Below are 131,456 nucleotides of genomic sequence, written 5' to 3' on the forward strand. Positions count from 1 at the left end.
CAGACCGTGGATAGAGGTTCCCACAGGTGCTGGTGGCCTCTCCTTTGAACTGCTGTGCCCATCAGGCCCTTGTACTGGGACCTGAAATGTGAGTGGCAGCTCTGCTGCTCACTGAATTGCTTTTGGGGTCATTCTTCTATTGTCTTGGAAAATGATGCTTGGCTTCCCTTGAGAATGCTGACCCACATTAATCTCCTTGGTCACATCTTTAGTGTTGTCATTTTTTACAATATGGATAGGCTAAGAAGTTTCCAAATCTTTAAATTCTGCTCCCTTCTCGCTTAACAATTCCATTTTCAAATCATTTCTCTCTGCTCCATTTTACTATAAACAGTCAGACGGAGCCAAATAACACCTTTAACACTTAGAACTCGCTACAGCTAAATATTGTTTCATTGCTTGCAAGTTCCACATTTCACAAAATACTAGAACATGAATACAATTCAGCCAAGTTCTTTGTTACTTTAAATGATAATTGTCTCTCCTCTAGTTTTCAATAACCTGTTTCTCATTTCCATCTGAGACCTCAACAGAATGGCTTTTACCATCCATTATTTCTAACATTCTGTTCAGGATTACTTAGGCATTCTCTAAGAAGATTGAGGCTTAAGCTACAGCTCTCCTTTCTTCTCTCTGAGCTCTCACCAGAATCATTTAAAATTCTGTTCATGGCAATCTAGGCTTTTTCTAGAATACACTTCGAAACTCTTCTAGTCTCTACCTGTTACTCAGTTCCAAAGCCACTTCCACATTTTTAGGTACTTGTTAAAGCAGTACCTTCCTTCTCAGCATAAATTTCTGTCTTAATCCTTTTGGGCTGCTGTAACAAAAATACCATTGACTAGATGGCTTAAACGACAAACTTTTCTTACAGTTTTGGATGTAGGAAAGTCCAAGATAAAGGCACTGGCAGATTATAAGGGCATTGTTCCAATTCATGAGAGCGCCATCCACATGAGCTATCATCTCCCAAAGGCCCCACCTCCAAATACTATCACATCGGGGTATTTCATAAACTTCGGGGGAATACAAATATAGTCTATAGCAAAGACTCAATCACAAGTCAAAAAATAAAACAGTATTATTTTACTATAAGCCATTTTATATTTATTTAAAAGCCAAAAACAATACAATGAAGCTTGAAAGTACACAAATTTCAGAGAAGAGCTTATTTTTAATCAATCTCACCAATTTTACATTGAGAAATATCATTAAGAAATATAGAAAATATAATATGAACTGTAGTATAAAAATACGACACATTACTGTTAAAGAAATAACTGTAAGAGACATGTTAATATCACAAAAACTTTAAACAAATTTAAAATGTCAAATGCTAAAAATGATTTTTTCTTAGTGTTAAGCAGTAGGTCTTGGAATGAGATGTAGGCTAGTAAAAATGAAAAGTTTAAAAATGAATAAATTTTCTAAATACTAATTGTCTGATTTTCTATAGAAAATGTCAGGCATTATTATAAGAAATAATATATACGTTTAAGACTGAAATTATATATAAAGTAATTACTATTTTAGAAAGCAGTAACTTTTACATAGTTTTTAAAAATCTAGTAGTCATGCATAAAAATGAACATTACAAGAAATTGAGTAAAACAACTTTTACCATGAAAGATGAATGTAATTAAAGTGAGGTACCTCTCTTTCATTCCAATAAGAACTGTGGGTAAAGGCCCTCATCTCAGAATATCCAAATCTAAGAGCACTCATGCTTTCTTTATTTAATAAGGAACAGAAGACTACATTCCATTCTATGTACTGTCTGTGTTCAAAGAACACAATCCATATCCAAATAGGAAACTAAAGTGCAACAGAAGCAAATGGATTTATCAGAGTATATTCACTAACACTTTGCTGCTATTAGTTAATATAAACAAATACAATTTATACTTTAACTATGCTGATCCAATACAAACAAGTTCAATTTATACATAAACTACTTTGATCCTATACAATCTGTACTGATAAGTTATAGATTCCAGATAAGATGCACATTCACTGTTTTATTTTCTTTGCATAAAGACAGATTTATCTATTATTTAAAAAGCAGCAAAGCAATATTAAGCAGTATCAGAATTTGTAGTTTTTGCTTTTACAAAGTGCTATACAGACTGTCGCATTTCAAAATTAAAAAAATAAAACATTGCAGCTCTTGCAATTAAAACAGCACAGTGATTATCAGGGGTCTTCTTGAAAGAAAAAACAGTTACCACCTCTGTGTCACATCAAACAAGATACAAAGGTTCAATAAGCAATCTTAGAGATTGGAGCAAATATATTTTGCATATAATGTATCTGTTACCAAGTGAGGTTAAATGTATTAAATGCAAGCTTTTAGAGGGGCATTGATGTCTCTAAGTTGCTATCAGATCCAGATTGGCTATGTCCCTAGTCACCTCTTTTCCTGATAGTCTGACCTTGTCTTCATATATAGGGCAGCTCTTGATTGTTCATGCTAGTGAATGAAGGAAGAGACATGGAAAACATACACCTTATGATTAAAAAAAAAAAAAAAAATTTAATACGATTAAATTTTCCATTGAAACTTTTATCAATTTTACAAAATGAAGCTTTGATATATGTGCAGAGGTGAAATTTTCCTTTCCAATAAAATATCTGTCTGCCTCCCTTTTGTTTTTAAATAGAAAAAGTGTCATTCTTTGTATCCTGAATTAAATTTGTCTTCGGCAATAGGATATGTTGATGGACATTATCTATTAATGTGAGAGTGCTGAGATTCATTTCCCCTATCTCATGTTCAAATGTTTTCAAGCTCATTGTATCTATATTTACTTGATTAATGAGCTATAGCTTTTTCAGGATGAACTCCTCATCTACCAAGTAGGCAAGTAGACACTCAATTGAAACACTTGTAAGTATTCTTAATCTCTCAGTCTACCTGTCCAAGCTAACACCCAATAAAAATAATCTGCAGAAGCAGATAAATATATTTGCAAATAATTGAGGGTTAACTGTAAGCCTAATTCAACTTTTCTAATATTTTTTTTTTTACCATAATTGCTGATTTGCTGTGTCCATCTATCTTGAGGAACGTTGTGGTGGAGATCTTTCAAAATACATGAAGTCCTAAAATTGCAAAAGTAATTATATATATATATGGAGAGAGAGAGAGAGTTATATGTATAAAAGTAGATAATTAAATGCAATGCACAAAGTATTATTCTGTATAACTTATCTGGCAACCCTCCTATTTCAGCTAAGAATAAATAAGTCTACAGAATCTCAGTCCGCTCCCACCTCCAATCCACAAGACTTAAACTGAATCAGAATTCGAATTTTAACAAGATTCCCCCAGGGATTCATATATGCAACAAAGTTTAAAAAGAACTGAAGAAAAAAAAAGAATAAATATAATAAATCTTTATAAAGTGAACCTAATATCAAGAGCATCAACTACAAACTTAAAATTGTTGGTAGCCAATAAACTTTCCATTTGGAGTATACTAATTAACTAAATTTTTATTATTAAAAGGAGGAACAATTGATAATCAATATTAAATATGTTAAATGTACTAATTATAATATGTTAATTAGGTTTTTAGGGTAAATATTGTCAATTTTATTTCTATGCTTTACTTATGAGTATTAACCATTAATTAGTCAGAAATATAGCAAAGGAATTGCACCTATTAAATCTAAGGGTGGTACAACACCAAGGAGTACACTAACAGAGAGGCAGTAAGGTAGAGAAAAAGAATATCAGTTTTAGAATTATTTTATTCCATTAAGAAGTCACAAGACAAGTATTTTTAAGTAGTGAAAATAATAACATGCAATGATGACAATTACATCCATTGGATGTCTAATATCTCCCATGCATTCTCCTGGCCTTTTTATTCATATGATAGTTAATATTCATAACTCTGAAAAAATATAAATATTTTATCTCCATTTTACAGAGGCTTGCAAGTGTTAAACACTATAAAACATGTAACTACTAAGTGGTAGAGACAGAAGTTGATCTAGTTTCAAAGCTTATTGCCTTTCTACTATTCTACACTACTACTCATCAGAGAGAATAATTCTCTCAGGATAAGTCAAAAACGAAAGACTTACAATGAGGAAGCAAGCTCCAAAAATCATGGCTTTCATCTTCACATCCAGGTCTAAAGGGAAGTGAATGTCAAAGTGGTCAGCATCACCCATTGTTGACATCAAACCATTCCACTTCCTAATAATATTGCCTATGTCGGATACACCATCGAGGGATTTGACCTAGAAAGATAAGAATTTGACTTCATGATAACTAAAAATATATATAATGCATGTTTTATCCTATTTACAAGCAGCTTACACTGAGATAGCATAAATATAGTGCAGGAAGTGAATATAGTAATAACATAATTTCAAATAGGAAATTAGGGCCAAGAAAGATTAACTATCTTGCAACCGATTAATAACTGAGCAGGAGTATATCTTATACTTCTCAAGCTGGTGTTCTTTCTTCATCAAGTGAGTTATTAGAGAGGTATGATTTGAACTGATCTGAAGTTCTGTAGTATAGTAGCAAAGGGAGGAATTGGGGATTGGGAGGTAATCTTCCACAGTAGCAAAAGCCATGAAGAATGGTTCTGTACACTTCACAAACTCCATATAAACAATTAAGTTTTTGTAGGCCAAACAAACCTATGCTGTCTTCTTAAATTATGCCAAGAACCTGAAGGACTTCAGCTTCTAAAAGGAAACTCTGGCACTTGCCAGAGTAAAATACTCGGATACTATCTTTTGGTGATCAGAATTATCCCACACATCCTGACCCTGAAATTTGGCTTATTTACATTTTCCATTTCTTTACATTGTCTTTTAAAAAATGATGTCATGGTGATATAAGGAAAGTTTATTTTGTGTCACAGGAAATACCCAAATGAGCAATTTTAGATGATGAGCCTTGCTGAATTGCAAGCAGTCAGAAAGGACTCTAAGAAGCTCAGGAAAAATGTCTAGGAATCTCCTTTGCCAGATTATAAGCAATCATTTTATATCCAAAGATAAAGGCAAAACAAAAAGATGTTTTTCTTTTTCCTGAGAAAATGTTATAACCTATTATGAGTTTTATCCATGTTTTATCAGTGTGGTCATATTTCTTGAGAACACAGATAAACTACTATCCTGCAAATAAGCAATTTTCAGAACTTCAGGGGTGTCTACATGTTCTGTGCTATTTTGAGGACGTTCATTATGCAGGACCTATTTTCTACTTTTGGAAATCTTTGATTAAAAAAATGGTTAATTAAATACAAGTAAGAATAAAATGAATAATGTCAGGTTATTTACTAGATTATGTCAGGCTATTTACTATCAGGTTTAATGTTTTAATAGTTTCTCTTATCTTTATCAAACATTGAAATCATAAAGAAGGAGCTCATATTTTGGAAAATATTAAGCAATCCACTATCAATAATTTGAAAAATCATTTGATGTCAACCAGTTAACTCTTTCTTCATACTACTATATTCATTCACATGAAAAAATCAATTAAAACGAAATTATTCTGAGGTATGTTAATACATGTAGCAAAAAAAAAAAATAGTTAAAAGCATTATTTTTACATTTGTTTACCTCAAAAACGGAATCTGAACCACAACCATAGGTTGAACATGGCCCACGCACTCGCATCACATTTTCTTTCTTCTCATTTTGAATGCTGTAAACAGCTCTGCACAGGTTCCAGTGTTCCATTACAAAGCCAATGGTGACACCAGGAGGACACTGTACCTCCAGCTACAAATGAAGCAGTGACAGAGAAGAGGATGCTACATACATACATATATAAATACACACAACTTAGATATGTTCTTAATTTGTTTAAGGACCGGGGAAATTATTACTGGGAAAGCCTTCCATTTTACTCAGGCTATTTCTTAGGCTTGCATTTCAGTGAACAGTCTTGACAGAAAATGTCATGCTTCTCTTAGGGACAAAATTACTACTTATTATATAATGGCCAGTTCTCCAAGCTCAGTGTTTCTCAGCTGTATACATATATATAGTATCTGCCTGGGTTTCTTTGAATCGACCACATAGAACTGGGGAACAAGAGTACCTAAACAAATATGCTAATGCTCCTGCTGCTTTCTGTGTTGTAATGAAGATCTTTGTCTCTGATATAGGTGTCTCAAGTCTTCTGGCACAGTATATAAAACAGTAACAAGCTAACTTCTTAAATTTAAATCTCGGACATGAAAATTATAATAGAAAACAAAAAAAGAGGCATTCTGAAAACTGTATATTGGGAAAAACAATAGAACATTTTGGGTATATAGAGCCATTTTAAAAGAGTTTTAAAATACTGCCCTCTACTCTCTTTTTAGCTAATTATCTTTACAATATTCCTTTGTGAAGAACTAAGATCTTTATATTGAATAATAACAAGTCACAAAATTAAATTATTTGGTAAAAGACCAATGAAAAGTTCTACTGGCAATTTTTCTGTGTCATACATACTTTCCTAAAAATTCTGAGTCCCATAGGTCTGTTCAGGGGCAAAACTACACAGCTTCATGAATTATCAGATCAAGATATTATTGTTCAAATAATAATAATAATATCCAGAAGATCAAGATGGAAAAGTAGGTAAATGTTGTACTTGTATTCTCCCAGGAGCATATAAAAATTACAATTAAACTACAAAACAACCATCATGAGAATCACTTAAAGTCTAGCTCAATAAAAGTCCTACAACTAAAGACATACTGAAATTGTCATTTCAAGACAGGTAGGAGAGGCAGAGACACATAATAGGTTGGTCCCACACTGGCATGTGATAAAAATCAGAAGGGCTATCTCAGCCGCAGAGATCCCCCTGAAAAGGCAAAGGATCCCAGCCCCAAAACAGGCTGCCCAGCCTAGGGTTCCAGTGTTAGGAAGTCCCCATGACTCCTTGCTGTGAAAACCAGCAAAGTCTGTGGCTGAGTGAGACAGAGGGCTGCTACAGTCCCAGGAGTTCCTCTTAAAGGGTCCACACATGAAATACCCACTGACGGACTCACTTGCTCTGAGCTCCAGAGCTGGGACAGCAGCTGGAAAGACAATAGGAACATACTGGGAGGAAATGAACTGTCTGTCTTCAGGGCAAGGGCTAGAAGAGCAGTGTTCTCACAGACAGAAGTGCTGGCAGAAGCCATTGTTCTTTTGTTGAGCCCTCCTCTCTCCAGGCCTGCCTCCATATCTCAGTCTCCTTCAATCTGGCTAATACTGGTCACCTGGCCATGGTGATTCACTGAGACCCCACCCACCCAACAAGCAGGCCCATTCAAGCCCCCTCCATACAGATGGCCAGTCTTGGATTATGCTGTGGATTTTCCTAAAATTTCTCACACTTTCACAAAACTCAAATAAGCAGATCTGGCCGTGGCATACCCCATACCTCTTGCTAAGCAGGCCTACGCCTGGCACTAGAGGCAGCTAGCCTTAGTTCACAGTTGTTCTCTCAAGGAATTCAAGCCCAGCAAGGGTAGCAACCATCTGGATTGCTTTATGGCTCAAGCCAGGTGGTCCTGGGCAGGGCACAGGCTGCAGCTAAACTTGGATAAACTTTGCCTGTGGCAGGGCCTCTTCCAGGAGGTCCAGGGGCTGGCACACCTCACCAGGTAGTTGGCTTCAGTCAGAACTGAAGCACCACTCTGCAGCCTCTAAGGATGACACGTCCAAAGGGCAGACTGGGCAGACACCAGAGCCCTGCTAAAGTGAATCTTGCTCTGTAGTGTCAGCGCCTGCACAGCAGCATCTTCACTGTAGCCATGGTCAGTCCTCACAACCAAGGGATTATTGTGCAAATAGCAACCAAGGCTCAACTACAACAGGAGGGTACACACAATCCACACCAGAGATTGCACCTGGCTCAGGTGACCAGGGAGACTGCACCACTGGGTCCCACCAGACATCTACTACATAAGGCCACTCTACCAAGACTGGGAGACATAGCAATCCTACCTAATACATAGAAACAAACACAGGAAGGCAGCCAAAATGAGGAGACAAAGAAACATGTCCCAAAGAAAGAACAGAACAAAGCTCCAGAAAAAGAACTAAATAAAATAGAGATAAGCAATCTACCAGATGCAGAGTTTAAAATACTGTTAGAAGGATGCTCAATGAATTTAGAATAAGAGTAGATGAATTCAATGAGAACTTCAACAAAAAGATAGAAAATATAAAAGTGGAGATAGGAAACATAAAAAAGAACAAGAAAGAATGAAGAATACAATAATTGAAATGAAAGACCCATTAGGAGGAATTAACAGTAGATTAGATGAAGCAGAGAATCAGATCAGTGATTGAGAAGACCAGGTAGCAGAAAACACCTAATGAGAACAGCAAGAAGAAAAAGAAATCCAAAAAATGAGGATAGTTTAAGGGTCCTCTGAGTCGAATGTACCAACATTTGCATTATAGGGGTATCAGAAGGAAAAGAAAAAGAGAGCAAGAAAATGGAAACCTATTTGAAGAAATAATGATGGAAACTTCTCTAATTTGGAGAAGGAAATAGACATACAAGCCCAGAAAGCACTGAGAGTACTAAACAAGATAAATCCAAAGAGGCCCACACCAAAACCCAGCAGAATTAAAATGCCAAAGGTGAATGACAAAGAGAGAATCTTAAAAGCAGCAAGAGAAAAGCAATTAGTTATCTAGAAGGGAGCTCCGTAAGACTTTCTCAACAGAAAGCTGATTTCTCAACAGAAAGCTGATTTCTCAGCAGAAGCTCTGCAGGCCAGAAGGGACTGGCAGGAAATATTCAAGTGATAAAAAGCAAGATTACTCTACCCAGAAAAACTATCGTTTAGATTGAAGGACAGATAAAGAGCTTCCTAAACAAGAAAAAGCTAAAGAGGTTCATCAGTATCAAGCCAGTATTACAAGAAATGTGAAAGGAACTTCTTTAAGGAAAAAAGGATAAAAAATATAAATAATAAAATGGCAACAACTGCACATCTATCAACAATTACTTTAAATGTAAATGGATTAAATGCTCCAATGAAAAGACAGAGTGTCTGAATGAATAAGAAAACAAGACCTTTACATATGTTGCCCAAAAGAGACTTACTTCATGTTGAAAGACACACACAGAATGAAAGTAAAGGGATAAAAAAATATTTCATGAAAATGGAAACAAACAAACAAAAATAACTGCTGGGGTAGCAATATTTATACCAAACAAAATAGACTTTAAAACAAAGCCTATAGCAAGAGACAAAACTGGACCCACTAATCCCACTTCTGGGGATTTAACCTAAGAAACCCAAAACACTACTTCAGAGAGACATGTGCATCCATATGCTCATTGCAGCATTATTTACAATAGCCAAAATATGGAAGCGACCTGGGTGTCCATCAATGGAGGCATAGATAAAGAAGAGGTGGTACATATATAAACCAAAATATTACTCAGCCATAAAAAAAAGAATAAAATCTTGCCATCTGCAACAACATGGATGGGCCTAGAGGGTTTATGCTAACTGGAGTAAGTTATAGAAAGACAAACGCCATATGATTTCACTATACGTGGAATTTAAAGAACAAAATAAACAAGCAGAACAGAAACAAACTCACAGATACAGAGAACATTTTGAGGGTTGCCAGATGGGAGGGTGTTGGACGGATGGGTGAACAAAGGGAAGGGATTAAGAAGTCCAAATTGGTAGTTACAAAATGGTCATGGGGATGTTAAGTATCGCATAAGGAATATAGACAATAATATTGTAATAACTATGTATGGTATCAGATGGATACTAGATTTATCGGTGTTATCACTTTGTAAGTTATACAAATGTGTAATCACTACGTTGTACACCTGAAACTAATATAAAATTGTATGTCAATTGTAATCGAAAAATAAAAATTATTTAAAAACAGATATTACTGTTCATATATATACAATCACAAATATACAAACATAAATTTGATACCTTCCTAAGACTGAGATCTCATATAAGTTTAGGGTTGAGATAAAAATCAAAACTGCATACAAATAAATTTTTTAAAGAATTCATATCATTCAGCCATAAAAAGGAATGAATTATTAATACATGTCACCATTTATATGAATCTTAGACAATTACACTGATTGAAAATAGCCAGTCCTAAAAGGTACCATACTATATGATTCTGTTTATATGACATTCTTGAAATGACAAAATTATGTGGATAGAGAACAGATTGAATTGTAGTGGTGAATACAGGAATCTACATAGTAGATAGAACTAAATATACACACATGAATATAAGTAAAATTGGAAAATCAGAAAAATATCTAGATAATGTTGTGAGACAAAAGTTCCATATATGGCCTAAAGCTGTAATATTGATTTGCTTTACTCTATCCTGGCTTCCCATAACCTTGAAGGCTGCTCTTAGAGGCTTTGATTTGCAAAGCCAAAGTCATAAATATGAAAAAAAAAATGCTTACTATACAAAAGAATCAAGGGTAAGAGGCAGAAATTCACCTCCAATATAAGGAAACACACACACACACACACACACACGCGCGCGCGCGTGCACACATGCATCCAGCCAATATCCATTGAGCACTACACCATCTGCCAGACACTGCATAGCAGTTCACATTTACTTCCAGTTCTAGCACTGTCACCTACCACATAACACCCTCATCAGGCATTTAATTTTTTTTCTTTATCTATATAGCAAGGTGTAGATTGTGATGGGTAGAGTAAAAGTAAAGTCCCTTACGAATCTAACAGTATATTTTTAAATTTAACATACTTTATCTGGGAACCCTCAGATAAATGTGACTATATTCTATGTGATAGATAAATTTCTAATTTACTATACAACTGATAGAATTGTGGTCAGTGAATAACTAATTTGTGCTTGACCAATCAATTAGCACTGGAGATCATGAACCCACAAGAGAAAAGCCCTTTGTAATTTTCCTTAGGTGAGGCAGTTTGGCTTCCTTCCTCCTCACTATCTTCTTTCTGACTGGCAGAGCCAGTGAAAATTTTCTTCTGTATAGTTTTTGAAAGAGCACAACCATGCTGTGGAGTTGGATCAGAAAGAAACTATGGAAACTTCCATTCTCTGACCTCTTGCCTGGTGGAGGGACAACAGAAGCAACAGCAGGTACATCTGAAGGGCCTCTGCATTGTCATTATTTCTCGGCCCATATAGTCCGTGACCCGTAGGACGAAGGGCCTTAGTGTCCGATAAGCATTCCTGGTAAAGTCATCTGTGTCTTCAGTTACAATGTAAACCATCTGGTCCAGGTTGTTTTTAATATCATACTTATTATTAGTTTCAAAATGTGTCATCACTAAAAATAAAATGAGAAAGCCATCTTAAATTAGAAGTAGTTAAAATGGGCCTTGAGAAGGGGAATAAGAGGTACAAACCTCCAGTTATTAAAAACAAAAAAAGTCATGGGGATGTAATGTACATCATAGGAAAAATAGTCAATATTATTGTAATAACTTTGTATGGTGACAGATGGTTACTAGTCATTCGGGTGAGCACACTATAGGGAATATAAATGTCAAATCATTATGCTGTATACCAGCAACTAATATAATATTGTATGTCAATTATAATAAAACTTTTTTAAGTCCTTTTAAAGGCTTAAAGCAAAATGGCTTTTTAAAAACTGTGATTTCTTTTCTTATTTCCAAAACAGGGAGCTGGACTAGAGCTCAGCAGATTTAGATTCTGCTTCCACCTCTGTCACTGATTTGACGACTTTGGTGCCCCTGGATAACTAATTTTGACCCTTGGCTCCTTTTTCTCATCCACAAAAAGTTAATACGGAGCAGTTGGGATGGGTGAAAGGTAGGACGGCTGACAAGATAAAATATAAATCCTTTTCAAGTCTAAGAACTTATATATAATGTATAAATAGGTAAAATTATATAAAATAATTCCCTTTCTTATTTTCTTGAAAAGAGGATATCCTGTTTTGTCCCGAATCACTAAAAAGTGATCAATATAAATAAATAAGGAACTAGATATTGGATAATGCAAATTTCCACCTTATTCAAATACTGCTGAATACTGCTGGGAATTATACATACTTTCCAGGGGCTCAAAATGCTGAAGAACGTGTATGTTGTCCAACTGTTGGGAGAGAACAAAGCAATTAGAGATAGAAATGACAGAATTAAATCAAATTGGCATTAGAAAAGAAACTGATGAGCTAGGTATTAAAATGTATCAACTGAAATCAAAATATCCTTTTGAAACTGAATGGAATATAATTTTTTTTTTATTTTACCAAAAATACCAATTTGAAATCAAGTGAAATTAGCCTATCTGCACCTGACTAGATGGTTATTAGTAGAGCTGTCTGGATAGGAAAACACTTTTTCATAGTTCTACTATAAAAGATTGAAACATTTATCTAAAATATCAGAAAATCGTTTAGTAACAGCATCTAGAAGAAGCTGGGTTAACATAGGTTATTTCTACTTAGTCCCTACTCACTGGTCTCTGACATGTCACCCACAGACTGGAGTTGCTCAGGAAGTTCAGGACAAATTAACACTGTCATAAAGCAATTTTCTCAGTGGCTTAGGGGAAGTGAATCAGCTAGAGTGTCCAATTTTATATTATTTGCCAGATACTTCTAAGAGATTAACATATCAACTTCTACTTACTTGAGCTACTAAAGGCCATGGCCTTCCCTAGGTGCACCCTTCAATAAAGGGAGGGTCTGAGAGGGCAGGAAGCATGTGAATAGGATTAAGACAAAGGACAGGAAACTTTCTGAGGTGGGATACCTTGAAACCGGAGGTTGAGAATATCATTAAATAAACTTTTACCTTAACTTTATTTAGGAATCACTCTAAAGAGAGACAGTTTAATGGACCCATTATCTGTTATACTTGAGAACATTCAAGCAGAAGAGAAAAAAAACCCCTGAGCCCGGAACACTGCCTGAAATGCTATATTTCACTAAATATTTGTTGAATACATTAATTAATGAAAAACACACAAATATGATAATAAAATTTCAAATAACTACACATGAATGTTTTGTGATTTGATTGCTTACTGTAGGGTACCAAGAGTACACACTCCTTCATTAAAACCTTTTTCTTGTATGAAAACACAATCAGGTGAGGGAGTCTAAACAAGTCTTAAAAAATATCAAAAGTGGCCACTGAAAAAAAAAACAATCGAGAATGTTAAAATTTAGAACTGAGAAGTAAAAATATTCCCTGCTTGGTAAAAGAATCCATTGCTGAGCAAAATATTCTAAAGAAATAATGCCCATTTATGTAGAAGTTTGCCGACTAATATTATGGCTGTTAAGGAGCAGCTCTCTAACTAGTGGAGTTACTGGACAAGCCAGTACTCTATAAATAATAAAATCTTACTACTTTGGATATTACAGAATCTTGACAGTCCTGACAAAGATTTATGTAATCTGCACATGAGATTACAAAAAAACTAGAATAAAGAATATGATAAAGGACATAACTGGCTCTGTGTCTTTTGCTCACATACAAGGTGTTCCAACTAATAACATCCACATAGTTATCATCCATTGGATGGGCCATGTGTGCCAAAAATATTAGGCACATTACAAACCTTATTCAAGGTTGTAGACTGAGGAAGGAGTAGAGTTTGGGATTAAAAACCAGGTTTGTTGGGCTCCAAACCTGTTTTGTTTCTTTTTCATTTTTTTAAACTCAAAACATTCCTGAAAGGGAAAGAATTCCAGAAATATGTTAAAGTAACTTCTGTCAGAGTAATAGAAGAAATTGAGAAAATTTTTTAACATTTAAATGAATAATATTAAAGCTATTCACTAAAAAAAAAAATGACTCAAGATCTTGGGTTTCCCAAAACGATTTGTTATTTATCACTGAGTATAAAAAATTTTCTAAACTTCATTAACTTATAAAGATTTTATAAGCTTCTAAAATAATATAGTTTACTTGAGCACTTTACATGAATGGCTGGCATTACATTTTGTTAATATGTCACTAAAACAAAATTTTGGGCTCATGTAAAATCCAGATTTTCCTGATCCAACTGTATTGACTTTCAAATATGAACACTATAACATTGTACCAATGGTTTTCAATGCAGATTAATAGGGTCTCTATCAGTACATAAAATTGAAGAGAAACATGTCAACTCCAAGGAATACTTGCTTGACTATACTGAAAACACATATATTGGCAAGTCCCTATTGTAATGTATTTCAACACTTCCTCTTTCGAGTATTTCCAATACTAGCTTTATCTTCTTTTCATTAAGCAATCTTTCTGAGTTTCTGACACAGGTTTTTAAACAATACTATTGGCATATCAACTTGGCATAATGTCCCAGTTTCTAAGCTGGGTGTTCTGGGAGCTCCAGAATGTCTATATTGATATAAATTAGGAAGTCACTGTGTTGTGGCAAGGGGTTCTCTGGAACTTAGTCTGGAGCAATACTTAGTAGGTCTCCTATTTTTATTTACAGTACATGTTTTGGAGGGTGACAGGCATGGATGATAAAAGCTATAGGTGATGAGAAAGGGCCATGGGCTAAGGCACTCAGTAATTCGCTCACTGTCCATTCTTCCGTTCTTTTTTATGTTACTTTTCTTGATGTTAACTCTACTTTTAAGCAAATGGCACCCCAATTAGAATCTTTCATAGTTTTTCTTACATTCATATTCCTATTTTTTAAACTGCCTTCAACAGGACATCCTGAATGTTTTAAAATTCAACATACATCCTTTACGAAAACCATACTCATCTCACCAAAAACATGCCTATACTCTTTGATCTCCCTTCACATTTCTGAAATTAGCACCGTCACTCCTACAGTCTCATAAACTAGACACCATCACTTTATCGACTCAATCCAGCTTTTTATCTCTTGTTGGATCCTCAATCACATTTCACTAGAAAATATGAATTGGATTTGTGTGGAGTACCTGGGTTAAGTATTCCAGACCAGGAGGGCAGTCCGGCATAAAAGTTGGTCCTGGCATCCATGTTATTGGAGCAGACTGATTTGGCACTGGGTATTTGCCAGGCTGGTACTGGATAGGATGGGTACCACCAGTTGGCTGGCACAAGGGGAAGGTACTGGGCTGCTGTGGACTATAGTATCCCATAGGCAAGCCTCCTGGATATCCTGCAGGTGGAAGGACAGCTGCTCCAGGGGGTCCTGTGTTCAAAAACAAAGTGTTATACATTATTAATACTACAATATGCTAAGTGAAAGAAACCAGATTTTTTTTTACATGAAGTTAGCATGACTTTTTACACGAAGATGATATAGAGCACATGGCATCCACTTAAAAATAACGAGATGTTCCAATTCTGAGTGTGTACCATGTATCAACAATGTACTGACCATATTACATATCAACTCATTTAGTCTTCTTAAACTTTATGAGATAATTATTCCTATTTCAGAGCTGACGAAATAAGGTTTGGAACATCAAGTAACATGTTCTCTATGCATTAGGTTCCTCCTCTGAAAATATAACATACCCACTTCATTAGGTTGTAGTGGAATTAGCACAGGGTTAACACACCATTAGCACTGTAAATTTTTGTTGTTTATTATTATTGTTTAAGGTCACAAAGGTAGTAAGGTCTACTTAACTTCAAAAGAGTGCTTTTAATGACTGCTATCCAATTTCAGAACAGTTTCATCCCCCATACCCATTAGCACTCATTCCTCATCTCCCTTCTCCAGCCCCTGGAAACAAATGTCTCTACAGATTTGCCTAATCTGGATATTTTAAATAAGTGAAATCATATAATATGAAGCCTTTGTGTCTGGTTTCTTTCACTTAGCATGTTTTCAAGGTTCATCCATGTCATAGCATGTATTAGTACTTCATTCCTTATTATGGCCAACTAATACTCCATTGTATGAATGTATCACATTTTAAGTGTCCATTAATCAGTTGATGGACATTTGGATTATTACTTTCTGGCTATTACAAATAACACTGCAGTGAACACTGGTGTGCATATATATTTTCAATTTTCTTAACTATACACCTAGGAGTGGAATTGACTGGGGCATGTGGTTAACTCCATGTTCAACTTTCTGCAGATTTGCCAAACTATTTTCCAAAGCGGCTTCACCATTTTATACTCCCACCAGAAGTGTATAAAGGTTCTAATTTCTCCACATCCTCATCAATACTTGTTATTGTCTTTTATTTTAGTTACTTTACTGAGTGTGAAGTGGTATTTTATTACAGTTTGAATTTGCATTTTCCTGATGACTAATGACATTGAGCATCATTTCATGTACTTTTGGACATTTGTATATCTTCTTTGAAGACATGTCTATTCAAATCCTTAGTCCACTTTAAAACTGGATCATTTGTCTTTTTCTTGTTGCATTGTAAGTGCTATTTATATACTTAGGATAAAAATTTCTCGCCAGATTATTTACAAATATATTCTCATTCAGTTGATTCTTTATTTTCTTTGTAGCATTCTTTGACACAAAAGTTTTTAATTTTTATTAAGTTCAATTTATCTATTTTTCTTTGGTTGATTGTGCTTTAGGTCTCATATCTAAGAAATCACTGCTTCATCCAAGGTTATACGTATACCTATATTTTATTCTGTAAATTTTACAGTTATCACTCTTACATGCAGGTTTTGACCCATTTTTAGTTTATTTTTGTATACGGTGTAATATGTATTGAAACTCATTCTTTTGAATATAATCAGTTATCTCAGTACTATTTTTTTAAAAAGACTATTCTCTCCCTAATGAATTGTTTTAGCACCTTTGTCAAAATTCAATTGGTCATAGACATTTGGGTTTATTTCCAGCCTCTGAATTCTATCCTATTGATCTACATGCCAGTCTTCATGCCAGTACTATATGGCCTTTTTCTTTTCTTTTTTTTTTTTGGCAGAATTTTATGGTTTATTAACAGAAACACAATGTGCACACAAGCTATTCATTTTCTTTGCTGCGCAGCTTGGCATTGGAATTGCTAACTCTGATGGTCAGCTGGGCTGCTCGTTCCACAATGGCTTTATGGTTCTTTGAGGAGATGTTGTGAGCAATCTCAGCACAGTAAGATTTGTTGCACATCAGCAGCACTTCAAGCTCCCTGACATTGTGGACCAGGAACATCCGAAATCCACTGGGCAGCATGTCCTTTGTTTTCTTGTCACTCCTATAACCAATGTTAGGCATTAAGTCATGGCCCTGGAATCTTCTATATACCCTACTGTCAATGTTCCTGAGTTTCCTCCAGTTACTCTTAATTTTGACATATTGGCCTGACTGGTGCCAGATAAACTTCTTGGTCCTCTTTTTGATGACCTTGGGCTTCACAAAAGTTCTGAGGGAGGCCATGATACAGAATAGGAGATGGCTGCCACCTCCATTGTCAGTGCCAAAGAAGAGAGTACTGTAAGGTTTTGGCTACTCTAGCTTTGTAGTAAGTTTGGAAATTGGGAAGTATGAATCTTCCAAATTTTCCCCCTTCTTAAGATTGTTTGGGCTATTCCAAGTCCTTTGCATTCCCACACATATTTGAAGATTAGCTTGCCAATTTTATTTTTCAAAAAAAGCATACTGGTAAATTAATAATTGTGTCAAAGCTGCAGACCAATTTGGGGGTATTGCCATCTAACAATATTTACTTTTCAAACCTATGAACATGGGATATCTTTCCATTTATTTAAGTCTTAATTCCTTTCAACAATAGTTTGTTTTCAGCATACATGTTTTTACACTTCTTTTATTACATTTATGCTAAGTATTTTATTCTTTTTTGATTTTATTATATGTAGAATTGTACTATTACTTTCTTTTGGATTGTTCATTTCTGGTGTATATATATATACCATTAGATTTTTGTATATTGATATTGTACCCTACTACACTGCTGAACTCATTTATTAATGTAGCTATGTGTGTATATGTGTGTATTCCTTAGGACTTTCTATATAAGATCATCTCATCTGCAGATATAGTTTTGCTTGTTTTTCCAATTTGAATAACTTTTATTTATTTTTCCTTACCTAATTACCCTGGCTAGAACCTCTAGTACAATGTAATGTCACATACCTGTATAGAGCAGGGACTGATATCTCCTGAAAAATGTGATAGTTCCATTAGTAACTGTTCTTTGAAAAGATTACTACAGCAGAATGAAGAATACTTGAGAGAGTGGAATAAGATGGAGAATATACTCTCTCGGAGAACCCACAAAAATGGGTTTTGGATACCATGAAGATCTGGAAGAAACACCTATTAGAGGAAGCTAGGCTGACTATGAAAAAAAAAAGATAATAGCTAATACTTGCTGAGTTCCTTTTATGTTCTAGGTACTATTATAACTACTTTACAAGTATTAAATCTTGTCATTATTAAATCAACCCTATGTGGTAGGTACTATTATTATCCTTAATTTATAGAGGAGGAAACTGAAGCATAAAGAGGTTAAGTAACGTGATGAAGGGTCCATAGTTAGTATGTGGCAGAGTCAGAATTAATAATCAAATATTCTGACTATAGAGGTACCATTAACTAAATTATGATAATACTACCCCCTAGATCAGAGACTAGGAAGAGTAACTTGGAAAATGGGATGCTACATGATCCTCGAGGGTCTAGAATCATAGACTGGAAGAACAACTGTAGCTAGCAGCTATTTTCAAGTCCTTAAATCCTTAGGTTCTGCACACCCTCCCATCGCCCTTGGGACATCACAGTACAGAAAAAAACAGATTAGCCAACCCAAAGTTGGTCTCAGGACAGTAAGAGGCGACCAGCGTAGAGGCGAAGCAGTGGTCTGAAGTCAGCCAATGCTAAGAAAGCCAGCCACCACCAGGAAGGGACACTGCCTGAGAAGTTCTTTGGGATGAGAAATAAAACAAAGACGGCAACCTCAGTAAGGTAAATTAGAGAGAGGCTCAGATTCCTCTTGGGCATTAAAGGGAAGAGTGGCTTTTGAAGCTGATAAAGTCTGGGACATTTTGGTTACTCATAAAAATACCACTCATGAAAGTCATGAATTGAAAAACGATTTCTCCTAATACTATTTGAGAACAAGGCCATGAAATGAAACAACATTCCTTAATCTAAGAAACATTCCTCAAACCCATTTCAAGGACTAGCTGCCGTGCTTGCTGCTAGGGACAGGAGGATATACAAAGACATGCTGTCTTCAAGGACATCCCACTCTATAGAGAATACACAGATTTATAACAAAAAATGAGTGGTCACCATGAAGTGAGAATCTGGTATAATCAGAGGTAGCTGCATAGTGTGTGAAGGGATTACGGAGGAGGGGCACCTGACCTAGGCAGAAGAGGTATCTTATTTTTTAAGTGCTGACACATTAGACCTAGCCAGCAACTCCACGATGGGCAAGGGTTTTACAGGGAGAATATGTACACAATGAGCAGTTGCACAGGGGATCTCAGTACAGCAGGAGTAAAGGGCATGTATGGAGATTGAGCAGATTAGGCCAGAAAGAAAGGTGGGGAGGGAATAAAAATTATAAAAGATCTATATTCTGTGCAAAGAACTTGAACTTTTTTGAATTTTATGCTGATAAAATGGAAAGTGGAGTGATTAGTTGTATATTTAGAGCCTTTATGAGTAAGAAGGTTAGAGTAGTTAAAGGTGCTTACAGGAGTCCAGAAGGAAGTCAAGAAAGTTTGATCGTGATGAAAAGACCAGAGAGTGGAAAAATAAGGACATTTAAGAACAGTATTGTCTTGGTAATAGATTGAAAGTGAGAAAAGATTCTTGAGGTCCTGACTCAAGTATAGATAAAGAATAGAGGGTGTGTGTTCAGGGGCAAGATACCAAAGCTGGATTGAGAATCATTGAGTTTGAGACTCAGGGTCATCCAGGGGAAGTGGTCTATAGGCCATTGGAAATGCAAGTGTTGAGCAAAGAGACTGATGCGGTGAGAAGGAATTCGTAAGTAGTTAAAGGAAAATGAAACCATGGATATTACCATGGTTTCAATAGATTGAAAGTGAGAAAAGATTCTCGAGGTCCTGACTTGGGTCCCTACAGGTCTCAAGTATAGATAAAGAATAGAGGGTGAAGACTTAGGAGAGAGGGTAAAGGATAGGTGAATGGAAGAGGTGACAGAGAGCAGGGCTGGGAAGGACAAGGGAGTGCACCAAGGAACTCTAGAGAATACCAGTTTTTAAGGGTAGGGAACAGAGATGAGTCAGGAGAGACTAAAGGAAAAATGGTAACTAGAAACAATGTCAAATTAGAGCTAAATGAGATTTAAAAAAGATCTAATGTGTTAGGAAAAAATGAAAGAAATTACATGTTTCAGTCTGTCATGAATTGTCTTTCATTCCTGTAAGAACTGTGTTTAAGGGTACTCAACTTGGACTAGAAATTAGATATTCCTCCTTGCTATTTTAGAACTGTTAACTAAAAACAATGCAACTAAAAGTCATATAAACTATCTTTTTTTTTTTAGGCAAAGCAACACTTGGTTGACCTCACAGATTGCAAGGACCTTGTCAGCTTACACTCTCTTATTTTTTTAATTTTTACGCCTACAGCACCTCATCTTCCTAGTAGTTCCGCATCCAAGTACTAACCAGGCCCAACCCTGCTAAGCTTCCAAGATCAGACGAGATTGGGCTTGTTCAGGGTAGCAGGGCTGTAGATGTATTAACTATCTTAAGAATACTAATTGTTATAACATTTCAATGAGTTGATAATTAATTCTTGTGATATTAACCATGTTATTATAACATAAAAGTATCTCATATAATAAAATTTGAGGATCACTAAATCATAAAGAAAATTATAATTTAGATTATGAGGCTTTTCAGTTTAAAGATTATGTTTCTAAGAAAAATTACATACGAATTTATGTAATCAATTGATTTTAGTATAAGTTTGTATTGTTCAGAGATGTTATGAGAAGTACAAGAAAAACTATGACAAATTTTGTGGGGAAAACCAACATATTATACTCCCTTTTGAGTTTTAAAATGTCATTAAGGGTTGTAATTAATTCTGCAGGAAAACAAAACAAAACATGTTTAACTTTGTGTAACTATAGTGTGCCACACTGTTTAAAAAAAAGAAGTCTGTGATGAAGCACTGTCCTGCTAATACTGGTGTGAGAAATACCACCTCATGGAATTTGTGTTTTCTTTATTACTGTGAACATTATCATCCTTTTTTTATTTCAAGAAATTACATTAATTTCTCTTTAAACAGACTATATATGACAAAGGTTTCTTTATTAACTTTTTTTAAAAACATATTTGGGACAAAATTATTTTCAGGATGGACATATATCCATTATATGTTCAAGAATAACATATACTATAATGCAAATAGAAATTATATAACTGAATTTTAAAAAATTCATTAAAGCCAAATATTTCCAGTATTTCGATCTCCTTACTGTGAATCACAAGGACATCATCTGTGTCACCGTAAGAAAGTATAAAGTTCAGCCACTAGATGGCGATCACAGTAAAATTTTGCTACTATTTCATAACAAAATTCATTGTTGTACACTCAGCACCATAATATTTTCCAACTTATCTAGTCATTTAATTTGAAGGATGTCTCTCACTCTCTTTTTGATAAATAGAGGAATAGACAGACACTCTGAGATGAGCAGAATGTGATTTAAAACCAGCGTTTACTTCTCAGAAATTGTGGAGCTTCTGTTCTACTGGAATCTAGGTACTTGGATAGAAAGTGATCGGTGAAAATAAGCTAGATGATGTAGATCATGTTAATAGTCACTGAAATAAAATATAGAGAAATGGTCGGATACAGAAGAATTATAATTTAAGATTGTCAAAACCTTGGATTTAGTGAGGGTAAGCCATTAATGAGGGGTTACACTTGATCAGATATATACAACATGCATATGCATGAGTGGAAGGGGAAAATAAAGCCCTATTGTTTTCAAAAAACATTGCAGGAACAAAGGCCACCTGAGCACCGTGGATCATATGTCTGGGGCCGAAACAACATATGTGCATCATCCTATGGATATTGGGGTTCTTCTGTCCTTTCATGGCCTAATTCAATGGTTTCTACCTCGAAATATATACAAATTTATATTTAAAGAAATATTGCTAGAACTTTATCATTTCCTAAGTCATTAAAATGTACTTAAAATACAATCCTGATTAAAACTATTCCTTTAGCCAAAAATATATTTTTAATTTAAAAAATTTTACACGTTGCAAAATTACTTCTTAAAAACACTATAATAGCTCAAATTTCCACTAGCAGTATGAGTATCCATTTTTCCTGAACCATCACCACCAGCAGTGCATGTAGACTTATTAAAGTATCTGGAGAATTACAAGTTCCTTAATTAGCAGTCAAGGTCATTCGCTTTCATTCTCTTGCCATTTATCTCATGCTTGCTTCATACCAGGCCTATATGACCTGTGCTTTAGGACATATTGTTCTCTATGCCCAGAGATAGTTGCTTCTTGCTTTCGTCTGACTGAGAAATTACTTATCGTGCCAGGAAAACATGACTTCCTCAGTTAGGGCTACCCTTAGTCCTTAGTAGAGTCAGTATTATCTTCTGTGCCCCTACAAAGTCCTCTTCATATACCCATAATTGAGCAAGGAGAATGTTATCAATGTTTGTACAGCCTCCTTCCTCAGTAACCTATAAATCCTATGAAGACAAGACAGGAATATGTTCTAATTCACATCTAGTAAACTACTTATGCCCTATAGGTATTCAATATTTATTGAATTACTCCATTAATAAGTTAATTAACTTGAAAAGCAATCTTGTGATGTCAGAAACATGGCAGAGAGCTGTCCCCAAATCTCTCCCATTGAAACAACAATAAGATGAACATCCAAAACTCAACAAAAAACAACCAATTTGCACACCAGCAAGTCTGAGCGTGGGATACGCACAAAGAGCTACCAAAGGTCAGAATCCCAGGAGTTGAGAGGTTGACTGGGAGAACAAATAAGCCAGAGCTACCTGCAGGATGAGGAGGAGAGGAGAACGTGCAGTGGGTTCTCTGAACAACCCTTACTGGGAGAGCTGTGAGCTCCACATAGCGGCAGTATCCAGGGATTAGAACAGAAAGCAGAGAGGTGGGGACAGCAGAGAAGTAGAGATGGCAGAGAAGCAACAGCTGCTTATTAACAGACTGCAAAATGCGAGTCTGAGCTGCAGCCCCTAACCTCCAAAGAAGAGGGCCTATCCCCCCATATCCTCCAAGACCGAACATCATGGAGCCCCAGGAGAATCTGAGCAAATGCTACCGAAACTGTCGCTAACACTGACAGGGACTGAGACTGAGGGTAGTGAGCGTGATTCAAAATCTATAAGGAAACAAAAGGCATTATAAATAAGACTTTATATGATGCAGGGATCCAAGAAACTTAGATGCCACCTATTGGAAAACAAAGGAAAAACGCCTTAGTTGCAACAGGCTAAAGAGAGATCTTTATATAAAAAATCTTTCTGGAAAAAAATAGCAGAATACACTTCCATTAATGCCCAGGAGGAGAAATAGTCCATTAAACACCACGAACAACCAAAGTGACAAGTCATCTCAGAAAAGAAGAGAAAAATCTTAGAAAATAAGCTTAAAAACACAAAAATATGCAACTTAAGAGACAGAGAATTCAGGATGATACTTCTGAAAAAACACAATTAGATCCAAACAATTCATATCAACAATTTCAGGAATTGAAAAAAACAAGTAGATGAGCAGAATGAGTTCTTAAGCAAAGAGACTGAAACCCTCAAAAAGAATGAAATACAACTTCTGGAGATGAAGAACACACTGCAAGGTTGAAAAATGAAATAACAAGTTTGGGAAACAGAGTCAACCAAATGGAGGAAAGGATCAGTGATATCGAAGACAGAAATCTAGAAATAAATCAGAGGGAAGAATATAGAAACCAAAAAAAGAAAAAGAATGAAAGAGAAATACAAGAACTAGCTGGCACCATCAGGAGAGGAAACAAGAATAATGGGCATTCTCAAAGAGGAGGAAAAGGTGCAGGGGTTAGAAAGGGGTTCAGACAAATAGTTGATGAGAATTTCCCAAATCTAAGGAATGAGATGGAACTTGGAATTCAAGAAGTCAAAAGAACATCTAATTATCTTGACCCAAAAAGGCCTTCTCCAAGACACACTATTAAAATTACCAAAAATCAACGATAAAGACAGAATTCTCAGAGCAGCCAGGGAAAAGAAGAAGGTAACCTATAAAGAAAACCTATTAAATTATTGTCAGACTTCTCGGCATAAACCTTACAAGCCAGAAAGAAGTGGAATCAAATATTCAAATTATTAAGTGAAAGGAACTACAAGCCCAGAATAATGGATCCAGCTAAACTCTCCTATATATATAAAGAAGAAATAGAGACCTTTTCAGACATACAAAAATTGAGGGAATTCTCCACTATGAAGCCTGCATTACAGGACATACTGAAAGAGGTCAACTCACCTAAAACAAAATGACAAAAAAAAAATACATAACTATGAGTAAGACGAATAGCAGGCAGATAGAAGCAGAGGAGTGCAACCATTACTAAGCTTAAACAGTAGGAAGAAATTTGCTATAGCAAGATAGTAATGAACATTCAGCATACATAGGGACAAATTGAGACAACAATGACAGAAAAGGGGAGGATTCAAAGATACAAAATCGCAAAGGGAAATGCAGATAAGGCACACGCAGAAGAATGGACTACTATATATATAAAACTATCCTCTACCAATTTATAATGGTAACCACATGCCAAAGAGTCAGAACTGAAGTATAAAAATAAAACAAGAAGAACTAGAGGGAAAATTCACAACACCCAACCAAAATAAAACAAAACAAAACTAAACTAAACTAAACAAAAACAAAAACAGACAGACAAGGACAAGAAACAATGGAAACACTGAGCTTCCAGGAAGCAAAAGATAAAATGGCTATAGGAAAACTTCATATTTCAATAATTGCCCTCAATGTAAATGGACTGAACTCACCAATGAAAAGGCACAGAGTTGCAGAATGAATCAAAAAACAAAATCCAACCATACACTGCCTCCAGAAGACACATCTCAGCTCAAAGATAACTTTGTACTCAAAAGTGATAGGATAGAAAATAATATTTCAAGCAAACGGCATTCATAGAAAGCGGGAGTAGCATTACTAATATTGGATGAAATAAACTTCAAAATAAAAAAGGTAAAAAAAGATACTGAGGGACACTTGATAATAATGAAGTGTCATGTCAAGTAGACATAACACTTATTAATATCTATGCTTCCTATCAGGGAGCCCTAAAATATATGAAGCAATTACTAACAGAACTAAAGGGAGAAACAGACCAATCACTATCATAGCAGGGGACGTAAATACCCCCCTGGCGGATATGGACAGATCATCCAAACAGAAAATCAATAAGGAAATAACGTCCTTAAATGACACATTAGACCAACTGGATATAATTAACATTTACAGAGCCTTTCATCCCCAAACAGCTGCCTATACATTCTTCTCTAGTGCACATGGTACATTTTCAAGTATTGACCACATACTGAGACATAGAGATAGCCTCATCAAATATGAGGGTTAAAATCATACCAACCATATTCTCTGATCATAATGCTTTGAAGCTGGAAATCAACCGTAAAAAGAAAGTGAGAAGAACCACAAATGCATGGACATTAAACAACATGCTACTGAAGAATGACTGAGTCAAAGAAGAAATAAAAAGAGAGATCAGGAGATACACAGAAACAAATGATAATGATAGTACAACATATCAAAACTTTGGGACACAGCAAAAGCAGCCGTAAGAGGAAAGTTCATATCATTATAGGCCTATCTCAAAAAACAAGAGGAAACCCAAATAAACGACCTAACGCTTCATCTTAAACTAGAAAAGGAAGAACAAATAAAGTCTAAAGTCAGCAAAAGGAAAGAAATAATCAAATTAGAGCAGAATTAAATAAAATTGAAAACAAAAAAAAAGAATAGAAAAACGTAAATGCAACAAAGAGCTGGTTTTTGATAAGGTTAATAAAATTGACAAACCAATGGCTAAACTCACTAAAGAAAAAGGAGAAAGAACACGAATAAACAAAATCAGGGATGAAAGAGGATAAATTACAACAGACACCGCAGAAATACAAAGGATCATACAAGAAATACTATGAAAAAGTATATAACACCAATTATAATAACCTAGAAGAAATGGACAGGTACTTAGAAAGATAAAAACTTCCCAGAATGAATCAAGAAGAACTAGAAAATATAAATAGACAGATTAGCAGTATGGAATTTGAAACAACCACCAAAAACCTACCAAAAAGTAAAAGTCCAGGGCAAGATAGCTTCACTAGTGAATTCTACCAATCATTGAAAGATTTAATACCCATTCTTCCCAAAATCTTCCAAAAAATCGAGGAGGAGGCAATACTTCCCAATTCATTTTATGAGGCTAATATTATTCTGATATCAAAACCTGGTAAAGATATCACAAAAAAAGAAAACTACAGACCAATATCTCTCACGAACACAGATGCAAAAAAACTAAATAAGGTACTAACAAACCAAATACAGCAACATATTAAAAAGATTATACACCATGACCAAGCAGGATTCATCCTTGGGGCACAGAGATGGTCCAATACATTCAAATCAATTAATGTGATACACCACATAAACAAATTAAAAAATAAGAATCATATGATCATATCAATAGATGCAGAAAAAACCTTTGACAAGATACAGCATCCATTTATGATCAAAACACTTAACAAAATCGGTATAGAAGAAAAGTACCTTAACATAATAAAGGCCACATATGACAAACCCTCAGCCAACATTATATTGAATGGTGAAAAACTAAAAACCTTTCCTTTAAGATCAGGAACAAGACAAGGCTGTCCACTGATGCCACTGTTATTCATTGTTATTCATATAACATTGGAAGTCCTGGCGACTGCAATCAGACAAGAGAAATATATCAAAAGCATCCAAATCGGAAATGAACTCAAACTGTCACTATATGTGGATGACATGATTCTCTATATAGAAAACCCTAAGGAACACTACTAGAAACAATAATCAAATACAGTAAAGTTTCTGGATACAAAATCAATGTTAAAAAATCCATAGTGTTCCTATACTATAATAATGAAGCGTCAGAAAAAGAAGTGGAAAAAATAATTCCTTTTGCAAATGCAACAAAAAGAATAAATTATCTAGGAATAAATCTAACAAAACATGTGAAGGACCTATATGATGAAAACTATAAAACCCTATAAAAGAAATTGAAGAAGATACAAAGAAATGGAAAGATATTATGTGTTCTTGGATTGGAAGAATCAAAAGAGTAAAATGACTTTATTACCTAAAGCATTATACAGATTTAATGCAATCCCCATCAAAATCTCATCAGTATTTTTTAAAGAAATAGAACAAAAAATCATCAGATTTGTATGGAAACACAAAAGACCCCAAATCGCCAAAGCCATCCTGAGAAAAAAGAACGAGGCTGGAGGCATCGGTCTGCCTGATTGCAAATTATACTGCAAAGTGACAATAATCAAAAAGGCATGGTATTGGCAGAAAAAACAGACACACAGACCAGTGGGAAAGAATCAAGAGTCCATAAGTAAACCCAGGTTTGTATGGGCAAATAATTTTCAACAAAAGAGCCAAAAATATACAGTGGAGAAAGGAAAGCCTCTTCAATAATCGGTGCTGGGAATACTGGAAATCCACCTGCAAAAGAATGAAAGTAGACTGCCGTCTATCACCACATACCAAAATTAACTCCTAATGGATAAAGGATCTGAATATAAGACCTGAAACAATAAGTTGCATAGAAGAGAATATAGGAACTAAACTCACACACCTTAGACTTAAAGAGAATTTTATGAATTTGACTTCAAAGGCAAAGGAAGTAAAAGCAAAAATAAATGAATGGGACTACATCAAACTAAAAAGCTTCTGCCCAGCAAAAGAAACTGGCAAAAAAGTAAAGAGACAACCATCAGAATGGGAAAATAAATTTGCAAGCAATACCTCCGATAAGGGCCTAATATTCAAAATATACCAAGAACTCATTCAACTCAGTAACAACAAGGAAACAAACAATCCAATCAAAAAATAGGCAGAGGACCTGAACTGACACTTCTGTCAAAAAGACATAAATGGTCAATAATTATACGAAAACATGTTCAACATCATTAGCTATTAGGAAAATGCAAATCAAAACCACAATGAGATATCATTTCATACCTGTTAGAATAGCTGTTATCAATAGGACAAGTAATAAATGTTGGAGAGGATGTGGAGAAAAAGGAACCTTCATACACTGCTGGTGGGACTGCAAACTGGTATAGCCACTATGGAAAACAGTATGGAGGTTCCTCAAAAAACTAAGAATTGATCCCTCTACTGGATATTTACCCCCAAAGACTTGAAAACTCATATCCGAAAAGATATTTGCACACCGATGTTCATAGCATTATTCACGTTGGCCAGGATACAAAAGTAACTGAAGCATCCTACAATAAGCGATTGGAAAAAGAAGCTGTGGTACATATATAGAATGGAATATTACTCAGCCATAAGAAGAGATGAAATGCAGCCATTTGCGACAACATGGATAGAACTCGAGATAATCATGCTAAGCGAAATAAGTCAGACAGAAAAAGTTGAAAATCACATGATATCACTTACATGTGGGATATAAACCTAAAAGCAACGAATGAACAGGACAAAAAAACAGAGCAACGAATGAACAGGACAAAAAAACAGAGACTCATGGACATGGACAATATAGAGGGGGAGATGGGAGATAGATGGGGTAAAATGGTTCAAATAATGTGTTGACAGAAAGAAATCTAACTATGGGAGGGGAACACACAATGCAATATATATGCTCCTTACTGTTAAACTGCACACCTGAAACTTACTGGATTTTGATAACCAATGTCACTTAAAAAAATAAATTTAAAAAAAAATAATAATAAAATAAATAAGGAATAAAAAGTAAAAGCAATCTTAACTATTAGTATGGTTTTCTGGATACAGGAGTAAGATTTTTTCCGACTATTAGCCTACCTGGTACAAAATGGGAATTGTAGTCAGGAGGAGCATCAGGCCTTGGATCAGGAGACTTTATCTGATTTTCTACTTCATCTGTAGGTTCCTTAGCGGCTGCGGGGGCTACATCTTTGGGGAAAGAGAGGGCATGCGATTTGCAATAGAAATGATGGTAACAGAATATAGTCATTTTTTCTTTTCAGTATGCATCAATATGAAATACACTCATATTTCTTACAAAAAGTAATTCTTTATATATATTAGACATCAACCCATTAATACATCTGATGAATTTTCAGGTTGAATATAGATTACAAAATAAAACACAGCAATTATATTGTCCTACAATCAAAGCAATGAGCTTTCATGCTAGTAGTTCAGCTGACCTGATGCTGGTTCCTACCTACATAAATTCCTTGCACAGTGCTGAAAAATTTTTTTCCTAATATATGTAAGAAGTCATATATAGAGTGAATCTGATTTTTTCATGAATCTCATTTAAAAAATGGCTATTTAAATAAATTCAAAACAAAGCACGATGAATACTAAATGGTTTAAAAACCAGTGGTGCCACACAAAGCTCAATTAGAGGTGGTTCAGTCTACATCTCCAGTGACTCATACTTCCACCTAGGTCACCACGATTGCTTCAAGGGAGGTAATGAAGTCACTTTTCATGATGTTACACCTCGTCCTCTTGAAATAAGAGAAATTTCTCCCTGGACTCATTACAAGGAAAAGTTCTGAATCTCTTAACTGACTGACTTTTATCTTATAAAAAACACAAATCCCATAAAGGTGGTTTCTCTCCTTATGTTATCTTTTGCATTGCTTGAAAATGCAAGGGCTACTTTTGAGCTTTCCTCTACGAAAGCAGGCTGTCATCGCAAGTTATTTATTACTACTACCTCTTTTTGCAGACTTACTTTCCTTACTTTGCCCAAATTTCCCCATATATGTTAGAGGTCTTTCAGTACATATGTGCCAATATAAATCTTTTTAAATGATTTCTATCGAAGATAGATAGGAATGTTCATATGCTCCAAATATTAAACATAAAAAACTTCTAAATTAAACTCCAATTTTTTAAGGATAGCAATTACGCAATTCACATTTGAAAATAAAGCATATTAAAATTTATTCACAAAAACTTACCTGACATTTTGAAGAATTCCAATTAATCCTGAAAAGTAAAACATTTTCATACATTATATACATTATATACTTACTTAGTGATACATGTAACAAGTTCTGGGATTCTTTGGCCTCCAGTTACCTTTCGTCCATCACTCATTAATTCAAGAAATATTTACTAAGCATCTATTATGTACCAGGCACTATTTTAGATGTTGAAAATATAGCAGTAAACCAGAGAGCCACTCTGCTAGATATTACATTTAAGTGGAATAAGATTTAAAAACATGTCAACGAATATTTAAGATTAAATTTAGATAGTATAGCTATGAAGTAAAGGTTTAAGAAAAGGTTTAAGAAAAACATGAATGGAAAATTCCAGAAGGGTCAGAGAAAGCCTGTCTCAGGAGGTGACCTTTGAGCTATCTGAACTATAAAAGAAGACAGTACACCAAAAACATGGGAAGAGAGTTCCAGAGAGATGGAAAAGTGAGAGTGAAGGCCCTAGGGTGACACTGAGCTTGGTATACTGAAGGAAGAGAGAGAGGTCAGGGGTGACTAGGCATGGTGAATGAAGAGATTCACCATGGTAAGGAACAGAGACAGAGGTCTGATTTTACCTAAAGGCCATGAGAAAATGGAATCTGTTGTAACTGTAGGTAGTCTTCGGAGGGCTTTAATCAGTGATCAGATCTGATTCATACTTTTATCCTGAAGGGTAAGAGTACAGGCAGAGAGCAGAGATAAGGGATAGCAGCAGTAACCCAGATGAGAGCTAATGCTGACAAGGGATAGAGAGTTAGATGTGGTCAAAGGCATGATATGATTTGGAAGCAGAACATACTGATGGACTAAGTTAAAGAGTCAAGGATAGGTCTCGGTTTTCGGCCAGGGTAACTGAGTTGATGGCAACACCATTAACTGAACTAGAGAGGAAAATGAGGAAAATGGTGGAGACTGGGGAGGGTAGAAATCAGAAGTTCAAGTCAGTACATGTTATGTTTAAGAAGAGACCACAAGAAGACATGTTAAACATTTAAGTCAATAATGTGTGTGTGTGTGAACATTATAAGACTAACACAGAAAAGTAAACTGGAAAGTGAGATGAAATTTGAAATAAGGGACAGGGGAGAAATTTCATTAATTCATTCATGAAAGAAGAAAAGAGTATCAGAGAAAGGAATTTCAATATTTCAGGCTTCTGAATTCTGGGTGATGAGAAATAACAAGAACAACATCTGTAGGACTATACTTTACTTAATGCTTATCAAATGTCAGGCAAAGAATGGAGCACTTTTTATATATTATTTCTAACTATAACAGCATTTCTCTAGTATGTAAATGGCCAACCTAGTTAAATTCAAGGACTTCTAAATCCAAAGTCCAAGTTCTTTCCAATATGTCATCCAGTTGATCAAGTACAGGATGTGTTCATTGTGTTGTTCAAGAAGAGTAGAAAGTCATCAATATGGAGTAGGTATACCAAAGAAGCATAAGAACATCATATGAGTAATCAATATACTGAGCTCAGTGAATGTCATCACGGCATACGCCAGTATGTAGACTCCCAGCTCAAATGACTGCCTGCACAAGGTGGGTCAGAATTCCACCAGTCTTGGACAACTTCCACTCACCTCTGGAACTTAGTTGTACAGTGTCCCATGTGTCTTAACAGTAAAAAGTGTTCTGAGACATACCAAAAATCCAGATCCAGTTGCAGGTCAACCAAAGGTGTTCAAGGAATCGATCCTATTCCTTTAATGATGGTAGCTTCTGTTATTTAGGAAAACAACACCTTTCCGGAATCTTAAATTGTGGATGTTCCTAGGAGCACAATCTCAAGTAACTCTTGCACATGTACACAAAGGTTATGTACAAGAATGTTCTTGACACACCGTTCATATTAAAAGAAACTAGAAACATTCCAAATGTTCATCAATGGTCTACTGGATTCTGGTATATTCATATGATAAAAAGAGTACACGGAAGGTCCTTGCTTAACTCATAGATAGGTTCTGTGACTTTAAGCCAAATGACGGACAACAAAACCAACTTTACCATAGGCCAATCAATATAAACAAGAGTTAAGTTCCTACGTACCTCATCAACATTTTAACAAAATGACATTGAACAAAAAGACCTTATCTGAGGACCTGCTCTAATGTAGTAAAAACGAAGTACAGCCAAACACAGCAATAGAGATGAATCTCAAACTTACAATACTGAAAAAAATAAAAGCAAGCCATTGGAGAATAAATATGATTCTATTTAAGAATGTTCAAAAGCAGGAAAATGACACACTTTTTTCTGATACATAAATGAGGAAAAACTTTAAAAAGTTAGGGGATAACACAAAATTTAGGGAAATGGTCACATGGAAGAGATGTATGGCAAATGTTTAGCAGTGGTCCACGAGGGGCTTAAAGTTTCTGCTAATGTTTTAGTTCTAACAGGGTGGTGGGGACAAAGATGATCAGTTATTAGTCTTTAAAAGATACATATATTTAAATATCCATTATTCATATGTATACCACTGTTTCACAATAAAAAAGAATCATTTAACGGTTCTATGTTTAGTGCAACCTTCTAACTAAATATCTATTGTTCCTTTCTGCACTAAGCCTGGGGATTAAACACTGTCAAGGAACTGTGAAGGAAGCTAATTTAAAAAGATTATTAAGTGTCCTAGTGAAAGGGGCCAAATTACCATCTATCCACCATTCATCTATCTATTCAACTATCAAGAGTGGCGAATGATACAGCATAGCACAAAAGTGACAAATTTCAACAACTGCTGAATCTAGGTGAAGGTAGATATTTGAATATTTTTATTTTCAAAATAAAAACTTCAAGGAAAGAATATAGAATTCATATACCCAAACATAATGTCTATGCCTGAAAATCTCTACTTTTATCACAGTCCTAGGTGATCCTTATGATTAGGTATGTTTGGGACTAAAATAGTATAAAGAAAAATAACAGTTCTCAATCATGTCAGGCAGAAATTAAAATTCAAATCTGATTCAAGTGATTGAATAACAACTTGAAAAAATAAACCAATCTCGAAAATTTTAAAACTATGTTTTTAAAAGGAAGTAATATCAATGAATTTAAACAAAGTAAAATACACCTACACATTGCCTTACAAACTGTAGGTGTAAAAAGAAATTTTTACTTCCCTCCTCCTTCATGCCACTAGTTCCTTTTTTCACCATGCTAAATTCTCTTCCTTTTCTTATAAAATTTTACAGTATAGTTTTATCTAAAATATGATATAAGGCAGGATAATTCCTAGTTTTACTTGCTGCAAGCCTGAATGTTTTCAGCTTAATCTTTCCTTAATATTCAGTGAATTGTTTTCAGATTTCCTAATCACTCATCAAGGGCAAAAAGTGTCTGTCATACTTTGGAGACTGACTTTTAACTATATTGGATGGATATCAGAGTAGAAAACTGAAAAGTGCCTTCATAATAGGTTAGTGCTGCATGCTGTATGGTCCAGGGAACTTTTAATTGCAGAGAACTCGGCATTTTCAGGGCTTATACTGCCTAGAGGAGAATCTAAGCTGATGGGCACTTAAAGAGGGAAAGGAGTCATGGGCTGAATAGGATGGGGTGGTAAAATTGTGGTTTGCTGCTTTGCAAAGCAGTCCTGATATTGTAAACGGTGTCTTACAGCAAGACAGCATTTACATGGATAACAACTGCTGCAACCAACACTGTAGCTGTGTTATATACTCACTCCTAATTTTTGCCTTTGTAAGGAGGATCATGTTAGCAAAGCTCAGTAAAATCACAAGCTCTAGAGCCACACCATAGATATCAGAAACTTCTATCATAAAAAAAGAAATTGATGGTTAGCTCTTTCCAGTTGAGTATTTATTTAATGGATGGAATGTGTCCTGACTTCCTGGCACGGGAATTCGTGGGTGTTACTTGTATTTCTCTAGGTACAAGGATTAGAAACCTGCACATGTAATGCAAAACCTTGGGCTCTGCCTGTCTCCAGTAACTTCAGCTGTGAGAGAAGAGAAAAGAAGCTGGAGCTCATTGTGTAATTCCTTCTGTTTCTTAGTAAGGACAGGAAAAACAGCTAGTCCCTGCAAAGTCCTAGTCCATCCACATAATCCTTCATCTAGATTCAATATGTAACTTAGATGATATCCTTTGTACAGAAGGTGGGATACTTGGAGGGCAGAAGATTTGGTGGCTGGTAAATGGTGTAACCTGGCACATTTCAGACTGCAAAGATAGTAGTTCAGATGGATAAATTTCAGGTATCACCCTAATAGCTGTGTGATCTTTAGTGAGCATTCTATTCTTGGTTTACCCTGTGTTACAGGTATGATGACAGTTGAATGCTCACAGAACTATCGTGAAGACTAAAATGTTTCCACTTGGATAGCACTTAAAACAGTGCCTGGCACATAGCTAATCCACAATAAATATGCATTTATACAATTTTACTATATAAAATAAAACTGGTAAAGAGACTAAGAACTCCTATCTTCTACCACTAGTGAGTTTTACCAGATGTGATTTTATGCGTGTTTGTAACAAGTTTCAAATTGAAAGAACTAAAAGAAAGAAAACAGAGACGTTGCTGGAAGTCTTTTTCCTATTTTGTAACTAAATGAAAGACAAGTTAGAATACAGCTTAATTGCTTACATAATTTCCTTTTGGTTTAGGATAGTGACATTAATTATATTATTCAGATGGATTTATCTAGTAATAAACTTTAAAAAGCAGGCAATTAAAATTACATTAAAGACATTTAAAAATTAGAATAAAATATTCATTACTTCTCCAAAATATAAAAACAGGCATACCTGGGAGATTTTGCAGGTTTGATTCCAGACAACTGCAACAAATATCACAATAAAGTGAGTCACAATTTTTTTTGGTTTCTCAGTGAATATAAAAGGTATGTTTACACTGTAGTGTAGACTATTAAGTGTGTAATAATAGCATGATGTCTAAAAAAAGACCAATGTAAATGCCTTAATTGAAAAAAAAAAACTTTATTCTGGGAAATATGGCAGAGTGAGAGACGTCCTTAAATTTCTCCCCTTTAAACAACAATAAGCTGAACATCTAAAACTCAACAAAAAACACCCAAACTGCACACCAGCACGTCTGAGTGTGGGATCTGTGCATAAGAGCTACCATAGGTCAGAACCCCTAGTGTTGAGCAGTGGAATCTGAGAAATAAAGAAGCTGTCTCTCACAGCCGCCAGAGCTTCTTACAGGAGGAGGGGGAGGGGTGAAGGTGCAGCGACTTCCCTGATCACCCTGTCTGGAAGTGCTAGAACTTCTAGCATCCTGTAGCAGGGCCAAGTCATCAGGACAGAAAGCAGAGAAGCAGGATGGGACCGCAAAGAAACAACAGATGATTTTTACCGGACCTGGTTGCAAAACCGAGGCTGACCCACAGCCCCCAACTCCCAACCCAGAGAGGCCCTCCCCCATACCATCCAAGACTGATCACCCTGGAGACCCAAGGAAATCTGAGCAAATGCTACTGAAACTGTTGCTAACACTGACAGGGACAGAAACTGAGAGTAGCAAATGTGATTAAATATCTACGAGAAAATAAAAAACACATTTAGGCTTTATATACAGCAGGCATCCAAGAAGCTTAGACGTGACCTATGGGAAACCAAAAGAAAAGCACCTTCTTTGCAGCAAGCTAAAGAGACCTTTATATAATAAATCTTTCTGGAAAAACAACAGAATACACTTCCATTAATGCCCAGGAAGAGAAATAGGCTATTAAACACCATGAACAATCAAAGTGACAAGGCATCTCAGAAAGAAAGAGAAAAATCTCCAGAAAATAACCTTACAGACATAGAAATATGCGACTTAATGACAGAATTCAGGATGGTACTTCTGAAAAAAATCAAGAAATCCAAACAACTCAAATCGACAATTCCACAAATGAACTGCAAAAACAACTAGATAAGCAGAGTAAAAAGACTGAAACTCTCATAATGAACCAAATAGACCTTCTGGATATGAAGAACACATTGCAAGAGTTGAAAAACGAAATAGCAAGCTGGGGAAATAGAGTCGACCAAATAGAGAAAAGGATCAGTGATATCAAAGAGAGAAATCTAGAAATCAATCAGAAGGAGGAAGAGAGAAATAGAAGAATGAAAAAGAATGCAAAAATACAAGAACTAGCTGATCCCATCAGGAGAGGGAACATAAGAATAATGGGCATTATCGAAGGTGAGGAAAAGGAGTAGGGACTAGAAAGCATTTTCAGACAAATAGTTGACCAGAATTTCCCAAATCTAAGGAATGATCTGGAGCTGAGAATTCAAGAAGTCAACAGAATATCCAATTATCTCAATCCAAAAAGGCCTTCACCAAGACACACTATATTAAAATGATCAAAAATCAATAACAAAGACAGAATTCTCAGGGCAGCCAGGGACAAGAAAATGGTAACTTACAGAGGAAAAAAATCATTAGATTATTGTTAGACTTCTCAATGTAGATCTTACAGCCGGAAAGGAATGGAATGAAATATTTAAACTATTAAGTGAAGGGACCTACCAGTCTAAATAATGGATCCAGCTAAGCTCTCCTTTAGATAGGAAGAATTAAGACCTTTCCAGACATTCAAACGTTGAAGGAATTCTCCACTGTGAGCCCTGCACTACAGAAAATACTAAAAAGAGTCAGATCACCTAAAACAAAATGACAAAAAACAACTATAATAATTAGGAATAAGGTGACTATCGGACAAATAGAAGCAGAGGAGTGCAACCCTTACTAAGAACAGCGCAGTATAGGCTTAAATAATAATAAGAGAATTTCTATAGCAAGATAGTAATGAACGTTCAGAATACATAGGGACAAACTGAGACAACAATGTCTGAAAAGGGGAGGATTCAAAGACCTAAATTTGCAAAGGAGAATGGAGATAAGGCATGAGCAGAAGAGAATGGACAACTGTATATATATATAACTTTCCTTTACATATTCGTAATGGAAACCACACACAGAAAATTCAGAAGTGAAATACATAATATAAAACAAGAAGGACCAGAGGGAAAACACACAAAAGCCAACCAAAATAAAGAAAACAGAAACACAAGGACAAGGAAGCAATGGAAACACGAAGCTACCAAAAAGCAAAAGGAAAAATGGCTATAAGAAGATCTCGTATTTCAATAATCACCCTAAATGTAAATGGACTGAATTCACCAATATAAAAAGGCACAGAGTTGCAGAATGGATCAAAAAACAAAACAAAACAAAACAAAAAAACAAAAAAAAAACATATGCGGCCTCCAGGAGACACATCTCAGTTCCAAGACAAATATAGACTCAAAGTGAAAGGGTAGAAAATGATATTTCAAGCAAATAGCGTTCAGAGAAAAGCAGGAGTAGCGGTACTAATATTGGATGAAAAAGACATCAGAATAAAAAAGGTAAAGAAAGATACTAAGGGACACTTCATAATGATAAAGGGAATCATACACCAAGAAGACATAACACTTATTAATATCTATGCTCCCAATCAGGGAGCCCCAAAATATGTAAAGCAATTACTAACAGAACTAAAAGGAGAAACAGATCAAAACACTATCGTAGTAGGGGACCTAAATACCCCACCGTCGGATATGAACAGATCTCCCAGACAGAAAATCAATAAGGAAATTATATCCTTAAATGACATGGTAGACCAATTTGGCATAACTGACATTTACAGAACTTTCCATGCCAAAACAGCTGCTTATACATTCTTCTCTAGTGCACATGAAACATTCTCAAGAATCGACCACATACTGAGACACAGAAATAGCCTCAACAAATATAAGAGGGGTGAAATCATACCAACATTATTTTCTGATCATAATGCTTTGAGATCAACTGCAAGAAGAAATCGGGAAGAACCACAAATACATGGAGATTAAACAAAATGCTACTGAAGAATAACTGGGTCAGAGAGATCAAGAGATACAAAAAAACAAATGACAATGATAGTACAACATATCAAAACATTTGGGACACGACAAAAGTGGTCATAAGAGGAAAGTTCATATCATTACAGGCCTATCTCCAAAAACAATAACAAACCCAAATAAATGACCTAAAGCTTCATCTTAAAAAACTAGAAAAGGAAGAACAAATGAAGTTCTCTAAAGTTGTCTAAAGTCATCAGAGAAAAAGTAATAATCAAAATTAGAGCAGAAATAAATGAAATTGAAAAGAAAAAGAAAAAATAGAAAAAATAAATGCATCAAAAATTTGGTTCTTTGAGAAGGATAATAAAATTGACAAACCCCTGGCTAGACTCACTAAAGAAAAAAGAAAGAATACAAATAAAATCAGGGATGAAAGGGGAGAAATTACAACAGACACTGTAAAATACAAAGGATCATAAAAGAATACTATGAAAAAGTATAAAACACCAAATTTAATAACCTAGAAGAAATGGACCAGTACTTACAAAAATACAACCTTCCTATACTGAATCAAGAAGAACTGGAAAATCTAAATAGACCAAACAGCAGTATGGAAATTGAAACAATCACCAAAAAAAATCTACCAAAAAGGAAAAGTCCAGGACCAGATGGCTTCATCAGTGAATTCTACCAAACATTCAAAGATTTAAAATCTATTTTTCATCCCACTCTTCCAAAAAATCAAAGAGAAGGCAATATTTCCCAACTCATTTTTTTGAGACCAATATCACCCTGATACCAAAACCTGGTAAAGATAACACAAAAAAAGAAAATTACAGACCAATCTCTTCCATGAACACAGATGCAAAAATCCTAAATAAGATTCAAGCGAACTGAATACAACATATTAAATGATCATACACCATGATTAAGTGGGGTTCATCCTAAGGGCACAGGGATGGTTCGACATATGCAAATCAATTAATGTGTTATACCGCATAAACAAATTAAAAACCAAGAATCATACAGTCATATCAATAGATTCAGAAAAAGCTTTCAACAAGATACAGTATCTATTCATGACCAAAACACTTAACAAAATTGGTATAGAAGGAAAGTACCTTAACATAATAAAGGCCATATATGACTAACCCTCAGCCAACATTATACTTAATGATGAAAACTAAAAACTTTCCCTCTAAATCAGGAACAAGGCAAGGCTGTCTACTATCACCACTGTTAGTCAACATAACATTGGAGGTCCTACCGAGTGCAATCAGACAAGAGAAAGATATAAAAGGCATCCTAATAGGAAACAAAGAAGTCAAACTGTCATTTTTTGTGGATGACATGATTCTCTATATAGAAAACCCTAAAGACTCCACAAGAATACTACTAGAAACAATAAGCAAATACAGTAAAGTTTCTGGATACAAAATCAATGTTCAAAATCCATAGTGTTCCTATACTCTAATAATGAAGTGTCAGAAAATTAAGTGGAAAAAATAATTCCTTTTGCAAATGCAACAAAAAGAATAAATTATCTAGGAATAAATCTAACAAAACCTGTGAAGGACCTATACAATGAAAACTATAAGACACTATTAAAAGAATTAGAAGAAGATACAAAGAAATGGAAAGATAGTCCGTGTTCTTGGATTGGAAGAATCAACATAGTTAAAAGCATTATACAAATTTAATGTAATCCCTGCATCAAAATCCCATTGTCATTTTTTAAAGACCAAAAAATCATCAGATTTGTATAGAAGCACAAAAAACCCCGAATTGCCAAAGCTATCCTGAGGGGGAAAAAAAAAATGAGGCTGGTGGCATCACTTTGCTTTACTTCAAATTATATTACAAAGCTTCAGTAATCAAAACAGCATGGATTGGCAGAAAAACAGACACACGGACTAGTAGAAAAGAATCGACAGTCTAGAAGTAAACTCATATTTATATGGGCAAATAATTTTCGACAAAAAAGCCAAAGACATACAGTGGAGAAAAGAAAGCCTCTTCAATAAATGATGCTGGTAATACTGGAAATCCACCTGTAAAAGAATGAAACTAGACTGCTCTCTATCATCACATACCAAAATGAACTCAAAATGGATTAAGGACCTGAATGTAAGACCTGAAACGATAAAATGCACAGAAGAAAACATAGGAACTAAACTCAAGGACCTTGGACTTAAAGATTTTATGAATTTGACCTCAAAAGCACACAATAGAATATACAGATGTCAAACTGTAATGTACACCTGAAAATTATATAATTATATTAACCAATGTTACCCCAATAAACTTAATTTTAAAAAAAGGAAAAAAGAAGATATAAAGAAGTAAATGAAATTTTAAAAAAATAAAAAAAAAGTCTATTAGATGGGCTCAATAGAAAAATGGAGAGTACATGGCAAAGTTATTAAGCTTGAAGATAGATCAACGGAAATGATCCAGTCTGAAGAACATAGAGAAAAATTATTGAAAAAGATATCAGCAAAACCTTACCAATCTGAGGGACAATACCAAAGGTTCTAACAGTCATGTCAATCAGAGTCTCACACACCAGGAGAAACAATGCAGTGAAAAAAAAAATATTTAAAGAAATAATGGATGAAAAGTTTCCAAATTTGGCAAAAAAACATAAACCTATGGCTATCTAAAGCTTTCTGAACACCATACAGGATAAAGTAAAGCCATCCACTCCCAGACACATCATAAACAAATGTCTAGGAACTAAAAAGACAATCAAAAAATCCTGAAAGCAGCCAGAGAAAAACACCACATTAATTACAGAATAAAAATGACAAGGACTGTGGATTTCTCATCAGAATATCAAAAGCAGAAGAATATTTAAGTGCTGAATTCTTTATCCAGAAATGATGTCCTTTACAATGATAACTAAAAACATTCAACCATAAAGAAAACTAAAGGAATTAGCTGCTACTGAAGCTGCTGACGAGGGATTTTATAAGGGAAATGAAACAGCAGAAGGAAATTTGGAACATCAGGAATGAAGGAAAATCAACAGAAATGATAAATATTTGGATAAATCAAATACTGGTCTTCTTAAATTACTTAAAATACGTTTGATATTTAAAGGCAAAAATTATATTGTCCAAGGGGATTTACAACGTATGTATGTTTAAGACATAGACAACTATAATTTAAACTAAGAGGTGTAAAATGACCTAAATGACAGTAATATTTCTACATTTCACTTATAGTGGTAAAATGTGAATTATGAGAATACTGTGAAAAGATAGGAAATGAGATGCAGAATAAGGAAAAAAAGAACAAGCATATGTAAATTCAAACATATTGATATTTACACTAAATGTAATGTACTAAACTTCCAGCTAAAGAAAATAAAAAAGGTCAGATTAAAACCAAAGCAAGCAGAAGAAATAGTAAAGATAAGAGTAGAAATAGAGAATTGAAAAAAAATAGAGAAAAATCAACAAAACCAAAAGTTGTTGCTTTGAAAAGATCAACAAAACAAACTTAGCTAGACTAATGAAGAAAAGAAGACCTGAATTACTAAAATCATAAACAAAAGGAGGCATACTATTATCAAACTTACATTGAAAGAGAATTATAAGGGAATATGAAATACGCCAAAAAACACAGATAAACTATATTAAATGAACAAATTACTAGAAAGACACAAAATACCAAAACTTTCTGAGGAAGAAATAGAAAACCCAAATAGAATTATAGCAAGAGACTAAATTAGTAATCAAAATACTTCCCAGAGAACCCAGGAACAGATGACGTCGCTAGTAAATTCTAACAAATGCTTAATAATAAATACCAATCCTTCACAAATTCATCTAAAAAATAAGAGTGAACATACCCCAACTCATTCTATGAACCTCTATGCCCCTGATATCAAAATCAGACCAAGACATCACAAGAAAAGAAAGCTATACTAATAGCTCTTATGAAGATAGACACAAAAATCCTCAACAAAACTACGAAACTGAATCCAGCAACATATAAAAGGTATTATACACCATGACCAAGTGGGATATATACCAGTAATTAAATGTTGGTTTAATATAAAAGAAATTAGAAAATAATTTAATAATAAAAATAAAGATCAAAAACCACACGATCAGCTCAACAGATGCAGAAAGAGTATTTGACAGAATTCAGTACTTTTACATGATTAAAAAGAAAACCAAGTCAATAATCTAGAAATGAAATGAAACTCCTATAATTTGATAAAAGGCAACTATAAAGTGTCCCACAACTAATATCAGACTCAATAGAGGAAGAGTAAATGCTTTCCCACTAACCAAAAACAAGACAACAATGTCTGCTGTTACTTTTATTTCAGTGTACTATAGGTTCTAGCCAAGGCAATTAAGTTAAAAAAAAAAAAAAAAGGAAATAAAAGGCATCCATCCAGAAGATTGGAAATAAATAAATCTGACATATCTTGTATATAGAAGTTCCTAAGGAATCTATGAAAAACTATTAGAAGAAACAAGTTACGCAATGTGACAGGACACAAAATCAATATGCAAAAGTCAACTGTGTTCTATAACCTGGCAATGAACAATATTAAGAAACCAATTACATTTACAAGAGTATCAAAAAGAATAAAATACCTAGGAATAAATTTCACAAAAGAAGTGTAAGACTTGTACACTAAAGACTATGAAATAATGTTGAACAAAATTGAAGATTTAAATAAAAGAAAGACATCCCAAGTTCATGGATCGGATATTCAATGGCCAAATATTAAGATGGCAATATTCCCCAAGTTGATCTACAGAGTCGACATAACCCCTATCAAAATCCAAGTTATCTTTTTCTGTAAATTGACAAGCTAAACATAAAATTCTCATGGAAACAAAAGGAAACCTTAAGAGCCAAAATAATCTCGAAAACAAAGAAGATGGGGAACTCACACTTCCTGATTTCAAAACTCACTACAAACCTAAAGTGATCCAAACAATGTGGTACTGGCCTAAAATGGACACACAGACCAATGGAACAGAATTTGGCGCCAAGACCATTGAAAAGGGAGGACTAATGTTTTCATCAAACAGCCTGGGAAAACTGTATATCTACATACAAAATAATGAATTTGGGCCCCTACAACCTTCCCTACAAAATAATTATGTCAAAACAAACAAACAAACAACAAACCTAAGTGTAAAATGTAAAACTAAGAAATCCAAAAAAAAACAAAAAAACAAAAAACATATGAGTAAATCTTTATGACTCTGGGTTAGGCAATGGTTTACAGATATGACATTAATAGCATAAGCAACAACAACAACAAAAATCAATACATTGGATTTTCATCAAAATTTAAAAGGTTTGTACTGCAAAGAATACCATCAAGAAAATAAAAAACTGAGCGTGGGATAAAATATTTGCAAATCATATACCTGGTGAAGGATTTTTATTCAGAATATAGGGGAAAAAAACCCTCAGAACTCAATAATAAAGACAAATAACCCAATTGAAAAATGGTCAAAGATTTGGACACTTCCCCAAAGAAGATATATGAATGGCCAATAAGGACATAAAAAGTTTCTCAACATTATCAGTCATTAAAGACATGCAAATCAAAACTATAGTTACTTTTCATATTTATTAGCATGGGTATAATCAAAAAAGACAGACAATATTGAGCGTCAGAAAGTATGTGGAAATATTAAAACACTCATACACTGCTGGTGGGAATGTAAAATGGTGCAGCTGCTCTGGAAAAGTATGGCAGTTTCTAAAAAGATTAAATGTAGAGTTTAATATGGTTAATACAATTAAACATATGATTCAATACTTCGGTACATACTCAAGACAAATGAAAACAAACATTATAAAAACATATTCACAGAATAATTATTCAAAATAGCCAAAAAGTGAAAATTTAAATATCCACCAGTTGACGAATGGATAAATTTTAAAATGTAATATATCCCTACAGTGGACTATTATTCAGCCATAAAAAGTCAATGCTACAAACTGAATTTCAGAACTCTGAATTAACTAAATGAAATAAATCAGTCACAACATATCATAAATTGTATGATTCCCTTTACATGAACTATCCGAATAGGCAAGTCTATAAAGATATGAAGTAGATTAGTAGTTGCCAGGGGCTGGAGGAAGGGTAACAGGAATGTGAAATGACCTATTGGGCATGGGTTTCTTTCTGGAATTATAAAAATGCTCTAATATTAGACTGTGGTAATGGCAGCAAAACGCTGAATACAGTAAAACTCAAACTTTAAATGGGTGAATTTTATATCTGAAGTATATCTTCATAAATTTATTGAAAGAAAGCTGGATATTAACATTCCACAAGGAGACTTCAGAGCAAAGAAAATTACTACAGATAAGAGGGCCATCACTGAAAAGTGGGCGTCAATACACCAAGGCATTGCAATCCTAAATGTGATTGTACCTAACAAAATATATAAAGCAAAAAATGACAGAATTGAAAGGAGAAACAAGTCCACAATTACAGCCAGGGACTTGAACACTTCCCTTTCAGAAATCCATAGAAAAGCAGAGAGAAAGTCAGCAATGATACTAAAAAACTAAAACATCATCAACAACCAACTTTAATACTTGTAGAATACTCCACCAACAACAGAATGCCTCTTCTTTCAACACAGAGGAACTTCATCCAGAAAAACCATATTATAGGTCATAAAACATACCTTTAAAAATTACAAAGAACTAAAACGGTTTGTTCTCAGACCATAATGTAATATAGCTAGGAATCACTAACTGAATAATAAAAGGAAAATCTCCAACCACTCATAAATGAAATAACAAACTTCTAAATAATCCAGTCAAACAGGATGTCTCAAGAAAATTAAGAAAATATTTTGAGCTGAATGAAAATAACAGGTCCTAAACGTGGCGAACTCTCCAGAAGTTATGTATATTTTCCAAAGATCTTTGAAACCCAAATTCATATAGCAGTTTCCTGCAAGACTGACCTTATCAGTCTTGAATACCAACAACAGTTAATGTAATTTTCTGTCTAGCTGAACTATTACCAGTGCCATTTTTTGTTCTCTACTTGCAAACTAATTGATTTATATTGTTCACTGAAATTTAGGGAATCATCAAATATATAAACAGATTTCCTTCTCTTAAAAAATGGGATTGCACTATGGTAATTTAACTAGTCAATAGCTTTCTGGGTTTTAGCTATTGCAATGATCATATTGAATCCAAATGTGTAGGGTCAACTCTTCTCACAACGAAGAAATCTGCTGCAAAAATACGGCACACATAGTTTAGGTTAAGAGCTTCCCATAGGTATCAGAAAGCAAACGGCATCATGAACCCATAAAAACCCACTTCATCACCTTTCAATAAAGTCATCACCTGTTTAAATACATCCTATTATCCCTTCCTTGGGTAAGGGTCTATCATGCCATAAGAATCCAGCTGGGGAAGAAAATAATTGTTTCCAGTAATTAAATATCTTTTCTCCTGTGCATATTTAATTATTCAAATATAGAAACACATAATATTTAGGTACATTATAAACTAAAAAAATGATTTCAGAAATCTGGAAGATGATCAAATTTGCAAAACTTTTCTATTGGGAAAACTTTTTTCAAAACTTTCATGAGTATATAAACCTCGAACGTTAAAATATAAAAACAATTGAGAAAATGAAATAAAAATTAACACCATTTGTAGCCAAATTTAAAAGGGGTATTTTGTATAGATTTTTAAATTGGGTCAAGTTGCCAAGATATTTTTAAAGTAAATACTCTGAGACTATAATATTAAATCAAGTGTGTGCTTTTTTAAAAAAACTTTTATTAAAATGCTATTCGAAGGTAATTGACATAGTGGAAATTTTTGAAAGAATGATTAATAGTACATGCAATGTTCTTACAAAGATTTTCTAAATATTAGCTCACCATTTGATGTTCATTATTTCCAAAATAAATGTACATTTATCTGCCTTCCTAAACTCCAATATTGCCAAGAATATTTAAGAAAGTCAAATCTGCTAAATCTATTATTAAATAATATAGCTGAGTTTGTTCTTGTGAGTGTAAAAATTGCAAAATTTTCATGTTAACTGAAAAGCTATGTAAATATTTCATAGAGAGCTTTCAGTCAAACACCAAACATATACAGACAAGTGTCAAGTACCCAAGTATGAAAGTTTGAACAAATTTGTTTCCAAAGTTCCTTCCTGGCCAAAAATTATGAACCTAAAGAATTTTGTATAATGTTTCTCAAAGAAGAGGAAAGAAGGTGTACAAAAGAAATTTAGTACTATTCCAAATATGCCTTAGAGCATTATCATACCAGGTGATCCTGATGCTGCTGGTTCAGGATCACATTTTGAGAACCACTAATGTAGGGGACTTCTTTCTCTTAAGTATATGAGGTTCGAAACCATTTCCCAAGGAATTTTGATGTACTTCTCACCACCACTCCACTCCCACAATTACAGATCCATGACATCCCCCTGCATTTAAATAAAAATCCATCTTCTAAAAATCATATTTTAATAAATTCAATTTACTAATTAAACACTTATCTAAATTTTCCTTCAAATCTCATTTGAAAATCCACGTGAATTTTCACCAAAGTTCAAAAGAAATCCAAAATATGCTGTAAGATTTTTAAGTAATACATTCTCATTCTCATAAAAGGAATCTAGAATAGAAACCATAATTATTGTAAATTACACAAATATCTAGCCCAATAGTTAAGAAAACATATCAGTGAAACATTATAAACTATATTTCATTAAAAAGATAGTCACAAATAGCTTTGTAAAAATTAACATGCTAATCTAGATAATTAAAATGTACTTTTGTTGTTAAAAAGTACTTAAAATCTAGAGAGAATATGCTAAAATATAAACTATATTTCCTCTTCAAATTTTGTAAAAATTATATAATCCGATTGGAAAAAATAATAAAAATAGAACTGACAATCTACTCTATTGTAGTGAATATGAAGAAACTAAAAAGACCTTGGGTTCACCAAAGATGAAATGTTTTACACACCCTTCTAAGTATAATTCTCTTTAAAAATTTTAAATCAAAATCTTGGTTCCTGTGGTATGCTGTATTGAGTAGTTTTATGGGTTTACTGGTTACTAGGGAATTAGATAGTTGAGTGAGCTCAAGATGAATGAATTAAAGTCCAATGATTGTGAAGGACTCAGTCATTCTACATTTTGGTTACTTAATAGGTTGCTATCACACAGGCTGGAATTAAACTATCTTACTCAAAAAGAAATTATAGAGGTTTGTACTAACAAGATAAACCTAGGTCTGTTCCTTTTGGATAAAATATGCAGAACTGTCCCACAGATATACAGAATCTTTCACTGGAACTGTATGTACAATATATATTTATTTAATTACATATTTGCACGAAATCAATCTCATAAGAAAAACTTGAAACTATGATTTATTTTCACTATTAGCAAATGAAAATGTTGACAAAATTTAATCGATGTGTGCTGTTACATTTTTATAGCCTATATATTCCATATTTTAGTCACACCAGGATTTCTTCCAAACAGAATGTCTATGGTAGGCTATTTCCTTCTTTAACACGTGTTAAGAATTTTGAAAGTTGGTAATTTGGCTTTAATATAAAAGACTGAGATTAAATGGGAGCAAACTGATAGCCACAGTTTACAGATAACTTTTTTAAACATAATAAATTAGTTTGAATCATTTAAAGAGAATATCAGACCTTTCTATTTTAGCTTTCAAGGGAGAAATGTTATTGTTACTTGGAGCATTAAAAAATAGAAATAATATTATCATGATGATCATATAATACATTTATGGAAACATTACCATGTCAATTATGATCTAGAAGTTTCCAGATAAGGCCTTATTGTGTCATTTTTCTAGTTAACTTAGTATTAGAAACTGTGGCAAAACAGGAAATCACGTGACCTAAAATTAAGTCATTTTGATAAGAAACCTTACATTTATAAAAATAGATATTTTTAAATAGGTGTTATCTGCAAACACTGGTATAAATCAAGCAGTCCAGCAGCTCATACATTTATACCACAAAAACTAAGGATGCCTCCTATTAGTTAGGAATTACACCAGGACCCTTCCCCAGAGCCACGAAAATGAAAATAGCCTTGAATAGCTTTGACGTAGTGAAGCATTTTTGCAGTTTAAAACTTCCTGCTAAAGCAAATAAAGGGGATAGGGAAAGTCAGTATGCGCATGCGCATAGGGACACCTGGTGTGACCCAGAATTCACCTTTCTTCATTATACAATAATAATAAATTAGCATTGCAGCTAAGGCTGTCCTTATCATGCATTTGATGGCATGACAGTTCTGAAAAGCCCAAACATGGTAGGAAAAGGGGTGTCTTCTTAATTCTGGGGAAAAAAAGAAAGAAAAAAAAACTTTTCCACAAAGTGACTCTCCAAAATCATGAACATTCTACCCCTTAGATTAATGGATAAAATCCTCAAACCCACAACAGGATGCAGCAGCTCTCCCTTGAGCCTGCCTGCTCTCCCATCTGAGGGTGAACTTTCACTTGGCAGAAGTCTTTAAGACTAACCACTTTTGGCAGCTTACTCTCCCTTTTCAGAGTGAGCCTATTTCACCTTCAACACTGTCTGCTCCTAGTTGCCTAGTCTCCCTTCTAAGAGTGTACTTTTGCTTTTAATAAAGCTAGCTTGCATACAATCAATTTCTGGGTATCTACCTTCAATTCTTTGTCAACCAGACACCAAGAACTAAGGTCCAGGACTTCCAGGACTCCCCAAAACTGCTAACCCCTAGACTCCCATCTGCCATCTTGAAAGACAATCACAGACACTAGATTTTTTGTGTTCTCCAAGAGATTTCTAAGTATACATAAACTAATATAAATGCCTTTTAATACAAACTGCAGTCTTCTATATAATTTTCTGTCTCGTTTTGAGGTTCATTTTCTGTATCTCTTCTTGATGTCGATTATATTTCAGTTCATGTAATCTTATTCTTTTTAATGGCTGCACCACAATTTATTTAATTGGCTGCTTAATGATGAAAATTTAAATTGTTTTTGAATGTATGCTATTACCAATAAGGTTGAAATAAACTTATATATATTTCTTTGTGTACCTGTGTATTAAGTTCTTGGGAGCAGAATCGCTGGATCAAAGTTTTGTGCATTTTTATTTTGGATGTATATTGTCAAACTATACGCCAAAATATTTGCATCAATTCACATACCAGACAAAAATATATTACCATTACTAATGTGATGCGGTTTCTTAAAATCTTATTTTTAAAATTTTAATTAGTTTCAAGTATACAGTACATTAGTTAGGCATCTATAGTTAGTAAAATGATGCCCCCAATTGCTCCCTCCCTCCCCTGACCCAATGTATTAATGCTAATTGCATTCTCTATGTCATGCTCCCCATTCCTGTGACCATCCATCAGCTACTAATTTGTATTTAACCCTTCACCCTTTTCCTAGCCCCCCAAACCTCCCTCCCCTCTGTCCATCACCAAATTGTCCACTATATTTGTGAGTCTGTTTTTGATTAATTTGTTCTTTTTATTCCTTAAATTCTGCACATAAGTGAAATCATATAGTGTTTATCTTTCTCTGACTTAAATACTTTCTAGGTCCATCAAAGCATTATCTTTTCCCATCCCCTTCCTTTCATATGTAGGAGTCTTGTTTTCTTATCCTTTCAGCCACTCTATCTTTTGGTTGGAGCACTTAATTCTTTTCCATTTAAAGCACTTATGGATAGGAATGTAGTTGTTACCATTCTTTATTCCTGTTTTTGATACATGTTTTTTTTCTTTTTAAAGAAGTCCCTCCAACATTTCCTGTAATAACTGGCTTGGTGGTGATAAATGCTTTTAGTTTATTTTTATCTGGGAAGCTCTTTATCTGTCCTTCAATTCTAAATTGCTGGATAAAGTATTCTTGGTTGTATATCCTGGGTCTTCATCTTGTCAAATATTTTTTGCCAAGCCCTTCTGTCCTGCATAGTTTCTTTTGAGAAATCAGCTGTCAGTCTTATGGGTGTTCCCTTATAAGTAACTATTTCTTTTTCTCTTGCTGCTTTTAATATTCTTTTTATTTAACCTTTGGTATTTTAATTATGATGTGTCTTGGTGTGGGCCTCTTTGGATCCCTGATTTTTGAATTCTCTGAGCTTCCTGGGGTTTTATGTCCATTTCCTTCACCAAGTTAGGGACATTTCCATCATTATTTCTTCAAACAGCTGTTCAACATCTTGATTTTCTTCTGTTATGCCAATCAGATGAATATTTGGAGCCTGAATAGTGTCCCATATCTTCCTTATTTTTACAGTCTTGGCATCTTTTTTCTTGCCAGTCTGATCGACTGTCCTGATTGGCTGTCCTGTCCTCTAGATAGGGCATTTATTCACTTTGGGCATTTATCCTCTTCTTTATTCACTTTGTTTATTCGTTTATTCCATTTAAAATACTTCTCATCTCAGATAATGTGTTCTCCATTTCAGACTGGTTTCCTTTTATAATTTCTATTTCCATGTTTATCTCTTTGTTTTTCTCTACGCTTCCCAAAATTTCATTGAGCATCTTTATAACTAGTGATTTAAACTCTGCATCTGTCAGATTACTTGAGTCCGTTATATCTGGATCTCTATTCTGTTCTCTCGTATGGTTTCTGCTTCTTTGTTTTCACATTTTGGTTGCCTTTCCATGTTTCTGTGTACTAAGCAAAGCTCCTAAGTCTGTCGGTCTTATTAGTGTGGATTTGTGAAGTAGGTATCCAGTGGCACAGTTCTGGGAGAGGTTCAGCTGCAGGCCAAATTTAGCCCAAGCCTCTACCCATCTGGGGCCATCTGTTAAGATTCAGCAAGCAGTCCACAGATGCTGTGCTTATAGTTACCTCAACAGGCCACACCAGAAACCAAGGCCAGCTGCCTCCAGTGAGAGTCTCAGCAAGGAGCACTAGAATTGCTGAGGATATATCTGGATGTGGTTTGGGTGGGGCCTGAGTGGGGTAGGTGGAATTTCAGGGAATCCTCTGGGCAGAGTGTCCTCTGTTGTCCAGTTTGATGATATCACAGCTATGGCCGCGCTGTGTTCGGTGCACTGGTAGGAGGAAGGACTCAATAGGGAACAATGGATACCACAGGCACTTCTGTACCCGAGCAAGTCTCGCCTTGGCCTTCACTCTAACAATGTTTCCCTGTCTCTGGTGCCCCCTGTTCACAGCCAAACTGGCACTGGTGCTCAGAACGAACAGGTCCATCACTGCGAAAATCTGCTGGCTGACGCAGCCCCTTTAAGAGGCGGCTGCCGCTGCCGCAGCTGCAGCCTCCTTCTCACTCAGCCGCTCACGACTGCGCAGTCCCACATCCTCGCCCCGTCCTACCTTCTGCTGTTACAGTGTGATTTGTTGGATTTCTCCCTAGTTGTATGGCTTGTTCATCTAGATCCCAGGCAATTTTTCCTTGCTGCTGCTCCTTGTTTCCATTACAACTTTGATTTGGTTGCCAGAGAGATGAACAGAACCTCTATCATCTATACCATTTTTTTCTCTCCTCCCACTAATGTGATGTTTTATCACGATTTTTATCATTGCCAATCTGAAAGGCAAAACGATTTTATTTTTCATATCTTATAAAGTTGAATAGTTTTTATTATGTTTAAGTCATTCGCATCTCCATTTCTGTGAATTGCCTGTCATTTGTCCACTTTTCTGTTTGCTGGTTTAAGTCTTTTTGTGTTTATATGATTTGTCATTTGTCATTTTTTTACTGCATTTTTGCCATGAGTTTTTTATTTTTATAGTTTAGTTTTAGATGTTTTCTTCTTTAAAGGATAGCATCATCCTGAAGAATGAATACTTTAAAGGTGAATTTTGGTACAATGGTGCTAAAATATATAGAGTATGAACACTCCTGCATTTCCTGTTTATAAAGAAGTTAACATTGTGAAATTCCTAGGCAAAACTTTTCAATTGTATACCTACACAAAACATCATAGCAATCAATAACAAAGAAGAAAATAAAGAAGGGATTTTCAAAGGAAGAGGCTAAAAGAAGATATTCAAAGAGAAAGTAAATGAAAATATGGAACACTTTGTGAATAAAACATATTTTTTCCACGGTGAATTACAATTAATATATCCAGAAAGAAACTGTTCCATATAAATTACTAATTACACTCTCAAGATGTTTATTATTATTTTTCCTATAACATCATTTTTCCTTATAAACATTCACAGAACTATGCATTATAGAACTATGTTAACAGAACATGAATACAGATAATTCAGTATTTACAAAAATGTTGTTACTGTACATATGTGTGTATAAACATATACAGTGTTTCAATTTTTCTTGTGTGTTTCAACTTAGAATATACTTTGGACATATTTCCAAGTTAGAACATTTAGGAGCTATAATATGCTTTAAACCTATACATTACACCTTTGAATATACCATAAATTATGTAACCAAATTCCAATCCATATTTACAGAATTGTTTCCAAGTTTACTATAATACCAATAATCCTACTGTGAACATCTTTGACATAGATTTTTATTTGTACACTTAGGAGCATGATAAATTCCAGTAAGCAAATGACTATTTGAAAAATTTAATAGTTATCACCATATAAAACTTTTACCAATACTTTCCACTAACAGTTTGTAAGAGTATATTTCTCTCATCACATTATCAACAATACTGAGTGTTAGCAGATTATCAAAATCAGTAAAACAGGCAAAACTGTCTCACTTTAATTGCATTTTTCTGATAACTAGTGTGACTGAGTCTTCAAACTGTTATTTGCATTCCTCTTGCTTTGAATTGACTCATTTACTCTTCAATTAATTTTTTTAACTTCTATTTATATTAACATTTTATTTTTTTACTTCCCGCTTTCCCCCTCCCCTCTGTGAACTGGATTAATTTTAAAAGTCATTAATGAGAGTTCTAGGCATATTAGTAAAATTAGCTCTTTTTCTATTAATTTCCCTATTTGTATGTTTTTTCCATACAATGTTAATAAGAATCATGTCCCTAATTGGGCGTTAGGTTTTGGTATCAACCCCCAAAATTTTTTCCCCATATGCCATGCTCACAATATTCATCAGGTTTTCTTTACTTTTAGGTTTCATATATTTAGATTGAAATTAATAAATCATCTAGATTACATCGGTGTGTTAAGAGGGAAAATTCCTGTTTCATTATTAGTTTTTCCAAATAAATGACTGTCCAACCAAGATCAATTAAATGTTATTTCTTCCTCACCCCCTCATTAAAACGTATGCTTATCAAATGTCAGCTTTCCTTTTATTCTAAAATCTGTCTCTTCGGTTTCATTGATTTGTCTCGCAATAGGTCTATTACTTCTTCCTTTGCCTTTAAATCATTATAGCTTTATAATACCTTTTATTACGCAGTAAAGTCTTCGCATATGTGAACGTTTTTAAGTGAGATCTTCCTGACAAGTGTTTATTTTTCCATATGAGCTAAACAGTTACTTTAAAAACAAAAACAGTGGTTAGGAATTTAATTTATACATCCTTGTAGAGAAATATCTTTATAAAAATGTATTTTCTTTGTATTTTTACCTATCCATTCTCATATATACATTTAATATATTTTCATATGTCCCTAGGATTTTTTCTTTTTAAATAGGTTTAGATTTTTCAATTTTGTGTTATTTTATGCCCAATGTTTCTTTTGTTCTATTGTATTTTCTAGTTTATGTCTACATCTATTAAGATATCTAAATTACAGTAGATAGGAACTGAACACTACTAAATTCTCCTATTTTTTTCTGAGATTTTTAGTAGTTTCCTGCAGACGATTCGAGGTATACAATCACATTATGTATAAAAAATGATCACTCTATTTCTAATCAGAAAGTTAATACGCTCTTCCACCTAATGTCGCTGACCTATATAATTCATAACAATGTCACAAAGAGTGACGATGAGCAGTCTTGGCTTTTCCAGATTTAATGGAAATGATGCTACTGTTTCAGAAGTAACCATGATAGTGAGATCGAGAGATGGGTGTTAATTTTTTATTCCTAATGTTGCAATACCCAATTTAAAATACTGAATCTATACCCTTTAAGTAGGTGGGAAATCAGCCTGAGTGCATTATAGTTTAGGTGGCTATACTTTAAATATGCAACATAAAAGTAAAAACTCAAACTGTAGATCTTAAGAGAAAATAAACAAGATTAGAAAATAAATGGAAGAAAAATCTAAGTCTTGAAATATACACGTCTTATTTCATAGATACAAATATACCCCGAATAAATCACATCTCCCCAGTTTGCCCTCAGGGGTAATTGAGACAGGGATCTCTTGTAACCCCGGCCCTCCGCCTCCCAGCATGTAAAGAAGATACTATAAACCTTTTTACCCGCTTGGCCCGAGTCGGTGAGAGCTGCGCGAAGAAAATGTGGGTAAGACGCTGGCGGAGCCCACGAGGCGGGACCGGGTCAACGGGACAGACACGCTGGGGGCCGAGGGCTGCCCTGCGCAGCGCGCCTTCCTTCCACAGGAGACGCCAGAAAGGGGGCAGGGCGGCCAGGCACGCAGCTAGCTCTCCCAAGGCGCGTTTCTCCAAGGCCTGAAGGTGTTCCCAGCAGCCAGCCTACGTCCCGGGGGCCGCTGCTACCGATGTTAAGCCCCAGGGGCCCCAACTCCCAGCCAGAGACTAGTCGCGGCTAGCTGCAGGTCCCGCTGCGCGTCCCCTCCCCGTCCCTCTGCAGACGCGCGCTGGGCGCCCGGAAACTCCCGCAACCACCTGAGGATGCGGCGCCGCGGGAAGGGCACTGAGAGCCCAGGACACTGCGCGTCCCCGCGCCCACCGGCCTCGAGCCTCTACCTGCGTCGCCGCCTGCCCGCCTGGCTGGCCCACAGTCCTCTCGGCACCGCAGCTCCAGGCCTGGGGTCTAGTCTCATTCGTTGCAGAGAGGGAAGCGGGGGCGGAGAAAGGGAGAGGAAGGGGAGGATGTTTCCAAATAAAAACAAGCGCCGAGGGGAGGGGGCGGTGCGGGCTAAGAGGCGTGGTCCGGGCGCGGGTGTCTCGCGGGGCCGACGGTCCGCCTGGACCTCGGACTCCGCCCCCCCGCTCTGGGGACCCAGCCTGTCAGTGATCCTGGAAGGCAGGGGACACCTCTGGGGCCAGCTTTCAAATAGATAATGTGAGAGAGGGGTAATAAAGAAAAACAAGTTGTAACTGCTGTAACGTGAGGTGACATAACAAGACGACGGTTGTCTCTAATCAAGGAAAAGCAGTTTCCAGAACCCTCGAGGAAGGACTTTGCTGAGAGGATTACTGAACACTGAAGGAAGAGAAGAAACCACTCTTTCCCAAGAGCCCAGTTTTCTGGCAACTGTTCCCATCCCCACCCACCCTGGCTTGAAGAATTGGCCCTGGCAATACAATGTTGGCTGAGGCGCAGGGCCCAGGCATTTTGTTTCCTTTTCCACAGGCTCGGAGGAGGCCAATTTACTGGAAAGGGGAGGAGGGGAGCAGGATTGCCTGTGTTGTCTGACTTTGGGAGAAAAATGACATTCGTTAATTACCCTTGTTAGGCACAAAACCTTTTTTCGAACTAATGAGTTAGGTCTGTGGCCCGTGAGGAGGAGCACAATCTGCTGACGGGAACTGGGAGAATCTAAATGTCCCTAGCCTTATGAAGAATCAGAACTGGAGAGAAGTAAATTAGATTAATCTCTGAAGAGTACTTGGCAGTGCTCCACTATGGGAGAAGTTCTGAAAGGAGAAGGCATATGGGAGTGAAGTTCTGGAATTTTCCCTTTTCCTTTGTATGTATGCCATTCCTTTGTTAGTATGCGTGTAAGGATCTATATTTTTAATTGTATTTCTCAGTATTAATTTCACTGGACATTACCCAAGTAGAGAGATAGTATTATAACAATAATGAAAGCATAAAACAAAGAAACAGTTTCCAAAACTACAGCCAAATATCATACTACCGATTAGCTCTGTTTTAAGTTTCGTAAGAGTGATCAAGAAATTGAGCTCACAAATTGAAACATCCACAATGGCCACATGCAAGATGACAAATAATTCAAGAGCACAATATGTTTTGTGAAACATATTGCTTTGAGGAATAAAGAAATAATTGAAATTATGTCATATGCCCCAAATCATAGTTTTGAAGGGAAAGAGAATGATTCAAACCCATGTCTTTCTGAAATTTCTGATCTGATGTCATTTCCACTTGAATACTTAAGGGGATGAAAAAAAATCACTGTTCTGTACTAATTCCATTTTAGTTGTTCTGTTACTCCTTAGTTACAACTCTTTGCATTAATTTCTTTTTACTAGTTTTTCTTATATTACCACAATCTGCTTAGGGTTAATATTGTACCTTTTCATACAAAATCAAGAAATTTGCAACAGCACTTTTTGGTTCCTCAATCCTACATGCCATTGCTTCATGTTTTACATGCACACAAATTATAAATTACATAATGTTATGTTTTGCTAACACAGTTGTCTTTTACAGATATTTAGAGAAGAAAAAAAGAGTTTTTATATTTATCCATATATATACAATTCTTTCTTGTTGATAGAGTTTTATCTATTGTCACTTCCCATCAAGTTTGGAGAATTTCCATTAGTGTTTATTGTACTGCAAAGCAGCTGAAAACAAATTCTCTCAGCTTTTTTTTTTTTTTAATCTGAAAATATTCTTTATTTTGTGTGCATTTTTTTAGTGGTGTCTTTACTAGGTATAATATTCTGGTTGGACAGATGTTTCTTTCTTTACCCATCAGTTTGACTTTCATTTTTATCTATGAGATTCATGTTATTGGTTTTAAGATGAACTTTTTTAGCTTTGCTTTTCTGCATTTAGTCTTTGATGATGTGTGGTTTTCTTTGTATTTACTGTACTTGGAGTTCTCTGAGCATGATATGTAGGTTGAAATTTTTCACCAAATTTGGGAAACTTTCAAACATTATTTTCTTAAATTACCTCCCTAATCATTCTTTATGTATTCTTTCCTTCTGTGGATTCAACTAAATGTATGTTAAATTATGTTATGTTACCTCACAAATCACCAGGATGTTTTTTACTTTTTTCCAATTTTTTTCTCTCTAAATTGAATTATTTTTATGGATCATTCTTCAAAATTTACTCACCTTATTTCAGTCTTCTGTTAAGCCCATTATAGATATTACTTTTCAGTTCTAGTATTTCTTTTTGTTTCACAGCTTCTATGTCTCTGCTGAGATTTCATATCTGTACATTCATTATGACCATCATTTTTTTGAAATTCTTGAACATTTATAATAACTGTTGTACTACTTTATTCCAATATCTTTCTATAGGCTGCTTTTTTTTATAATAAATGTTTCTTAGGCTCTATATTGATTGTATTACTATGTACATGATGTGTAGGTAATATAGAGATTATGATTATGTTTATTAAGTATTCTCTAGCAAGCAGCTGAAGGCTGATTATATTTAACTTCTGGAGCCCTTGTTTTATACTTTTTAAAGTCCAGTCTATCAAATGCCTGAAGGTTTTTACCAAGCCTCTCTAATACTCAAATTTCAAACTCTATTTCCTTGTAGTACACAGCAACTGCATCTCTGTCCAGTCCTTTCAGCCGCTTTTTTCTGCTGGCATCATTTAAGTCTTCCCACATAAGCATAGTTTAATGGTCAATCAAGGATTTGAGGGCTATTTATAGATAGGTATCAGTGTTCCTCCCTCTATGTCACCCTACTTCTGAGATTACCCTCAATGTACCATCACTCTGGCAGCCTTAAAACTCTTCACTGACATCATAAGGCAATAAGACTGAAGCATCTGCTTGAGATCTAGCTGTCCTGCACCTGAGGCCTGGAGAATGCCCACAGGGAAAAGGAAAGGCTGTATAAATATGAATCTCACTCTGTTATTATGATTCCCTTCTATTACTGGTTGAATTCTCTATGATTTCTGTCTGCTTTTGACTGCTCTCCAATGTCTTCAAACAGTCATTTTCATATTTTTCCAGAGTTTATTGTTGTCTATGGGAGAGTTATTCCAGTACAAGCTAATGTGTGGAACTTTAATTCTCACAAACTCGTAATATTTTAAAGCAGTTTATTATTAGGGAAGCCAAACTGTTAGAAAGCTCTTTTTGTAAACTAAATCTATACCCACAAGACAACCTTTGTCATATTTTGATTTTATTTTTTCTTCCAAAAGAGAATATATTTCTTACTTTAATTCAATAAACTTAAAAGTTTTTGTAAGTAGCTATACACTTTTCCTTAAATATTTCTTACAAAATTGAAACACCTTTCTTTCCTTTTTTGTTATTTCTGTTTGTCATGATTGCAGATTCCTTACTTTGAGATTACCTTCCTTAGAGTTATTAACTGCCTTCTAATATTTAGTCTGATGCTTACATGGTAATGAAATATCAATATGGCTCTATTAATGAGGCCTAGTTGAATTATATTTATTGACATATTAATTACTTATAGTATATTTGTAATTATACTCCAACATTAGTTACCCTGAAGTCTGTCTTTTTATTGCATACTAGAGAAATTATTATAATTATTAGTATTTGGTGGATGGCCTTTTATTTCCTGACCTCAGTTCTTTAGTCTAGTAAGGTCTCATAGGAACTGGAACCCAAAGAATGTTAGCAAAAGAATACACAAAGATAATAAATAAGAGCAGGCTGAAGTTGGATGTGGAGGGAAATGAGCATGGTGAGAGAGCTCACCAGCAAGCGAAGTAATGGCTTGATGGTTTGGCCAGCAAATTATACAAGGAGAATTGTCCACAGTTTTCAATCCTAATCCTCCTTTCTGCCCTCAATATTTTTGGAGTCAAAGTATTCCAGGACTTCCACTACTTCATATATTTTAACATAAACCAAGATGATAGACTTTACCTTCCAACCAATCAGTGTGAGGAGATAAAATGGGAAATATTCCTGTTAGTGTGCAGCATTAGAAAAGAAGAGGATACCAGCAACAGTATATTTCAGAGTATAGTTTTTCTTGTCAGATTTCTCTTTAGGAATGGACTAGACAGAAATGTTATTATGTTTTAAACTAACTCCTCTGGCACATTGTCAAGTAAAAACAGAAATCCTTATAACAAAATCGTTTCTCTCCAAAGCACCTATAATGGAAGTTTTTGTTCTCTTTAGAACCTTACCTGCTGACTTAGGGCTAATTTAGGGAGGTCTTACCCAGAAACTCATTCAATGGCAATTTGGTAACAGAATCTGATTAGCCATGTTTAAGCAATATCATCAAACCAGATCTTTAAAGCTACAGATATGGTGTCTATATGGGCAATTGATTTTTGATTTTAGAAACAGAAATTCACATTTTGCCTATAATTTTATTTTCCTCATTAAAGTATCTCAGCCTTGTAACTAAAATCAGATGTAGCCTATTAAGGTTAATTTAAGTTTGTATTCTGTTAACCTACCTTATTAGCTTTTTTCTTGGATTTTTGTCATATAAAGTTTGATAATCCTTCTTTTTTTATGACATATTCATGTCACTGGGACAAATATTGGGACAATTAAATAATCCTCTAAGTCATTACTAGAGACTAATCTCCAGGATGAGAGAAATTCAATAATCAATACTTTCTGTAATTGTTTAATCAATTAAAAATTCACTTAGACTATCCTGTTTTGTAATGTTTTTTTTTTCTTTCTTGCCCACGGCAATGAAAATTAAAATTTCTACTAAATATATGTTAAAAACAATGTTCTTCATGATGTTCTCATGATCTCTCCATAGTAACAATTAGGAAAGGGAAGTGTGTCCATTTTATAAGATTTGACATTTAAGAATGCAAAATTGTTAATGTTCACCACTCCTTTTGCTAAATACTCATGTACTGTTATTTTTAAAATTTGTACTATAAATTTGCCTGAAATTGACAATGCAGTGTGTTGTATATTAAATTGTATCCACTAAAAAAAGATCTGCTAAAACCAGGGGTTACCTTTACCTGTGCATGTGATCTTATTTGGAAGTAGGGTCTTTGCAGATGTAATTAAGTTAAGATGAGACCATACTAGATTAGTCCTAATCCAATGACTAGTGTCTTTATAAGAGAGAAATTTGGACACAGGTTGATGGACAGGGAGAACACCACATGACAGTGGAGGCCGAGATTGGAGTGATGTGTCTACAGTCGAGGAGCACCAAGGATTATTAGCAACCGCCAGAAGCTAAGAGAGATGCAAGGAAGTGATTCCTCCTCTGATTCCCCAAGAATGAATCAGTCTTCCTGACACCTTTCTTTTCAATATCCCAGAACTGTGACAGAATAGAATTCTGTTGTCTAAAGTGATGTAGTTTGTGATAACTTGTTAATAAAACTAATACAAAATATGTGTGTATGTGTAATTTCTACAAATCAATATTGCTTTCCTCTTTTAAAAAATTAGAAATGTTTGTCTTTCACTGGTTTCCCAAATCTTCACACATTCCATGATGTGAAAATATAATTGACAGTGGTTTTGAAAATACATTTTCATGCTATTTTGTGCTAATAGATGTAGTTTATATGATTTTAAAAGCTTGAACTCATTTATGCTATCTGGATCAAATTGTCTTTGATACATGGAATGGAAAGTGAGTTGCACTGCAAGAATATGGAAATAAAGAATGTTAAAGAATAACTGAAGTATTTGAGGAACACATAGAACTGCAAACAAAATGATTTCAATATCACCCAAGGAGTAACAAATAGAAATGACTGATTAAAAAGAAAAAGAGAACTTAAATCTTTCTGAAGTAAAGTTGCACTATAAAAAATCTATAAGACTTAGTGGTTCTTCTTGAAGTATTGCTTTTGAACATCTTATTAGTTTGATTGGTTGGTTGTTTTTGTACAAATCTGTCAGAAATTTTAGCAATCAAAATTTGTTTATTTAATTTTTAAGACTTTTTTAGAACTCAGCAAGTGGCATCATACCAAATTTTACTTCTCACCAAAATGTTCTTTCACTACACCCTCCTTTTAGTTTTGCTATTAATAGTCTTTTAGATTTTCTATTAAGCTAAATAGAAACAACTCATCCTAGTTGTTCATACCCCACCATTAATCTCACTTTCTTTTCCCTTTCTCTTAACACTTCTCTTCATTAGCAAAAATTTCTCTTTTAGTGCCATTTAATATGTCAGAAACTTTATGGTCATCTACAAATCTTTTTTTTTTTTTCCCTTTCAAGAGATAAAGAACACATTGATAAAAGTAGAGAATTCTTTCATTTTCTTTTAGGTAGATAGATTCACTGATTCCAAACAGCCTAGAAGAGGACCACATCCAAAGTTTATAGCCAGGAATGTTTTAATGTACTCCCCACTGAGAGGAAATATTTTTTTTGGAAAATTTGCAGACCTTTTTTTTTTATGCTATCAGCTCAGAAATAATGACCAAGTAATCTGAAAAAGTAAAAGAGTTAATCAAACTGGTAAGCTAAAAAGATCCAAAAGGTCTTTTTTATGTTTTTTGTGGTCTATATGTTTTTTTCAATGATACTAAAAACCCGTATCTGAATTATTATTCAATTGTGAATTGTTCAGCAAGTACTTATTAATTGGTTACTGTGCCAGGACTATACTAATTCTTGGAGAGTAAGAAGTTAAGTGATGTGCTTATGGAGCTACAGCCTTATCTCTTTTAACCATCAAAAGATTATTTGAAATAGAAGGATTGGCATTATTATGTTAATAATAGGTAAGAACAAAGATTTAATGGCTTGCTCTGGATCAAACTGAAACTCCGTATTCCTTTTTTAGTGTTTTTTAAAAATATATTGTAATTTATAATTTTAAAATATATATTATTAAGACATTAATAAAATTTAAACCAGGAGAAAATTAATTTTATTTTTAGCTTGAATAATTTATAGTTTGAATTTATGTAACTTGGTTGCTTATTTCATAACAAACTCTTTAAGCGAGAAAATCCATTTTAGCTCTGGTTGCTCCTCCTTACTTCCTTACTTGGATTCATTCCTTTATTCTGAAAATAATTTCATGCCAGTTATGTTTTAGGCACCATGCTTGCCTTTGCTCACACTTCTTCAAAATTAATGAAAAAATTAGTATAGACTTTCTGCAGCCCAATTGCATATTCTTTTCACTAAACCTTTGCCTTTGATTTCACACTTTGATTCATCTGACAGGTACACTCCATCCTAACTAAGCTGAAAGTCCTGTGGTCTGTTGGATCTACTTTTATGAAGCTATTGTGTTCTGTCTTTTGTGGCATTGTTCAATATACTTCTTATGCATTAGGAAATCTCAATTCTTTGACCCAATATATGTGTATTATCTCCTCTCCACTGTAAAATTATAGCTTACACCCCCAAAATATTTCTTACACAATCTAATGAACATATCAATGTACTAACTTAACAAGAGTTATTTTCTTGCAATTGTGTTCTAGATTTACATTTTTATGTAAATATGGGCCCTGTAGATACTTCACAACCATATACTGCTGGACAAACATTATTCAGGCTACCCTGCCTCACACTGCCTCTCCATTCCCAGCCCTTCCTCTGCCCTTCAATACTGGAAAGTGTAGCAAGATTGAGGTATTGAAAAATGAAAGGTAAAGGTTACCACAATTCTTTTACCTTTTCTTTCACAGGTCAAGGATTTCTTTCTTTTTTATTTGTAGATATAGTATATTCATCCAATCTTTGAAGCTGGGTAGAGAAATGGAAAAGTATTAATAAGGTAGAGACATGAAACTGGGAACTGATAATGAGAGTGAATAACATTCTGGGATATTGAGGTGTAGTAAGAGCAAGCGGTGGCTAGCCTGGGAAAGAGGAATGTCTGTCACCTGCAATCAGCTGTTACCTACACCTTCCCAGCTGTTTAACCTGATAAAGGAAGATTAGACAGATTCACTTTTTAGTGCAAGAGATCATATTCTACTCAACACTTTGACCATGAAAAGAGTTTGTCCACAAATATTGATAATAATAGGGATAATGATAATAGTAAATTATATTAATCATCTTTTTTTCATATTTAAGAAGTTGAATATAGTACATTCACTTTCTTTCTTTTTATCACTCTGTTTTCAAAGTAATACCTTTTTGTGATCAGGAGACAGAGTGAAAGGCAGAGACTCAGTTAATGCCCTCAATTTAGAAGCTGCATTTTTAAAAGAGAGAGTATTTTGCAGCTAAAAATATAATTCTTGTTCTGAAGTATGCTAGCAGAGGTTTGGGCAGACAGTTGTTAATGCACAACTCCCTACTGAAAGCTATAGGATCTTACTGAGACAAGTCAAACTTTGTTTCGCTGGTCAACTTTGTTTTGCTTTGTCTCAACAGGTCAACTGGAATTGAGATTTTGTAACAGCTCTACTTCTTTGCAATGTTCTGTATCCTTTAGACTTGGATACTTTCACATATTTGGAAGGTTTTGTAAACAACAAGTAGACATTAAACCCCCTGGATTTGGAGTCACACAAGGCCAGATCTGCCACTTGACATGTGTGTGTCGCTATATAAGCCATCTTCTGTAATAGTAAAATATCAGTAATGCTCACCACATTTTGTTCGGAGGTTTGAGGTAACCATATGTATTAAAAATTTGGCATAATACATAGCAAATAATAAGTGCTGAATAATAAGTGGTTTAATTATATTCATATTCATTATTTCAAGCAAGTGTGATTCCCCAGTCATGGACAACTCTGTGAAGAGCCCAACTACAGCTTCACTGTACAGAGCTAAAACTTTTGGGGTTGTTGGTTTGTCAGTTGTCTACAATAAAGTATGGTTTATTGAACAATATTATTTGTTATACAAAATTCATCATAAAAATACCAAACAAATACTTGTAATAAGGGTATGTGTTGGGATAAAGAAATCACTTCATTTTAATCTGTGACTTCATTTTATTATTTTCTTTGAGATATGGGAAGTTGAGAATGAAAGGACGTTGTGGGATTGGATCAAGATAAATATAGTTCTGGATTCTGGAGCAGGAATTATCAGAAGGTGGTAACTGGAAGATAGTGACCTATCTACCACCAACTCCTATATTTCAGTTCCTCTTGAACCAAATGGACTCCAATGCCCCCAGGAGTCTGTGCCAGTGAGGTACTGCATTCCATGGTGGCCTTGGCATGGACAACTGATGCAGAAACATGAACTCAGGCTGGATGAGTCCCTGGAAGTCAGAGTTCACATAATAAAGCCGAAGAAACTGAATCACACACAGATCTCTCCTGCTCTGTGTAGAGGTGAATAAGTATACTGGGTCATTGAGAGGTTTTCTTGAGAAGTCTCAGTAAAGAACGATTGACTTGCTTGCTTTTATTCCACCAGTCTTCTCAAAGTAGCAGCCAAAGTCCTCACGATGACCTACATGATCTGGCTAGCGCATCTCTCATTTCTTTCTTATCTCTTTTGCTTTTATTCTAGTCATCGGCATCTTTCTGACTCTTGATTATCAGAGTCATACTCTAACCTCAGGATCTTTGCAATTGTTGTGCTCTCTGCCTTTTTTTAAACACTATGCATACACTTATTTTAAATTTTTATATGTAGGAACGCATTTATTTAATTTATTTTATGTCTCTCCCAAGCAGTATTATCTCTATCAGTCCTAGAAAAGGAAAAAGTTAAGAAAATTTTCATGCACAATAAAGACAACTTTGGAATTTAAGAATAAGTTTAACAAGAAATGGATAGGGCCTTTATAAAGAGACTGAAATTTTAATGAATGTTGTAAAATATATAGGAAATGTAACCAATGTTTTAGAGTAGAAAGAATCAAGATTTTAAAAATCAATACATTCAAAATTAGTATATTAACTAAACACACAAAAATTCCCAATTTTAAAAACTGGCTAAAATGATCTTTCAGTAAATAGTGGACAAATAAACAGCCAAGACTAGCCACAGAAAATGCTGGAAAGGTAATTTGATATATAGTTTTCAGTACCAGGGCTATTGAATTTTTCTTAAATAATGATTCAATATTAAAAAATACCAAAATTATAATATAATATTTTATAATACAATACAATCCATAAAATATAAATACAATAAAAATATAATACAAGAAAAGTTATCTATTGTCTCCACTTCTCCCTATATCTGCCATTGAGTCTCTTTTCTTCTCTTCTCATTTCTCAACTACTTGCAATCAGGCTTGCTTTCTTAATTCTCTATGGAAATGATTCACCAATGACCTCTGTATTTCCAAATTCAGTGGAAACAATTCAGTCTTTATTTACTGGCCCTCCATGGCTCTCTGCTCCCTGACATCACACCCTACTGGTTCTCATACTTTTGTAGTTCTTTGACTCTTTCACAACTCATATTTTCTACATAACTTTTAAATGTTCATGTTCCCTAGAATATATTACTTGGCAAATCCTTTTTGGAAATCTCATCTTTTTAAATGTTTTCTGTGATTGCCCACATATTCAAAATTAACAAACTTCTAGTTCCCAGAGATCTGTCTTCAAATACAGACTCAAACCTAGTTGCCTACTGATCATTGTCATCTCAGAATCACAATGGCATTCCAAATTTAACAGAGTCAAAACAAAACTGATTTTACCCCATGCATGTTCTTGTACGTTCCTTGTCTTCATTGGTAGTACCACAATCCACTTTAGTAGAAACCAGGAGTTATCTTCAAATATTCTCTTTCTCTAATTCACTTTTAATCAACTGCTGTATGTGTGCTATATATGTATACAGCTTGCCTCTCAAATATTTCTCAAACAATTTTTTTCTTTTTTCTTTCTTAATACCCCTAAGGTATCCAAACTCTCTCCATTCAATACACAGTCATAATGATATAACCAAAATACAATTCAAATCTCATTTATCCAATTTAAATCCCTCACATTGACACATGCAAAATAAAGCCCAACCTCTTAGAATGCACACATGGCCCTTATACCTCTTTGTTGCTCTCTCTCTAATCACTTTCTATCATTAAGTTCATTGGAACTCAATTGCTAGTGAACTTCCCATACATTATGCTATTTGTTATTCTGTTCTTTTTTTTCATATTATTTCCTTGTTCTGGAATCTTCTACTCTGGCTCCCATTTCTGACCTTTACCCAGATAACTCCTATATCCAAAACATACAAAAAACTCATACTACTCAACAATAAAAAAAAACAAAAAATTCAATTAAAAAATGGGCAGAGGACCTGAACAGACACTTCTCCCAAGAGGACATACAAATGGCCAACAAACATATGAAAAGATGCTCAGTATTGCTAGTTACTAGGGAAGTGCAAATCAAAAACCACAGTGAAATATCACTTGTTGGAATGGCTATCAACAGGGCAAATAGTAACAAATACTGGAGAGTTGGTGGAAAAAAAGGAACCCTCACACACTGCTGGTGGGAATGTAAATTAGAACAGCCACTATGGAAAAAAGTATGAAATTTCCTCAAAAAACTAAGAATAGAATTAACATATGACCTAGCAATCCCTCTTCTGGGTATTTACCCAAAAATCTTTAAAATATTTATTTTCAAAGACATATGCATCCTGATGTTCGTAGCAGGATTATTCACGGTGGCTAAGACATGGAAACTACCAAAGTGTTCTTTGATAGATGATTGAGTAAAGAAGCTGTGGTACATGTATACAATGGAATATTAGTCATAAGAAAAGACAAAATACTGCCATTCACGACAACATAATGGATCTTGAGATTATCATGCTAAGTGAAATAAGTCAGACAGAAATGTTAACAACCATATGAATTCACTCATATGTATGATATAAAACGGAAAACAACAAACAACCATGACAAACAGAGACTCTTGGACATAGACAGTGGCTTATTGGTTATCAGAGGGAAGGAGGGCAGGAGGGAAATAGAAGGGATAAAGGGGGTCAAATATTTGGTGACAGAAGGAAATTTAACTTTGGGTGATGAACACACAATGCAATATACATACGATGTATTATTAAGTTGTATATTTGATATCTATTGATTTTATTAACCAATGTCACCTCAATAATTTTTAAAAAAGACTTAGCAAAGGCCTTATCCCCAAAACCGTTCTAACTTCTCCTTGCTATTTTTCTTTCATTCCATTGGGTCAATTATTCTTTCTTTGGGTTCTCCGGTGCCTCTCCCTATCATCATCCTCACATAGTATGTTACAATTAGCTTTGTAGGTTCATGTATCTGTTTTCCCAAGGGCATCTGAGCCCAGTGGAGGCAAAGACTGTGTCCAAATTGACCTCTGTATAACTCCAGTGCTTAGCACAGTGGCTGGCACATGTTTAGATTCAATATATATCTTGAATAGGCAAAAGTATATTTTATTTGAATTCTTGAAGCCACTTAGCAATTGCCAACTAAATGGAAAATAGCACAGGGACTACAGCTAAGAACATATTATTTGTTCCATTTTTCTGATTTTCACCTTTTTAATGATAAGATCCAAGAACATTTGAAAATGCAACCTGAAAATGATTAACAATACTGAATACATATCTGTTAAATGTTTCGATGTCAATTGGTGTGGTAATTTTTTTCTCCATTACTTCAGATACACATCCAAAGAGGAGATTAAAGTCATTGTTTTATTTAACCATGTTTACACATTTCTGTTCTTTACAGAAGTTTTCAAGGAACTTCGAATGTTTTCAAGGAACTTAGAATGTTCTTGGACATAGAAACAAGTATGATACAATCTACCACAAACTTAGCCACGAGCTGCACATGATCTAATAATGTCCATTACTTGTTTATTTATATTTCTGTATTTATTTTGCTCTGCTAGATCTGAGCCAAGACTTAAATGATTTGCCTAAATGATTGACTTGAGTAATTGAGATGTGACTGAGCTTCATACCGGTAGAAAAAAATGAAGTTGTATTTGTCAAGTACAACACATATATGTTTAAAAATAGTTGTAGAACAACAACATATTTCAGATAATAATTTAAAGAAAGCATTTTTATATGAATCATATCATTAAGTTCATAAAAATATGATTTTTTTGAAGACTTTTTGTATTCCTGACAACTCTCGATGCCTTGGACTAGAAAATAAACTTTTTACTTTCATATACCAAAGAGTGCTAACATCATGCTTTTCCAGTCAAGGAAATTAGTGTAATGCCTCTGCTGCTCTTACAGACAGACATTTTAATTTCATGATCTGTGACTATGCTTAGAAACCATGGCTGGGAGATGGTATTTCACTTTCTGTTCTATATCTATATATCCACAACAATTTTCTATTCACATCTAAGAATCTTAGGGTTACTAGGTATGCAGGTTTCTGCTATATCCTTTCCTCTTGATTTTTTAAATCTATCTCAATCATGTAATTAAAAAAAAATGTTTATTTAGGTATAGTTCACATACCATAAAATTTGCTCTTTCAAAATGGTTTTTGGTATATTCAGAAAGTTGTGTAACCATCACCACTGAGCAATAATAATGAGCCAAAACACAGAAGTCTGGCTGTCATCCCAGACCATTCCTATGTTTCTAATGTTCCTGGCCAGCAAACTCCCAAATTCCATCTCCTACTGCTTCCTGACTTTTGATCCTTTTTCTCATTTAATACGTACTTCTACCCTGGAGACATGTCATTTGTATTTTGTCTCTGATTTCTGACAGTCTTAAAGAACTTTGACTTAGAATTACTCATCAGCTATATCATTTTGGTGTACCTCTGGGGATTCTTATGCCTTAGTTCTTTAAAAAAAATCTATCTATCCACCCCAGCCAGTTAACTATTTTTCATAAGAGGAAAATAATTGAAATGTGTTGCTTTTTCAATGACTCAGCCCTTATTGAAGCTACAGTAACATGGGTGACCTCAGAATCTCTCTCTTATACATGGTTTGTGAAACGAGAGGTAAAGGACAAATAGAGATCTTGTTTGGGAGAAATTTAAGGCATGCTCTGAGGAATTGAGAACTGCTTCAAGGCCAGGCACACAAAGATATGTTATGTGTAGGTGATGTGCATGTGAATTGCTTGTGGCTCCTGATTCTAGATCACCCCGCCAAGGCTTTGAATGGATTTATACTAATGAGTCACAACACAGGATTAACCACATCTCAGAGTTTACATTGGAAATGGGAAGGGATGTGTGAGAGAGCATTTGTGGTTATCATTTTGATAGGGTCATTGAAAGGACAGAAGCAAGAGATGCTAGACTTCCTGCAATGTATAGGGCAGTCCTGCACAACAAATATATTTTGGGATCCATGACTTTGAATGTCTAATGAGGAGCTTGTCATCAAGTGTTTAATGAGTCTGATAGTTTGAGGGCTACTAACTTCCCAACAGTTTTCTGCATTTCTGCTGCCTTTGTCCTTATACTCTTGCACTGCCCTCCTGGGGATGTCCTGAACATGACCCCTTTGGGGGAGATCTTTCATTTCCTTTTCCTCAGAATAAACTGATTATGTGGCCCAGGAATAATTATGGTGAGACAGCTTTCCCAGCAGTAGGAAAGGGTTCCTGAGCCAGCATGAGAGTCCAAGTACAGCTAGGGAGTAAGAACATGGACTTGGGATGCAGACCACTTAGATTTGAACTCCAGCTTTGTAACTTGTTAACAATGAAACCTTAAGGAAATCACTAAACTTCTTGCCTCAGCCTCTTCTTCTGTAAAAATGGGGTAATATTAATATTGGCACCTTTTCTAGAGGTTTGTTGTATGATTAAATGTGTCAATAAGTGTAAAATACTTGTTAGAGGATATAGTAGTAAGTAATAAGTTAGTTATTGTTATTCAGAAGCCTATATCACTGATGATGGATCCCAGAATAGGAAAGACAAATGTCACATCAATTCTGATTTGTGATCTTGGTTATTTCACTTCATTTGTCTGATTTTGATTGATAAAATGAGATGAATAATTCGTGCTCTGTTACCTCACGATGACTTAAGGGTTATCTTGCCAAGGCTCAGGGCGCACAGAAGCAAGCATCACATAATGCTGGTGGGAGCTCACAAGGAGAATGTCAGCAAGAGTACAAGTACCTTGTTTTTTCATTTCCATTAGAGGTGTGCTTGGACCATGGGACTGGGTGCTGGCAGAAGTACTCTGCCCTTTGATGCTTTCTCTTTTTAAATATGAAAGCATGACAGTGATCTTCCTCAGGAAAACAGATACTTTGAGTTTTGATGCAGGTTTTTAAAAGATGTCATGGGGAAAGCCAGCTCTCTAGCACCTGGAGACAGTAAAGGGAGTTGACAGACTACTCAGAAAAAGAGGTCCACAGTCAAGAACTAGCACTTGATTGAAAGGAAACATGGCTGAGTGAGAGATGTCCCCAGATTTCTCCACTGAAATAACAATAAGCTGAACATCTAAAACTCAACAAAAAAGCACCCAACTGCACACTAGCATGTCTGAGCATGGGATCCACGCATAAGAGCTATAGCAGGTCAGAAACCTGGGTGTCAGGCGGTGGACTTAGAGAAATAAAGAAGCTGCCTTTCACAGCCCCTGGAGCTCTCTGTAAGGGGAGAGGGAGGGGAGAAGGTGTGGCGAGTTCCCTGAACAGCCCTACCTGGGAGAGTTTGTGCGTTCCATGCAGCCAGCTGCAGGGCCCAGACATCAGGGCAGAAGGCAGAGAAGCAGAAGGCAGAGAAGAAGAGTTGATTTTTACCTGCTGAGGTTGTAAAACCAAGGCTGAGCCACAGCTTCCATCCCCCTACCCAGAGGACCCCTCCCACCATAACCTTTGAGACCTATCACCGTGGAGTCCCAGGGGAATCTGAGAAAACATTACTGAAACCGATGCTAACACTGAAAGGGACTGAAACTGAGGGTAACGAGCGTGATTAAATATCTACAAGAAAATAAAGGTATTATATACAGGAATTATTAAGGCTTTATATAAAGCAGGGATCCAAGAGGCTTAGACACCACTAACTGGAAACCAAAAGGAAAGCGCCTTCTTTGCAGCAGGCTAAAGAGAGGCATTTATATAATAAATCTTCTTTCTGAAAAAAAGCAGAATACATTTACATTAATGCCCAGGAAGAGAAATAGGCCATTAAACTTCATGAACAACCAAGGTGACAAGGCATCTCGGAAAGAAAGAGAAAAATCTCCAGAAAATGAGCTTACAGACATAGAAATATGCAATTTAAATGATAGAGAATTTAGGATAGTACTTCTGAAAAAACTCAGTGAGATCTGAAACAAGTCATATCAAAAATTTCAGGAATTGAAAAAACAACCAGATGAGCAGAGCAAGGAGATTGAAACCCTCTAAAAGAACCAAATAGACCTTCTGGAGATTTTTATCTCCAGAACAAAACAAAACAAACAAACAAACAAAAAAACCCCACTGCAAGAGTTGAAAAATGAAATAGCAAGCTTGGGAAATAGAGTCGACCAAATGGAGGAAAGGATCAGTGATATCAAAGGCAGAAATCTAAAAATAAATCAGAAGGAAGAGAGAAATCGAGGAATGAAAAAGAATGCAAAAATACAAGAACTAGCTGATCCCATCAGGAGAGAGAACATAAGAATAATGGGCATTATCGAAGGTGAGGAAAAGAAGCAGAGACTAGAAAGCATTTCAGAAAAATAGTTGATAAGAATTTCCCAAATCTAAGGAATGAGCTAGAGCTTAGAATTTAAGAAGTCAACAGAACACCCAATTCCCTCAACCCTAAAAAGGCCTTCACCAAGACACACTGTATTAAAATTACCAAAAATCAATGACAAAGACAGAAGTCTCAGGGCAGCCAGGGTAAAGAAGACCATAACTTATAAAGAAAAACCCTTTAGATTATCCTTGGACTTCTCAGCACAGATCTTATAAGTCAGAAAGGAATGGAATCAAATATTTAAACTATTAAGTGAAAGGAACTACCAGCCTGAATAATGTATCCAACTAAGCTCTCCTATAGATATGAAAGAGAAATTAAGATCTTTCCAGACATTCAAAAATTGAGAGAATTCTCCACTATGAGGCCTGCACTACAGGAAACACTAAAAGGGGTCAGCTCACCTAAAACAAAATGACAAAAAAAAAATATAATTAGGAACAAAGTGACTATCAGACAAATAGAAGCAGAGGAGTGCAACCCTTACTAAGAACATTATAAGCTTAAATAATAAGAAGAGAATTGATATAGCAAAATAATAATGAACATTCAGCATACACAGGACAAATTAAAATAACAATGACTGAAAAGGGGAGGATTCAAAGATCCACATTCACAAAGGGAAATGGAAATAAAAAACGAACAGAAGAAAATGGATGTCTGTATATATATATAACTATTGTTTACATTACCATTCGTAATGGTAACCACACACCAAAGACTCAGAAATGAAGTATATAACATAAAACAAGAAAGACCAGAGGGAAAACACACAAAAGCCAACCAAAATTAAAAAAACAGAAACACAAGGATAAGAAAGCAATGTAAACACTGAGCTACCAGAAAGCAAAAGAAAAAATGGCTATAAGAAGACCTCAAATTTCAATTATCACCTTAAATGTAAATGGATTGAACTCACCAATAAAAAGGCACAGACTTGCAGAATGGATCAAAAAACAAAACCCATCCATATGCGGCCTCCAGGAGACACATCTTGGTTCCAAAGACAAATATAGACTCAAAATGAAAGGGTGGAAAATGATATTTCAAGCAAATGGCATTCAGAGAAAAGCAGGAGTAGTGGTACTAATATTGGGGGAAATAGACTTCAGAATAAAAAAAGATAAAGAAAGATACTGAGGGACACAATGATAAAGGGAATCATGCACCAAAAAGACATAACATTTATTAATATCTATGCCCCAAAATATGTAAAGCAATTACTAACAAAACTAGAGAGAAACAGACGAAAACACTATTGTAGTAAGGGATGTAAATATCCCATATAGACAGATCACTCAAACAGAAAATCAATAAGGAAATTACATCCTTAAATGACACATTAGACCTACTGGGCATAATTGACATTTACAGAGCTTTCCATGCCAAAACAGCTGCTTATACATTCTTCTCTAGTGCACATGAAACATTCTCAAGAATCAACCACATACTGGGACACAGAAATAGCCTCAACAAATATAAGAGGGGTGAAATCATACCAACATTATTTTCTGATCATAATGCTTTGAGATCAACTGCAAGAAGACATCGGGAAGAACCACAAATACATGGAGATTAAACAACATGCTACTGAAGAATAACTGGGTCAGAGAGATCAAGAGATACAAAGAAACAAATGACAATGATAGTACAACATATCAAAACATTTGGGACACGACAAAAGTGGTCATAAGAGGAAAGTTCATATCATTACAGGCCTATCTCCAAAAACAATAACAAACCCAAATAAATGACCTAAAGCTTCATCTTAAAAAACTAGAAAAGGAAGAACAAATGAAGTTCTCTAAAGTTCTCTAAAGAACAAATGAAGTTCTCTAAAGTTGTCTAAAGTCATCAGAGAAAAAGTAATAATCAAAATTAGAGCAGAAATAAATGAAATTGAAAAGAAAAAAAAAAATAGACAAAATAAATGCATCAAAGATTTGGTTCTTTGAGAAGGTTAATAAAATTGACAAACCTCTGGCTAGACTCACTAAAGAAAAAAGAGAAAGGATACAAATAAAATCAGGATGAAAGAGGGGAAATTATGACTGACATCGCAGAAATACCAAGGATCATACAAGAATACTGTGAAACAATATATAACACTAAATTTAATAACCTAGAAGAAATGGATCAGTACTTAGAAAAATACGATTTTTCTTGACTGAATCAAGAAGAACTGGAAAATCTAAATAGACCTTTCAGCAGTATGGAAATTGAAAAATCATCAAAAGCCTACCAAAAAGTAAAAGTCCTGGACCACGTGGCTTCACCAGTGAATTCTACGGAACATTCAAAGAAGATTTAATATCTATTCTCCTCAAACTCTTCCAAAAAATCAAAGAGGAGGCAGTACATTTCAACTCATTTATGAGGCCAATATTACCCAGATACCAAAACCTGGTAGAGATAACACAAAAAAAGAAAACTATAGACTGATATCTCTCATGAACATAGATGCAAAAATCCTAAATAAGATTCTAGTGAACTGAATACAGCAACATATTTAAAAGATTATACACCACAATCTAATGGGCTTCATCTTGGAGCACAGGGATGGTTCAATATATGCAAAATAATTAATGTGATACACTGCATAAACAAATTAAAAAATAAGAATCATGTGATCATATCAATAGATGCGGAAAAAGCCTTCAACAAGATACAGCATCCATTTATGATCGAAACACTTAACAAAATCAGTATAGAAGGAAAGTACCTTAACATAATAAAGGCCATATATGACTAACCCTCAGCTAACATTATACTTAATGGTGAAAAACTAAAAACTTTCCCTCTAATCTCAGGAACAGGGCAAGGCTGTCCACTATCACAACTGTTATTCAATATAACACTGGAAATCCTAGTGAGTGCAGTCAGGGAAGAGAATGATATAAAAGGCATCCAAATAGGAAATGAAGAAATCAAACTGTCACTATTTGCAAATGACATGATTCTCTATATAGAAAACCATAAAGACTCCACAAGAACACTGCTAGAATCAAAAAGCAAGTACAGTAAATTTTCTGGATACAAAATCAATGTTAAAAAATCCATAGTGTTCCTATATTCTAATAACAAAGTGTCAGAAAAAGAAGTGGAAAAAATAATTCCTTTTGAAATTGCAACAAAAACAATAAAATGCATAGGAATACATTTAACGAAACAAGTGAAGGATCTATATAATGAAAACTACAAGACCTTATTAAAAGAAATCGCAGAAGATACAAAGAAATGTAAAGATAGTCTGTGTTCCTGGATTGGAAGAATCAACATAGTGTAAATGACCTTATTACCTAAAGCATTATACCGATTTAATGCAATCCTCATGAAAATCCCATCAGTATTTTTTAAAGAAATAAAACTGAACAAAACAAAACATCGTCAGATTTGTATAGAAGTACAAAAGACTCTGAATTGACAAAGCTATCCTGAGAAAAAAGAACAAGGCATCACACTGCTAACTTCAAATTATATTACAAAGCGACAATAATCAAAATGGCATGGTATTGGCAGAAAAACAGGCACACAGACCAGTGGAACATAATCGAGAGCACAGAGGTAAACCCATATTTATACAGGCAAATAATTTTTGACAAAAAAAGCCAAAAACATACAGAGGAGAAAGAAATCTTCTTCAATAAATTGTTCTGGGAAAACTGGAAAGTCACCTGCAAAAGAATGAAACTAGACTGCTGTGTATTACCACATGCCAAAATAAACTCAAAATGGATTAAGGACCTGAATATAAGACCTGAAACAATAAAATGCATAGAAGAAAACATAGGAATTAAACCTTGGACTTAAAGAGAATTTTATGAATTTGACCTCAAAAGCAAGGGAAGTAAAAGCTAAAATAGTGAACAAGACAACATCAAACTAAAAAGCTTCTGCTCAGGAAAAGAAATTGTCAACAAGAGAAAGAGACAACCATCTGAATGAGAAAATATATTTACAAGCAGTGCCTCTGATAAGGGTTTAACATCCAAAATAAGCAAAGAATTCTTACAAGTCAATAACAACAAAAATGCAAATGATCCAATCATAAAATGGACAGAGGACCTGAACTGACACTTCTCTCAAAAAGACATATAAATGGACAAAAACTATATGAAAAGATGCTCAACATCACTAGCTGTTGGGGAAATTCATATCAAAACCACAATGAGATACCATCTCACACCTGTAAGAATAGCTATAATCAACAGGACAAGTAATAACAAATGCTGGAGAGGATGCAGAGAAAAAGAAACGCTCATACACTGTTGGTGGGACTGCAAATCGGTACAGCCACTATGGAAAACAGTATGGAGGTTCCTCAGAAATCTAAGAATAGATCTACCATATGATCCAGCAATCCCTCCACTAGGTATTTACCACAAAGACTTGAAAATCCATATCCGATTAGATATTTGCACACATGTTTTCAGCAGCATTATTCACAGTGGCTAGGACATGAAAGCAACCAAAGTGTCCCATGATAGATGATTGGCTAAAGAAGCTGAAGTACGTATATGCAATGGAATATTACTCAGCCATATGAAGAGATGAATTACTGTTATTTGCGACAACATGGATGGACCTCGAGATAATCATGCTAAATGAAATAAGCTAGACAGAAAAAGTTGAAAATCACATGATATCACTTATATTTGGGATATAAACCTAAAAGCAACAAATGAACAGGACAAACAAATAGAGACTCATGGACATGGAGTATAGACTAATGGTTACCAGAGGATAAGGAGTGTGTAGGAAGGGAGAGGTAGGCAGTGTAAAAGGGGTCAAATATAGGCGGCTGGCTGAGGGTACAGTGGGTAAATGGGATCCAATATATGGTAACTGAAGGAAACAGGACTTTGAGCGGTAGATACACAATAGAATATACAGATGTGAAATTTTAATATACACCTGAAAATTATATAATTGTATTAACCAATGTCACCCCAATAAACTTAATTTAAAAAATAAATAAATAAAAATAAAAGAAAAAAATAGAATAAAATAAAGATGTTAGAGTGCATCGAGAAAAAAAACTACCACCTTTTTTTTCTGTACAAGTGTGAAAGATAAAATGGAAGTAAATAAATTTTTAGAATTTTTAGATTCTATATAAATTAATCTACCTATATTACCAAGAAGTAAGGGTGAAGGATTATAATAATGAATTGTGTATGTGGAATATATTATGCACAGGAAACTGTTTTTAATGATAAATAAATATCTTTTGTTTAAATAGTAAATGCTGATGATATTAAATGATCTTATAGTGAATCTAACTTGTGATTGGTAGCTCACAATTGGGATGAGGAATGAAATTGATATCCAAGGAGGCTGTGGGGGGAAGAAAGGCAAAAGATTATTTTAATGTAATTCTTGTACTAACACTAATTGCAAGATTTTAAAGTCTTTAATTTTCATAACTCTTATTTTATAATGCATTCAGTTGTTAGTAAGTTCACCAGAATAAAATTCACATGTTTATTTTGTATGTGATACTGGGACTTGCAATGGAAGTTTAATTTGCATGGTCACATTTTAATGAGGAAACTGAAAATAACTTGCCCCAAATCCAGTAGTCGATATGTGATGGAACTAGGATTCAGATCTGGACTTAGTACATTCTAAAGCCTACGATTGCTCATATAAGAGAGAAATGGGAAATATTTAGCTTGATTCTATGTGGAGTGATATTGCCCTCTGGCCAGGGCTGGATTCAAGTGCCTTAGAATAAGTGTAATTGCAGATAGCACCACACGTTTAATGTGCTGCTGTTGCCCTCTTGAATTCTTAATAATGTTTAAACAAGGGTCCAGAATTTTTAGTTTACTCAGGGCTCAGCATTATATAGCTTCTCCTGCTGTGATAAAACCTGGACTTATCAACCAGTAAAACTGTTCCTAGACATCTCTGGAACTGGACCTTTTCTTTTCTTTTCTTTTCTTTTTTATTTTCCTTTCTTTCTTTTCAGCTTTTCTTTTAATTTTTATTTTTCCATGAGAATCGAGATTCAATATTGTATTAGCTGCAGGTGTATAGCATAGTGGTTAGACATTTATATAATTTACAAAGTGATCCCCCAAATTAGTCTAGTAACCACCTGGCACTGTACATAGTTATTAAATATTATTGAATATAATTCAATAATATTTGCATATATTTCATATGCTGTACTTTACATCCTTGTAACTATTTTATAACAATCAATTTGTACTTTTTAATCTCTTCGCATTTTTCACCCAATCTCTCAACAGCCAACCCTTCAACTGGCAATCATCAGTTTGTTCTCTGTATCTGTGAGTCTGTTTTCATTTTGTTTGTTCATTTATTTTGTTCTTTAGATTCTACATATAAGTGAAATCATATGATATTTGTCTTTCTCTGTCTGACTTATTTTACTTAGCATAGTACTCTCTAGGTCCACACATGTTGTTGCATATGGTAACATTTCACTTTTTAATGGTCGAGTAATATACCACTGTATATATGTATTACTCTTCTTTATCCAACTGTCTATTTATGGGCGCTTAGTTTGCTTACATATTTTAGCTATTATTAATAGTGCTACAGTGAACATAGGCATGCATATGTCTTTTCCAATTAGTGCTTTGGATTTTTTCAGATACATACTCACAAGCGGAATTGCTAGGTCATAAGGTAGTTCTATTTTTAAGTTTTTGAGGAACCACCACTGTTATCCATAGTGGCTTCATCAATTTGCTATCCCACCAACAGTGCATGAGAGTTCCTTTTTCTCCGTATCCTCACCAACACTTGCTGTATTTTGATTTATTAAAAATAACCATTCTGATGGATGATACCTCATAGTGGTTTTAATTTTTTTTTATGATTAGTGACATTGAGCATTTTTTCATATGTCTATTGGCCATCTATATGTCCTCTTGGAAGAAATGCCTATTAAGGTCCTCTGCCCATTTTTTAACTGAATTGCTTGATTTTTGTTGTTGAGTTGTATGAGTTCTTTATAAATGTTGGATATTGACCCCTTATCAGATGTGTCATTGACAAATATTTTCTTCCATTCAATAGGTTTTCTTCGTTTGGTTGATGGTTTTCTTTGCTGTGCAAAAATTTTTTAGTTTGATGTAGTCCCATTTGTTTATTTTTTTCTTTTGTTTCCCTTGCCCAAGAAGATATATCAGAAAAAAATATATTACTAAGAGCAATGTCAGAAAGTTTATTGCCTATGCTTTCTTCTAGGAGTTTTATTGCTTTGAGTCTTACACTTAAGTCTTTAATCCATTTTGAGTTTACTCTTACATATGGTGCAAAAAGGTGGTCCAGTTTCATTTTTTTTGCATGTATATGTCCAGTTTCCCCAACACCATTTATTGAATAGATTGTGTTTGTCTTTACCGCTTTGTATATTCTTGCCTCCTTTATGTCATCAGAGGGGAAAAAGAAAGAGAAGCTGAAAGTATTAAAAAAAATAATAGCTGAAAACTTCTCCAATTTTACCCAAATGCGTAAAAGATATAACCCATAGATTCAAGAAGCTAGCATGGATGTCTACATGGAAAAATCCTAAGAAATTTACATACCAAATAAGTGAAATTCTTAGAACTAATGAGTGAGCTCAGCCAGGTCACATGATGCAGATCAAGGCATAAAAATGAATAGCATTTCTATCTACTAACAATGAACATGTAGAAAACAAAACTAGAAACACAATGTCATTCATAATCATACCAGGGAAAATGAAAGCCTTAGGTAGTCTTCAATAGACCTTAATTTTAGGTAGAATGATTCCTCCCACTACATCCAAGACTTTTGTTTGTTGGGAATGTTTCGATTATTGATTTGATTTCATTAGTAGTTATCAGTCTGTTCAGATTTTCTGTTTCTGCTTGATTTAGTCTTGGAAGATTATGTTTCTAGAAATTTATCCATTTTTCCAGATTGTCCAATTTGTTAGCATGTAATTTTTCATAGTATTTTTTTATAATCTCTTGTTTTTTTTGTGGTGTAAGTTGTCACTTCTCTTTCATTTCTGATTTTATTTATTTGGGTCTTCTCTTTTTCTTTCTTGATAAGTTTGGTTAATGGTTTATCTATTTCATTTATGTTTCAAAGAACCAGCTCTTGGTTTAATTGATCCTTTGTATTCTTGATTTTCTGTCTGAAAGATTTGTCCATTGGTGTCAATGAGGTTTTAAAGTCCTTTACTATGACTGTCAATGTCTCCCTTCGTGTCAATCAATATTTACTTTATATATTTAGGTGCTCCTTTGTTGGGTGCGTAAATATTTACAAGGGTTATATGCTCTTGTTGAATTAATCTCTTTATCATTATGTAATGTTCTTTTTTTGTCTCTTATAGTCTTAATTTTAAAGTCTATTTTGTCTGATTTAAGTATTGCTACTCCAGCTTTTTCTTCATTCCATTTGCATGAAATCTTTTTCTATCCTTTTGCTTTCAGTCTGTGCATCTTTCTATCTAAAGTGGGTCTTTTCTATACAGTTACTCCATGCCTTTTGATTGGAGCATTTAATATATTTATGTTTAAAGCAATTATTGATAGGTACATAGTTATTGCCATTTTATTATTTATATTTAAGTTTTTTTTCTCCTTTTCTTCTTAAAGAAGTCTCTTTAACATTTCTTATAATACTGACTTGGTGGTGATGAACTCCTTTAGATTTTTCTTGACTGCAAAGTTCTTTATCTCACCTTCAATTTTAATAGATAGCCTTGCTAGTTAGAGTAGTCTTGGTTGTAGGTCCTTGCTTTTCATCATTTTGATATTTTGTGCCAATCCCTTCTGGCCTGTAAAGTTTCTGTTGAGAAATCAACCAACAGTTTTATGGGAGCTCCCTTATAGTAATTAACTGCCTTTTTCTTGCTGCTGTTAGGATTCTCTCTTTGTCTTTAACCTTTAGCATTTTAATTATGATGGGTATTGGTGTGGGCCTGTTTTGGATTATTTTGTTTGGAACTTTTTGCACTTCCTGGGCTCGTATGTCTATTTCCTTCACCAAGTTTGAGAAGTTTTCCATCATTATTTCTTCAAATAGGGTTTCAATACCTTGCTCTCTTTCTTTTTTTTCTGGTACCCCTATGATGCTAATGTTGTTACCTCTAATATTGTCCCAGAGGTCACTTAAACCATCTTCATTTTTTTTTTATTCTTTTTTCTTTTTGCTGTCTGATTAGATGTTTTCTTCTAGCTTACATTCCAAATCACTGATTCAATCCTCTGCTTTATTTAATATGCTGTTGATTCCTTCTAGTGTATTCTTCATTTCAGTTATTGTATTCTTCATTTCTGACTGTTTTTTTTTAATGGTTTCTATGTTTTGTTTTTTTTTTATGCTTACTATGTCTTTGTTGAAGTTCTCACCGAGATCATCTAATCTCTTACATTCATTGAGGATTCTTATAACTAATATTTTGAATTCTGTATCTGATAGGTTAGTTGTCTCCATTTTATTTAGCTCTTTTTCTGGAGTTCTTTTCTGTTCTTTCATTCAGAACATGATTTTGTTTGTTTGTTTGTTTTGTTTTGTTTTTCTCATTTTGGCTGCCTCTCTTTGTTTCTTTGTGTTAAATAGATCTGCTACATCTTCCAGGTTTGGCTGGGTGGCCTTAGGTAGTAGGTGCCCTGTGTGGCCCATTGAGGTATTCTCCCTGTTCACCTGGGCCAGGTGCTCGAAGAATGTCCTTTGTGAGAGTTGTGTGCACTCTCCTGTTGTAGTTGAGCCTTTATTGCTGTTGGAACATCAGTGGCTGGGATTTATTCTCCCTGTGAGGTTTGGCCACACTCACAGTGTATGAGCTATTGTGTGGGGGCTGACCCCATGGAGTGGATTTTGCCCCAGCAGGCTCATGTGCCTGTTGCTACCACTCTTTGGATGTGCCACTTGGGGGGCTAATCAGGTGGTGCTCTGTTGTGGTCTGATACAAGCTTCTGGATGTGTTTGTTCTGGGGCCACTTGATAGAGACTCCAAAGCAGGCCAAGGTCAGCCACTGCCTGTGTCTCCCACAGGGCTACCTGGTAAGAACTCCAATGCTATCTGTGGTTGGTCATTGCCTGTACTAGAACTATAGGTATGTGGGAGGGTCTAAGATGTGAACTGAGGCCAGCTGTCACCAGTAGCAGACCTGAGGCAGCTCAGCAAAAGACATAGGTCACTGCAAGTCCTGCCTGCCTATTGCATGTAAGGCTCAACAACTGAAAGAGCTTTAGTTGGTATACCTGTTGGGTGGGGTGAGGTTCCAAGAAATCACCAGGATGGGACCAAAAGTGTTCTCAGGTTAGTGCAGATTCAGATTTGGGGCCACTGTTGAGCCTATGGCCACTCACAAAAGCCTCACATCACACTGAAGCCAGCTGCTGCCCACTTCGGGCCCTCAAACCTCTAAGATTTATTCAAACAATACTGCAGCTCAGCTTGTCCAGCCAAGAAACTTCCTCCAGCAATGCATGAGTTGGGCGGGGTGGGTTTCAGGAAGTTACCAGTGTGGAGTGAACAGAGTATACCAGGCCAATGCAGATTCAGATTTGACCATGTTGGGGAACTGGCTTTACATAAGCAAGATGACACCAACCTGTAGGCTGTACAGTGGAAGGGCTCAACTCAGGGATAATGATCACTTTAGCCCTGGCCTTGAACTCACACAACTCAGTCTTTCCCTGTATGTCTATGGGACCTCATGAGTTGCTGTCCCTCCACAAGAGCCCAAGGAGAGTGTCTGCAAGCAAGTGTGCAGACCCTTTAAGGTGACATCTGGGTTCCAGCAGCCCTCTATCTCACCCAGCAACTGGAAAAACTGATGATTTTCACAGCCAGATGTTGTGGGGGTTATCCTTCCTGGAACTGGAACCCTGGGTTTGGGGAACTCAGAGTGAGCATGGGGCCCCTCACTCCTCCAGGGGTACCTCTGTGGCCAAGATATCTCTCCCAATGCTCAATTGCCACATGCGACTGTGGGAACAGTTTCATGTCTCTGCCCCTCCTACTAGTCTCGATGTGGCCGCTTCTTTGTGTTCTAAGTTATAGGAGTTCTGTTCAGCTAATTTTCAGATGGTTCTCCAGGTTGACTGTCCAATAATTTAGTTGTAATTTTAATGCAATCATGGGAAGAGGAAAGCACAGTGTTTATCTACCCTTCCATCTTGACCAGAACTCCCTTCCCAAACCACTTCTTTTTCATTGTTGGTAAAACAGATTCACCTTTCAGATATCACTTTTGTCTTTTATGATAATCATATTCATTTACCCCAATGTGCTCACTTGTTGCTGAAGTCTCTACCCACAGTGATCATTCTGGAATTCTCCAAATGAAGATACCCCACCAGATATTTTTGTAGTTACCTAGAATGCCCTTCTTTTGGCTTGAGCAAACTGCTTAGTAAACTACAGGACTTGAAACAAATGTGCCTTCTACTTTCCTGAGGTATATTTTGACTTATCTTAGCAGTTGTCTTAAAAATATGAAAGCTGATAGGAATAAACTATAACACTGTAGACTTTGTCTTCTACCTAGAAAGACTATATTGATCTCTTATTGTGTTTCTATAGCACCTATATAAAACTATTATTTGCCTTTTTCACCTGGTAGAGTCTTAAATGTGTTTCTCCTTGTCAGTGCCAAGCTGATCTAGAAGGGAAGGTTTCGGTGGTGAGATGCCCAGTTGGAAGAATTCACAAGGGCTGACATGAGAATGAAATGACAGAAATCAACTTTATTGTAGGGAGCACACTTCTATTGTGAGGAACACACTCTGCTTTTGCTCCCTAGGGGACTGCATGGACTCCATATATAGGTCAGAGTACAATAGTGGTATTCTGCCACGCATGCATGATACAATAAGTTGAATCGTGCTTGCATGAGCTGGGTGCAGGCACCCTAGTACATTAATGTAACATTCTAAATCCAGAGTCCTATTCCTAGCTGTGAGCCTGGATCACAGCTAGACCTGGGACCAGCCAGGCCTGGGACCCGCACTCTTCTATTAGGCTACTTAAATAGTGGAATATTACTGCCTTGTTCATATTTTTATTATCTTTGGAGCACTGATATTTAGGAAAATTTTGATGAAGTGTTTGGTGACGTGAAATGAATTGCCAAAGATCTCCTTATATTCAATGATTTGGGCAATTTTATATTTCAATCACAATTATGCATTTTTCAGGTGAGTTATATGAAAATTTCTCCAAACTAAAACTTAATGAATCCCTAAAATGGATGTGCGAGTGTTTCATTACTTAAAAGAAATGTTTCTAATTAGTTTCTGCCTCTGGTTTTATTTTCCCAGTGTGATTTAGCTAATGTTGTAGCTAAAGAGAAAGTGAGCCACTAATTAAATTAATACCTTAGCATAAGATAAAGAGAATCACTATTAGCATAAATTCTTCTTCAATAGCATTTGACAAAAATTACTGCTAATTATGTAGCCAACTATAAATGTGCTTTCAGGCAGTAGGATCCTGAGGTTCTTTTAGCTGTTTTCTTCATTTTCTTTTCTTTTCTTGGCAAATGAAAATTCTTTTGAAAGACAATGTGATCAATGTCATTTTCCTTATAAAGAAGTAAGATTTTTCTAGGACATACTGTTTTTAAGAGTGATAAGAAAGTGTTCAATTTCATCTATCAAAACCCATGAATACTAAAAAAAATAAGAGAAAATAGTAATACTAATCTGAACTCATTCTTTCAGAGAATAAAGTATGATTCTTGTATTACTCAGTTTAGGCTTCCATAACAAAATACCACAGAATGGATGATTTAAACCGCACAAAGTTATTTTCTTATAGTTCAGGAGGCTAGAAATCCAAGATCAAGGTGGAATGAGGATTGGTTTTTGGTGAAGACTTTCTTCCCGGATTGCAGATGTCTGCCTTCTCTCTATGTCCTCACATGGGCTTACCTCTGCACACATGGGAGGGAGAGAGAGAGAGAAATCTCTCTTTTTTTTCTTATAAGAACACATCAGACCTATTGGATCCCTATCCCACCCTTATGACCCCATTAACCATAATTATCTCACTAAATGCCCTACCTCCAAATACAGTTACATTGGGAGTTAAAGCTTCAACATATGAATTTTGCAGGAGCACAGTTTAGTCCATAACTATTCCTAACCTATTTGATGAGGTTGGAACAGAGGGATATTGGAGCCAGTGTGGACAGGCTAATAAGAATTAATTGTGAACATCTCTTCCTAGATTTGTTTTCAGTGACTTAAAATATGCTTCAGTGAGAGTATTAACAAAATTGAAAACATCAATCACTACCATTCAGAATCATCTAATATATATTATCACTGAATCTGTAATACATGTATAGTAATCACTATCGCATAACAAAAAGAACTAAATAATAATATCGATAAACAATAATACATACACATATGTATTTATATATATATATCAGTGAAACATCATTAAAAATTTGGAAATCAGAAGAACAATAAAATCTCATATGCATTCCCTCTAATTAAATTTGCTTTAAAAACTGTTTTCAATTTGATTAATGAAATGGATTGTGCACATGATAATTAATAAGACAAATGTATTGGCTTTCCCCAATATTTAATTACTATAAAAATTTTCAAATATAGAAAACATTTAAAATACATTATAGCAAATACCCTTATATCCATTATCAAAATTTTAAAATGAACATTTTAGTAGACTTGCTTCATCATATACCCAATCATCTACTTCCCTACTCATCAATCAATGTTTCTTAATTTTTTGAAACATTTCACAGTAAATTGAAAACATCAATACATTTCCACTAGATACTTGACCATACCTATGACTATTGTCTGATATTTGTATTGGATTCCTTTTTTTCTTTGAAGGTAAAATTTCCATAAAGTAAAATGTAGAAATCATAAGTATGTCATGTGATAAATGCTTATAAATATATTCACCTGTGTCACTTAGATAATTATCAAGAGACTGAATGTGAGCTTCAACTAGAAAATTTCCTCATGCCCCTTCCAAGTAAATTCCAACCCCACCCTTTACAGGCAACAACTGCTATGATTTTTCTTGCCATAGAAAAATTTTGCCTGCTTATAGATTCTATAAATGAGATTGCACAGTGTATACTTTAGGTTTAGAGCTTTTTTCATTCAGCAGAGTATTTTTGAGATTAGTCCATATTGTTGTATATACCAGTAGTTTACTCCTTTTACTGCTATGAAGTATTTCATTATGTGAACATACTATAATTTCTTTATCCATTGTCCTTTGATGGAAATACCAACTATTTTCAGGCTTTGACTCTTGTGAATAAGTTGCTATAAATATATTTGTACAAGTATTTTTGTGGACATATGTTTTCATTTCTCTTGGATAAATACTTAGGAGTTGAATTACTGCGTCAAAAAAGTAAACATACATTTAGTTTCATAAAATGTCATCAGATTTTTTTTTCCAATTTGGTTGTACTGTATTACACTCCCATTAACAATGTACGAGAGTTACAACTGCTCCACATTCTTCCTAATATTTTGTTAAGTCATTCTTTTTCATTTTAATCCTTCTGATGAGATGTGTGGGTATCTTCTTGTGTTATAATAGCATTTTCCTGTCGCAAGCGATACTGAACAGTTTTACATGTGCTTATTGGTCATTTGTGTCTCTTGTCAAATGTCTTATTGAAAGATGTGGTTCATTTTTATTGACTTTTTCATCTTTTAATCAGTTATAAGAGGTTTTTAATGTATTGTGTATAGCAGTCTTTTATCAATATTTCTTCCCTATCTTTGGGCCACCTATTTATTTTTAAAAATGTCTTTTGATAACAGTTTGTACGTTCCATGAAGTTTAATTTATCATCTTTTTTCTTTTATAGTTATTGATTTCTTAGTTCTGTCTACAAAACCTTTGCTGAGCACCAAATTACAAAGTGATTATACTATGCTTATTTTTCCAAAGCTGCATAGTTCTAGATAATATATTTTAGTTTATGATATAACTTGAATTAATTTATGTATATAGTTTCATATAATGTATGAAGTTAATTATTCCCGTATGGATATCCAGTTATTCTAGATAACTTGTTGAACAAGCTTTTCTATCTTTTTGGAATCTTTTGGTACCTTAAACAAAACTTGATTTACCACCAATATGTGATGATATTTCTGGACTCTGTTCAGTTGCACTGATAATGTTTATCAATCCTATGCTAGTTAATATTTGTCTTGATTACTACAGTTTTACAGTTAGTCTTGAGGTTAGCTAATGTAAATCCTTCAACTTCATTCTTTTTCCAGATTGCTTTGGATACTCTAAGTCATTTGTGCTTCCTTAAAAACATTCAAATCTACAAAGCATTTGTTGGGATTGTGTTTGAGATTACACTGAATCTATAGATCAATTTAGAATGTATTGATGTCTTAATTTTAGGACTTCAAATTAATGAAATCCATTAGATACACTCCATTATTTAGGCCTCCTTTATTATCTTTCTTTTTTTTCTTTTAAATTTCAAGATACTTTCCTTTAAAAATAGATCACAGCACTAAACTCTGGCCTGTTCTGTCAATGTACTAGCTGCAACTGCTCGTTCAGCAGCTGAGCAGTGCTCTTTAGTAGCATGTTTGAAAAGGGATAAAAATCTTTATAAAACAAATATTCAAATAGTTTCCATAGGAATAGATGTGTGACTCCATCTTCTAGTCTTCCACATTGTTCTATCTGTGCCAATCGTACTTACAAAGACATTTCAAAATTAGCAGTAGTTAAGTTGAATGGTCCCACCAAATCCCTTAATTCAAGCAGTCACAGCTACAAGAATGGCATCTATATATTAATACCAGCTGAAGCACAGGCTGCTGAGTGGCATTTCATCTGGCTCTTTCAGGCCCAAGACTCAGACAGAATGCTGACATTCTGCTCCTCCACTTTCGGTGTGAAGTCATGGAATCCACTGAAAGTAGAAGCAACAGCAATGATTTAAGCACCCTTGTTTCCAAAGAGATCCAGTCACTCACATGCATCTCGGGCAAGCCACAGCTCTCAACACTGCAATCAAGGCCATCACATGTAAGTCCCTGTATGCTAAATAAATAATACTTCTCATCTGGTTTGAGCCTCTTGTGCAAAAGAGGCTTCACGTGTGCATGATCATAGAAGATGCAATTAAATGATTCATATTCTCCATCATTCATGTAATACATAAAGGTTTTTTTCACTTGACTCATCTTCATCATCAGAGCCTGTTTGTTCCTTTAATATAAGGAGGGTTTTTTGGCAATGATATTAACTGCAAGTGTGAAAGCTGATGCAAAATAATATCTGCCTGGCTCAGCTATGAGCATCACTTCGAGGTTGACAGAAAATACTTGTGCATTGTTAGGTTGATTATGCTGACGTTCTCTTCATATTTAACCTTCACACCCTTTTAGATCAGGGAGAGCCACCACCGATATCAAGCAGATACATGCTGAAACCAACCTCAGCTCCCATGTCAAAAACACAGCGAATATCAGAGATGGCATGCACGAAGGTCTCAGGATCAGTACAGCCACTTCCTACGTGGAAGCTGACACCAATGACATCAATATTTAGCTCTTTCTCCTGTTCCAAAAGAAGCCTGCTGGTTTTGAGTGTGGCCAAATTTAACACTGAGGTGACAGACTGCTTTGGAATCATCGGTGGCAATCTACAAAACCAACTTTGCTTTTGGATGTGCCCTGACAACTTTCATTGGCTTGACTTCACTTATCAAAAGTCATCATCTGGACTCCATTATTGGCAGCACATTTAATCTGAGATACTTGTTTGCAAGGATTTGCATAGAAAATCTTTTCTGAAGGTACCCTAAGACTCTGCACCAATTTTTATTTGTATTGCTGGCACGGTTGAATCCTGTCTGAGGGCATTTTGGATCTTAACTATGGTTCTGCTATAATTGCATTTGACTGCATGAAAGGAGGTGACCCAAGGAAGAGCTTTCAACCATTTCAGATGTTTCTTTAGAATGTCTTCCAGGTCTGCAACATAGAAACATCATTATCATCGGAAGAAAAACTTCATTAATGTTTTGGTCCAAAATGTCCTCCGCAGTACAGTCTTCAATGAGGAAATGGCAGTCAAACTCTTTGTTACTAAAGCTGTTCATGGTTTCTGTATGTTCTTAAGGAAAACTAAGAGATGGAATTTCAAGACAGGATAGTCTTTTCACAAAGTCAATTCTCCAGCAATTCTAAGCCCTGCTGACGACTCACGGTACAGCAATGGAAATATCCTTAGAACAAGGGGCACCTCGAGCCAACTCTACAGAGACGCTGCCGCCTCTGCAGTGGAACGCTCAGGGCGGCTGGTCCTGCAGTGGGTCGCCTTCCACCTCTCTCGCTCCTGCGGAGGACCACCGCCCAGAGATGACCCCAGAATGTTGGCAGAGGGGCGTCGGCAGTGGAGGCTGAGGGGACTGACAATTATCTTTCTTAATGTATTGTAGTTTTCAGTGTGAATGTCTTCTCTATCCTTTGTTAAACTTACTTCCAAATCATTACTTTTTGATGTCATAAAAGGAATTATTTGTGAAATTTCATTTTCTTTTTTTTTTTCAGTTAGTGCATGAAAATGCAATTGAATTTTAATTGTATCCTTTGGCCTTGCTAGCTCATTTATTTTAGTATCTTTATTGTAGTTTCTTTAGCTTTTTCTGTGTTAAAAATTATGTTCTCTACAAATAGAGGCAGTTTTCTTTCTTCTTGAACTTTAGGCCTTGTAAATATTTTTATTGCCTTACAGAAATCAGCTAGACCTCCAGTATGAGGTTTGATAGAAATGATGGGAATGGGCAGCCTGGCTTTTTTCAGACTTTACTGGAACAGCACTCAATATTTCAGCATAATGTAGCATTTTCAAAAATTGAAATGATCATATTGATTTTGTCTTTATTGTGTTAATATGGTGAATTATACTGATTGGCTTATGAATGTTAAACCAGGCTTGCATTCTTAGGATAAATTCCTTTGTTCAAGATGTATTATTATTCTACATATATTGGCTGAACTGGGTAGCTAATATCTTGTTTAAAATCTCTTTTGGCTTTGTTTATAAGAAATATTGGTTTAGAGGGTTTTTTTGTTTGTTTTTGGTAATATTTCCATCAGCTTTCAACATTAGAGTTATACTGGTTTCACAAAACCAATTGTAAAGTGTTTCTCCCATATTTCCTCGAAGATTTTTTTTGTAATATTGGTGTTATTTCTTTTTTAAATGTTTAATAGAATATTCATCAGTGAATCATCTTAATGTGGAGATTTTCTTGTGGAAAGGATTTTGATAACAAATTCAATTCCTGAATTAGATACAGGACCATACATGTTTTCCATCATATCTTTCATCAGTTTTCATAAGTTGTATAGTTATATTTTTAAGACATTTATATTTTACCTTATTTGTTCAATTCTCGATAATCATAATTTCTTTTTTTCTTTTTCTTCTTGGCAAGTCTAGCTGGGTTTATTAATTTTGTTGATGTTTTCCATTGAAATTTATATTTCATTGAGTTCTGATCTTACGTTTATTTTCTTCCTTAATTATACTTTGAGGTTTTTACTTTCTTAGATGGAATCTTAAACGATTCACTTTAAATATATTTTTCTAATAATTTAAGATATAAATTTTCTCATAAACACTATTTTAGATGCATCACACAAATTTTAGTATGTTTTGTTTTTATTATCATTCATTCTAATTTCCCTTTTGATTTCTTTTTCATCTATAGATTTAGAAATATGTTGTTTATTTTCAAATAATTGCCAATTTAAAGATATTTATTATTACTAATTTAATTCTGTATGGTTATGGGGTATACTCTGATTTAAATTTTTTAAAATTTGAGACATCTTGTTGCTTAGCATATGGTTTATTGTAGTGAATGTATCGTTTGCAATTAAAAAGAACACATATTCTATGGTTCTTGGGTGTAGTGTTCTGTAATTATCAGTTAGGTTAGTTAGTTAATAATGTTCAGATCTTCTAAGTTTTCTTGATTGATTGATTGATTGTTCTCATTCTATCAATTGATGAGAGAGGTTTTATAATCTTTGTCTCTAATCATAGAATTGTCAATTTTTAAAAATGTTTTCAATTCTTTTCTTGAATTTTGAAGCTTTCTTTTTAGGTACATTGTGAATTGTTATGTCTTTCTATATTTATATCTTTATTCAAAATATAGTGGAACTTTTTATTATTTATCTTTGATAATAATCTTTATTTATTTATCTTTGATATTAATCTTTATCTTAAAGATGAGTTTATCTGCTATTAATATTGCCACTCCATTCTTCTTATGCTTATTGTTTGCTTCGTATTTTTTTTCATCCATTAATTTGTCTTTCTGTATCTTTATTTTAAAGTGCAGCACCTGTAGTATACAGTCAGATTTTTTTTATGTATACTGAAAATTTCTGGCTTTTAATTAATATATTGCATGTCTAGCTATAGTCATTTATATAATTTTTAGTGTTTTTTTCTAGACTATAACATATCCTTAATGTTTCACTGTCCATTAGAGTTAAAATTTATACCACTTCAAATTAATGTAGAAACACCAAAAGCATTTGAGACTATTAACTATATTCCCATCCTTTGTACTATAGTTATCATATGTAGTGTATCTTCATGTTATAAATCCCAATAGGGCTGTAGTGTAATCATTCACAAGTATTTAAAGAAATTAAGAAGAAAAAAAGTCTTTTCATTTACCACTTACAGTCTTCATTCCTTATAGGTATACAAGTTTTCAGCTATCATAATTTCAACTTCAACCTGAAAATGTTTCCTTAGCATTTCTTACAGTTCAGGTATGGTGGTGACAAATTATCTTCATTTTCTTTTAAACTATTTTAATGTCAACTTTAATTTTGAAGCATATTTTCACTTATAGAATTCTAGGTCAACAGTTTCTCTTTCACTGTTGAGTTTTGGGAGTTCTTTATATATTCTAGATAGTTATTCATTTTGGATCTGCAAGTAGCAGTTCTTCCAATCTGTAGCTTGTCTCTTCATTCTTTTCATAAGTTGTTTTGCAGAGCAAAAGTTTTTAATGTTGATGAGGTCTAATTTATCAAATTTTCCTTTTATGGGTTGTGATGTTGTGAAGTCTAAGAACTCTTTGCCTAGTCCTAAATCTTGAAGATTTTCTACTGTTTTTTTGTATAATTTTTATAGTTTGATGTTCTACATTTAAATATATAATGCATTTTCAGTTAATTTTTGTGGAAAGTATGAGGTTTAGGTTAAAGTTTATATTTTTGCCTGAGGATTTTCAGTTGCTCCACCATTTGTTAAAAAAGCTATTCTTCTTTTATTACATTATTTTTGTACCATTGCAATAAATTAGTTGCAAAAAGTCCAGTTAGTTTCAGGTGTACAATATAAAAGTAAATTTGTGTGGTGTACAATTCAGGTGTACAATTTAAAAATAAATTTGCGTGGATCTATTTTTGGACTCTGATTTCTGTTCTACTGACTTATGTGACTATGCCTCCACTAATACCACATAGTCTCCATTAGTGTAACTATATATTAGGCCTTAATATTGGTTAGAGGGATTTCTACCTCTTGCTGTCTTTCATGGTTTTAGCTATTCTAGGACCTGCAACTTTGTATTTAAATTTTAGATTAAGCTTGATCATGTCTACAAAAATTTTAGAGGGTAGGAGTCTAGATTAGAATTTATATTAAACCTATCAATTTGGTAAAAACTGTCTTTACTAGGTTGACTATTCCAATATATAAAAAATATAGCTTTCTATTTATTTATACCTTTGATTTCCTTCATCAGATTTTGTAACTTTCAAAATATAGATCTTGTACATATTTGTTAAGTTTATGAATATAGTGGGAGGAATCATTCTCCCTAAAATTAAGGTCTGTTAAAGCTTATCTAAGTCTTTCATTTTTCCTGAGAGATTGTAAATGATATTGTATTTCTAATTTTGCTTTCTACTTTCTGCTTAGTGTTAGTATATAGAAATGCTATATCATGTGACCTTGCTGAACTCACTCATTAGTTCTAAAAGTTTTGCTTATTTGATATGAAGATTTCTCAGAATTTTTCCATGTAGACAAACATGCCATTTTCTTGAATCTATGGGTTTATATCTTTTACCCAATTTGGGAAGTTTTCAGCTATTACTTTTTTAAAAGGTTTAGCCACCCTCTCTTTCTCCTCTCTGATGACACAAATATTAGGTTCTTTGTTATTGAAACCCTGTTTATTTCTTTCTTCAAATCTACTTTCTCTTTGTTGTTTAGATTACATCATTGCATCAGGTTCACTGATTCTATCCTTTGTCATTTACACTCTACTACTGAGCCCATCTAGCAAGGTTAATTTTGTTGTTCTTGTTACTATATTTTCACTCTATTATTTCCAATTGTTTCCTTCCTTCCTTCCTTCCTTCCTTCCTTCCTTCCTTCCTTCCTTCCTTCCTTCCTTCCTTCCTTCCTTCTTTCCTTCCTTTCTTTCACTTATTTTTTTATGATGACATTGGTTGATAAATCCAATAAGTTTAAGATGTACAATGTAAAAGTAAGGCATATATATATTGCATTGTGTCTTCATCTCCCATAGTTAGATTTCATTCTGTCACCACATATTGGACCTCTTTAACCCCTTCTACATACCTCCTCCACCTCCCTCCTACCCTCTGGTAACCATTAGTCTATAGTCCATGTCCATGTGTCTTTGTTTGTTTGTCCTGTTCATTTGTAGCTTATAGGTTTATATCCTTCATGTAAGGGATATCATGTGGTTTTCAACTTTTTCTGTCTGGCTTATTTCGCTTAGCATGATTATCTTGAGGTCTATCCATGTTGTTGCAAATGGCAGTATTTCATCTCTTCTTATGACTGAGTAATATTCCATTGGATATATGTACCACAGCTTCTTTACCAATCATATATCATAGGACACTCCAGTTGCTTACATGTTCTGGCCACTATGATTAATGCTGCTATGAACATAGGTTTACAAAAATCTTTTCAGATATGGGTTTTCAAGTCTTTGGGGTAAATACCCGGTAGAAGGGTTGCTGGATCATATGGTAGATTAATTCTTAGTTTTTTGAGAAATCTCCATACTGTTTTCCATAATGGCTATACCAATTTGCAGTTTCACCAGCAATGTATGAGGGTTCCTTTTTCTCTGCATCCTCTCCAACATTTGTTATTACTTGTCCGGTTGATAACAGCTATTATAATAGGTGTGAGATGGTATCTCATTGTGGTTTTGATTTGCATTTCCCTAATAGCTAGTGATGTTGAACATCTCGATTCTGTTCCACTGGTCTGTGTGTCTGTTTTCTGCCAATACCATGCCATTTTGATTACTGTCGCTTTATAGTATAATTTGAAGTCGGGCAGAGTGATGCCTTCAGCTTTGTTCTTTTTTCTCAGAATGGCTATGGCAATTCAGGGTCTTTTGAGCTTCTATACAAATCTGATGGTTTTTTATTCTATTTCTTTAAAAAATGCCCATAGGATTTTGATGGAGATTGCATTAAATCTGTATAATGCTTTAGATAATAAGTTCATTTTAACTATGTTGATTCTTCCAATCCAATGGAATATCTTTCCATTTCTTTATATCTTCTTCGATTTCTTTTAATAAGGTCTTATAGTTTTCACCTATAGGTCCTTCACATGTTTCATTAGATTTATTTTTAGGTATTCTATTGTTGTTGCAATTGCAAAAGAAATTATTTTTTCATTAGCTTTTCTGACAATTCATTATTAGAGTATAGGAACGCTATGGATTTTTTAACATTGATTTTGTATTCAGAAACTTTACTGTATTTGCTTATTGACTCTAGTAGTGTTCTTGTGGAGTCTTTAGAGTTTTCTATATAGAGAATTATGTCATATGCAAATAGTGACTGTTCAAATTCTTCGTTTCCTATTTGGATGCCTTTTATATATTTCTCTTGCCTGATTTCACTTGCTAGGACCTCCAATGTTATATTGAATAACAGTGGCGATAGTGGACAACCTTGCCTTGTTCCTGATCTTAGAGGGTAGGTTTTAGTTTTTCACCATTAAGTATAATAATGGCTGAGGGTTTGTCATCTATGGCCTTTATTATGTTAAAGTACTTTCCTTCTATACCAATTTTGTTAAGTGTTTTGATCATAAATGGATGCTGTATCTTGTCGAAGGCTTTTTCTGCATCTATTGATATGATCATATGATTCTTAATTTTTAATTCGTTTATGTGGTGTATCACATTATTAGATTTGCATACGTTGAACCATCCCTGTGCCTGTGAGATGAAGCCCACTTGATCATGGCGTATAATCTATTAAAAGTGTTGCTGTATTCGGTTCACTAGCATCTTATTTAGGATTTTTGTATCTGTGTTCATGACAAATACTGGTCTGTAGTTTTCTTTTTTTGAGTTATTTTTACCAGGTTTTGGTATTAGAGTAATATTGGCCTCATAAAATGAAATGGGAAGTATTGTCTCCTATTTAATTCTTTTGGAAGAGTTTGAGGAGAAAAGTATTAAATCTTTGAAAGTTTGGTGGAATTCACTGGTGAAGCCATCTGGTCCAGACTTTTACTTTTTGGTAGGTTTTTGACAATTGTTTTAATTTCCATACTGCCGATTGGTCTATTTAAATTTTTTGGTTCTCCTTGATTCAGTCTAGGAAAATTGTGTTTTTCTAAATACTTGTCCATTTCTTCTAGGTTATTAAATTTGGTGTTATATATTGTTTTATAGTATTCTTGTATGATCCTTTGTGTTTCTGTGGTATGTGTCTTACTTTCTCCTCTTTCATCCTTGATATTTTTATTTGTGTCCTTCCTCCTTTTTCTTTTGTGAATCTAGCCAGGGTTTGTCATTTTTATTAACCTTATCAAAGAACCAGCTCTTTATTGCATTTATTTTTTATATTGTTCTTTTTTTGTTTACAATTTTTTTAATTCTGCTCTAATTTTGGTTATTTCTTTCCTTCTGCCAACTTTAGGCTTCATTTATTCTTCCTTTTCTAGTATTTTAAGATGAAGTGTTAGGTTGTTTATTTGGGCTTGTTTTTGTTTTTAGAGATAGGCCTATAATGATATGACCTTTCCTCTTATTACCACTTTTGTCGTGTCCCAAATGTTTTGATATGTTGTACTATCATTATCATTTGTTTCTTTGTATTTCTTGATCTCTCTTTTTATTTCTTCTCTGACCCAGTCATTCTTCAGTATCATGTTGTTTAATCTCCATGTACTTGTGGTTCTTCCCACTTTATTTTTTGCAATTGATCTCTAGTTTTAAAGCATTATGATCAGAGAATACAGTTGATACGATTTCAATCCTCTCATATTTCTAAAGGCTATCTCTGTGTCACAGTATGTGGTCAATCCTTGAAAATGTTCCATGTGCACTAGATAGAATGTATAGGAAGCTGTTTTGGGATGAAAGGCACTGTAAATGTCAATTATGTCCAGTTGGTCTAATGTGTCATTTTAAAGACGTTATTTCCTTATTGATTTTCTGTTTGATGACCTTTCCATATCTGACAGTGAGGTAGTTAGGTCTCCTACTATGATAGTGTTTTGGTCTGTTTCTCCCTTTAGTTCTATTAGTCATAGCTTTATATATTTCAGGGCTCCCTGATGTGGAGCATAGGTATTAATAAGTGTTATATCTTCTTGGTGCATGATTCTCTTTATCATTATGAAGTGTCCCTCAGTATCTTTATTTACCTTTTTTATTTCGAAGTCTATTTCATTTGATATTAGTACTAGTACTCCCACTTTTCTATGAATGCCATTTGCTTGAAATATTATTTTCCACCCTTTCACTTTGAGTCTATATTTATCTTTGGAACTGAGATGTGTTTCCTGGAGGCAGCATATTGTTGGGTTTTCTTTTTTTTTGATCCAATCTGCAACTCTGTGCCTTTTTATTGGTGAGTTCAGTCCAGTTACATTTAGGGTGATTTTTGAAATATGAGGTCTTCTTAAAGCCATTTTTTCTTTTGCTTTCTGGTAGCTCGGTGTTTCCATTGCTTCCTTTTCTTTATGTTTCTGTTTTTTTTTATTTTGGTTGGCTTTTGTTAATTTTCCCTCTAGTCATTCTTGTTTTATGTTAAATACTTCAGTTCTGAATCTTTGAAATGTGGTTACCATTATGAATATGTAAAGGATATGTGTATACAGTTGTCCATTTTCTTCTGCATATGACGTATCTCCATTCCCCTTTGCGAATGTGGATCTTTGATTCCTCTCCTTTTTAGTCATTGTTGTCTCAATTAATCCCTATGTATGCTGAATGTTCATAACTATCTTGCTATAAAAAATCTCTTATTGTTTAAGCTTATAATTTCCTGTTCTTAGTAAAGATTGTACTTCTTTGCTTCTATTTGCCTGCTAGTCACCTTATTACTCATTATGTATTTCTTTTTTGTCATTTTGTTTTATGTGATCTGACCCCTTTCAGAATTTCCTGTAATGCAAGCCTTGTAGTGGAAAATTCCCTCAATTTTTGTATGTCTGGAAAGGTCTTTATTTCTCTTTCATATCTAAAGGAGAGCTTAGCTGGATACATTATTCTTGGCTGGTAGTTCTTTTCACTTAATAGTTTGAAAATTTGATTCCACTCCTTTCTGGCTTATAAGGTTTGTGCTGCGAAGTCCAACAATAATCTAATGGGTTTTCCTTTATAAATTACCATCGTCTATTCCCTGGCTGCCCTGAGAATTCTTTCTTTGTTGTTGATTTTTGATAATTTTAATACAATGTCTTGGTGAAGGCCTTTTTGGGTTGAGATAATTGGATGCTCTGTTGACTTCTTGAATTCCAAGCTCCAGCTCATTCCTTAGATTTGGGAAATTCTCAACCATTTGTCTGAAAATGCTTTCTAACCCCTGTTCCTTTTCCTCTCCTTCAAGAATGCTTATTATTCTTGTTTCTTCTCCTGATAGTATCAGCTAGGTTTTGTATTTCTTTCACTATTTTTCATTCTTCGATTTCTCTCTTCTTCCTTATGATTTATTTCTAGATTTCTGTCTTCAATATCACTGATCCTTTCCTCCTTTGGTTGACTTTATTTCACAAGCTTGTTATTTCATTTTTCAACTCTCGTAGTGATTTTTTTTTTTAATCTTCAGAAGTTCTATTCAGTTCTTTTTGAAGGTTTCAATCTCCATGCTAAAAACTCATTCTGCACCTCTAGTTGTTTTTTCAATTCCTGAAATTGTTGATATGAATGGTTTTGGATCTCACTAAATTTTTTTCAGAAGTACCATCCTAAATTCTGTCATTTAAGTAGCATATTTCTATGTCTGTAAGCTTATTTTCTAGAGATTTTTCTCTTTCTTTCTGAGATGCCTTGTTTGTTCATGGTGTATAATGTAGTATTTCTCTGCCTGGGCATTAATGGAAGTGTATTCTGTCTTTTTTCCAGAAAGTAGATTTCTTATATGAATGTCTTTCTTTAGCCTGTTGCAAAGAAGGCATTTTTCATTGGTTTTCAGTAGGTGGTGTCTAAGCCTCTTGGATCTCTGCCTATTTTAAGTCTTAATAATGCTTTTTTTTAAAAAAAAAATAAATATTCAATCATGTTTTCTACCCTCAGTCTCAATCTCTTTCAGTGTTAGCGACAGTTTCAGTAGTGTTTGCTCAGATTCCCTGGAGCTCCGCAGTGTTTGGTCTTGGAGGATAACGGGTGAGGGGCACTCTGTGTTAGGGGGTGGGGGCTATGGCTCAGCCTCGTGTTTTGCAACCATGGCCAGTAATAATTATCTGTTCCTTCTCTAACATCCCTGCTTCTCTGCTTTCTGCCATGATCACTGGGCAGCACTGCTGAGTGGAGCTCACAGCAATCTCAAGCTGGGTTGTTCATAGAACTGGCAGCAATATCTCCCCTTCCCCTCCCCCTCCTTCTGCAGGGAGCTCCAGCTGCAAGAGACAGCTTTTATGTTTTCCCCAGTCTACCACCCAACTCTTGGGATTCTGACCTGTGGTAGCTCTTATGTGCAGATTCCATGTTCAGATGTATTTGTGTGCAAGTTGGTTGTTTTTTGTTGAGTTTTTGATGTTTAGTTATTGTTTCAAGGGGAGAGAGCTGAGGACACCTCTCACTCTGCCATGTTACTGTCCAATTGTTTTCTTTAATTAACTTCCTTTTTTTTGCTGAGATATTCTATTTTTCCATCTGTTTCAAGAAAATTTATAATTGCTTATGGAATCGTTTTCATGATGGTTGCATCAAAATCTTTGTCAGATCATTCTAATATCTGATTCATTTTGGCGTTGGTGTCAGTTAATTTTCTATTCTCATTCAAGTTGTGATTTTCCTGTATAATGTGTGATGTTTTAATTGAATTCTGTACATTTTGGCTATTATTTAAGGAGGTCCTGAGTCCTATTTACGTAATTTTTTAGCAGACAATCCTATGTTTATCTTTGACCTAATTCTGTGGCTGTGGTTCCAATGAATGTCTAATTTTCAGAGCCTCTGCAGTACTATTTTGCTATATGTTGCTTGTTTTAGCTTGTTACATGGGGATGCCACTTGTTTCACCTGATGCTGCTTGAAAGAGCTAAAGTTGCTTTCCCATTCTCAGCAACTTCATGCCTGTAGGGAAGGGATTCTCAGACCATGTGACAAAGAATATTTCCCAGTTTGGGTGTTTATGTTGGGATGATGTTTTTTGCCAATGCTGCCAGATAAATGGTCTCTGGGCTGAGAGAAGAGTCTCTTGCCCTGTGGGGAAAAAAGAGCCTGTCATGGTCTAGGCACTAGTGGTGGATCCCCCTCATTGGTTTCTCATAACTACATGGTGTCTGTTGGAGGGACACCTAAGTCTCAGACCTGGCAAAGAAAAAGAGCACTTTCCCTGATTATAAAGTCAATGGAGTATCTCAATCTGTCCCCATGCTAGTTTAGCCAATTTTTGCCTGGTGTTATAGGTGAGACTCCTGATTAATCAGGGAGGGGAATTATCCTACCTGGGCCACATCTTGTTCTGGGTTGGCAGTCAAGAAATGCCAGGGCTGACCCAATGGCTACACAGGTGAAGTTTATCAAATATTCAAAGAAGAATTAACACCTTTTATTCTCAAACTATTCAAAAAAATTCAAAAGGAAGGAAGCCTCTCAATTTTATTTTAGGAGGCCACTATTACCCTGATTCCAAAGTCAGAGAAAGATATTACAAAGAAAAGAAAAACTAAAAGAAAAGAAAAGAAAAGAAAAGAAAAAAAGAAGAGAAAAGAAAAGAAGAGAAAAAGAAAATTATGGGCTGATATCTCTGATGAATACAGATGAAAAAATTCTCAACAAAGTATTAGCAAACCAAATTCAACAATACATTTAAAAAGATCACACATCATAATCAAGTGGGATTTATTCCTGGGATGCAAGGTTGGTTCAGTATCTGCAAATCAATTAAGATGATACCACATAAACAAACTGAAGGATAAAAATTATATGATTATATCAATAGATGCAGAAAAGGCATTTGGCAAAATCCAGTATCCACTTACAGGAAAGACTCTTAGCAAAGTGGGAATAGAGGGAAAACACTTCCACATCATAGAGGTCATATAGGACAAATCTGTAGCCAACATCATTTTCAATGGGGAAAAGCTAAAAGCATTTTCGTTAAGATCAGGAATAAGACAAGGATGTCCACTTTCACCACTTTTATTCAACATAGTATTAGAAGTCCTAACCACAGCTGTCAGACAAGAAAAAGAAATAAAGTCACCCAAATTGGAAAGGAAGAAGTAAAACTGTCATTATTTGCAGCTGACATAACACTATATGTAGAGAACCACAAAGATTTTACCAAAATGATTAGAAGTGATAAATGAATTCAGTAAATTAGCAAGATACAAAATTAACATTCAGAAATCAGCTGCATTTTATGTACCAGTAATAAGCTACCAGAAAAAGAAAATAATAAAACAATTAATTTACAGTTGCATCAAAAAATAATAAAATACCTAGAAATAAATTTAACTAAGGAGGTAAAAGATCTGTATCTAGAAAATCATGAGACAATGAAGAAAGAAATTGAAGAAAATACAAATAATTGGAAGCATATATTGTGCTCAGGAATAGGAAGAATTAACATCATTAAATTGTCCATACTACACAAAGCAATCTATAGATTCAGTGCAATTTCTATCAAAATGCCAAAGGCATTTTTCAGAGAACTAGAACAAATAATCTTAAAATTTATATGGAACCATAAAAGTTCCTAAATAGCCACGGCAATTTTGAGAAAGAAGAACAAAGTTGGAGGTATCATGCTGCCTGATATTAAACTATACTACAAGACTATGGTAATCAAAACAACCTGGTAGTATCATAAAAACAGATACATGAATTAATGGAACAAAATAGAGGGCCCAGAAATAAACCTATGCCATATGTTATTTAATCTATGAAAAAGAAGGCAAGAATATACAATTGGGTAAAGATAGTCTATTCAATAAATGGTGTTGGGGAAACTGGACAGATACATGCAAAAAATGAAGCTGGACCACCTTTTTACACCATATATAAGAGTAAACTCAAAATGGATTAAAGACTTAAGTGTAAGACCCAAAGCAATAAATCTCCTAGAAGAAAACATAGGCAATAAACTCTCTGACATTGCTCTTAGTAATATATTTTTTTCTGATGTACCTTCTTGAGCAAGGGAAACAAAAGAAAAATAAACAAATGGGACTACATCAAACTAAAAAACTTTTGCACAGCAAAAGAAATCATCAACCAAATGTAAAGAAAACCTACTGAATGGAAGAAGATATTTGCCAATGACCCATCTGATAAGGGGTTAAGATCCAACATTTATAAAGAACCCATACAACTCAACACCAAAAATAAATAAATAAATAATAATCCAATTAAAACAATGAGTAGAAGACCTTAATAAGCCTTTCTTTAAAGAGGACATATAGATAGCCAATAGACATATGAAAAGATGCTCAGCCATCCCTAATCATCAGAAAAATGCAAATTAAACCACAATGAGGTATCACCTGTCAAAATGTCTATTATTAATAAATCAAAAAATAGGAAGTATTAGTGAGAATATGGAGAAGAGGGAACACTCATGCACTGTTGGTGGGATTGCACATTGATGCAGCCACTATGGAAAACAGAGTGGTGGTTCCCCCAAAAACTTAAAAATAGAACTACCTTATGACCCAGCAATTCCACTTGTATGTATCTGAAGAAATCCAAAGCACTAATTAGAAAGATGTATGCATGCCTATGTTCACTGTAGCACTATTAATAATAGCCAAAATATGTAAGCAAACTAAGTGCCCATAAATAGCTGGATGAAGAGTGATACATATATATAGTGGTATATTACTCAGCCATTAAAAATTGAAATGTTGCCATTTGCAACAACATGTGTGGACCTAGAGAGTATTATGCTAAGTAAAATAATTCAGACAGAGAATGACAAAGGTCATACTATTTTACTTATATGTGGTATCTAAAGAACAAAATTAATGGACAAACAAAACAGAAAGATATTCACTGATACAGAGAACAAACTGATGGTTGCCAGAGGTGAGGGGTTTGGGTGGCTGTATAAAAAAAATGTGAAAATGGATTAAGAAGTACAAACTGGTAGTTACAAAATAGTCATGGGTATGTGAAATACAGCATAGAGACTATAGCCAATAATATTTTAATAACTATGTATAATGCCAGGTGGATATTAGACTAATCTGGGAGATTACTTTACAAATTATATAAATGTCTAACCACTATGCTATACACTTGAAACTAATATAAAATAATACTAAATGTCAACTACAAGTGAAAAAACAGAGAAGACTAATAAAATCAGAAATAATAGAGGAGACATTACAATTCATGCCACAGAAATTCAAAGGACCAAACAGACTACTATGAACAATTACACATATGTTATATATTAATTGTATCTCAATAAAACTGGAAAATTTAAATTGAAAAACTATTTCAAAAATTAAAAAAAAAAACAAAAACCAAACACAAGAAATGCCAGGACTGGATCACCTTTTTCTGTTGGATAGGGGATGTAAGATACCTACTGCTGTATCGTTTCACCAATGCTGGGATCTCGAACCAGTTCCCTATTCTTCACCAACTTTCACAGTTATCCTTTGGTTATCTCTTGAGTCACTTTCAGAGTTTATAATTGTATATAGTGGGGAAGAGTATGAGTGTACAAATCTATGCCTTCTTGTACAGACCAGAAGTTACACATAGTTTTTCTAGCATCATTTTTATGACTGTACAGTACTAAATTATATAGATATGCAATTAATATGTAAGCTGAAGTCTGACGTATCCTATCTTTAAACAGAGTTGCATTCAAATTTCAATAACACTTGAAAAATAATATACATTTTCATAAATAAAGGGCCAGCCTTTTATAAAGGGTGTGTTACATATAAGTTACATAGAAAACTCAAAGGTCTTCTAAATTTTCTTCAGTTATCAAAGTTTCATTGTTTCTTTAGAAGATACTGTGAGCCTAGGTTAAGAAGAAAGAATAAGGTTGAGAAATGGAGGTGAAGGTGGCAAACAAGGCAAAGAGGAAGAAGAGAGACAGGAAGTAAGAGGCCTATAAAAATAGCAAAGAGCTCAGTGGGAAGCTTGCATGAAGCAGACCCACAAAGGAAGGTAGTAAACAGCAAAGGTTATGAACTTTAGAATAGACCGTGTTAATAGTACTTACATTTCTGTACCTGGCCCTGTACTGATGCTGCTGGATTATGGGGTTTGGTTGGATGCTCAAATTGCTTACAATCTGGTGTGCAAGATGTGCAAGAACCAAAGAGTGTATTCGATGCTCAGAGTGAAGAGCTGAAGCAGATAGAAATTTGCAAACCCTCTTTAAGAAAAATATTGCAAAATTAGGTATGAAAGTGACTATTGCTTTAGATTTATAAAATAAATCACAAATTTGACAAATTACAATTTAAAAAAAATTCCACAAACATCCTCAAATCCAGAAAAATAAAATATTTGTATTACTTTAAAAAAATTCACAAATTAAATTAAAATTTTTTATGAGAGCAATATAAAAATGGTGAAGCACATTGAATGATTACAATTTGACTGATTGTATCACTTTTCTGTTGCTGTGTAATTAATTACGCAAATTTAGCAGCTTAAAACAACATAACAAATTTAGCAGCTTAAAATAATAAGAGAATGTCAAACCTATTAAAACATGAGCTGCCCTTGTGCATGAATCTCTCACAATTTCTGTGAGTCAGGAGTCTGGGCACAGCTTAGCTGGGTTCCCTGCTCAGTCCCACAAGATGACAATGAAGATGTTATCCAGGCTGCATATAATCTGGAGGCTTGACTGTGGGAGGATCTGCTCCCAAACTCTTTCAGTTTGTTGGCAAAATTCATTTCCTTGCTGCTATATGACTAAAGTGTCTGCTTTATTGCTGGCAGTCAGCTGAAGTGTACCTGCAGTTCCTTGCTAACTGAACCTCTCCCCAGGCTCACTTACAATTTGGCAGTTTACTTCTTGAAGCCAATAACAGAGAAAAATCTCTTTCCAGTCAGCTAAGATAATGACATTGAAAACAAGAAAGATAGAGAAGCTATGGACACTTAGCAGCAGGGTGGGGGGGATTGCATGAATGATCTGCCCTCATGCATGAGCCCCTCTGCCACCTTCAATGGACCTATGGACAATACAGCAGTCCTGGGCATTTTTAAGTAGCCCTGAACTTGGACATCCTGTGAAAGATTGTGGGTATAAAAGGAGAACCTCATATCTGTTCATGGTGTAAAGGAATATCAATTAACTAATACTGGAGCCTCAGTTTTCTTATCTATAAAATAAATAATACTATCTGTAAAACAATATCTTATTTATAAAATATTAAAGTTTCTTCTATGGTTGTGTAAATATTCCTTATTAAACTCTGAAGAAATTCACCACATATTTTGAGATCTAGAAATTAAACTAATTATAGATTCTCAACTTAGTGCAAGTCTTCCAGAAAACTAAAATTGGAAAAAATAGTGTTAGAAAACAAAACTGGAGCATGTGTGGCTTGTTTGCATAAATATATACATAAATAATTATTATTATTTGACTTAAATGTCAAAAACTAAAAATATTCCACAAATACACATCAGTAGTATAGAAGAGAAGCTATCCCCTCACTGTGGAAAATGCTAGATTTAATATATCCAATACCTAGAAGTAATAAAATTTTACACTTATTTTTCTAAGAAATTTGTCTCTTATTTAGAGCACTTATGCATCATCTGAAAGCCATAAAAAATGTTTACGTTGTAATATCATCTAAGTAAAGTTGAGACTCAGGGGTGCATTAATAATATAAATAATTAATGATAATAATAATAATAATAAATACTTATTTAATCATAACAAAACCCCTAAAAATAGGAAATAATCGCCCTTACTTATCAAGGCATTTGTCCCAAAAGGACAGAGCCAGAAAATCAAATTTTTGAAGCAAAAATTATATAGTTTTACATATTTCTTACATCTAATGATATAATTGAATTTAACTACTTAACTCCTAATTCCCTGAGAATAGGTGAAATCAAACCACCGTTACAAGAGTGGTTTGGCTAACAATTCTCGAAATACCAATTCTCATAACATTTAGGGGCATGACCATAAACTTGACACTTATTTCTTTGATTGAAAAAAACTAGATCAATTCCAGACTTCACATGTGAAATTTTGTGATCTCTACAATAAAATGGAACAGTGATAGAAACCAAGAAGGAAACAAATCTATGTTCCTGTAAGCTGGAGACCCTGTGCTCTCATATGGAGTCAGCTGTCTGGTGTCCCAACTGATCTGGAACACTATCTGACTTATCATTTGGCAGAATTCCAAAAGATTTAGTTCCACAATTTGACCAAATGAGAAATTCTGAGATACTATATACAGTAACAAAGAGTCAATTCTTTCTTGTGAGAATGTGATTCCTTAAAAAACATACATTTTCAGTAAGAAAAGAAAATGTAGTAAATCATTTGATTTAAATCTGATTCTACTGCATGAAGCTCCCAGTTTTTTACTCTTTAAATCCTATTTCCTTCCCATATTCTTAGAGTGTGTTATATGTTGCTCATGAAAATACCATGTATGGTAAAACTGGAATCAGTCCCTGGATATGAGTATTAATTTTATAACAGAGGGAAGAATGTATATGTTCTCTTGCATTTTAATTTATACATAACTTAAAAAAACTCATTTACAAAACTCATTTAAAAACTCATTATTTTGATTGGCCTTTCTCTTCTTTAAATTATTTCCTTTTACTGTGCAACTAATACCTATTAAAATTCAATACTACATAACTTTTAATGTACTTCATAATTATGCTTTATAAAAATTATTACACCTCATTAATAGTAATTGTACACACACACACACACACACACACTCCCAGACAAATCAGAAGCAAGAAAGGATTTATTTGCTTATTTTTTAGCAGAGGTTTACCTTGAGGTTGATGGCATATATAATACCTAAGAAGTCCTGTTACTTTAAGTGAGCAGGAATCACATGGAGATCTGTCAGACAAAAAAGAATAACTAGTTACTTTGAAAAAAATGAATTCATAGCAAGAAAAATGCCATGATTATGAAAAACAATATTCCAAATAATGGCAACTTATTTAGAAATGCTACATAGATGTTAAACCTCCTAAATATTTGTACTTACATGATTTTTATTTGATAAAACTTATCTTTTTAATTATATAATAAAGTATAAACAATTTAGTTTTGTTTTTTCCAAAGTGTTGCATAGTTGAAATCATACAGTGTGTAACTTTTTTAGACTGACTTCTTTCATTTAGTAATATGCATTTAAGTTTCTTCCACGTCTTTCGATAGCTTGGTCATTTGTTGTTGCTGTTGGCCCTGAATAATACTCCATTATCTAGATGTACGAGTTTATTTATCCACTCACTTACTGAAAGACATCTTGGTTGCTTCCAAGTTTAGGTAATTATGAATAAAGCTGCTTTTAAACATCTGTGTAGATTTTAATGTGGACATGTTTTCAACTCCTTTGGGTAAACATCAAGTAACATGATTACTGGTTCATATGGCAAGCATATGGTTTAGTTATGTAAGGAACTGCCAAAAGGTCTTCCAAAGAGGCTGCAGCATTTTGCATTCCCATGAGCAATGAATGAGAATTTCTGTCATTCTATCTCCTCACCAGCATTTGGTGTTAGTATTCTGGATTTTGCCCATTCTAATAGGTATGTAATGGTGTCTCTTTTTTGTTTTAATTTGCATTTCCCCGATGACATTTGATGCTGAGCATCTTTCCATATGCATATTTGTCATCTGTAATCTTTGTTGAAGTGCTTAGTAGGGTCTTTGACCCATTTTCAAATTGGGTTGTTTGTTTTCTTATTGTTGAGTTTTAAGAGTTCTTTGTATATCTTGCACAACAGTCCTTTATTAGATGTGACTTTTGCAAATAATTTTTCCAAGTCTGTGGCTTGTCTCCTCATTCTCTTGACATCGTCTTTTACAGAGAAGAAAAATTTAAGTTTAGATTAACTTAATAAAAGTCCAGATTAACAATTATTTTGTGCAAGGATCATGCTTTTGGTGTTATATCTAAAAATTCATTGCTAAATCCAAGGTCTCTAGATTTTGTCTTATCTTCTAATAGCTTTACAGTTCTGCGCTTTACATTTTAGTCTGTGATCCATTTTGAGTTAATTTTTGTGAAGGGTTTAAAGACTGTCTAGGTTTTTTTTTTTTCTTTTTGCTTGGGGATGTTTAGCTGCTTCAGCACCATTTGTTGAAAAGCTATCTTTGCGTCATTGTCAAAAATCAGTTGACTATTCATGTGAGTCTGTTTCTGGGATCTCTCTTTTGTTTCATTGATCTATTTGTCTATAGGTCTTGAAATTGAGTAGTATCAGTTCTCCGACTTTGTTCTCTTTCAATATTGTGTTGGCTGTTCTGGGTCTTTTTCTTCTCCATATAAATTTTAAAATCAATTTGTCTATATTCATAAAAGAACTTGCTAGATTTTGATTGGGACTACACTACCTATAAAGAAGTTGAAAAGTATTGACATACTGGCAATATTGAGTCTTCCTGTCCTGTCAGTTCTTTGATTCTTTCCATTAGTTGTTTTGTTTTGTTTTGTTGTATAGTTTTCCTCATACAGGTATTATAATATTTTGTTAAATTTACACCTAAGTATTTAATTTTTGGAGGTGCTAATGTAAATGATAATGTGTTTTTAATTTCAAATTTTATTTGTTCACTGGTGGTATACAGGAAAGCGATTGACTTTTGTCCATTAATCTTATATCCTGCAACCTAACTATAATCACTTATTCCAAGAGTTTTGATGCAGATTCTTTCAGGTTCTCTACATAAATGATCAAGTCATCTGTAAACAAAGACAATTTTATTTTTTTCTCAATCTGTATTACTTTTATTTCTTTTTCTTATTGTATTAGCTAGGACTTCTATCGAAATGTTGAAAGCAGTAGTGAAACATTTTGCCTTGTTTTTGACTCCATTTGGATTTTAGTTTAGATGTGTCAATGTATTTTTTATTAAGGATCATTGTATTATAATAAGAACATATGGAAGACTGAAAATATTATTTAATTCAGATGAATAAATTTTAAATAGTGAATTCTCTTCATTAATTTCTCTTAAGCCAGTTTAAAAATAATTCCACATCTTTTTATTGTTTTGATGACAATGCTTAGAAGGTTTCCTTACATTTTGGGAAAATAGTAAAAGATTTGGTTTATTTAATAATCACAGTGGGTGTGGAGAGAGAGAGAGAGAGAGAGAGAGAAAGAGAGAGAGAGAGAGAGAGAACGTGCAAAATGGAGAATGGAAGGTTAGGAACTATCAGTGTGAAAGGCATTCCTTCCTATTTATAGTCAAATATAACAACATACCATACCATATTATAGAAGCCATTTTCAAATTACCTAGTTTGTTTATTCTCTGATAAGAATATGCCCTAGAAAGAAAAGCAAAACGAAAAAATCTGTTAGGCTTTCTATTTTAAATAAATTGCTTAGTTAAGTTCATAAACTCTTGGAAACATTTTTAAAATAACAGTTTGGCTCATGATTTATCAATTTCAAAACATTTGTGTTCAGACATACATCTTTTAGTATTGTTCAGGTGCAAATAACAGAGGCCCAGAACCAGACAGAATGTCTGCTACTGGGCAGTCTAAGAATTACATATCATCTCTATGTTAGCTCTTTTCGCTTTAAAGATTCCTTAGGAACCCAGGCTTTTTCTACTTTGTTGCTTTACTATTCGTAGTTTTCATTCCTCACATCAGTTTATATTCCAGGAAAGGTGCTCCCTTCACATTCTATCCACCTAGAATGAAGAAAGTATCCAGGAGATGCAAATAGTGCATGTCAATAATCTTTTAAAGTAGTTGCTACAATTCACTCCTCATAAGCCAAAACTTTGCCATGTCACCACACCCAGTGTAGGAGGATGTAAAATATTCTCTATATTCCAGGTTTCACGTGGAGTCAGTGAAATCACAGGTTATATATTATAGAAGAGGAAGAGAGACTTAAGGGACAAACTTACCTCTACCACACTTACTCACCACTCCTGAAATTCCCACAGAAAAAGTGGCTTTAGAGAGCATGCCTGATTTTGCTCTGTTTTCTCATTTGCTTGTCTCAGGGAGTAGAGATAAATTATTGGACTGGTGAGTACACAGCAGCAAGCATCACATGAGCTTCATCAGGACAACAATTCCTCCATTCTTGCAATTTCCTAAAGAGATATGCTTCGACCATGGAGCTGGGTGCTGACATATGTACACTGCTCCCTGCTACTTTCTCTTTTTAATGGGGAAGAGCATAACAGTGATCTTGTTCAGAGGAATAGATATATGAAGCTGTAGTTCCAGTTTCTTAATGATGTGCTGGAAAAAGCCAGTTCTCTAATACCTACTTGGATATAGTAAAGGAAGTTTCCAGGCCACCCACAGAAAAAAGTCCATAGTCAAGAGCTGGCACTTGTGTTTGTTTTGTTTTGTTTTGTTTTTGTACAAGAATGAAAGACAAAATATAAGTAAATAATTTTTATTTTTTTGCTTCTTTTTTTAAAATTTTTATTTTATTAGTTTTAAGTATATAGTACATTGGTTAGAAATTTACATAGTTTACAAAATGAACCCCTAATTGCTTTTTCTCTCTTCTGGCTCTCCACCTAGTCATTACATTAATGCTAACAGCATTCCCTATGCCATGCTCCCCATGACCATCTATCAACTACTAATTTGTACTTATTTAACTCTTTACCCCATTCTCCCAGCCCCCTAAACCTCCTCCCTTCTGGCCATCACTAGATTGTCCTCTATATTTGTGAGTCTGTTTTTGATTAGTTTGTTCTTTTTGTTCCTTAGATTTCTCATATAAGTGAAATCATATGGTATTTATGTTTCTTTTTTATTGAGGAATAATTGACATATAACGTCATATTAGTTTCAGGTACATAGCATAATGATTGAGTATTTGAATATATTGTGAAATGATCACTACAATGTCTAGTTAACATCGGTTACCATACATAGTTATAAAAAATTTTTTCTTGTAAAAAATTTTTTTACAAGATTTTAAGATTTACTCTCTTAGCAACTTTTAAATATACAATGCACTATTATCTACTATAGTCACCATACTGTACATTACATCCTCAGGACTTATTTATTTTGTAACTGAAAGTTTGTACTCTTTAACCCCTTTCCACCTTCCCCCAACCACCTATCTGTTCTCTATATCTAGGAGCTCAGTTTTTTTTTTTAATTTCACATATGAATGAGATCACATGGTACTTATCTTTCTCCATCTTATTTCACTTAGCATAATGCCCTCAAGTTCCATCTATGTTGCCACAAATGGTGAGATTTTATTATATTTCATGGTTAAATAATATTCATATATTTATATCTATAATATATACACTTTCTTTATCCACTGATGGACATGCAGGTTGTTTCTATATTTTCACTACTGTAAATAGTGTTGCAATGAACACGGGGATGCATATATCTTTCGGAGTTAATATTTTAAACTTTTTATTATGAAGAATTTCAAGCATATACAAAATTAAAATGAACAGTCCATTGAATGCTCATTACTCATCAGCTAATTTCAGTAATGATCAACTCATGGTCATATCATCCATACCTCCCACCTCTGCAATTTTGAAGCAAATGATATTTTTTCTCCATAACTATTTTTGTTTATAAATTGAAAACAGAAGAGCTCTTTTTAACATAGTTGCAATATCATTGTCACGCCTAGTAAAATTTTGATAATAATTCCTTAATATCAAATGTCAAGTCGGTGTTAAAATTCCCCCAATTTTTGCACAAAAGCTTTTTAGATAGTTAGTTTGTTCCAAGTAGGGTTATCAGCCATTAAAATAATGAAATCCTACCATTTGCAATGACATGGATGGACCTAGAGGTTATTATACTGACTGAAATAAGTCAGACAGAGAAAAATAAATACCATATCCATTTTTAATCAGATTTATTTTCCTTATTGAGCTGCATGAGTTCTTTACATATTTTGGATATTAACCCCTTATTGAATATATGATTTGTAAATATTTTCTCCTATTCAGTAAGTTGCGTTATTATTTTGTTGATAGTTTCTTTCATATTCAGTCTTCTTAGTTTAATGAAGTGCTACTTGTTCATTTTTGTTTCTGTTCCTTTGCTTTTGGTGTCAAATCCAAAAAATCTTCACCAAGACTGATGTCAAAGAATCTTCTAGGATTTTTATGATTTTAGATCTTGCATTCAAATCTTTAATCCATCTTGAGTTAATTTTTATGTATGATATAAGATAGTTGTCCAATTTTATTCTTTTGCATGTGGCTGCCTAGTTTTCCCAACAGCATTTATTGAATAGATTGTTCTTTCCCATTATATATTATTGGCTCTTTTGTTGCAAGTTAGTTGATCATATTGTGCATGGGTTTATTTCTGATCTCTCTGTTCTGTTTCATTTATCTATGGGTCTGTTTTTGTGCCAATACCATACTGTTTTAGTAAGTGATTTTTTAAATTGTTAAACTCAATGTAAACTAAATTAATTAAACTATTAATATTCCAAAGTAATGATGAAATATTACAGTAAAGAATATGTATGCAGATATATAATGTACATGATATTATGTTAATCCAAAATTTATGTTTTATTTAAATATTTAAAAATCTTATCTTAAAATGATCTTTATGGTGAATCAAACTTGTGATAGGTACCTCACAACTGAGATGAGGTGTGTCATCAGTGAACAAGAAAATTAAAAAAGAAAAAGAAATAGAAAGATTGCTTTAATTTTACATAATTATTTTTCTAAAATCAAAAGAAATATTGTAAAGCACTTCTTTTCATCATTAGCAAAATAGCTTTACCTCTCAGATGTCAGTTTTCTCTTTTCTATGAAAATGGTACTCATTGCCCCTAATTGTGCTGTTGTTGCTGAAATGTCCCCCACCCATGGTGATGCTTCTGGAGTTTTCCAAAGAAGGGGTGCATTCATTTAGGTTGAGCAAACCTCTTAGCAAACCACAGGACTTGGAACAAAAGTGGCTTCCTCTCATTTACTGAAGGGATACTTTTATCCTTCTTTAAACTGATTTTCAAAATACTAAATCTATGTGAGAGGGAAAGAAAAGGAAAAAGAGAGAGAGAGAGAGGTAGAGGGAGGGAGAGAGAGGGAGGGAGAGAGAGAACAAAGGCGAGGAAGAGGGAGAGACTATAACTCCATCAATAGACTTTGTCTTCCACATAGAAAGAACATATCGCTCTCTCATTATGTTCCTATAGCACTTTATTCAAATCTCTTTAATTGCACTTATCACCCCGTAGAGTTGTTATAGGTTTGAATGTGTTTCTATGCTGCCTAAATAATAAAATAGAGCCTTGTTCATCTTGTTTTTAATCTTCAGACTGCTAAAGTTTAATCAAAATTTTGATGAAATATTTGGTGAAATGAAATGCCAAATTCCATTTTTATTCAGATTTTGGCAATTATAGATCTCAATCGCAGTTATGCATTTTTCAAATGATTTGTGTGAAAGCTCCCCCAAACCAAAACTTAATGAATCCACAAAAAGGATGTGTAACTGCTTCATTATCTAAAAGCAATGTTTCCAATTATTTTCCGCCTGTGGGTTTTATTTTCCCAATGTAATTTAGCTAATGTTTCAGCTAAAGAGAAAGTGAACCACTGATTAAGATAGCATGAGATAGAGTGAATCATTAATTAGTGTAAATTTTTTTTCAATAGCATTTGATGAAAACCACTGCTAATTATTTAGCCAACCACAAATGTACTTGTCAGGTAGTAGAATTATGAGGTTCTTTTTTCCTTTATTTTTATTTGATTTTTTCCCCCTGAAATATGACAATTTTTTACTTACATATTAAATAAGAGCTTCTCTTGAAAGTCACTGTGCAATGGTAGACACGTTCTTTGTAGAAGAAGAATATATTTTTACATTAAGTAAAAGAAAAAAAATCTATATTTATTTCAGGAGTGATTATTAAAATTAGTGTTCAAATGTATTAATTAAATCTCTGAGAATGATAACAAAAATTTAAAGAGGAAGTAGAAATACCAATATTACATCAATTCTTTCGGAGTATATAGCATGACAGAACAATTTCCAACTTTTTTTTCTTTAGGTCAGAACAGTAATAATGTTAGAGCCAATTTGCACAAACAAACAAGAACTAATTAGGAACATTTCTTCCCAACTCTGCATTCAATGACATCACATTGGTAGATTAAACTCAGCTATGATGAGAGTATGATCACTAAGGTAATAATTAATTACTATAAATCAAGGCCTTTTATTCTCTGGAAAGCCAATGATTTAATGTTTACTAGCATAACACTGAGTTAGGTTAACCCTGATTTCATAACTCAATAAGGATATTATAAGATGAGAAAGTTACAGACTGAAATTACTTATGAACATAGATATAAATATCTTCAAGAGAATATCAAGTAATATAACCCAGTGAAAACAAATAAAACATGATCAAGTGGGATATGGAAATACGATTGATATTTTAGGAAGGCAAAGTTAGTTAAATAGTCTAAAACCAATCAATGAATTTCACCAATTTATTAGAATAAGGAGAAAAGCCATGACCTTATTACCAAATGCATAAAATTTCTTAAATTAAATTAAAATTGGTAAAAATTTCAGTAATTTAGGAACAGAATTAACTTCCTCAATTTGATTAAGAGTATCTATTAAAAAACTAGAACTAACAACTTGTATGGGTGAAATATCAAAAGGTTTTTCCTTAAAGAGATTTGGAACAAAACAAAGATGTCTACTGCATATACTTTTATTCACCATTATAACGAAGTTCTTATCCAATTAAAAAAAGGCAAGGAAAAAAAAGAAAATCCATAAATATTGGAAAGTGTAAAGTATAATTATTTTTATTAGCTAATGACAATTGTGTGCACAAAAAATTCAAAAGACTCTACAAAGAATGACTAGAACTAATAAGTAAATTTAGCAAGGTCTATATGCACAAAATCATTTGTATTTACATATATTAGAAACAAAAATTATAAAACATATTTTAAAAGATAAATGTACAACAGCATCAAAACATCAAAAATCTAGAAAAAAAGTTAATGAAAAATATATAAGACCTCTACTGTGTTAGTACAAAATTTAGATAACAGAAATTAAAGACTGACATAAAAGAGAGATACACCATGTTCCCAGATTGAATATTTCAATATTATTAAAACGTCAGTTCTCCACAAATTGATCTATGGATTCAATGACATTCAAAAAAAAAATCCCAGAGTTTTTTGTTTGTTTTGTGGAAAATAGGTGAAGGGAAATAGCCAGAGATTCCTAAGTATTTTAGCAGTGTTTGGCTTTTTAGACTATTCACATGCTATTCATTAATAAATAAAAGTTAATTTAAAAAATTCTCTAAGTGCCCCCAATTTTCCTGCCATGTTACAAACTAGATAGTCCAGAAGAGAGCCTAAGATGAAAACTTAAGGAAGATTGACACTTAAGGGATGGACACAGGAAAAATCTAATAGGGACTGAGAATGTGTAGGAAGAACTAGGTGATCAACCCCAGAGAATGGGATGTCTGGAAATTAGAGAAAGAGAAGTGTTCAGGAAGGAATTGTCAATACCACCAAATTCCCTAGAGAAGTCAAGTAAGATGAGGTTTAAAAGGATTCCTTGATGAAAATAAGGGAATGGTGGAAGTGCAAGAGAAATCACAGTGAACTGGGTGGTAAATAGGAGGTGAGGAAATGGAGAAAGAAAAAGTCAAGCTTAGACATGAAAGAACAACAACAAAAATGTAAAAGTAGAGGTAGATATGTGATTGAAGGATATTTGAGGGAAAATAAGAGAATCTTGTGAATGTTTAAATACTGATAAGAAATATATTCTTGGGAGTGGTTCCCAAATTTGTCTGCTCATGAATATTACTTGGAGAGCTTTAAAAAAATCCCAGAGCCTTTGTATATGTGGGGGCAGAGGATATATAGGTAATCTCTGTGCTGTGAACCTAAAACTGCTCTTGGAAGAAGTCTATTTAAAAAATAAAAATCCATATGCACCCGTATGTTCATGAAATAAAATATAGTTGCTCAAAAAAAGAAAAATCCAGTGCCCAGGTTCTACCATAGATGAATGAAATGAGTTACTGGGGATAGGAAAAAAAAAACATTGCTAGTTTTTCAAAGCTCCCAGTTGATTCCAGTGTGTAGATAAGTCCGAGAACCACTGCATTATTCTAGCGCTTCTCATACTTCAGTGACAATTAAAATTATCTTTAAAATTTGTTAAAACATAGATTGCTGGGCCCCATCCCTAGAGTTTCTGATTCAGAAGGTCTAGGGTGGGGCCCATGAATTTACCTTTTTAAAAGCCCCCAGATTTTGTTAGTGTTGCTGACTCAAAGATTGCAATTTGAGTCATACTCTGCTTTAGGGAGAGAGACTGAAGATAAAGGAAAAAAGAGAGATAATTGGGCAAGGTTCTTTTTGAGGATGGAAACACCTGGAGCCCTGTGGTTTCATTGCCTTTTTGATAGAAGGAAAGGAGGTGTCTCTTTGTGCCCAGGAGGGGAAAAAAAGTATAAATATGAATTCAAATAAGTTTGTTGATGGATTCACAGGAAGTTAAGGAAGGTCTGCTTTGATTGATGACTTCAAGCATTTTAGACTAACACTGGTAGTGTAAAATTGTCACATATATCTAATACAAACATCATAATAACGTAATCTACAATTACTTAAGTGGTCACAAAATTAAATTCCAGACAGCTACATTCAAGTTACATTGATATGTGTAACTAGGACATATTAGTATGTGCAGTTGTACCCATATTGATTCTAGCATTTCATATGAAAACCAATTAAAAAATTCATGCTACCAGTTTTCCTAACATCTGCCTAATAGCAAAAGTGATTCTTCTGCTTAGAAGTAGGAATTATCTTTGGACAGTCATTCAATAGATATTTGGGCTATGGAATCCAATCTAAACCAAACTAATTCAAACCAAAAACTTCTCCAGTCATTCAGTAGTTTACTGATAATTGTCCAAAATAATCCTGCAGGCTTTACATGTGAAACTGGTCCAATTGCATAGCTAGTTGTACTGGGAATGATGATTTCTACAGATGGTTCTGGAACAGTTCTTAGAACACTTTTATTGTTTGTTTGCCAGCTGGCCTACGAGGTCCTTTATGCAGTTCAACATTCAAGGTGACACCAACACAAGCGAAGTTCCAGTTTGAGTGCCTCCATCTCCCTCTCCTAAATCCTGATCCAGTGGCTGCTAAAGCCAGAAGGGGCTTGGGGTGAAGTTTTTGGTCATGGGAAAAGCTGCAATGGTTAGCCCAGCAGATGGAGAAAGGGAAAGTTCTTCAAGGGCAGAAAGGGTCAGTAAAGTTAACATCCTAAATGTACAATCAGAGGCAATAAATATCAAATTTCTTGATATAGATGGAGCAGTTCCCAATGGCAGTTCCTGGGAGCTGACATGTTACAATTTCATTTAATCAGTGATACATTCTGTAGATATACCCGAAGATCCCTAACTATGATGTTTGAAAATGGGGCAATTGGGATGATTTCAGTGATTCTCTTAAAGGTTTAATAAGCCTTCATGATTTGCTCAACTTGGTTCCTTCAGCAGCTCTTGAAATTCTGGCTGAAATCTAGGAATTTATTCCAGTACTGATGTTCTCAAAATGTTGTCCCCATTAGCAGTAGCAGTAGCTTCCCCTGAGAATTTGTTAGAAATATAAATTATTCAGCCCCATCCTAGACCTACTGAATCATACAATCTGGGGATAGAATGTAGCAATCTGTGTTTTAAAAATCCCTCCAGGTGATTCCAATGCATGTTAAAGTTTGAATACTACTATTTCAGTAAATGTCCCCAAATTAATAACCCTGGAGTTTCCCAAAACTGTCAGCACCCATCTGTCAGTGAATTATTTTGGTAGGTGATTTGAAAAATATTTTCTAGCATAATATACTTTTTTTCAGAGAGTGGCAAGGTATCATCTCTACAAACATAGCTGGTGAGACTAATAGGTAATATATTTTTGTGTAAAATAACATCTTATTTTGAATTTCATTTTAAAGTTCCAATTAGCTTGCTCTAAAGTTTTATTGAATTGATTCTGTAAGACAATTGAAAATCTCATTTGTTCCCTCTCAAATGTACTCACTGGGTGATAATTTTGAGGCATATGTGAATCCCACACATTCACATATTCAATAACTGAAAAACAAAAGAGGTCCCCAAGCTTAATGCTGTTTCTTGGTAGTTTCACATTCAGAAAACAAAATACAAAACAACAACAAAATCCCCTCCAGTTATGTAGCTATCTTTGATAACTAATAGAAATCAAGTCCTCGTTAGAGTATTAACAACTATAACAACAACTTAACCCAAATATACACTGGCTCAATAGCTCCCAATTTGCAGGGTCTCTCTACTCTCCCAACCCCCTGTCATAATATCACCAAGTCATACTAGAGAGTATATTTCAAAGGTACTTCATGTATTTTCAAAAGTCAGTCTATCTCTGTTAGTTTCTCATTGCATGCTGTTCTCTATTTCTTGTGCTCTTGCTCCCACTTATCCATTTCCAATGTCACCTGAAGAAACCTCACCTGCACGTGACCTGTTATAAGAATGTCAATGTTCATACCAAGGATACTGGGTATAGGTGCTGTTAAAACTTCCAATTCCCAGTGTGCTATAAGAGCATCAAACCATCTGTTGAGGTAGGCTAAATGTTGTTTCTGAAACAATTTCACCTGTATCAAAATGCCTACATGGTCTCTTTTACCAGCTTCTGACCCCCAAAGCCCAAATCACAAAGGATGAAACACCATAGCTTGTAACTCATCTTTCTTTTCCCCCTGTAACCATTTTATTACATGAGATGTATTTGATAAGTTGTGAGCTGGAGACAAGTTTATTTTTTCTAACATATCCCACATAGTTTAGAACCTTGTTCTGAAATGCGAGCATTGAAATCTTAATGTTTTGTGCTTAGCCTTCAGAAGTCTGACCAAAACAAAAGTAGAAAATATTCAATTTTAACAACCTGTTAACAACTTTAAACAAAACTCCTTTCCTCTAAAAAAAATGTCATATCTATATAAATGGAGGCAAACACACAAGATACCAGTGTGTGTTCAAGCTCCAACTTTCTTCATAAACTAATGTTCCATTGTGGGTATGTGAATATCTGAACTATCAACATTCAAATATATATGGTTGTAATAATATTGTCTACTATATATTAAGCCTTCAGTATGTCTCATGCACTGTTAAAAAATTATTCAATTTTATGTTCTAAATAATGCTTTAAGTAGGTACTATTACCATATACAAAATTTAGAGGCACTGAGCTATCTTGCCCCAATGTGCCAAACCCCAATTAATTCAGACCTGGATGAAGAGAAAAAAAGTGGATGTGTCTTTCACAGGTTGTAGGTGGATACGTTTCATAGAAAAAACTGTGAATGAGGCAGATAATTTAGAAATGAAATTGCTCCACAAAATTTTGGAGCCAAAAACTCATGTTATGAATTTTTTTCTTTAGCTTAATTCAGTTCTGAGCCTGTTTTCACCAATGTGGTGAGTGATTTTGTCTCATATACTTTTCGAGGGCGTGTATGCTGTCTTCCTACATACACCCTCAAAAAGACTCCTAAGGAATGTTAGAAAGCATAGAAAATTCAGGGAAAGTTTTCAGTCAAGATCCCATAGTCCTTTAGAAGGCAGGAGACTTCAGTTCCTCCTGACTAAGCTAGAACATGGGTTTTATTATCTGATTCGCTGAGGCCACAACACCCAGTAAACACCTTTGGCATATGTGTGGGTCCATTCGCCTATGGTTCACTGAAGGGGCAATAGGTGACCAATCCCTATCCCCTGGCAATATGTCCTTCGATTATATCCCTCTCTCTTTAGATAAGCCACTTCTGACTCCTTCAAATTTTTTTACTCTATCTTTCTAGTATGATCTAGGTCATACTCAATCCAAGAGTGAGCATTCGCAAACAAAACTCTACTATTTTCTTCTGCAGACAGAAATCTCTACCACCGGGATAGGATTTATCCAGAATATGAAATGGAAACCCTTGTAGGACAAGGGCTGCTCTATCTAGACACTTTTGTAAGAAGGAAGAGTGGCCATTTTGTGGTGATATTCGAGCCCCATTTTATTATATTTCACTAGGTCTTTACCTCTTTTGCTCCTCTTAGAATAGTGTCTTTGAGGTTCTGATGTAAAATGACATATTCTTTGCACCTTATCTCTCATTGAAACCAACCATATCTAAGAATGATCATGAATAATTATAAGTTAACTAATTACACAGTGAGATAGAATCGAAAAATAAAAACACATATGTCAGCGCCGAGCTGATCAAGAAGGGAAGGCTTCGGTGGTTAGATGCCTAGTTGAAGGAATGCACGGGGAGCCGACATGAGAATGAAATGGCAGGCACCAACTTTATTGTGGGGAGCGCGCTTCTGTGCTAGGGAACCGCGCTTCTGTGGTAGGGGACCGCGCTTCTGTGGTAGGGGACCGCAAGTGCTTTATATATGTCAGAGAATAATAGTGGCATTCTGCCACACATGCGTCATAAGCAATAAACTGAATCACACTTACATAAGTTAGGTGCAGGCGCCCTACTACATTAATGTAACATTTTAAATCCAGAGTTCTATCCCTAGCCGCAAGACTGGATCACAACCAGACCTGGGGCTCACGACATATTAAACGCTATTTCACAGATAATACTGTTTTAGTCAATTGTATTGCTATGCCAAAATACCATAGACTGAGGGTTTATAAACAACAGAAATTTATTTCTCGTAGTTCTGAAGGCTGGGTGGTCCAAGATCAAGGTCCTGGCAGATTGTCTGGTGAGGCTCCACCTCCTGATATATAATTGGCCATCTTCTTGCTATAGCTTCACATGGTGGAAGAGAAAGGGAGCTCTCTGGGGCCTCTTTTATAAGGTCACCAATCCCATTCATGAGGGCTCCACTCTAATGACTTAATCATCTCCCAAAGGCCCCCACCTCCAAATATTATCACATTAGGGACTAGGTTTTAACATATGAATTTTGGGGGGACATAAACATTCAGTCTATAGGAAATACAAATAAAGAAAAATAGCCTTTAAATAATGATAGATTGTGAAAAAAATGTCCACAGTATTTTACAGCACCTCCCATCAAGAAATGGAAGTTCTTTAAATATCCCTTGAATGTAGATTTAGCCATGTGACTTGAATTGTCCAATGGGACATTAACAAGCCTGATATATAAGCAGAGACTTGAAAAGTACTTGTACATGATGATGTGTTTTCTGACTGCTTTTGGAACCCAGTTATCACCTAAAGAAGCTAGGCTAGCTGCAAGTAAGTCCAGAGACAGAAGCTTGTCTTGAAAAAAAAAAAAATGCATGTGGCTTTTTAAAATGGAGTAGACTAAATCTGATACGTGGAAAGCCACACTGTTTTTAAGGGAGTTATACCAGCATAGATTAAAGAGACAGAGGCAATTTAAAATGAAAAGAGACTTCTGTCTCCAGCTTTCTCTAGGTAGAAAGAATGTTGCAAAAGCTACTCAGCTAAAAACATGGTCACTTCACTTAGAAATGTAAAATGTCTGAGAAGGCAGAGCCAAAATCCAAGAAGGCGCAGCCACGGAGAGCAATAGATTATAGAACCACTGCCGAAGGGCAGAATAAGTGAAACTGGCAACGTGTGCTCATCTCAGTTCTGAAATTGCCATTAACCAGTGACTGCTATGAGGATTCCATTTGTTCATTGTGTTTATTTTGATCTTGGCTCACTATCAAATGTTGGATGTGTCTTATTTTTGAAAGCTCTGAATCAAGAGGAGCTGCATCCAAGTATTTTCACTTGCATTCACAAAAGATGAAGATCACATAATACTGGACTTGAACCTGGTGCCATAATCAAAAAAGAGACTTTGGAGAGTCCTGAGAGGGTTGAGGCTATTTTGCATGTGGGAAGAATAAAATAATTGTGACCAGAGGGTAGACAATAGTACATTTGGGTGGGAGTGGGGAAACAAAAAAGGCCATAATATTTTGCAGCAACTCTCATAAAGAAATTGAGTACTTTTCCACTTCTTGAATCCACTTCTTGCTTTGGCCAATGAGACATTGATAAACATAATAGAAGCAGAGGCTTGAAATGAGCTTGAACATTTGAGCTTGCTTTTTTGCTGCTTTTGTAACATAGTCATAATGTGTAAAAGCTTTGGCTAGCCTCTAGATAATGAAAGATATGTGGCCCCTATCGCCTCAGACAACAACAGCCAGACATACGACAGGCCATATGGGATGCGACAGCCCCCAGCAAGTCTGTTAACTGATTACAGATGCATGAGTGAGCTAGGCCTTGATCAGGAGAACTATACAGCAGAATCTTTTTCTAAATAAAACGATCATTTTAAGTTTCTAAACTTTGGCATGCTTTATTATGCAGGAAAAATTGTACAAATAATTTTAGTGAAATAAAATTTTATTTAGATATTATCAGTGAAAGTTGTTTAATTTTGCTGATAGCTGGCAAAACTTTAATGCAAATAATTTCTGGCATACTTTTTTAGGCTGATTCTTATAACCAGAGTTCAGAATACACGTAGTCCTAGAACGAAAATGAAAAATAAGTATAATTAGGTTGATTTGATAGTATAAACAGGTACAGACTTCAGATATGAGAGTGATTTTGGGTCTCATTTATAATATCGTGATTATGAATCATAGTAAAGCAAAGTTCTGAGGACCTGACCTATAAGCTAAGAACTTCTAAGGGCATAAGAATTATTGTTTTACTACTTCTAAATGAATCCAAATAATAATTTTGACTATAAAGTCCATTAGAGAACAAAAACTAATTCTACCTCATTTTATTTCTCTCCTATTTGTCATTCATATATACTCAATACAGAAAAGTATAGGAATAGAAAAAGGAAAAGTTATATTTTAAATTCTGCCAAAATATATTGTTAATATTTTGGTTTAAATTCCTTCCAGAAACATACAATTGGTATTGGTATTATAATATGCCTATTTGGTTTTTTTTCACTGCATAATATATGTTGAGCATTTATGTCATTAAATTTCACTTATTGAAAACTAGAGTTTTAAACTTTCTTTTTTAGAGTTATCTCATTATTTCATACTTTAAATTTTAGATTGTTTTAAATTTTTTTCTATTTATTATAGGGAATTTTGCTATATAGATTAGTCATTCCTATTCACTAGAATATATATAATTATTATCTGTATCTCTGTTAATTTTTTGGAAGAAACATACATGAAAGAATACAAACATTAAAATATTCAATGAATATATTCAATTTGTCCTCCAAAAGCTGTATCCGTAACTATGGGTGCCTGATTCCCTAAATTTCCATTAGCATTAAGAGTTCATCATTAGAAAAAAAACTTTATTATATCATAAATGAAAAGGGATATTTTAACCTGTTTATTATTCTTTTTCTCCAAATTTCTTAATACTACTTGTAAAGCCATGTATGACCATTCTTGCATACTTCTCTTGCCATTTTTGTTTATTTCATAATATTTGGAGAATAAAGTTAATTGTTAATATTCATTTTGCCCTTAAGATTGAAATATAACCAAAAGTGACATTTTCCTTTTTGAAATTTCTGTGCATCTATAGTTTATAAATTAACAATGCATTACTTTTTAAATAAAATATATGAAAAGGTACTTATTATGAATTTATTTATTTATTTAATTTCCCATGTATCTATCTATCTATTTATTTATTTATTTATTTATTGGTAATACTGATTAACAAAATCCAGTAAGTTTCAGGTGTACAATTTAACATTAAGGAATATATATATTTTGCATTGTGTGTTCACCTCCCATAGTTATATTTCTGTCACCACATATTTGACCCCATTTACCCCATCTACCTCTCTTCACCCTATGGTAACCACTAGTCTATTGTCCATTTCTATGGGTCTCTGTTTGTGTGCCCTATTTCTTTGTTGCTTTTAGGTTTATATCCCACATGTAAATGATATCAGGTGATTTTCAACTTTTTCTGTCTGGCTTATTTCGCTTAGCCTGATTATCTCAAGGTCCATCCATGTTATCACAAATGGCAATATTTCATCTCTTCTTATGGCTGAATAATATTCCATTGTATATATGTACCTCAGCTTCTTTAGCCAATCATCTACGTAGGACACTTCAGTTGCTTCCATGTCCTGGCCACTGTAAATAATGCTGCTATGAACATCAGTGTGCAAATATCTTTTTGGATATGAGTTTCAAGTCTTCGGGGTAAATATCTAGTAGAGGGATTCCGGGATCATAGAGGAAATCAATTCTTAGTTTTTTTTTGAGGAACTTCCATACTGTTTTCATAGTGGCTGCACCAATTTGAAGTCTCATCACCAGTATATAAGGGATCCTTTTTCTCCACATCCTCTCTAATACTTGTTATTACTTGTCCTGTTGATTATAGCTATTCTAACAGGTGTGAGTGGTATCTCATTGTAGTTTTGATTGGCCTGCCCTAAAAGATGACAATGACAAGTATCTTTTCATATGTTTGTTTGCCTTTTGTATGTCTTCTTGGGAGAAGTGTTTGTTCAGGTTCTCTGCCCATTTTTTTGATTGGGTTGTATTTGTTGTTGTTGTTGTTATTGAGTTGTATGAGTTCTTTGTATATTTTGGATATTAGGCCATTATCGAAGCCATTGCTTGCAAATATATTTTCCCATTCAGATGGTTGTCTCTTTACCTCGTTGATGGTTTCTTTTGCTGTGCAGAATCTTTGTAGTTTGATGGAGTCCCATTTATTTATTTTTGCTTTTACTTCCCTTGCCTTTGAGGTCAAATTCATAAATTCCTCTTTAAGTCCAAGGTCCTTGAGTTTAGTTCCTATGTTTTTTTCTATGCAATTTACTGTTTCAGGACTTATATTCAGGACCTTAATCCATTTTGAGTTAAATTTGGTGTGTGGAGATAGACAACAGTCTAGCTTCATTCTTTTGTATGTGGCTTTCCAGTTCTTCCAGCAACATTTATTGAAGAGGGTTTCCTCTCTTCACTGTATGTTTTTGGCTCTTTTTTGTTGAAAATTTTTTGCCCGTATAAATATGAGTTTACCTCTGGACTCTCGATTCTGTTTCACTCCTCCGTGTGTCTGTTTTTCTGCAAATACCATGCTGTTTTAATTATTGTCACTTTGTAGTATAATTTGAAGTCAGGCAGAGTGATGCTTCCAGCCTCATTCCTTTTCCTCAGGATGGCTTTGGCAATTCAGGGTCTTTTGTGCTTCCTGATTATTTTCTTGTTCTCTTTCTTTAAAAATTGCCAATGGGATTTTAGTGGGGATTGCATTAAATCTGCATAATGCTGTAGGTAATAAGGTCATTTTAACTACATTGATTCTTCCAATCCAAGAACATGGACTATCTTTCCATTTCTTTGTATCTTCTTCGATTTCTTTTAATAGGATCTTATACTTTTCACCTATAGGTCCTTCACATGTTCATTAGATTTATTCCTAGATATTTTATTATTTTTGTTGCAACTGCAAAACTAATTATTTTTTCCACTTCTTTTTCTGACATTTCATTATTAGACTATAGGAACACTATGGATTTTTGAACATTGATTTTGTATCCAGAAACTTTACTGTATTTGCTTATTTATTCTAGTAGTGTTCTTGTGGAATCTTTAGGGTTTTCTATATAAAGAATCACGTCATTCGCAAATAGTGACAGTTTGGCTTCTTCGTTTCCTATTCAGATGTCTCTTGCCTGATTGCGCTCTCTAGGACCTCCAATGATATACTTAATAACAGTGATTATAGTGGACAGCCTTGTCTTGTCCTGATCTCAGAAGAAAGGTTTTTATTTTTTCACCATTTGGAATAATGTTGGCTGAGCATTTGTCATATATAGTCTTTATTCTGTTAGGGTATTTTCCTTCTGTACCGATTTTGTTAAGTGCCTTGATCATAAATGGATGCTGTATCTTGTCAAAGGGTTTTTCTGCATCTATTAATATGATCATGTGATTCTAATTTTTTAATTTGTTTATGTGGTGTATCACATTAATCGATTTGTGTATGTCGAACCATTCCTCTGCCTCAAGGATGAAGCCTACTTGATCGTGGTGTATAATCTTTTTAATATGTTGCTTTATCTGGTTCGCTAGTATCTTATTTAGGACTTTTGCATCTGTGTTCATGAGGGATATTTCTCTGTAGTTTTCTCTTTTTCTATTATCGTTACCAGGTTTTGGTGTTAGGGTAATATTGGCCTCATAAAATGAGTTAGCAAATATTGCCTCCTCTTCAATTTTTTGGAAGAGTTTGAGGAGAATAAGTATTAAATCTTTCAATGATCGGTAGAATTCACTTTGAGCCATTCGGTCCTGGACTTTTACTTTTTGGTAGGTTTTTGATGATTGTTTCAATTTCCATACTGCTGATCAGTCTTAGATTTTCCCATTCTTCTTGATTCATTCTAGAAAGGTTGTATCTTTTTAAGTACTTGTCCACTTCTTCTAGGTTATTTGGTGTTATATACTTATTCATAGTATTCTTGTATGTTCCTTTGTATTTCTGCAGTGTCTGTCATAATTTCCCCTCTTTCATCTCTGATTTTATTTATTCGTGTCCTGTCTCTTTTTTCTTTAGTGAGTCTAGCCAGGGATTTGTTATTTTTATTAACTTTCAAAGAACCAGCTCTTTGTTGTATTTACTTTTTCTTTTGTTTCTTTTTGTTTTTAATTTCATTTAAATCTACTCTAATTTTGATGATCTCTTTCCTTCAGCTGAATTTAGACTTCATCTGTTCTTTCTTTTCTAGTTTTTTTTTTTTTAAATGATGAATCATTAAGTTGTTTATTTGGGCTTGTTCTTATTTTTAGAGATAGCCCTGTAATGATATGAACTTTCCTTTTATGACTGCTTTTGCCATGTCTCAAAAGTTTTGATATATTGTACTATCGTTATCTTTCATTCCTATGTATCTCTTGATCTCTCTTTTTATTTCTTCTCTGACCCAGTCATTCTTCAGTAGCATGTTGTTTAATCTCCATGTATTTGTGGTTCTTCCCACTTTCTTTTTGCCGTTGATATTCAACTTCAAAGCATTATGATCAGAGAATATGATTGGTATGATTTCAACCTTCACATTTGTTGAAGCTATCTTTGTGTCCCTGTTATGTGGTCAATTCTTGAGAATATTCCATGTGCACTAGAGAAGAATGTATATGCTGTTTTTGCAATGAGAGGCTCTGTAAATGTCAATTATGTTGGTCTAATGTGTCACATAAGATTGTTATTTATGTTATTTCCCAATCGATAATCTGGTTGGGTCATCTGTCCATATCCAACAGCAGGGTATTTAGGTCCCCTAATATGATAGTGTTTTGATCTGTTTCTCCCTTTAGTTCTGTTAGTAATTGCTTTATATATTTTGGGGTTCCCTGATTGGGAGCATAGATATTAATAAGTGTTATGTCTTCTTGGTGCATGATTCCTTTTATCATTATGAAGTGTCCCTCAGTATCTTTCTTTACTTTTTTTATTTTAAAGTCTATTTCATCTGATATTAGTTCTGCTACTCCCACTTTTTTTCTGAATTCCTTTTTCTTAAAATGTCATTTTCCACCCTTTCACATTGAGTCCATTTTTGTCTTTGGAACTGAGAGATGTTTTCCAGAGACAGCAAATGGTTGGGTTTTGTTTTTTGAGACAATCTGCAACTCTGCATTTTCATTGGTGAGTTTATTTCATTTATACTTAGGGTGATTATTGAAATATGTTTTTCCTATAACCATTTTATCTTTTGCTTTCTGTTAGCTTAGTATTTCCAATGCTTCCTTATCCTGTGTGTGTTTTTTTTTTAAATTTTGGTTGACTTTTGTGGATTTTCCCTCTGGTTATTCTTGTTTTATGTTATATACTTCATTTCTTTATCTTTGGCATGTGGTTACCATTACAAATATGTGGAAGATAGTTATATATACATAGTAGTACATTTTCTTCTGCATGTGTCACATTTCCATTCCACTTTGCGAATTTGGATCTTTGAATCCTCCCCTTTTCTGTCATTATCTCAGTTTGTCCCTATGTATGCTGAACATTCATTACTATCTTGCTATAGCAATTCTCTTATTATTTAAGCTTATAAATGCCTCTGTGTAAAGTGCACAGCTCTCTCATGCAGGGTTGTTCCGAGAATCTGCCCCACCTTCTCTCCTCCCTTTCCTCCTGCAGGGAGTTCAGGCTGTGAGAGGCAGCTTGTTTTTCCCAGTCTACTGCCTGACTGTCGCAATTCTGACCTGTGATATCTCTTATTTGCAGATCCCTTGCTCAGACGAGCTGGTATGCAGGTTCGGTGTTTTTTTGTTGTTGTTGAGTTTTAGATGTTCAGCTTATTGATGTTTCAAGGGGAGTGATGTGGGGACATCTCTCATTTTGCCATGTTTCTGACCTCCCCGAGCTTTTGTAAAGCAAAGATTTCCATTATTTTGTGGTTTGATTACTGAAAAAAATCATTGTGGTGTCATGCTTTCTTTATTTTTATGTTCTTTGAAGTTTTATATTGCTGTCTTTGCATTTGAAGGTGCACTCCAAATCCTCTAGTATTACTGACTGGCTTGTGGATATAAATACCTTCTGTCAGCCTTATTAGAGATTTGAGGCTTTCTCAGAAATTTTCTATAGATATGTCTGCTCCACTCTTCTTGTTTCCTCTTGGGGGTAATTCTTAAAGTTTCTTCTTTTGATGCTGCAAGGCCAAACCAGTTGCAGAGAGACCACTATTTGCTTTCAATAGGGCACTGATGAATGCTAAAGTCTGTGTAATTATTTCCAATCCTATATAATCAGGCCTGCTTTCTGTGTGTGCACACTAGTTATCTGCAATGGTTTATTCTTGCCACCTTTGGGACATGTACAGGGATCTTTCCACATGGTGGAGATGTGTATAAGTTAGGCACACTGAGTGTTGCGGGGGCGGGGGGCGGTGCCTGTTGGCTAGGTTGAGGGAATCCTCAGGTGAGGCATCCCCAGTGGCTTGTGGGCAGGTTACCTAATGGAGTTTGTGATGTGATAAGTATGATCCATGCTTCTTCAATGCCCTCCCAGATCTTTAGCTGCAGTTCTCCCAGCTGCCTTCTCATTGTTCTACACGCCTCAGTATTCTGAATACAGTGAGAAAGAAGTAGGTATCTTTGGCACTATTCTGTACCTCTGGAGAAACTGAGCACTCACTCACATTCTCTACTTTCCCTGTGGGAAAAGTCATGGCCCAAGAAGGTCTCCCTTGGGGGAAGGGTGACTTGGGTAAAGTGAAACCATTCCTCCTACCCTCTTTAGTGAGTCCAAGCTCTGATTGATTGATTGATTGATTGATTGATTTAGCTTCAGCAGTGTGCTGGAGTATCTCTTCTGGATTTCTGAACATCCACAAGGACACTCTCATTCAGGGGCAACTCAAAATCAGTCTTCTTTGGGGGTAATATCATAGACAACTGATTTTGCCACTTTAATAATATCATTATCCCTTCATAGAAGTTTTACAGATTAAAAATATGAGCCTCAAAGAAAATTTGTTGTCATTTAGATTTATAAATAGAAGAACTAGAAAGAAAATCCAGATATCCTGAAGAAGAGGAATAGCAGGTATCATTCAGATGGAACATGGGATGGGGATGGGAAGTGTGTGTGAAAATCTATCAGAGTAGAAAAGAAGAGGCTTATATAGGGTCAGATACATATTATATATGTGGCTAATTATAAGTCAGAAATAAGATAGTGTTGGAGACTTGTTACTCATGAGCTATGATGTTTGTTTTCCTGTTCTTTAGATAGAAATATGCCTGCTTCTTACTTTGGACACTGAACACCTGAATGAGAATCACAGAAATTTGTCCTAAAGCCAGAAACCTAGCTTTTCTGAAAAGGCAGCAAGATTTTCACTTATGTCAGAACAGCAACAATGAAACATTAACAAACTTACAGATCGTTTTGCCTAAAGACTACAGTTTTCTAATATGAGTTATGAAATCTCCACTAGACAGGCCACAAATAGGACCATAATCACAAAGGGCAGAGGTCAGTTATGGTGACCAAAAGTTGGAACACGGTCTCTGGAAACCCTATGGGAAATAAGTACATAGGAGGTGAATTTGAAGAGGTTTGATCCTTTGCCTGGCCCACATCCATAGAGTCGTATCTATAAACTATACTTTAAGGTTTCCTCTAGTTATATAATTCTTTAGTTGTGCATATATTCTCAAATATTGCTTTTCAAACACTAAAGGAAGTTATAGGTGTTCATGTTTCAGTATGTAAAAACTAAGCTAAATTAAAAGTGTAAGGAGGGTTTGGAGAAACATGGCAGAATGAGAGATGTCCCTAGATCTCTCCCTTTGAAACAATATGCTGAATGTCTAAACTCAACAGAAAACACCCAAACAGCACACCAGCATGTCTTAGCATGGGATCTGTGTATAAGAGCTACCACAGGTCAGAACTCCGGGTGTTGGAGGTGGACTGGGAGAAACAAAGAAGCTGCCTCTTGCAGTTGCCAGAGTTCCCTGTAGGAGGAGAGGGAAGAGAGAAGGTATGGCAAATTCCCTGAACAGCCCTGCTTGGCAGAGCTGTGAGTTCCACGCCTCCGGTGGCAGGTCCAGTTATCAGAGCAGAAAGCAGAGAAACAGGATGGCAGAGAAACAACAGTTGATTTTTATCAGCACAGGTTGCAAAATAAAGGCTGAGCCACAGCCCCCAATCCCCAAACCATAGAGTCCTTATCCCCATACCCTTCGAGACCGATCTCCCCAAAGCCCCAAGGGAATCTGAGCAAATGCTACTAACTGAGCAATTGTTACTAACACTGATAGGAACTGAGAGTGAAGGTAGTGAGTGTGATTAAACATCTATAAGAAAAAAAAAAACATTATTAAGGCTTTATATAAAGCAGAGATTCAAGAGGCTTAGACGCCACCTACTGGAAAACAAAAGAAAAACTTCTTCTTTGCAACAGGCTAGAGAGACCTTTATATAATAAATCTTCTTTCTGGGGGGAAAAAAAAAGCAGGATACACTTCCATTAATGTCAAGGTGGAGAAATAGTCCATTAAACACCATGAACAACCAAGGTGACAAGGCATCTCAGAAAGGAAAAGAAAAATCTCCAGAATATAAGCTTACATACATAGAAATATGCAATTTAAATGACAGAGACTTCAGATGGTACTTCTGAAAAAATTCAAAGAGATCCCAAACAATTAATATCAACAATTTCAGGAACTGAAAAAACAACTAGATAAGCAGAATAAGTTCATTAGCAAGAAGATTGAAAACCTCAAAAAGAACCGAATAGATCTTCTAGAGATAAAGAACACACTGAAGAGCTGAAAAATAAAATAGAAAGCTTGGGAAATACAATCGACCAAATGGAGGAAAGGATCAGTGATATAAAAAACAGAAATCTAGAAATAAATGAGAAGGAAGAAGAGAGAAACTGAAGAATGAAAAAGAATGCAAGAGAAATACAAGAACTAGCTGATACTATCAGGAAAGGAAACATAAGAATAATGGAAATTTTCAAAAGAGAGGAAAAAGAGCAGGGATTAGAAAGCATTTTCAGACAAATAGTTGATGAGATTTCCTCAAATCTAAGGAGCTGGAATTTGGAATTCAAGAAGTCAACCGAACACTCAATTATCTCAACCCAAAAAGGCCTTCACCAAGACACATTGTATTAAAATGAACAAAAATCAATGACAAAAATAATTCTCAGGGCAGCGGAGAAAAGGAAGAAGGTAACCTATAAAGGAAAACGCATAAGATTATCGCAGGACTTCTCAGCACAAATCTTACAAGCCAGAACAAAGTGGAATCAAACATTCAAACGATTAAATGAAAGGAACTACCAGCCAAGTATAATGCATCCAGCTAAGCTCTCCTTTAGATATGAAAGAGAAATAAAGACCTTTCCAGACATTCACAAATTGAAGGAATTTTCCACTACGAGGCCTGCACTACAGGAAATACTAAAAGGGGTTAGCTCACACAAAGCAAAATGACTAAAAAAAAAAAAACCATAATTAGGAGTAAGGTGACTAGCAGGCAGATAAAAT

General features: G+C 34.5%; 2 protein-coding genes and 1 pseudogene across 13 annotated transcripts; all 3 read right to left on the reverse strand.

The window, feature by feature from the left end:
• Nucleotides 1-1,136: 1,136 nt before the first annotated feature.
• On the reverse strand, nt 1,137-55,165 carry PLSCR4 (phospholipid scramblase 4). 12 transcript variants are annotated; one of them, XM_039851605.1, is made up of 12 exons: nt 54,957-55,165; nt 35,006-35,037; nt 31,873-31,948; nt 30,197-30,224; nt 29,061-29,171; nt 14,921-15,156; nt 12,060-12,102; nt 11,082-11,308; nt 5,596-5,757; nt 4,093-4,251; nt 3,029-3,102; nt 1,139-2,506 (listed from the first exon to the last, which is right to left on the reverse strand). In XM_039851605.1, exons 4-11 carry the CDS (start codon nt 30,201-30,203, stop codon nt 3,055-3,057), a joined length of 993 nt encoding a protein of 330 aa, XP_039707539.1. In that variant the 5' UTR covers nt 30,204-30,224; nt 31,873-31,948; nt 35,006-35,037; nt 54,957-55,165; the 3' UTR covers nt 1,139-2,506; nt 3,029-3,054. The 12 variants fall into 12 exon arrangements, with proteins under 12 accessions (XP_039707545.1, XP_039707539.1, XP_039707533.1 ...); XM_039851599.1 differs by having other exon boundaries at nt 31,873-31,999; XM_039851602.1 differs by having other exon boundaries at nt 31,810-31,999.
• LOC120593723 (60S ribosomal protein L32-like) lies at nt 16,856-17,456 on the reverse strand. Its single transcript, XM_039851612.1, has one exon. It carries the CDS (start codon nt 17,329-17,331, stop codon nt 16,924-16,926), a length of 408 nt encoding a protein of 135 aa, XP_039707546.1. The 5' UTR covers nt 17,332-17,456; the 3' UTR covers nt 16,856-16,923.
• A 32,321-nt stretch (nt 55,166-87,486) lies between the features above and the next one.
• On the reverse strand, nt 87,487-88,807 carry LOC120593742 (ornithine decarboxylase-like; annotated as a pseudogene).
• Nucleotides 88,808-131,456: the final 42,649 nt, after the last annotated feature.

Source organism: Pteropus medius, unplaced genomic scaffold, assembly GCF_902729225.1.
Source record: "Pteropus medius unplaced genomic scaffold, Ma_sr-lr_union100, whole genome shotgun sequence".
NCBI classification, from domain to species: Eukaryota; Metazoa; Chordata; class Mammalia; order Chiroptera; family Pteropodidae; genus Pteropus; species Pteropus medius.

Excerpts from the sequence above, each read along its gene's own strand:
- LOC120593723 (XM_039851612.1), bottom strand. The coding sequence starts at position 17,331 with ATGGCCTCCCTCAGAACTTTTGTGAAGCCCAAGGTCATCAAAAAGAGG.
- PLSCR4 (XM_039851611.1), bottom strand. Across the intron at positions 5,758-11,081 it reads GTCCCTCCACCAGGCAAGAG|CTGGAGGTACAGTGTCCTCC; the intron begins GTCAGAGAATGG and ends CTTCATTTGTAG. Across the intron at positions 3,103-4,092 it reads TTGGAGCTTGCTTCCTCATT|GACTTCATGTATTTTGAAAG; the intron begins GTAAGTCTTTCG and ends TTGCAATTTTAG.